This window comes from Rhinoraja longicauda, chromosome 11 (assembly GCF_053455715.1).
Source record: "Rhinoraja longicauda isolate Sanriku21f chromosome 11, sRhiLon1.1, whole genome shotgun sequence".
Classification (NCBI taxonomy): domain Eukaryota; kingdom Metazoa; phylum Chordata; class Chondrichthyes; order Rajiformes; family Arhynchobatidae; genus Rhinoraja; species Rhinoraja longicauda.
In genome coordinates, this window is record NC_135963.1 from 31,516,191 (window position 1) to 31,660,369 (window position 144,179).

The following is a 144,179-nucleotide window of genomic DNA, read 5'->3' on the forward strand; positions in this document are numbered from 1 at the left end:
GACACAGTGACATTAATGGCATAAATGCTTCTAATGAAACTCTGTTGCACATTGCAGCTTCCCATGGACATGTTAGGATCATTGAATATTTATTGAATAAAGGAGCAAAGCTAGAGGTAAGGGATAACAAAGGACAATCTCCTCTTCACCGGGCTGCGGAGAAAGGGCACACAGCAGCAGTTCAAGCCCTTCTCCAAGCCGGGGCACACATCTATGCATTGGACACAGAATCCAGAACTCCACTGCACTTGGCTTCCCAGAACAATTGCTTCCCCATAGTGAAGCTGATGTTGAAAGAAGAAGCGAGAAGCAATAAGAGGAAGAAATCTTTTTTGCATCTGGCTGCTCTCAAAGATGAAAGTAAAATAGCAGAAATTCTTCTCAAATATGGAGCTGCTGTAGACACAAAGGACACGAATAACCGGACCCCACTAATTCATGCAATCTCCCTGGGACATCTCAGAACTGTGAACGTACTGCTGGAGGCAGGAGCCAAGGTTGATCTTGATATGTTTGACGCAGCATTAAATGGTAATAATCAATCTCTGATTAAACTGATCTTGCAGCATGCCAGTGGGATTAGCCCTACTATTCTCGTCAATGCACTCTTTAAAGCAGTTCAGAAAAATCGCCACAGAACTGTGGATATTTTAATTGAGCAGGGCATCGATACCAACACCAGAAATGGAATGCAATACACCCCTTTGCTGTTGGCAGCAGAACTTGGGCATGCAGAATCTGTCAATGTCCTGATCACTAAAGGAGCCCGTTTAGATGAAAGGACACCAAATATGAACAGCGCACTACACCTTGCAGCTCAGGCTGGTTCTCTGTCTGTTGCAAAGCTGCTAATTGACGGGGGGATGGATGTAAATATTATTGGATGTGGTGATCAAACACCTCTGCACATTGCGTCATTTCATAATCAGCCACCAATTATCGAAGCTTTGATCAGAGCAGGTTCAAAGGTCAATGCCATCACTAAAGAAGCAATTACACCCTTGCACATTGCCTCACAAAGAGGTAACCGAGAAACAGTAGAATGTCTCCTTCAAAATAAAGCAGATGTGAATGCGAAAGACAGATTGATGAGAACACCCTTGCATATGGCTGCTGTGATTGGAGATGCCTCCGTTGCAGAGCTACTTCTGTCAAGCCAAGCTGATCCCAATGCAGTAAATAAAGAGAAAAAGACCCCACTCCATTTGGCTGCCAATGAAGGTCATTTGGACTTTGTATCAACCATGTTAAGCAGAAGAGCCAAATGTGCTGCAAAGGATATGGATGGGAATACTCCACTGCACTATGCAGCCAGCAAAAGTCATAGCATTGTTGTCAAAGCACTGTTATTGGCCGGGAAAAGTAAAAACATTGATGATAAGAATATTTGGCGCAAAACACCATTACATCTTGCATCGGAGCATAGTGATGCGGGCCTGGTAGAATTGTTGTTGATCAATGGAGCTTCAATTAATGCCTTAGACAATGTGAAAGACACACCATTGCATTGTGCTTGCAAATCAGGCAACATCAATGCTGCCCGGAAATTAATCAACTGGTCTGATGGTGAAAAACCAAAGTTTCACTCTACAAATAGTTTAAAAAAGACCCCCCTTCAAGTTTCAGAAAGTGGAGACACAGATAACCACCAACAAATAGCAATATTACTGAGAAAGAAAATGATGTTAACTAGATAAGAATAACTTCAATTTCACTGATGGCTTAATTGGTCAAGGTAGTGCTTGGTATGGCCTGCAATGTATACACCAATTTGGTTCGAGTTCCCTCTCTATTTTTGCTGAGATAATCAACCTCAGCTAGATTGAGGTGAGAAGTTACACCACCCTGAGCCTGAAGGGAGAAGGGAGAGAGAATATACAGGAGGGATACTCCATTCCTCCTGTTTCTGATTACCTTGTTCAGGTAATTGAGCATTGGCCTGAGGCCAAGATTAGGCTTAGGTGTGATGCTGAAGATGTCCACAATTTAATATCAATATTCATCACTTTGATAAATTACAATGGGCTCTTCATTTATTTCATTTCACTTCATTCTCGAACAATAGCATTTTCAGACTATTCACCCCCAAAGAGGGGGGTGAAAATGGGCAAAAAAAGGCTTTTTTTCCTGAAGCTGCACTATTCATTGTGGCTAACTTGGTGGTTCGATAAATTGTTATCTGTGTTATTTACAAATAAATATACTTCAGTTGAACCATTGTCCATAACAGTTACATTGATCTGGTTGATATATGTAGCCCATTTAGTTAATATCATTATGTTGATCAATTCTGCTGTGTAGAGAGTTAATTTTGGTTCCGCAAGAAATGTTCTTGTGATGTTGTTCACATTATTGTGAGATTATTATATATGAATTGCGACTTTTATTTTTACTCTGGCATGAAGGATGTTAGTATCTTATTAATGTTTGTTTTTTACATTAACATGGCTACTGTCTGCACAACAATTGGAGTTTCCTTTTTGAGTAAAAGCCAATATAATTTAATGGAAGAACTACAAATATTTAAATGCATACAAACATGATAAATAATATTAATGGATGTGTAATATTTAAAATATTATTGACTGACATTTACTGTTTCTGAGTGGAGTTTCTATTTCTTTTTAGTAAACCTTAATTTTATGCTGTAGTTCTAAAGGATATAAAATGTATTAATTTCACCTCAGATTTACCAAAAAGCCATATAAGTAATTATGTCTACAGTGCAAAGTTGTCAAGTAGTGTTAGGATTTACTCCACCTCAACCACTAACCCTTCCCCCTTTGAATGTAATATTCAGCTTATCCTCAGAGCACCTTTGAGACAGAAACAATCAAAACATCTATTAAAGGACAAGAAAAAAATACAGAATGTGGAAAACCTTTCTAGCAAATCATGTCGGTTTTCACTGCACACCAAATACAATATATTTAAATCCCAAGTGAAATATTAATTCCAAGGATCCTATAAAAGATTACTGAGTTCCTGAAGGATTTCAAATGAAACGTTTGGTTGTTGATAGCTGAAAAAGGGCCGTTCATTGACAACTCAGGTACTTAAACATTTATTCTCTCGGAAGGTGCTGTGTCTCTGGAATTCATTATTCCTGAGGGTGGTGAAGATCAGATCATTAGATCTATTTAAAATAGAGGTAGATAAATATTTGAAAACATTGAGTAATTGTAGGTTATGATGGACTGGCACAGAAGAGTCGGGCACATAGATCATCCATGATCATATTGAAAGGCAGGGCAGACGTGGACCTGATTGCCTACTCCTACTCCCGCTCCCATTTCCTTGTGTTCTCGTGCTTCTGCAAAAAAGACTGATGTTTCATTCTTCAAATTATATTTGCAGAGTTTCAGTACAGCAGTGACTTTCAATTAAATGTCTCTTGTAATCCTGGTCCTTCCTTTTCAATGACATCATGGTGTTTATGTTTCAGAAAAAGTAAAACATTAAAAAATTGGCAATTTTTTCTCATTTCATTGGTGTTCTTGGTCCTTGTTCATAACGTGCCCAATAAGTCACTGGTTATGTATGATAATATATTGAATTATACATCAGACAAGCAGGAAGAAAATGGATTGTTCCTGCTATGAAGCTATAATTCAAATAATACAACTTTTATGTTAATTTTGCAGTCTCTTTGGTTTCTCATGAAACTTCATTTGTAATTGGATAGTGTGGTATGGAATATCATGTTTTCATTGATATAATAATTAGTCAGAAAATCAAATGTTTATGAAAACCTATGTTTCTACTAAACCTTTCCCTCTCACCTTAAACCTATGGCCTCTAGTTCTTGATTCCCCTACCCTGGGAAAAATACACTGTGCATTCCCCTTATCTGTTCCATTCATGATTTTATACACTTTTGTAACCACACCTTAGCCTCCTGTGCTCCAAGGAATAAAATCCTAGCTTACCCAACCTCTCCTCAAAGCTCAGGCCTACAGATCCTGACAACATCCTTGTAAATCATCTTTGCACCCATCTTAATATCATCCTGCAGGGTGCCAAAAACTGAACACAATACTTCAAGTGCAGCCTCACCAACATCTCGTACAACTGTGACATAATGTCCAAACTTCTATACTCTATTTCGTACCGATGAAGGCCAGAATGCCAAAAGCCTTCTTCACCATCCTATCTACCTGCGACACCACTATCAGGGACTCCTAGATATCTCTACTCCACAACACTCCCCAGGTTCCTACTGTTCAGTGAAGGTCCTGCCCTGGTTTGACTTCCCAAAACACACCTATCTGAATTAAACTCCGTTAGTCATTCCTCGGCTCACTTCCCCAACTGATCGAGATGCCGCTGTGAATCTTGATAACCATCTTCACTTATTATGATACCATCTATTTTAGTGTTATCTATAATTTAACTAATAATGCCGTGGATTCTCATCCAAACCATTGATATACATGACAAAGAGCAAAGGGTCCAGCACTGATCCCTGAGGCACACCACTAGTCACTGGCGTCTAGTCTGAAAACAACCTTTCACCATCACCATGTGCTTTTAGAGATTGGAGAAGCTAAGAGGAGTAGAAAAGTCAAGACGCTTGATGTCTCACCAGCAGTTAGAAATAAAAAGGTCCAGAGAGGGTAGAAAGCCAGTAGGCGGAATCTATGAGGAGGAAGAATGTTGGAGATGGGAGAAAGGATCATCTTTCGGCAGTGAAAACTCCTTCCGATAGAAAAAGGCCCAGAAGCGAACCCGGAACTAGTTGAGGTTGGGGTAGAGTGGTACAAAGATAAGGCCTCTGTTGTGGACAGACCATTCTGTATTGGAAATATGAAGGTCAGGGGAGATGGCAAAAACAGGACAGGGGTGAGGACTGGGTCAGAGGGGTGGAAGAAGACTTGGGTGAGGTGCTGTTTGCTAGTGATTGGCATCAGGATATATGGTGGAGTACATGCCTCAATCAGCATCAATGGTATCAAAGAAGAAATGGTTGAGAACTTCAAGTTCTTTGGTGTTAATATTACATATAATCTGTTGTGAACACACCACCACACTGATGTGACAGCCAAGAAGGCACACCAACACCTCTCTTTACTGAAGAGACTGAGGAAATATGGCATGTCTCAAATGACCTACAAACTTCCACAACATAGAACGCATACTGTGGTGTTGCATTGCAGTTCCGGAAAAGGTGAAATCTGAAGTTATTTGGATCGGTCTTTATGGACAAAAATAATCTTCCAAGATAAAGTGAAGAACTACATGTTGAGAATAAATGAGTTCTAAGAAATTAGAATGAGTGAAATTTGTAAAAATATTGCAGAAATTAATGGAACTGAAAGAAAATAAATCCCCAGGATCACCTGCATCCATTTTTTAAAAACAGGTTAATGAAAACAGTGCATGCACCAGTTGTTATTTTCTAAGATTTCTTGGAAAGGAGTTAATGTAACCCCACTCTTTAAAGAAAGAATGGAGAAAAAAAGTAGATACCTATAGACCAATAAGCCTGCCATCAGAGTAAGAAAACTGCTGGAATGTATTGTAAAGGATGTGGTAACAGAGCACTTAAAATAATAGGATTAGGCTGCCAAATGGATTTCTGAAAAGGAATTCATTATCTGACAAACCTACGAGTGTTTTGTGGATGCAGTTAGCAGAATACAAAAGGGCAAGCCAGTAGATTTGTAGTTTAGCATGTGATGCAGAAGAGTAAACCAAGTAAAGCACATGGGATTGGAGGGAATGAACTGGGTGGATTAAAGACTGATTAGCAGATAGAAAGCAGACAGTGAGAATAAACGTATTATTTTCTGGTCGGAAGTATGCTGCTGCAGGAACGGCACAGGCGCCCAGCTGCTCACAATCTGTATCAATCATTTGGAAGAGATCACCAAATGTAAAATACCCAAGTCTGCTCATAATAAAAAGCAAAGTAATGGCATGGGCTGTGAAGAGAACAGTGAGAGACTTCAGGGAGATATAGATCAGCCAAGTAAAGTGGCAGGGGAATGACGTTTGATAATAATGTGGAGAAATATGGGATCATTCACTATGGGAGAAAAAATGTAAAGATAAAGCACTCTTTATGAAATAGTACTTTTTATGGAGCCTCCACAAATGAAAAATGTTGAGATTCCCCGGGACATGAGTAGCCTTAAATGGGAATCACAAAGTTAACAGATGCATCAAGGAAGTTGAAAGGCAATGTGTAAGTCAATCTTTCTTGTAAGAGAATTTCAGTGCAAAATTAGAAATGCGTTTCTCGAATTGTAGAATACACTAGCAAAACTGTATCCTGAATAATATATCTGTATAGATCTAGTCTCACTACCTAAAGAAGGATGTATGTGATAAAGTGTAATGTGTGGCGAGCCGAGCCACTTTGGTCTCGAACCGTCGAGCTCGAGCACTCGCGTGGACCTGGCATGATCTGGACCGACAAATCAACGCCATACAGCAGGGTGGAGCCACCATCAGTCGGGTGGCGGTGGTGCCTCGGCAGTCCCAGCCTCCACGGAAGGAGCGACAGTGATGTTAGTCACGAATGGCGCCAACAAGGACAAGTGGTGCTACTACCACCAAAGGTGGGGCTCCGAGGCCCACCGATGCCAACCACCCTGCACTCATCTGGGAAATGCCTCAGCCGGCCGTCGGTAACGACAACTGCAGCTGGCTAAAAACATCGCCTCCTCTACACCTGGGATTGTCATTCGGGGCGGCGTTTTCTCATTGACACGAGAGTGGATGTCAGTGTTTTGCACCCCTTGGACACCGACACTCGTTCTGGAAAGAAGGGGCCTCCCATGACCGCCGCCAACAGCAGCAACATCAGAACAGATGGGATCCGCACGATCCCGCTCAACTTCAACTTCACCTCCTGTCGCTTCAAGTGGACCTTTACCATCACCGACGTCTTACAACCGCTGCTGGGCACTGACTTCCTCCGGGTGCACTCCCTGCTGGTTGACGTGAAAGGACAATGTCTCTTCAATTCTGAGATGTTCGAGTCGATCGCCTTGCACCACGCCGAATTGACTGCGCCCGACCTCGGCTTGGTGACCTTTTCCAACGACGAATACCCAAGGATCTTGGCCGATTTCCCTGACATCATAACTCCCCAGTTCAAAACAGCCCGGCCCAAGCATGGGGAGATGCACCATAGCCCCTCCACCAGACCGCCAATCCATGCAAGTGCATGCAGGCTGCCCCCGACAAGCTCCAACTGGGCGAAGATGGAGGAAATGGACATAGTGCGCTGCACAGACAGCCCGTGAGCATCCCCGCTTCACATGGTCCCCAAAGTGTCTGGGGGCTGGGGACCCTGTGGGGACTACCGCCGTCTCAATGAGGTCACAACATGACCGGTACCCTGTCCCTCACATCCAGGACTTCACGGCAAACCTGGACGGTGACAAGGTTTTTTCCAAGATCGACCTGGTAAGCGGCTACCATCAGATTTCGGTCCACCCAGACGACATCCCCAAGACGGCCCTCATCACCCTGTTCAGGCTATTTGAGTTCCTGTGCATGCCTTTAAGCCTCATGAACATGCTTTCCAACAGATCTTGGACACGGTGGGCCATGGGCTGGACTTCATGTTCATCTACATCAACGATATCCTGGTCGCCAGCCGCTCTCGCCAGGAACACCACGCCCACCTCCGGCAGCTCCGATAGAGGCTCAACGAGCATGGCCTGGCCATCAATCTTGCCAAGTGTCAGTTTGGCCTCACTTCCATCAACTTCCTCGGCCACCACATCAACCAGCACGGAGTGGTCCCGCTCCCGACCAAAGTCGAGGCCATTCGCAAGTTTGCCAAACCCTTTACTGTGAAGGGACCCCAAGATTTTGTCGGCATGGTCAACTTCTACCACGGTTTCGTGCCAGCAGCTGCCACGATCATGCAACCGCTGTTCAAGGCCCTGGTCAACAAGCCGAAAGAGGTCATTTGCGACGACGCAGCCACAATTGTGTTCGATAACGCCATGGAGGCGCTGGCAAAGGCGACGATCCTGGTACATCCGCGGGCCAACGCACCAACAGCTCTCTTGGTCAACACATCTGGCACAGCCATGGGCGAAGTGCTGGAACAACTGATCAATGGTAGCCGGCAGCCCCTCGGCTTTTTCAATCGTCACTGAGCAGAAATAGAGCACTTTTGGCCGGGAGCTCCTCACTTTCTGCCTGGCCATCCGGCATTTCCACTACTCCCTCGAGGGCAGGGATTTCACAGCTTTCACCGACCACAAGCCACTCACGTTTGCCTTTGCCAAAGTGGCTGATCCTTGGTCAGCCCGACAGCAGCGCCACCTGACCTACATCTCAGAATGCATGACTTGCGACCAGCACATCGCAGGCAAGAGCAACCAGGTCACAGATGTGCTGTCCCACACTGCCATCAATGACATCCATGCTTTGGCCCCAGGTGTCGACTACATGGCCATGGCGGCCGCCCAGTGAGAGGTTGAAGAGATGCTCGCCTACCGCACCGACATCTCAGGCCTGCTGTTGGAGGATGTGCGACTCGGGCCCGCTGACACCACACTCCTCTGCGACGTGTCTACCGGTCAGCCAAGACCCATCATCACCGGTGCCTGGCGACACCGGATTTTCGACATGGTTCATGGCCGAGCTCACCGTTCCACCCGGACAACAAAGGCATTGATGGCAGCCAAGTTCATGTAGCACGGGTTGTGCAAACAGGTTGCCAACTGGGCCAGGGCATGCATCCTCTGTCAAACCGGCAAGATTCAGCGACACGTCAAGGCGCCGTTGCAGGACTTCGCTCTGACACACCGGTATTTCGACCACATCGTTGGACCGCTGGCCCCATCCAGAGGTGTCACCCATCTCCACCATCGTGGACAGATTCATGAGATGGCCGGAAACAGCCCCGCTCTCGGATTCCTCCACTGCGACCTGTGCACATCCCCTCACCACCCACTGGATCACCCGCTTTGGCGTGCCGGCAGACATCTCCTCTGACAGAGGTGCGCAGTTCACCTCCGAGCTTTGATCAGCAATGGCCCGGCTGTTTGGCACTAAGCTGACCCACACAACGGCCTACCTCCCGCAAGCAAGCGGCCTAGTGGAACGTTTTCACCAGCATATGAAGGCATCCTTCAAGGCCCGGCTCACGGGCCTGGATTGGATAGACGAGTTGCCTGCTGGGGATACGCACTGCCCCAAAGGAGGACCTGGCAACTTCATCGGCCAAGCTGGTGTACAGCAGCCCGCTTACGGTCCCAGGGGACTTCATACCGGCAGTGCCTGGACATCAAGAACCGCCCACGACCATGCTGACGCGCCTCCGTGAGGTGGGCAGGCTCTCTCCAGTTCCGACACGGTCTCACAACCACGTACGTCCCACCCGACCTCCAGGACAGCCAGTACATCTTCCTTCACCGAGATTCCCACCATACTCCACTGCAAAAGCCTTACGATGGACCCTTCAGAGTACTGCAAAACGACGCCACGATTTTCATCATCGACATGGTCGACAAACACGAGACTGTCTCCGTGGACCGTATTAAGCCGGCACACTTGGACATTGACCAACTAGTGCAGGTGGCACAACCCTGCTGCAGAGGGCGTCCACCATCATGACCAAACCCACCCTCAACTCAACCAGCTGTAACACCAAACGCAGGAGACACGTACACAAGATCAAGTCGCCTCACTCGACAGCCTAACCGCCTCCAAAACTCTGGTTCTGGGAGGGGGGGGGGGTCATGTGGTGGGCCGTGCCATTTTGGTCTTGAACTATCGTTCGTCGAACTCAAGCACTCGCGTGGACCTGGCGTGAATTGGACCAACCAATCAACGCCAACCTAAGTGTTCTGCTGGCGGTGTGCAGCCTACGACGGAGCTAGCCTTCACTTCACAGTCAACACGTTAACACACACCTTGCCTTCTTGTATTAATTGTTGAGCTGTATCATTTAAATATTAAACTGAGTGTTTATATAACACGTGGACTTCTACAAGTGCCATTTTCACCAATTTTTTTCCTGGTATGGTGGACTTGTTAAGAGACTAATGTTTCTTGAGTTAGATGAACTGAGCTCATCAATATACTAAATTCTTGAGGGGAATTCAGGTACTCTGAAATGTTATTTCCTCCTGATTTGTGTGCAGAACCAAGACTGGGAGGGGAACGTAACCTAAAATTGGAGAATTCAATGTTCATACCATGGGGCTGTAGCTACCCAAATAGAATATAAGACGCTGTTCCTCCAGTTTACTTGTGGTTTCATTCTGGCAATGGAGGAGACCCAAGACAAAAAGGTCTGTTTGGGCACGAGAAGAGGAGGTAACATGGTTAGCAACCAGGAGATCCAGCAGGCCCTGGCATACTGAGCGCAAGTGTTCAGCGACTCAGTTGCCGAGTGTATACTTGGTCTCGCAGATGGTGAGGCCACATCGGAAACAGTGAATGCAGTAGATGATGTTATGTGGTGCACGTAAACCTCTGTCTCACCTGGAAGAACCGCTGAGATCCCTGGATGGATCAAGTGAGGGAGGTATAGGGACAGGTGTTAGGTAAAATATTGTCAAGCTTGAAAGGGTTCAGAAAAGATTTACAAGGATTTTTACCTGGGGAGGGGGGTGGTTTGGGTGTGACGGCATGAGTGAATGAAGTAGTTGAAGTAAATTAGATTTATGCAGAAAGCAGATTTATGGCGGGGGGGGGGGGGGGGGGACATTGCGGACATTGCGGACTAAATGGAATACTTTGCATCTTTGTCGGCGCCCTATATGTGGCGATTCTTTGCAATACTTGTGTGTGCAAAGGATCTCACTGTGACATGTGATAATAATACAGTATCATTCATTCTGGGACTCCTTCCAAGGTGTTGGAAGGACACTGTTGGACCTCCCCTTCCAAGGTCCACGGCCCTATTGTCCAGGAATTCTGCAGCGGCGCGACATCCATCGCGACAGAGCAATGACCGGGCTGCTTTCAGGGCGTCAGCAGCAGCAGCTTCGACAGCAGCAACTCCTCGTCAGTCGCTGTCCCCAGGCCCGGCCAGGCCCTCCCTTCCCACTGACGTCACGGCCAGCGGCAGCAGCGCCGCCCGTCGGCGTTGGCGTTGACCCACCGAAGGCTTTCGGGAAACAGGAGGACCCCGTGGAGAAGGATCTCGGAGGACCGAGCTCTCGGGAAGAGGAGGACCTACTGGTAGAGGAGGAGGGGGGGGGGGGAGCTCTCGGAGGGGGTGACTACCAGGAACCAGGAGGACCCGGCGGAAAGGCAACGATGGCCCGCAACGAAGAGAAGATGCTGGGGAAACTGAACCGACTGTGGTTGCAGAAAGAGAAGGACGGTAATGAAAACTGGAGAATGTTCAGATGCTGGGATCTTAAGCAAAATAAAACAAACTGCTGGAGGAACTCGGCGGGTCAGAAGCACCATCCATTGCTGAGTTTCTCCAGCATTTCTTTTTTTGGCCTTGCTTGATTTTACCGTGCACAATCAAGCTGTGAGCCAGTGAATGTGGGCGTGAGGAGAGCCGCGGGGGTTTCCAATGCTTGTGGGCACATACAGTGAGTGTCCCGCCACTTGAGGCTTGGGATTGATTGCATGCACAGAGTAGCTTCTCCAACAGACAACTGGAGCACTATTGAAACTCACGGTTGATCTGGTTCTTGACTTCTAACAGGGAAAATGCGGGAGGATGTGTCCCCTTGTTGAGGATTATATAAATTAAGCGATAATCTCAGAATAAGGGTTATGCCATTTCGGGGTGAAATGAGAAATGTCAAGGTCTAGCCATTGAATTTATTACAAAGCAGAAATCTCCAGACTCGGGTGTGCTGTGCAGCCAAGCGAGGAGGGGGAGACTACAATTTCATCACACGTGAGGTTGGATAGAGACTATAAGTGCTTAGTCTTGCTTAACTTTAGCCTTGCAGGCCAGGGTACATCCTTGGACATCTTGGTGCTGAGCGACAGCACTTTCATAACAGCAATCACAGGCAGTTGCTGTACATTGCTTCAGTCGCTCACTCCCCACTGAACCATGTAATAATATGATTGCTTTAACATTTTCATTCATAAGGGAGTGCCTACAAAGGGCAGAATCCTCAATTGGATTCCAAGCATAACAACGCATGTTTGGGAAGGCAGGGCTTTTGTTAGGTTCTCAATACCTTTGCTGCCATAAACAAATCTAAGTAGTTTAGTTTGTCACGTGTACCGAGGTTAATTGTCAAAGCTTACGGGAAGAAGGCAGGAAAGAAATGTTCAGCCATGATTGAATGGCGATGGGCTGAATGGCCTAATTCTGCTCCTGTGTCTTCTGGCCTGAGAACAGGCTGAAGGAACTTAATTCCCTGCTCCCATTCCCAAATTCTCCTTTCCACCCGGCCTCGTGCTATTTTTCCCTCTCTCTACACCTCATGGTTCAATGCAGGTCTCATCACTACTTTTGTAAGAAATCTTCCTATTATGTGTTGTTATGGGGGTACCAGCAGCCTGGTCGTGTGTTTGTGCAGCATATCGTAATCATCATATGATACTGTTTTCCAAACACCACACAACTAATGAACAAAAGCTTCTGTCTTTATTTCCAAGTTGTAAATGATTCAGACGTACATGAAGATACAGATAAAATTAGTTTTTGTATCAGATTTTGGAAGTTGGTGATGGGATAATGTGGCAAGAGCTAATGCGTTGCTTTGAATGATCAGCGATGACGCCAACTGGATGATGGTTGAGTGACTAAACGAGGAGGTAATGTGCCTCCCAGACTTTTAGGATTCTAGGCAAATATGTATCTATTGGATTTCTATCCATCCATGTGAAAGAACAAAATACCCAAGTTGCCAAAGATGGCATTTAATGTCCATTTGTTATTGCTCCTAACCATGCAAACAATTAATGGCCCATCACATTGGTGGGCCTGGAGTTGCACATAGACCAGGTGAGGACTACAGATTCTCATGATCCTCCTTTGAGGTAAATTGGGAACCTGTTGGATTTTAAACACTGTTAAAAAACATTGGGTTAATATAGGGAAGTGGTGCTGATAGGGAAAGTCGAACACAATGTCCTCGAAAGTCAGAGCAGGCACAAGGAACAGAACAGCCCACTCTTAATTCATGTGTTCTAATCTTCTTGAGCCTATTAAACTAAATTCACACTGATTAGAGAAACATTTCTGACACCCGATTTAAAAATAACACCTGAGAGCAGATGGATGGATTACCTTTTCATTTTGAAAACTGTTTTGAGGTTGTACAGGCAAGAGTGGTTAATGGTTTATGGAGTTCTCCATTTTCAAACCCTCAACTGCAAAGATGAAGTTCAGCAATCAGCTTGCACAATCTGAACATATGGTGATCCCTCAGTCAGGCTTCTGGTTCTCTGAATCCCAAACTTATTCCCTTCTTTTCTCCTGTGTTGATTCTAGGTTCTCACCTCAATCCCAGGTGCTCATCTGTTTCAGGGTTTAGTAATTACCTCTATTTCCACTTCACCATTCAGGTTGCATTCTAGTTATTGATACCAAGCTAATCAGATGTAGAGGAATATGGGATTGGTTGTTTCTGAAGACTTCCCTGTGGATTGTCTTAACTTAGGCTTCTGGCTATTTCTTATTGATGTACTAACAACTTGCTCTTCTGCTCAAGCACAGTTTCCCATTGCAACCAAATAGCCCTGTCTTGTTGTTTTCAACTTTTACAGTCTCTTAACATGAGTCCCAGCAAAGCCAGAGGCTCTTCAATGGGAATAATAGATTGTTACTTTGCTGCATGTTCATTTTATTTCACGCTGGTCTAATTTCAGTATTTTATACCTATTTCACAGTTTTTTTATTGTCACTGATGGCTTCTCTAAAATACATACTGATTTATAACTGTGATTAAACAATCAAAAGCTGGAGATTTACTGTTTCAATTTTGTTGTCAATTTTGTTTTTTAGGCATTCTGTAAGAACTCCATAGACCACTAATCACATTTGTACGTTGAACCTCTAAACGTTCTAGTGTGGTAATTTTTAACCTATTCACTGCCAATTATTTGAGATATCTGGTCCTACCATTTTGACCTGTCCTGCATTCTAAATACAGGCTTTCACCATTGGCGACAGTAATTGGGAATCAGCTTCTGGAACTCTATCCCCAAACCTCTGCTTTTCTCTCCTCCTTTAAAACCCAATAGTGTTTATCACTTTGAACAAACATTTAGTTACTTGTTGTATTTCACTGCGATTCTAAGTCAACTTTTTGTCTTTTATGAAGAACTTTAGAAAATTTTTACATTATAAATGTTACATAAATGCAAATTTATCTGGATAAGAATTGAAGAATTTAATCTTGTCTGACGATTGTTAATCACTTTATTTCTGTTTAATAGAGGGTCGTATAAAAGAGATCCGTCAAAATCGTCCCAAACTGGTGGGTATGCACAGCTTGCATTACGTAATTGAACCACAACATATTTGGTTGCAGAATTGATACAAAATTATTGTGGTCCAACTTGTGCAAAAAGTTCCTAAAAGTGCTGATTGTTGAGTGTTATTTTTTAATTCTCTATTTAGTTTTCCTTTATGATCCGTCAACATGTTACCAACCAAATTTGGTTTGTATTCCAGTGAAGATACCTGGAACATTTTCCTGTCGTATATACATTTTTTTTTTTGTCATCATCCAAAGTAGGAAATAAAACGACTTTGTCAATACTGGCACTTGGATAAACCATTCAATTTTTGAATGTGACTGTTTTGCGGAACTTCTGCGTTCTGACTGCAATGGCCTTCTTGAGCTTCCAGTTGCTTGTCTTTTTTCTTTTTCCTCTTACTGTCTTGCTGACATCTCTGCCATTGGCCTCCATTGCTATAGAAAGGCCAAATATAAATTGGAAGAACAACATATCATTTATAGCTTACAATCCAATGACAGGAACATCTTTTTCTTGGTTCAGGTAACCCATCCCTCTTCCCACATTATCTTCCCACATACACTGGCTTATTTTTTTCTTCACTTCTCCTTCCCCAATGTCTTCATCTGCCCATCTCATCCTCATCTAGTTCCACCTTTACCTACCAGTCTCCAACTTGCCTCCCTTCGCCCTGTTATATACTTGCAATCTTTTCTTTTCCCTCTCAGTCCTGATGCAGGGACTTGACTCAAAACATCGAACTACATCTTTTCCCTCCATTGTTGCTGTTGACCCAATGAGTTCATCCACCATTCTTTTATTCTGTCTTTCTGAAATGAATATACACATTTAACATTGCTGTACCAATGGTAGTCATACCAATTTTGTTCATTCACCGGAAGAACCAAACCATGCTCATTTCAAAGGCTCATTTGTGACTTAAACATCAATGACATAAGGAATAGTAATTAACGTACACTTATGTGACTTTTTTCATAACTTCTATGTGTCAAAGCACTTCCAAATCTATGAATTATTTTTGAATTCATCTAATAATTCTTTTTCAGAACTTAAACAAGATGTTTAGAAATAAACTTAGAAATACACTATCTTGCTTCCATTATAACCTAGCAAGTCCTTAATGCATGATTTAAAATAGGTTTAGAAAAGTGTTCCTGCACAATTGTCTTTTTAATATACTGAACTTTTTATTATGGTGTTATAGAGTACTTTGTTTACGCATATGTTGTGCTGCTGCAAGTAAGAATTTCATTTTTAAATTTTGGGACACGACAGTAAAACACTTTGTAGTTTTAGAGATTTAGAGATACAGTGTGGAAACAGTCCCTTTGGCCCACCAAGTCCGCGCCGACCAGCGATCCCCGCATACTAATACTATCCAACACACACTCAGGACAATTTACAATTTTTACCAAGCCAACTAGCCTACAAACCTGTATGTTTTTGGTGTGTGGGAGGGAACGTGCTCCCGGAGAAAACCCACGCAGTTCACGGGGGGGGGAGTACAAACTCCATGCAGACAGCACCTGTAGTCGGGATCAAACCCGGGTCTCTGGCGCTATAAGCACACCAACTCCACCGCTGCGCCACAGTGCTGCCCGTTTGATTGTGAAATTATTATTATATGATGGCTTCAATTTAGTGATCATTTATGTCTAGTAATTTGAATGTTTTCTGTGTTTTTGTAGTCTTCTTTGAATTCAGCCATTGACGTGAAGAAATGGATTCCAAGTATCAAGTCTGAGATTGAGTATTACCTGCAGGTAAAATGTTATGTTTCTGCTGTAAAATCTATGAACCAGTAGAATTATTTCACTGCAGGGAACAAATGTCCCATCCTCAACTAAATTACCTTTTATCTTTTTTAGTGTGAACCATTTAAAATTACATTTACATTTGTTATCTTCCCTATTCTTCTGCTCATACCGTGCAATGTTTAATAGCTCAAATGAACAAAGTTGAAAGAATGAAAACGTATAAAAGCAAAGCTGGTGTCTAAAAAGTCTCATTAGGATTTTTTTTTACGGTAAGTGTGAAATAGTCAGCATCTGTCTTGAGGATGACAGATGCTGCCTGACCTGCTTCCAGTATTTTCTAATTTTGTATTACATTTCTAGATTCTGTAGTGGTTTGTTTTTAGTTAGTATATTATGCTTTTTCCCATAATTCCTTGTTAACTGATGTACATGCTCTTTTTGCTTTCATTGAGAAAAAATATATTTCAGTTTATTGCTTTGGGCATTTTTTTTGGTCTGGGTTTGTGTTTTTTAGTAAGAAACTGAAGTGTTAACAAAATATGTAATAAATAAGAAATGCTTTCTCTGCTATTCAGCAATTGCAACTATCCCATTACTCCGAACGGAAGATCCAGGAATTCGAGAACCACATAGAAGAGCTTCAGAAGGAGTATCGGTGTTACTTGTGGAAACTGCGTCATTTAGATCCTTCCCACAAGGAGCATCCTTGGAAACCCCGCGCTTACACCCGCAAAAGACCAGCAACTATCAACCAACAAGGTATCAAAGGTTACACCTCAGACAAATTTGAAAAATAGCCATTGGATATGTGCAGTACACTATTAGAAATATTTTACAACTTAATTTTAGAATCTTGGCACATTTTTAATACTCGCATTTGTTCACGTCCAGCTTTCTCCAGCTCAATATCACTTTCAGCCCTCTAATCGGCATTATTAATTCATCTTTACTTCCTCAAACAAATGTTTTCAACCCTAAGGGCATTGATTGAAAGTGCACGAGACGTTACCTGGTTAACCAAATGCAGAACCTTTGCGATTTCAACAGTTGATGGATTGTCAGATTTTTACTATATCTATTGGCCTTTGGCTTCTCTATCCTCTGAAAGAGTCGCACAATCTTTGAAAATCCAGTTCTTGTCATTTGATGGAGACATCTCATTTGCAATAATTATCTGATGGCCTCCCATTGTAGGTAGTAGTTCTGCTATGCAGTGTAAATCTGGATGATTTCATTATCCATTATGAGGCTTTCTGGCCACATGCTAATTTATCTTCAAATCATGTGTCCAGAGTCCTTAGACAAACATAATTTCATACTGATTTTTTAAATAATTGGTATTTGTGGATATTTATTAACTAACTTCACAAAACTATGGCCTTTCAATTAGATTTACTGACAATAAAAGAATGACCTTTTTTTGTGCATTTATCTAAATTTTAATAATTGCATGATGTTACATAATGTTGGTGTAAATATCAGGACAAATAATTGTTATTGAAATTAAAATTTATTATAATAGAAAAGGTAGACATCTTATTTTAACAAACATTTTTTTTGTATCCTGAAGATTTTAACCTTTAAGTTGGCAATTTTACTGTTTCTAGCATTTTGGATTAATTGCTTCAGTTTTCTGTTTTGTAAATTTAAGGTTTGTTATTTGCAGCTTCGTTACAGAGTTTCAAACAACCATGCATGCCTCAATCAAATGAAGTAGAAGTTGTGACTCATGAAAATGATATTGAGGAATCTGACGAAGGAAGTGAAAAGCTCCACCTCAGCCCGCGTATTGCAGATGGTGTTATCTATGACTGTTCTGTAGTTAACCCTGACTTTCAGGACAAACCACTGACTTTTAATTCTGCTCGCAATCCACCAAGATTTTCCATGCACTTAACTTCACAAAACACAATGGGAGAGCCTGCGCACCATATGACCAAAATTCTTCTGTCTCGGCTACCAAATCTGCAAACCTCCTCTTCCTGTGGCACAGCAACAGAGTTGCACAGAGACGAAGAACAAATGCAGACTGGGAAGATCGTGAATAATTCCCGGGAGTCTATTTTACAGACAGAAACTTCTGGAATTCTGGGATTGTCTTGCTATTCGTCGGATGAAGATATATAAATGATAAACAGATATAATTATGTTTGTAGTTTTTAAAATGTTTAATGGCCTGTCCCACTTAGTCGATTTTTTTTTAGGCAACTACAGGCGACCAAGCTGTCGCCACATGGTCGCCCGGGTGTCGCCTATATGGTCGTGAGTAGTCTCAGTCGCCCAAAGAGTCGTAGCGTCTTTCTGGTCGCCGCTGGATTTTCAGAATGTTGAAAGATTTTTGGCGACAGTCAGTGTCAGTGGGTTTGATGCCAATAAGCGTAGCTTGACGTCTCCTGACGTAGGTGCTGCCGTAGGTTGTCGCCAGGTGATGTAGGTTGTCGCCTGTGCTGACTTCAGTGAATTCCATTGGCGACTATCTATGTCAACTGGCGAAAGGTACCAGCGTCAAGAGAAGTCACGTTGCGACAGGCATTGGAAAAACCCAAGTCCACAGAAGTCAAGGTACATCAGCCAGTCGCGATGCTGATGATTAAAGTCTATCTACGCCTATATCGGCGCCAATCTATGACAATGTACGACCGTACCGGCGACAACCTACGACAGCTGGTGACCATTGGTGACAGTTGACACGATTAGCTACGTCAGGCTATGTCAGTGGCGCCTCCGTGGGAAACGCCCGTGGTCAGGCGACTATAGTGCGTGGACATTGTGCGCTTAGTGTTGTGGACATTGGACATCGAATAGTGCAACATGCCTCCAAGGAGAGGGAAGGGGTAGCCCCAGGGCAGGGTCCAACTCCCATCCCCACCCACCAGGCAGGTTGAGGCTGAGGGTACCCAGGAGGAGGATGTGGCCCAGGAGGAGACCAGGGAGGTGGCCCTTGTCCCCACCACCACCCCAGCCCGGATTGGCCTCCCTGCCAAGACTACAGGTACTGCTGCTGCAGGTGCTGACCCAGACTCAGCATCAGATGATGCTCAGGACACTGATGGCTCAATTGTCAGGAGACCCAAGGTACTTCCTTACGAGTTCAGCAGGGAACAAGTAGGAGAGCTGGTCGAGTGGTATCAGTCAAACCCAGAGTTGCATGACAAGAACCACCAACATTACAGAAATGAGGACGGGAAGAACTCACTACTTAACACCAAGGCCACTGAGTTCCCTAACTGCACGTGTAAGTACTAACTTCATGCTGTGTAGCAGCTGCTGTCTCATTATCCAGAATAAATATAATCAAAACAAAAATTTGTTTGTCATCTTGTTTGCCATGACATGAAATTGTGGGCAGATAATAGTGCCATAAGCCACCAGCAAGTTTGCCTGTACATTTTGCCTACCTGTTGTAATTTTGTATTTTGGGGGGAGGGGGTTTCTGTGTATTTTATTTATATGTGGTAACATACAGTCTGTAAAAACCTGCAAGTTTCTAGCAGTAGCTCTTCCATTCTCTTGCGGGCAGGCAATTCACACTGGTATTTTTTTTACACAGATGCCCAATTCTGTGTTGCCAGAGAACAAGATATGACAAGCTGTCTCAGAGTGCGAACAAGTCAGGGTCTGGTGGGAAAAAATTTACCCAGAGGTAGCAGTGGATCATTGACAAATGGGGCTTTATCAATTCACATATAGTACGAGATGAGAGGAGTCAGAGCATCAAGAAGATAATTATTACAATATATAGTTATTGTGAAATTGATAATTTGATTGTCATCTTGCTTGCCAGGTCCTGATGGTCTTAAGTTTGTAAAACACATTTATTTTCTTCGAGTTTGACAAGAAGAAGCCACTGCCCAGTATGTCGAGTGAAGAGGAGTTTGATCCACTTGAGGGAACCTCTGGATCCACCCCCTCCACCAATCAGCAGCACAGCAAGGGGAGCAGGACCACGGCCAGCTCCACTCCAACAGTAATTGAAGTAGAAGAGACAGAGGCAAGTCAGCAGGAGCTGATCAAGGCGGTAAGTACTTTTGGGGACATTTTTGGCAGATTTCTCTTCTCATCCATCCATCCATCTATCTTTTTTTTTCCAAATTTACTTGCCTGTATCATACTCATATATGTTGCAGCTCATGCAACAGGCAACAGAGGCCAGGGAGGCCAGACAGGTCATGACACAGCCCCAGATACCACATGAGAGGGCTGTTGACACCTTCCTGGAATTCTTAAAGAATGAGCTGCTCAAGATTCCAGAGAACGTGTGGTTCAACTACACCATGGCTGCCATGACAATGGCCCATAACTTCTCCCAGGCGGTAAATATTTAAAGTAACTTTGTGGAATTTTGCGGATATTCGACTTTAATATTTGACCTTAACATTTATGTTTTTGTGTGAAATATTCACAATGAGTTCACGTGTATTGCAGACACTGCAGCAGATGGGACACATGGGACATCCACAGATGGGACTGATGGAACCACCACAACGGATGGCACTGACGGAACCACCACATCAGCAGGCTCACCAGGTATCTAATTTTATAATACTTTTTGTGAATTGGACTTGAAATTCTTTGTCACACACAGCTTGTTAAAAGTTTTGATTTATTTGCCTTCTACTTAATATTGATATGTATCTGTGTTGCAGCCACAGTCATGGATGGGACCACCAGTGATGTCATACTCACAGATACAGCAGCGGCAGGCTACATCAACACCGTCATAGCAGGTTGCCTCTACTTCCACATACACTGCCTTGCAGTCTGCAAGATCTAATAGCTTCTCTGCGCTCTCAGCTGCATGCACAGACTACCCCAGCCTTGACACACCCAGACCTGCACCAGTGACACCAGGGGGCACCCCCAAAACAGAGACCCAGGACGCAAGTGGGGACTTGAGTTTGAGTTTTTTTTATCTGATCACCCATCAATGTAATGTGTCCATAAATGATGCTGTCTTGTATGTTTTTGTACTTGTATTATGTTTGAAGTTTTAATTTTAAAATTTGGTTTATTGAAACTCAACGGCCCTCCTTGGGGTATGGGAGTACATAAATAACTGAAAAACAATACATATATACAAATTTTATGTGATTAGAATATTTTTGTATGCACTGTTGTATGTTCTTATCAACCTTTTTTGTTGTTAAAACTTTTGTTTCAATATCAATAAAGGAAATGCTTGACATATTGACAGCAAATTGATGTATGAAGCTACTGTATTTCAGAGTAGTGCCTCATAGCATTACTTTCAAATATTTTAATTTCATATATTTTGATCAATAAAACAAACACAAACACAACTTCTTCTGCAGTTGTATAGGGCCCTGGTAAGACCACATCTGGAGTATTGTGTACAGTTTTGGTCTCCTAATTTGAGGAAGGACATCCTTGTCATTGAGGCAGTGCAGCGTAGGTTCACGAGATTGATCCCTGGGATGGCAGGACTGTCATATGAGGAAAGATTGAAAAGACTAGGCTTGTATTCACTGGAGTTTAGAAGGATGAGAGGGGATCTTATAGAGACATATAAGTTATACAAGGACTGGACAAGCTAGATGCAGGAAAAATGTTCCCAATGTTGGGGGAGTCTAGAACCAGGGGCCACAATCTTAGAATAAAGGGGAGACCAGTTAAAATTGAGGTGAGAAGGAACTTTTTCACCCAGAGAGTTGTGAATTTGTGGAATTTTCTGCCACAGAGGGCAGTGGAGGCCAAATCAGTGGATGGATTTAAGAGAGTTAGATAGAGCTCTAGTGGCCAGTGGAATCAAGGGATATGGGGAGAAGGCAGGCACGGGTTACTGATTGTGGATGATCAGCCATGATCACAATGAATGGCGGTGCTGGCTTGAAGGGCCGAATGGCCTCCTCCTGCCCCTATTTTCTATGTTTCTACAAGCATTGCACTGTATTGAAAATTAAACTCTTGGGAGAATATGGGTGGCCCTGAAAAGGAGCTTTTCTTGTGGGCTCTCTTCCTGGAGTGGTGGACTTCTATTTGTGGTGTGGGCTGTTTGCTGCTGCTCTTCAGATCATGTCATTCTGCCATGGTACACTGCCTAGTTCAGAGTTGTAGTAAGTGCAGAGATGGTCTCTCTAGTCCTTGGCTCTCTTGTTGGAGTTGTTTCCTGGCAATCTCTCCAGTCCCACTATCGGTGCAGCCTGTCCTCCAGTTCTCCATGAGCCTGGTGTGATGTTGCCTGTCTGGTTGTCCACTCGGTCACCCTCCACCATGGCTGCTGCTGCTGTACTTCTGGTATGGATCAGGTTGTGGATGACACATGCTGCATAGACAATAGTCTCCACATTCTTGGGCTCCTGCTCCATCATAGTCAGCAAGCATCTGAATCTACTGGTGAGGATGTCAAAGGCCTTTTTCCATGACCCTCCTAGCCCTGGACAGCCTGTAGTTGAAGATCCTCTGCTCCCTTGACATATGCCTGTGAGAGTATGGCTTCATCATCCATGACCTGAGTGGGAAGGCGTCATCAACAACCAGTGTGTATGGGATGTCAGGGTTGTTTTCTCCTGGCAGAGGTTCTGGATCAGGAAAGCTTGCTGTTCCTTCCAGTGCTTCCCCAAGGGAGGTCTCTCCAGATTCCACCATCTGCGACATTGCCAGGTGTGCCCCCATCCACAAACAGGAAGTTGTAGTTTGCATCCACCACAGTCATGAGATGGAATGGAACTTCTTGTAGTTGAAATACATCGAACCTCCATTGGGTGGACACTTGATGGCCACATGCTTGCCGTCCCCTGCCCCACATGTGTTCTGGAAGTTCCATCCGGGAACAAAGCCCTGTGCCACTTTCTTCCACTCATCTGGTGTACTAGAGCAGTCCATGACTTCATCTTCATAAGCATTGATGATGGCCTCACAGGTCTCAGACAACCTTGCTGATGGTGTTGTGGGCCACAAGAAAGCTGGAGGAGAGGCTCTTGTAGGAGTCTCCTGATGCCAGGTAGTGGAGGGTGATGACTAGGCGCAGGCCTGGTTCCAGTGGCTTCCACATGAAGGTCTCCTTTTTCTCCAGGAGAGGACCCACCAATGTCTTCAGCTCGTGAAACAGCTCTGGGGGGGAGCCTCCTCTTTTTGCTGGAGCTCAGTTATCAGGTTGTCATACTGGCCCAACCTGGGTCTCTTCAGGGACAAGGGCTTCAACCACACAGACCACTTGGGCTTCTTCTTCCCCATTCTTCTTGTCCTTCTGTCTTGCTGATCTTTAAGCATGAGGGCCGCTGCAACCAGCAGGGCTTCTTGTGAGAGCAATGCCCTCTGATGTTGCTCCATGGTAGTCATGATGCAGAATGATTGAAAACCCTACCCTACACCCCCTTTTATAGGGAAATTGGGTGATTCCATTGTTTTGGAGGTCAAAATGACGTGAATTGTCTTCAGTTGTCGCCGACAGGGTCATAGCTTGTCGCGGGTGGACGTAGGTTGACTTCGGTTGTCGCAGGTTGTCGCCTGTGTGATCATAGGTGTCGTAGATTGGCGTAGGTGCGGTCGTAGGTGAACGTCCTGAGTCGTGACGATTGGGTCGCCGGTTGTCGGTAGCTTGCCGTAGCTTGACGTCGACTAGGTGGTAGGTTGTTGTAGCTTGTCGTAGACATTGTCGTAGGGGGGGTCCAGTCACCTGTTTTTCGGCGACTTGCTCCGACTATAGCAGTCGCTGGCAGTCGCCTAAAAAATCACCTAAGTGGGACAGGCCGTTTAGTATTTTATATAAAGTACTGTCGTTGCTGGATGTATGTAAAGAATTTATTTGCAAAATGTATCTTCTTTGTGAATAGAGCTATTGTACATTATTCTGATTATCTTGCACTTTCATTCTGATTGACAATGCCAATGATTATACTGATTCCTTCTGTATGAATTAATATTTTATATCTAATTATAATGCACGATTTTATGTCGTTGGCAGACAAGCCCAGAGATAAAGTACAGTTTTGAGTATTTTCCATTTTTTCTCTTCATCTGAACCGGTGACAGCTCATCATTGAGATTATTAAATTGTGGTTGTTATTATTTGTATCTTGCTTGAAGTGCTGACTTAAAATATAAAGAGGGATTTTTTTTAAAAATGATGCCAATCAACTGTCGTTCTGTTCTTTGAGCATAAATCTGATGCGTGGGGTTGCATTCCGGAGCTGTACTTATTAAAATAGTGTAAAGATGTAGGTTTTGGGCGGTTTCTGGATTCGAACCGCAGTGCACAGTCACTGGCAGAATGGGGAACGCCGCCAATAGTCGGGACCATGACCTCTGCAGAGCCGGCCATGGAAGTGACGAGGAGAGCGGAAGCGGCGGCTCCGCTGGGCAACATGGCGGAGGAGGTGGATGTGGATATTGAAGGAGACGGAGCTGAGCTCAGCCTCGGGTAAGCGGGGACACGGAGAAGGGTCAGGCAGCACCCCCAGGTCCGGCAGGCCGAGGACGTGCAGCAGCGGGCAGCCTGTGGTTGTGGCCGCGGCAGTGACAGTGGCAGTGGGGTTCGCCCACCCCTGCCCTACTGTGTTGCTGTCACTCCCAGTGCTGGTGGTGCAGAAACCGGCCAGGCTGCAAAACCGCGCATTAACTACTAAATGTGGACTTAATGCTCTCAGCAGTCAAGCCCCGAGAGGCAGAGGTTTGGAGTTAGATATATCTCCCTAAATATTTAACTGTCGTAGCCGAAACACAGCGGCCACTTGTCTTTGCACTCTGCGAGTTTCCAAAAAAATGGTTGAAACGACTGGATGGTCTGTTTCTGGTGGCGGTGAGAGATAATGTGCGAGGCTCAGATGAACTGTACCGTTCTTTTTCAAACGGTTCTTTGCGTTCATTAACCTGTTTGCACGTAAAAGGGATAACGCCGCCACACTGGGCTAGAGTGATAGCTTGTGGTTACTAAATTCCTGGTAATTCACACTTGCTCATCTATGGGTAAAAGCTGAAAAATGAAACGAGGGATGAAATGAGGCGGGATCTTTTTCAAACAAAATAAAGAATGGTTTTATGTACGTTCTGTGCGCATCACGGAATACGTAACTGAAGTAAACTTTGACTCTTGGCCACACGAGACTGCAGTGCTGAAATCTGGAACAACACAATCTGCTGGAATAATTTAGTGGGTTGAGTAACATTTTGTGTGTGTGTGTTTGGGGAGGGGGGGGGGGGGGGGAGGAGAGACTTGTTGAAGTTTCATTGACAATCTCTCGTCTTTTTTCCCCACTCTCCCCCTCCCAACAGATACTTATTGACTGTTGAGTTCCTCCAGCAGATTATTTGTTGACTCTTGGCTAGTCCATTAGCTGAGTTTGCATTGCTGGAGGTGCCAAGGGTTGTTTCAGAATTCAGTTGTATTCTGTAATCAGATAAATTACCTTATGGGTTTCAAAAGCAAAAAAGATATTGATGTTGGACATCTAATGTAAAACAAAGTGCTGGATAAACTCAGCGGGTCAGACAGCATTTTTGAAGAGAGAGTGGGAGTTGAACACTTCACCCATGAAGTTTCAACAGATGAAGATTCGGAACAAAAGTTATCAATATGAAGCATTAATTATTTTTGTCTACAATTCTAGGCTGATGCCTGGGATTTCCCACCAAAAATAAGAACCAGCAGTGCATATATTTGGATTCAATTTTAAATAAGACAATTTTTATCTCTTTCATACCAATAAATTAAAGGGGATTACAAGTAGAATTGGGTGTTTTTGTGGTCTGGTCCCTTCCCAGCTGATCTCCTCAAAATTGCAAAAATGTTAACAAATTTAAAGAGAACTGAAGTTAAAATTGGCAATTATTAAAGATTTTGGAAAATGTTCATTGAATTGGCATCTTTTGGCTAATTTCAAAAGTGGCTGGTAATTGTTTAACTCTTTAAAATTGTCTTGCCATTGTTATTGACATGATTTATCTGGATCTCCAGCAAGAACTGACTTGCGTGGTGGCGTTAACACCCAATAGACAATGTAAATTATCCAAAGGAAAGCAGGTTGTCCCAATGTGTGTTATTTTTAAAACCCAGTGGTAAAATGTTAATAAGTATTCTTAAATTCTTACAAGTAAATGACCATGGTTTTTTTTGCAAGCTGTTAATTGCAAAATCACACTTGACTCCATATGTGAATTGTAAGATGTGTATCATAGTTTTAACTACCTGTGGCAATTAACTGTACAATGGCAATTTAAAAAAAAATCCATTCAAGTAAAATTGGAAGTTTCAGGTTGGCAACATTAAAAGTAAAAAACCCAATGCATCTGGCACTCGCTACTTCAAACTTCAGCTTGCAGTTAAATAGGGGATTAAGCTTCACATTTTATCCATTTTCTAGCTTTTGCATTAGTTCATTTGAGTTTCTAAACACCAAGAAATCCAAATATTTAAATAGAGCTGAGCAGAAAAAAATCACTCTTTATGCAGCTTCACATTTGTTGGTTATTGTAAGATCCAATGTTATTATTAATAACTACCTTTATGTGATCAACAAGCCTATTCCTTTAGCGACCTACTAATCTCTGATCGCTGACTTTCCCCTATGATCAGAAACCATGAAAGCACACCCCAACCTTACCTTAAGAAGTGCTGAGCAACTGGGGGACGTCAATGTACACCAATTGCTAAATCTGATAGCACAGATAAGGTGGTGAAGGCAACGGAGGAATTTCCTGTCATTACCTGGGATATATTATAAGAGCAGTGAGGTTATGTTTATATAACATTAATTGGGCCTTTAAATGAACAGTTCCAGTCATCACACTATAAAAAATATGTAATTGCCTGGGAATGAGCATTTCAGTTTTGGGAAGAAACTAAATAGACTGGGCTTGTTTTTGTTTGAGTGGAGTGAGGGGAAACCTGATAGAGGTGTACAAAATAAGGAAGAACATAAGTAGGATAGATTGAAGAGGTATCTAAAATTATTGAGTAGGTTTGGGCCAAGAGGTTTAGAGGGGATTTGAGGACAAAGTTCTTCACCCACAGTGGTTGGAGTTTTGAGTGCACTACCTGAGGGAGTGGTTGAGGTGGTATTCTCACAATATCTAGGTATCCAGATGACTATTTGAATCCCTAAGACATGGAAAGCTATGGGCCATATTGCTGGTAAATAGATTTGTACAGATGTATACTTGATAGTCAACGTGGTGGACCAACAAGGATGTGCCTGTGCTAGATGACTACACCCATCATGCCCAAGCCAACTACCAACGTTTCTTCCTCAGCTGCTGCAACAGAATTCCCCACCTGAAAAGGGGGATTTAAGTCTATCAATCAGACAGAGTTCTGCTGGTAAAAGCTCTGCAGGAGGTTAAGTTATAATTCTGATCATTTGTGGGATTCAGCTTAAATGTTGTCATAGCGGTGAAACCAATTTTTAAACAATTTTTTGTATTTTAAGTACGGACAGTGGTACAGTTCCTGGGTTCCTGCAGGACCATTATTTGGATTCCTCCTGGAGAAGTAACAATGGCATTCTGGTAAGAATAAAACTTCAGTATTGTGGTATGTGATTTTGATTTCTTTTGAAAAGGTAAAAATATGTTTCTGTGGTATTTTTACCTTTTTAATATGTTAATTGCTGCAATGAACCCACAATTACGAACCATGCGCATGTGGCTGCCTATAAACTGAGAGCTCTGAGTGCTTCGGTCAGTATAAATATGCCTTTGCTATAGATACCCTTTCAGGCACCAGCTGTTTTAGTGGCAGTGTAAAGGGTTTTACTTTTGTGAGAAAGGACTACAGGTGCCCATTTTTTTAATGTATACATGAACATCTAACTTAAATTGCTTTCTCGGGCAAATGAAATTAATGAAAACACGATGGGAAAAATGTCAAAAGACTGAAAAATAATTTAAAGGATAATGCTGCTTTCAGATAAAAACAGCAAAAGGTAGAGACTGGAAATAGCCCATTAAAATTCTGCTGAAAGGTTATTGCTGAAGCGAATGTACGCTGGTTTGTTTTTGTGTCTTGTATGTGGACTTCACGCACAAAAAAGTGCACAATGGAGACACCGATTATACTTTTCTCCATTAGAGTGCAATTTAAGCACTTGCAACTTTGTGAGTCGTCTACTCCTGCTGAAACGGCTCTTCGTTAATTTACGTCAATCCTGAACATCTTAAAGGGGAAGCGATCACCGAACACAACCGCTGGAAGCACATACTGTTCAACTTAGTGAGCAGTGACAATGGGAAAAGGTGCTTCCTGAATGCACCTCCAAATTAAGTAGTTTTAATTTAAAGACTGCCTACTTGTAGATTCTTCTAGAAAATAAAAAAGTTTTTTGATATCCAGCCAATTTTAAATACTTCAGCTAAATTATCCTTTAGCCTTAAATGGCGGGTATTTCAAAAGTTCATGCAACATGCCTTGTCATTTACCTTTTTAGGGCCTCAAAAAGTAATGAATTAGATGTTTGAACAATGAATAATAAAAAATAACTTGCATTTACATTAGTACATTGCATGATCTAATTGTTTTATACCCCATTAAGAAGTTTTGAAGAATAGTCACTGTATTAGTTTAGTTTAATTTCATGTAATATCGTCACATGTACTGAGCTACAGTAAAACAATTTTTGTTGCTTGTCATCCAGTCAAAGCAAAAACTACATGATTACAATTAAGCTGTCCACAGTTTTCAGATAAAGGATAAAGGATAAAGGGCACAGCTTTTAGTGCCAAATAAAGTCTGATTAAAGATAGTTCAAAGTCTCCAATGAGGTAGATGGGAGATCCAGATCACATAGCTGGTGAGCGGATGTTTCAGTTGCCTGTTCTGGGAAGAAATTGTTTCTAAATCTGAAGGTAAATGTTTTCAAACATCTGTACCTCTTGTCTGATGGGAGAGGGGAGAAGATGGAGTGACTGGGGTGAGACTGATCCTTGATTATGCTGGTGGCTTTGCCAATACAGTGTGGTGTAGATGGAGTCAATGGAAGGGAGTTTGGTTTGCGTGATGGTCTGGACTACATTTGCAACCCTGCAATTTTTAATGGTCTTGGATGGAGATGTTCCCAAACTATGCTATGATACACCCCGACAAAATGGTTTCTATGGGGCATTTGTAGAAATTGGTGAGGGATTTAGGGAACATGCTAACTTGCTAAGACTTCTGGGGAAGTAGAGGCATTGGTGTTCTTACTTAGCCATAGCTTCGATGTAGCTAGTCCAGGATAAATTGCTGATGATATTTATTCCTATGAACTGGAAGCTTTAGACCATCTCTACTTCGGCGACATCAATGCATACCGGCATGGGTGTACTGCTTCGTTTCCTGAAGTCAATCACAATCTCCTTTGTCTTGTTGACATTGAGGGAGAGATTGTTGTCTTGGCACAGGTTAAGAGGTGCACACTATGCTACAAACAGCAGTAAAAGGAATATCTGTATTGCTTGGCATTGCTTGAAGAATAAATGTGAATTTATAGTAATTTGTCCTTTTGTCTTTTTACAGTCCTGGACTTTGGATAGTTCTCTTAGTGAAGAGAATAGAGCAACTATTGAGAAGATGTTACAGGAGGAAGAGTATCCTTATCATTGATGATACAGATGACCCTTGTGTTGCTGGGGCGTAGGGGCAGTGTGTTGCCTTGTTAGACATCAGTTGGTATTGCAATCTTTCATGATGTAAAGCCAAAATCACGTCATCTGAGTGTGCACAAACAAATAAGAGTTGAAAGTAAAAAGTTTATTTATTTACTTTTCTTCACCTAAATTCTGAGAGCAAATTTTGTTCCGTATGACAAAATCTTGGGAACTGATTTGACCCTTAGATATCTTTTTTTCGCCTCTTACCTCAAACCTGTGCCCTCTAGTTCTAGACTCTACCACCCTGGGGCTAAAAGATTCTACCAATCTTATCTATGCCCCTCTTCATTTTATAAACCTCTCATGATCCAGTGAGAAGTTGTCCAGCCGAGACAATCACTTCAGCCCTCCAATCCAGGCAACGTCCGGGTGAATCTCTTGTATCTTGTAGGGGTTGCCAGTGCCCAGAACCTCAACTGAATCAGCCACGGCTACAAGAGCAGGACAAAGGGTGGTATTCTTCACGGAGTAATTCACCTGAAACACCAAGGATTTTCTACTATCTAAAAGGTACATTTGTGAGCATGATGGAATACTGTCCATTGATCCAGATGAGTTCATCAACAACTCTCAAAAAGAACAAAGCACCATGATTGAAACTCTTATAGACAATAGACAATAGACAATAGACAATAGGTGCAGGAGTAGGCCATTCAGCCCTTCGAGCCAGCACCGCCATTCAATGCGATCATGGCTGATCACTATCAATCAGTACCCCGTTCCTGCCTTCTCCCCATACCCCCTCACTCCGCTATCCTTAAGAGCTCTATCCAGCTCTCTCTTGAAAGCATCCAACGAACTGGCCTCCACTGCCTTCTGAGGCAGAGAATTCCACACCTTCACCACCCTCTGACTGAAAAAGTTCTTCCTCATCTCCGTTCTAAATGGCCTACCCCTTATTCTCAAACTGTGGCCCCTTGTTCTGGACTCCCCCAACATTGGGAACATGTTATCTGCCTCTAATGTGTCCAATCCCCTAATTATCTTATATGTTTCAATAAGATCCCCCCTCATCCTTCTAAATTCCAGTGTATACAAGCCCAATCGCTCCAGCCTTTCAACATACGACAGTCCCGCCATTCCGGGAATTAATCTAGTGAACCTACGCTGCACGCCCTCCATAGCAAGAATATCCTTCCTCAAATTTGGAGACCAAAACTGCACACAGTACTCCAGGTGCGGTCTCACCAGGGCCCGGTACAACTGTAGAAGGACCTCTTTGCTCCTATACTCAACTCCTCTTGTTACGAAGGCCAACATTCCATTGGCTTTCTTCACTGCCTGCTGAACCTGCATGCTTCCTTTCATTGACTGATGCACTAGGACACCCAGATCTCGTTGAACCCCCCCTCCTCCTAACTTGACACCATTCAGATAATAATCTGCCTTTCTATTCTTACTTCCAAAGTGAATAACCTCACACTTATCTACATTAAACTGCATCTGCCATGTATCCGCCCACTCACACAACCTGTCCAGGTCACCCTGCAGCCTTATTGCATCTTCCTCACAATTCACACTACCCCCCAACTTAGTATCATCTGCAAATTTGCTAATGGTACTTTTAATCCCTTCGTCTAAGTCATTAATGTATATCGTAAATAGCTGGGGTCCCAGCACCGAACCTTGCGGTACCCCACTGGTCACTGCCTGCCATTCCGAAAGGGACCCATTTATCCCCACTCTTTGCTTTCTGTCTGTTAACCAATTTTCTATCCATGTCAGTACCCTACCCCCAATACCATGTGCCCTAATTTTGCCCACTAATCTCCTATGTGGGACCTTGTCGAAGGCTTTCTGAAAGTCGAGGTACACCACATCCACTGACTCTCCCTTGTCAATTTTCCTAGTTACATCCTCAAAAAATTCCAGTAGATTTGTCAAGCATGATTTCCCCTTCGTAAATCCATGCTGACTCGGAACGATCCCGTTACTGCTATCCAAATGCTCAGCAATTTCGTCTTTTATAATTGACTCCAGCATTTTCCCCACCAATGATCCACTTATTAATCACTGTAAACATTCATTCCCTACTCTCCAGCACACAATAGGTGTATCGTGTACCACCTGCAAAATACACTGCCATTGATTATCTAGGCTGCCTCCCAGAGCATTTCTGAAAACTGTGACCTCTACCACTACAGTCAAAGGTGCCACATACATGGGTACACACCACTAGAAGGTTCCCTTGTTCACCCTGAGTTTGAAATGTATTGTTGGTCCTTCAAGTTTGCTTAGTTGAAGTCCTGAACCTCCAATATCAAAAGTGCTCTGGAAGTACCTAAATGTAAGATTTTCTTTCCAGTACAGTTAATGTTTGTTTAGGTTGTAATTATAAGGGAACACGGCTAGATTTATCTATAAATGTAACTTGTTACTTTTTCCAATGTATATTCCTTAACCATAAAATAGGTATTACCTAACTGGGAAAAAACATCCACTAAGCAACTGGTCTGATCATCCAGAAAAAGAGAAAATATCTGTCAAAAGGTGAATTGATATGTGCATAACTTTTTTTTAAAAACTTATTTTTAATATTCTATGTGAATGATCCACTTACTAATAACCAGCTCACTGATACTCCGCGTTTTGTGAGGGTAATTCAGGTCCAGATTCTTATTACCATCGTGGTCTAAGGAGCTGCATCACAGACGTGAGGAATGAGTGATTGCTCTAGATATTCAGGCAGCATTTGTCTGAGTGAAGCAACAAGGAACCTTGGTAAAAATGAAGTCAGTGGGCATCAAGGTAGAAACAGTCCAATCAATGAACTCGTGCCTCCGACAGAAGAAAATGGTTGTTGGTCCATCATCCTACCCATCCTCTATTATGGCAGGAGTTCCTCAGCACTGTCCGAGGCCCAACCATTTCCAACTGCTTCACCAATGACCTCATTTCCATCGTCAAGGTTAGAGTCTGAATATTTGCTGCTGATTGCATGATGTTCAATTCCATCCACTACTCTCAGCTCATGAGGTATTCCATGCTAACATGGAGCAAGAACTATTGAATGTTCAGGCATAAGCTGATAATTGGCAAGTACCATCTGCCTCACAGAAGTAGCAGGCAATGACTGTCTACAACAAGAGAGACTCTGACCACTTCCCTTTGACATTTTATGGCATCATCATCATCACCCACTCCCCAACCATTATCCTGGTATTGTTGACCAAAGATTCATCTGGACTAACCAAATAAACATGACTAATACAACAGTACACCTGCATATTTGGTTTATTTGCATATTAATGATGCACATTTTTGTGTTAAAATACTTTAATATCCAAATTGCCATAATTTACATTATTTTTCTCATGGAACATTGGGCTTTCACCAATGTCATTTTGCATCAGGTTGCTAATATTGGTACAAGAAATAGGCCCACTGAGTCCACGCTGACCACCAGGCACCATTTGTACGCTAGTCCTATCCTAACAAATTTTATTCTCCCTACATTCCTATCGGCTCTCCCTGGATTCTACTACTTATTTGCGCACTTTTCAGTGCTGATTTAGCTTGCCAACCTGTTCATTTTGGGAGTGAGAAGAAACCAGGGCAAAGAGAAGCAATCCATAGTCACAGATTGTCAATGCTATAGGTTAAGATTGAACCTGGACTTCTGCAGCTGTGAGGCAGCAGTTTTACTAGCTATACTGTATTGCTGCCCTAAACTTTATGACCGGGGAGATTAATTTAAAAAGAAACTTTTACTTTGTTGCTACCATCTGCCTTGAGTTAGCTGCCCTAAAGTAACAAAACTCTATATGCAATTGTCCACTTTAATATTTTCTGACAAATAAATAACCATCATTAGAAGCATATCTGGGCAGTAATTGTGAGCATGAATACACAGGGCGGCACAGTGGAGCAGCAGTAGAGTTGCTGCCTTACAATGTCAGAGACCCGGGCTCGATCCTAACTACGGCTGCTGTCTGTACAGAGTTTGCACGTAATCCCTGTGATTCAGTGGGTTTTCTCCGGGTTCCTCCCACATTCCAAATACGTACAGGTTTGTAGATTCATTGGTTCTGTAAATTGTCCCTTGTGTGCAGGACATTGCTAGTGTATGAGGTGATCACGAATGTATGAGGTGGGACGAATGGACTTTTCCCATGCTCTATCTTTAAAGTAAAAAGTACATGTCACATTACTCTGCATATATTCTCAAGTGCATTATGACATCACAACACACTGTGGAGATACATTTAATTATACAAATCCCCATTCTGATATAAGTTAGTTTTATGATTCACGTTCTTTGAATCCGTTTTAGTTTTCTAAAGCCATTCAACGTTTTCCCCTACTTTGACCCATTGCCTGCACAAATTTGTCAATACATCAACAAGGAGAGACAAATTTTGTTCACCCACACATATTTAGTACGTTTGAATGTGTTCGTTACATAGATGTTATTCTTCTTAATCTAAGTCTGCTTTCCGCAATTCAATGTGCCTTCTGCTGTTTTACTCTTTATGAAATGGCTGGTAATTTATTGCATTAAATATTTAATCAAAATAACTTCTTATGCTGAAATTTTTATATTGAGAGGAAGAAAACTCTGGGTTTGGGTTAAGGTTAGGTGGGATGTGAAGATGTGCTGGTAGTTATGCGGGAATAGGGAAGAGAAAGGAGAAAGTGGTGGTAAAGGAAGGGGAGGGGGAGCAGATGAGCGAAGGGAGGGTTTTTAGGGATGAGGAAGGGAAGAGAGGGTGTCGAGGGAGTGGGGGCGTAAGTGGTAAAAAAAGGAAGTAGGGAGGGAGGGGGTGAGGAAGGGAGCAGATGAGAGAAGGAATGGTGTTTAGGGATAAGGGAAGGGAGGGGATTTAGATACGAGATAAGGAAAGAGGATGAAGTAAGGGAGGGGAGTGGGGGAGTAGTTGGAAGAAGAATGGGGGATGAGAGAAGGGATAGGCTGAGGAAAGGGAGAGGGCAGGTGAGGGTCGAGAAGGACATGAGAGATGAGGGGAGAGAATGTGAGGGGAAGGAAGAAAGACATAAGGAGAAGGATGGGGAGCGGGGCCTTCAGGTGAGATGATGGACAGACCATCTTTGACCATGCCAGGTAGCTGCTGTTTGGCTGTTCACCACCCAGCCAGCCCATTGTGGGCAAAACATAAACACTATAGGAAGACTATAAGACAGATCAACAGAATCAGGCCATTTAGCCCATCAAGTCTACTTTGCCATTCAACCATGGCTGATCTATATTCTCTCTCTACCACATTCTATTGTCTTCTTTCTCCCTGTAACCCAAATCAAGATTTAGCACACTCTGCCTCAAAAATACCCAATGTCTTGGCCTCCACTGCTGTCTGTAGCAATGAATTCCACAGATTTACCACCCATTCCTCCTCATCTCCATTTTGAATGTATGACCTTTTATTCTGATGCTGTGACCTCTGGTCCTAGACTCTCCTATTACTGGAAACATAATTTTCACATCCACTCTATCTAGGGCCTAGATACCAATGATAAAGGTAATGCTTGCTAGGCAATCTTCTTCATAAGAAACTAAATTCATAAAGTGAAACACTTTGTAGTTATAGCAGACACTGAGACACATGCGAGCAGGTTGAAAAAACAAAGGCAATGAAAGCTGTGGGAGCACGCGCGCATGCGTTCGCGCATTTGCGCAACTGATCCGGCCCGCATGAAGTCACATTTTGCCCATTCTGGCCCATGACCTAAAATGAGTTTGACACCCCTGTAGCAGAGTGAAGTTACAGATGAGGAGAACCATGTACGTAGGTGGCACAACGACTCATTAGCATTTTTGTCCAAGAGGGGCGGTATTGATTCACTGAGTCACCGCTCATAGCTCTGAACCATTTTGCTGAACGGGTGTAAAACAGCTAAAGCTAATCTTACCCAGCGGATGATGTCTGGCTTCACAGGAAGAAAGAATAAGTTAAAGGGGTTAAATTATGAATTTTGATTTTAATTTTTTTTATCTTTTTAATCAGGAAAATGCAGTCAAAGTGTTAGCACTACTTAAATGCGAATCTTATTTATTGCTTTGTTTTCTTGTTGAACACTTTTATTCTTGTTTTTACCACAGCATTAGTCAAAGAAAAACTGTGAAAAACCGGTATGTATAGTTTCCCTATTTAATGTACTGTATACAAAAACAATATATTAACAACCTTTTCAGTTTCTACTTCCTTGCAAATACACGTTAATTATATATTCTTTCAAGTTGGATGTATCCTTTATTTTGTCCAATTTTGAGTTCATCATCAGTTCCTCAAGCCGATGCTGCCAATCAAAACAATTGTGGAATTTATTATACTAGACTCCACTTTCTTCTCAATACCTGCAAGTCAAGGCCACTCAGATGTTTTTCGATAAGAGCACCTCTCATTTTTCAAATCTCCACTAGTGTTGGCCCTAAACTGTTCAGATCTTCCTCATGAGGCAAGCCTCTGTACCAGAAGTCTCCCTGGTGAGCAAACTGCCTGAAGAAGTACAGTGCCCTCCATAATGTTTGGGACAAAGAAAGGGTAAATTTTATAGATGGAAATCTTCTTAAGAAATGAAATGTTCAAAATTTTTAATTTTGGTTCAGATCGCTGCAAAGAGCAATCAAAATTAAAAATAAAAATAACTTATTTTTACTCTTCATACAATATTACACTTTCTTGAATATTAGCATTAAAATGCCACAATACACAATGTGAATTTGGTTCATGCCTTAACTTGTATTTTTGCTCTAGGAGTCCTGCAACAGCAAGCTATTCCTGGCCAACCCGATGGACACCAAAGGAAAAAGATCTTTTTGAACAAGGGCTGGTAAGATTAATGGAATAATCCATCCATGATAAATTTAATGAAGATAGACACAAAAAGCCGGAGTAACTCAGCGGGTCAGACAGCATCTCTGGAGAAAAGGAATAGTCTGAAGAAGGGTCTCGACCCTGAAACGTCACCTATTCCTTTTCTCCAGAGATGTTGGCTGACCCGCTAAGTTACTTCAGCTTTTTGTGTCTAACTTTGGTTTAAACCAGCATCTGCAGTTCCTTCCTATACATACACTTAATGAAGTTTGGTTTTCTTCTGTGTTGGATTAGTTGGGATACAGGAAAGCAGTTACATCCTTGAAAGCATTGTGTCCACAGAGTTCAATTCACCAAACTTGATGGAGTGAAAAATCCTCTCTTCATTAAATGTTAAATTGCTCTGTGAAACTTAGGTGAGACAGTCCAAACAGGTTCAGAGTGCATGAGCCAAAACCATCCTCAAATTGACACTGCTACAGACTTTTGGGTTATTTGGGAAAAGATGGAGAAGGATATAAATGTTGGAGAGTGATGTTATGCTATGGATCAGAGAGATGTCCATTTAACTAATGTTCTGTTTAATTTAGTTCTTAATCCCATATTATGATCTGGAAATTTGAAATAAAATAAGAAAGTTGTAATCATAATTTCTGACTGTGTAAAATGTCAAAGACAGAGATAGAGAAATTAACTACAATGAAAATGAGGGAAGAAGGGCGTTTATAAATTCAAGTTTTTTTAGATTTTTGTTTCGTCAGAATAAGTACACGTTTCCACAGATAAACCAAAAATTAAACATTGCTGGTTAAACATTGCTGGCCTGTTTCTGATGTAAACTTGTAATTACAAACTATTTGATCGCACTACGGCCTGAGTGCAGAATTGTTTACGTTAAGTGCAAATTTACGTAAGTAGCCTGTTGCGTAAGTCAGAGAGTGTGTGTATGTAAATTATGCCTTGATTTATCGTAATAATTATGACAACCATCTTTGGTTGAAATCTGTAAAAGTAATGGCAATACCATTGTCTTGAATGAAAGATAGCTTAATTGCTGCTGCCACTTAGCCCTTGGTGGCAATGTGATGGAGCATGGCAGCATGGAGTTGCAACAATTAATGCTGCTGCTTCACACCTCCAGGATGCTGGGTTTGGTCCTCAACATGCACAGTATCTGAGCATCCTCAGTGACTATGTGGGTTTCATTCGGATACTCTGATTTCCTTCCACGTACTAAAGATATACTATTCGGTTAGTTTGCCACTGTGTCATTACATCTCTTAATATAGGATAATGAGAACAAAATCAGAGTGGAATTATTGGGCATGTGTGAGAGAGAATAATTTATAGGGGTACATGGAAATAAGGAGAGGGGAATGGGATTGCTTCCCTGAATGCAGACATGGACCAGTTGAGCTAAATGTCCATCTCCTGATCTCCACCCCAGTTCAGGGTAGTAATTTAAACAAACAAATTCCAGGTATTTCTGAGTCAGCCCTGCTATAGTTCTCTAAATATATTGTAGCGGCAGCTTAGTCCTTCCCAATAAAGTCCTTAAGCTTACCGTTGACGAAGGATGGGAGCGATGGTTCTTGACGCAAATAACAAGAGAGATCTTCACGATGTTGCAGTCTAATTAGTCGTTTATTGAAGTAATAATACAAAGCAGATTAGTACATCTCCTGTCATTTACTTGTTTGTTTGACTCGTTTGGTAAGAACTTAGAATCTCACTGTCACTCCTTTGTATCCTGTTACTGGCTTACTAAACCCTATGTTTAGTAGGCTTGGCGTGTCTTGTATGGCTTGCTAAACCCTGTGTCGAGCAGCCTCTGGTGTTACACACTGAAGTATTACATCAGTCCTGGGCAAATGATACTCATAATTCTGACTCCTCCCATGGCTCCTCCCAGTCCATATACGTAAGACTCCAACATTCATCCCAGGACAATCCCCTGGTGTACAAAAATAATACAGCAGGATACAAAGAATATAATAATATGCTAAGATAGCTAATAAACATAAAATAGCTCCTACATATATGAAGCTTAGTTATATGAAGATTGCACAATTTTTGTACAGCATACCAAGCCAGAAGTGTTTCTTGGAAAATCTTTTGGCTCTTTAAAAAAACATACTTTAAATCTGTTTTTAATTTCCATGCATTAAAAAGTAAAAATACATTGTCTAAGTTAATCATACACGTTTAAATATTTGTTTAGCACTCTAATCCTTAAAACGTTAATTGCAAATTGGTTCCCGTTATGAGAAGTCTTCGATGTAATGAACTGCGCAGCCAGATTGATCGCATCAGAGCCCAGAACATAAATATTGCACAGGAACAGGCCCTTCAGCACACAATGGCTGTGCTGAACATGATGCCAAGATAAACTAACCTCATCTGTCTGCACACCACCTGTGGCAGCAAAATGGTCTCTGCACTTCTCCTTTGAAAATTTGCCCCTCTTACCTGAAAGCTATTCCCTCTAGTCTTTGATATTTCCATTATGGGGAAAAAGGTTCTGAATGTCTATCCTATTTGCCTCTCACAATTTAATATACTGAGATCAGGTCTCCCCTCAACCTCTGGCATTCTCTTCAAAAGTGAAAACAGTCCAGATTTGTCGAACCTCTCCTTGGGGCTAATAACCCTTTAAACTAAAAATGCCTGACAGCTGCAAGTATTGGAAAAGGGGAAGTTGTCCTCACTGAGGTTGTTGCTCTGTGCAGGAGGTCTCTGAGGTCAGAGGAACCACTTGTTTTGCCAATGACTGAGTTTTTGAGTCTATATTTTAATCGATTTAAGCCACTGCTTACAGTTCTCCACATTTTGTTTATATTTCTACCCTGCTCTGCCATGACCGTGGCTTTCAAAAGCAATGGCGAAAATTATGTTTTTGAATTAAACGTACTTTATTGCCACTTTCTTAGCTCTTGGTGACTTTGTCGTGCGGCAAATTATAACTTTTGGTAATCTATTCTTGCATCGCTACTTGCTTTATAACGTCAAAAGCACAACATAGAAGCTTGCATATAATTTTAATTATTTTCAGAATTGAGGTCAAGATAGATAGACATTTTGATGCAACTCATTTTAAGTGCATCATTTTATCTGCCTGAGGCACTTGCACTGTTGACTCACTCTATTTCAGTACAGCTGCATCCATTTAAAAATAAAATCAGAAACCATTTTAATTGTCAGTTTTGTGTTGCCATCCAAAATATCAATTTAACACTCTATTGTGGTTTTGTAAATATAATGGGATGACTGCACAATATAATGGATCATCAAAATAGTCTGTGTATTACTGTGGTGTTCTCTTTGACACATTAATTTAAGGTACCTAAATCAACTGAAGATTCAAATTCATGACTTTGTTATTGTATCAACAACCAACTTTTTGTAAAAACAAAATATTCTGATTAATTGTGGCTTTTATCATTCAAGTTAAAGTGGGCTAATTACGTCAATAATATTAACGTACATAATAGTCATTGAAAATATTTATCATAAGAAGCAATGATGGTTCTGGAAAAGGTTCTTAATGTTATTTTGGAGCAAAGTCAAAGTAATGAAAGGACAATAGAATCAAATAAACCAGGAAAATTGTCAATTTGCTTATAATGGAGAACTATTGTGAGGATATTGCATTAATAATTTTGTGGCTGTTATGTCCAGCTGACTATAATTTGATATACCTTTCTAATAGTGTTTGCATGCGAACATTAGTTGAGTCTTGATGAATTAGAAATAGGACATAATTTTGGTCTTTCTCCATTAAATTGTTCCATTTCACGTAACATAAAATGGAGACTGGTAAGCATTACTGCACATAATTAATCATTCAAGATGAATAAAAGCATATTTCTCATAAAATCTATTGAGACAGACCTGTACTGTTGTTCCTGTATTATTCAGGAAATCAGTTGTCTTTCAATTATCCACATCACTGGAAATGTACAGCATCCACAAACAAGACTGCCCTGGCAGACCCATTGTTTCTCATCTCCAAAAAAGTGCTATTCCCCCTTGTCCTGTCCCTTCAGACCTACATCCAAGACACCTCACAAACCTTACAACAACTTTCAATTTCTAGGCTGCCATTTTAACTTCTTCCCATTCCCATTGTGACCTCTCAGGCCACACACAAACTGGTGGAATAACACCTCATATTCAGCTTGGGAAGCTTACAACCAAACGGTATAAACATTGAATTCTCCAATTATAGGTAACTAATCTACAAAACATTTTTCCCTCCTCCCCTCCCCCCCCCCCATCCTGTTAGTGCACCTAGATTCATACCCATTTCATCCCTTCCAACCATTTGCCTATCAACTCCTCACCCACATACCTAGCTTTGTCCCGCTGCTCCTCTTTTCCAGCTTTCTTCCCCCAGACCACAATCAGTGTGAAGAAAGGTCACAACCAGAAACGTCACCTATCCATGTTCTCCAGAAAATAAAAAAACAAAGTGCTGGAATAACTCAGCAGTTCAGGCAACATGATCCACTGAGTTATTCCAGCACTTTGGCTTTTTTATAAATCAGCATCCCGTGGTTTCTTTTTACTAGGCACAGTGAAGAAACCACTTTAATTTAAGAGAAAGCTCTTCATCAGTGCAATTTGGAATGTTTTTATCTGCCACATACCCTGCTAATATGAATTGAATTACAAGCTTTGAGAACACAACGTGTCCAGTCCTGGTGACTTGCTGGAGGTCACCCCACATGAAATGGGGACCAACCTGTTCTGAAGGGACATGGATTCTTAGCAGTCTGAATCTTTTAGACTGCTCAACACAGATTCATTTTCCAGAGCAGAGTCAAACCTATTATGACAATATAGTTTAACCCTATCCCTCGTCTCCTTTGACAGCTAGCTGTGTTCTGTGTATGTTTTTCCTCCATTTCCTAAGTGTCTGCCTTTCATATAATTTGACATGACTGGCAGTAAATTAGGCTGTCAAATTGCCCTAGTCATTTCAAATTATAGGCACCTTTGTACAGAGAATTCACTTCAGCATGGCCAGAATAACTCTTGCAGTACATTTTCAGATGACAAAAATAATCGGGACCGTTTTTCAGACTAAACAGTCTGACAGGGCCCTACCTGAAACATCACCTATCCATATCCTACACAGAAGCTGCCTAACGCATTGAATAACTTCAGCACTTTGTGTTTTAGACAAAAATAAAAGCTTTATTTTTGGAGACACAGGAACTCCAGATACTCGAATCTTGAGCAAAACACAAAGTGCTGGAGTAGCTCAGCAGGTCAGGTAGCAACTATGAAGGAGATGCTGCCCGACCTGCTGAGTTACTCCAGCACTTTGTGTTTTGCTCAAAACTTTGTCTTGATTAGTCCTGCATGCAAATGATAATGTAGAACAAGAAGACAATGTGCTAACTCGTTACACCTTCCAGCCCCTCATTGAAAATGATGAACTCTTACAGCAACTTAACCTCTGTCTTGCATTACTTTGCTGGATTTTTTTTTCACTGGTACATTAAGTATGAGCTATGAACATAATTTGCTTTCATTTCAGGCCCAGTTTGGTCGACGTTGGACAAAAATTGCAAAGCTGATTGAATCACGGACAGTTCTGCAGGTGAAAAGTTATGCCCGACAGTATTTTAGGAGCAAGGTAAACTTGGCCAAAGATAATGTTTATGATTTAACCTTATTTTTGGTGTCTTCTTAAAAAGATGCTGAATTTTGCTAGGATATCATGGAAGAACATCAACCTTCAGGTACTTTTCCCACAGGACAATGGTCCAAGTGGAGGCTCTGTTTATGGTGAGAATTATAGAAAATTAATTGGGTGGCGTGGTGGCGCAGTGATAGTGTTGCTGCCACTGGATCGACCCTGACTACGGGTGCTGTCTGCACGTAGTTTGTACGCTTTCCCCGTGAGCATTGTGGGTTTTCTCTGGGATATCTGGTTTCCTCCCACACTTAAGTCATACAGGTTTGCAGGTTAATTGGCTTGCTTTAATTGTAAATTGGCCCTAGTGTGTGTAGGATAGCATTAGTGGGCGGGGATCGCTGGTCAGTGCGGACTTGGTGGACCGAAGGGCCTGTTTCCGCTCTGTATCTCTGAAAACTCTAAAGGAATCAAGATGGCAGCTTGCTCATCTAATGATGACATATACGAATTTCTGAAAGAATTTCATTTAACTTCTGTGCCCTGGCTTGGATCCACTGCAGTCAATTGTAGTTGCAGAAAATGATGCCATGGCTGACAGCAGGTAGCGAAACTATTTGTGCTGGACTCTAGGACAACTGGGCTGTAAAAAGGTTGGAGTCTAGGACAATTGGTCCATAAAATTGGGAAAGTGTGTAGAAAGGAACTGCAGATGCTGGTTTATGCCGAAGATAGACACAGTGCTAAAGTAGGTCAGGCAGCCTTTCTGGAAAAAAGATGGGTGAGGTTTTGGGGGGGGGGACCCTTCTTCAGACTGAAAGTAGGGGGGGAGAAAACCCTAGGTCAGAAAAGGGCAGAACAAAGCAGGGCCGGCAACAGATGATGAAGGAAGAGTGAAGCCCTAAAATTGGGAAACTATATCGAAGAGTCTGGCAGTGGTCTGGTAACGGTTAGCATTTAAAACAACATTTATATTCTTTTAAGGTACAAAATCAGACACAAAAGTTGGGGAATCACAGATTAAAGGTGAAAGATGTATCAAACTGAAGGATAAGGTTTAATGAATTTGCTTAAAAATGCTATAAATTAGAGGATTAGAGCATATTAGAATTCAGCAAGGGATGACAAAGAGATTAATAAAGGAGACAAAAAGTGAATATAGAGTAAATTAGTGAGAAACGTATATACCGATCAGCCAAAACATTATAACTACTGACAGGCGAAGTGAATAACATTGATTATCTTGTTACAATGGCACCTGTCAAGGGGTGGGATATATTAGGCAGCAAGTGAACTGTCAGTTCTTGAAATTGATGTGTTGGATGCAGGAGAAATGGGCAGGAGTAAAGACCTGAGCGACTTTGACAAGGGCCAAATTGTTATAGCCAGATGACTGGGTCAGAGCATCTCTGAAACGGCAAGGCTTGTGGGGTATTCCCGGTCAGCAGTGGTGAATATCTACCGACAGTGGTCCGAGGAGGGACATACCACAAGCCGGCAACAGGGTGTTAGGCGCCCAAGGTTCATCGATGTGCAAGGGCAACGAAGGCTATCCCGTCTGGTCTGAACCGACAGAAGGTCTACTGTGGCACGTCACAGAAAATTTTAATGGTGGTCATGGGAGGAATGTGTCACAATACACAGAGCATCGCACCCTGCTGCATATGGGGCTGCACATGGAGGACCAACAGCATGTTTTGGCTGATCGGTGTATCTACACCCAACATGGAACATCGAATTTTGACATTTTTAATATGGCTGGCAAGCCAGTATATGGTTTAGCAGTTGTCAAAAGGCTTCTTTGGAAAGGCTTCCTATTTATGGTGGGAAGGATGTGCAATGCAGGGTATTGTTAGAGGTTGGAGAGTAGATGTTTTGTTATTTGCAGGACATTCGAGTCATGCTTCTGAACTCCTTCCATTTTTGCCAGGTTCTTGTATGCTCATCATTGCTTGAATCTCTTTAGAAGTTTTCAGAAAGGATTTTTTACCTGTTCAAGGAAGCTTTGGGAACATCCTTGAATTGTTTTGTCTGTCCTGGTCATCGGGTGCAGCAGAGGTTTACCAGAATGCTGCCAGGATTAGAGGTTTTCAGCTCTTAGGAGTGTTTGGATAGACTTGGATTGTTTTCGCTGGAACGTCGAAGGTTGAGGGGAGACTTGATAGAAGTATATAAAGTAGTGACAGGCATAGATAGGATAGACATTCACAACATTTTCCCCAGGTTGGAAATGTCCAACATTAGAGGGCATAGCTATAAGGTGTGAGGGCAAAAGTTTAAAAGAGATGTATGGGGAAATTATTTTACACAGAGAGTGGTGGGGGCTTGGAATGTACTGCCAGAGGTGAAGGCAGATGCAACAATGACATTTAAGAGGTTTTGGATAGGCACACGGAAGTGCAGGGAATAGATGATTGTGGATCATGTACAGGCAGATGAGATCGGTTTAACTTGGCATCATTTTCGGCGCAAACATTGTTCCTGTGCTGTACTGTTTTGTGTGTTCTATCTCTGGCCATGATGGAGCTTGGGAGGCTGGTGTTGGGAATGTGAGCAATGTGACCTACCCATTAGAGCCTGCTGAATCTCAAAACTATGGATGATAACTTGGGAGAAGACGTTGATGTTGGTTCACTTATCTTGCCAGTGTTTTGAAGGTTTTGTGCAGGCTGTTTGGTGGTACCTTTCCAGGGTTTTGTGGTGCCTAACATAAATAGTTCACATTGAAAGCACCAGTAATGTAGCATCACTGTTGCCCACTAGACTATGTGCTTTATGTCAGGTTTGAGGTCTTTATCTTCAAACATTATCCTCAGGTGGCTGAAGTCCATGCTGTTGGTGAATCAATGTCACTATTAGGTGGTTCCTCCGATATGGTAAGTGGTTCGTTTAATCTTGGGAGTTTTAAGCTTCAGTAAATGTGCCGATAATGTACATTCTCTGCATATTACTGTTCGATGACTGAGGTTGGCATGATGGTGTCGTAGGTTGAACAGTTTTCCATTGGTCTTGTAGATTAGCTCTACTCCTGCAGGAAGGTTTTTGGGGGTGATGTGCAGTATTCTGGCAAGTAAGGTTGAGAGATGTGTTGGGGCATTGATGACTCTGCACTGGATTTGGGTCTGTTGTGGTCCTGTTGGTAAAGTTCATGGCACGCATGCTCTTGGGTAACATGGAGACTAATTTCTGAGGGCAGCCAAATTGAAAAAAAGAGCCTCAAATCTGATTCAATTGACAGAACCAAAGGCTTTTGTGAGTTTAAAAAACTTTGAAGCTGTTGCGCTTTCAAGATATATTCTGCCATAATATCCAGGGAATCGATAATGCAATTCACAAAGTAGCTCTTTGACCAAGGGAGGATATTGTCAACAAGCACCCTCAAGTGTGATGGAGGCAGGACAACCAATCTACTCCAGCTGGTAGATAATACATATTCCAATGAGGCTGGGAGACTAATTATGCTGATTAAACATGCTGTTTAGACTTAAGTCTGGTTGGCTGGGTTTCATTTTCAAAAAGAGAGGCAAGGAGAGTTTAAGGGAAATAATGTGCCTCTTTAAAGCAGTGTCTGAAGTAGGAACACTTCCTACAAGCCCAATAAGCTACCCACTTCCTGACCAATAGCATCGCTATTCCACCAGCCCCAGATCACATCCTATCTCCACCCCCACCCTCCAGTTCATTGCACCCCCTAAATTGGGCATCTGTCCATTTTCTTTCCAGAGTTGCTGACAGTTGCGCTGTGAACTAATCAATTAGTGTGAGAATTCCCCACCCTGTGAGCTCTTAATTTCAAATGTATCACAGTGCAACGTTGCCAAGTTAAAACTAAGTAAAGTGGCACATAAATACAACTGGGAAATATACAGGAAAGCAGAGTCACTTCATTTCAAGAATATCAATAAGCTCACAAAGAAAAAATATTTTTTATGCAACTGTACTTCAGGATCTTGCTATTGCATTGCAAGCTAGGGGCACTGACCGTCAAGAATTTTCCTTAGGCTCAGAGGCCATTGCCTCTGAATTTTTCTACGTCTGCAGAGCTTTGAAACAGTAACAATCACATTTTACAACGACAGTACTTACAAGAAAAAATCCATTTATGTTTTGTGAAAGGTGAGTGTTCCTATTTCCTCAGTACAGAGGTAGAATGGGGGTAAACTAATTGTTAGATCAATAGTTGTGACAAGATTTTACAAACATTTCAGAATTTGCAAATTGTAAATTATTGAGGGAAAATTATTGAGGGAAAATATGAATGGGTAGTATTAGATAAAAAATTGGAACTTTAAGTCTTTCATATGACATTTGTTTTGTTTTAAATTTTGTAGGCCAAAACTGAAACACCTGTGACAAATGCAACTATCTGGACTCCTAAAACAACATTTGCTTCTGAAAATGAAGCCAGACATTTGAAGATAGGACCAGAGTATGGCAGCTCTACGGCATTACAAGGTCAGGTTTTTCCCACTGTCAATGCTGTTAAAATTGAGCATATGTCTGATGATGAAGATGTGGATGTCTTGGATGAAACAGACAGTGACTGTGAAGGCCTTCCGGAGCACAAAGAAGCAAAAACTCAATTTGATTCAAAGATGAATGAACCCAAGGGGAATAGTCAAGGTTACAGTGTTTCTGGACCAGACGAATCTTTGCTTATTTCTTCCACTCCTGCTGTGACCTTGCAAACGTGTTTTCAGATTTTAGATGAACAGGAAATATCTAAAGATAATCAGACAAAAAGTAGTAACACTGACAACATACAGTCTACGATTGAGGACAGTAAAGAAAATGAAACAACACTAAAAGCAGCCAAGGAAAACTTTTTGGGCTACATCAATTGTGACCATGCTCTGGATACGATGAGTGAAGAATTAGTAAAGCAAGTACCAGAATTTCTAGAATTTAAGCAATTAGAAAAGGAATTTCAAAATGATAACTGCGAATATAATGTGGCAGAATCAGTTTGTGAAATGGAAGTGGATGAAGAGATCTGTGATGGTGAAGAAGGGGAGGTATTGAAAGCCCCTGAACAAGAAGTGGTGTTGGACAAAAATCTGATTACAAAATATGAGAAACAGGCTATTCCTGAGTTTTTTGAAGGCCGATCATCAAAAACACCAGAACGTTTTCTGAAAATACGCAACTACATCCTGGATCAGTGGTAAGAGAAATCTGGGTTTAAACCCATTTTCAAAATATTGACAATATATAAAATGGAGTAGTAACATTTTAATGTGATTGTTTTGTTACTTATGCGAAGACCTTGTAATCAAACCAAAAAAAGCTGATTTTTAACCACCACTGAATAACTTGTGATTTTATGAATTTGCACTTAAATAATATTACTTTATAACTTGGTCAGAAAAAAAATAAAATTGTATTTTTAGAATTTTTTTAAATCGTATAACTTTTTGGTTAGAATTTGTCATGCTTCCTATCAATTTAAAGATTGAAATGAAGGATAGTATTTCTTGAGGCTTCCACAATTATATCAGGGAATTATCAATGTGAATTTTACTGTACAGAGCAGTAAGTACATCAGAGAACTTTCCTTTGAATCCTCTTATTTCTGTCTCAGCTTTGTCATGCACTTACAAGTAATGCAATGCAAACATTTACCAGTCCTGTACTGAATCGTTTGTGATGTAGTCACCTTCGGCATCACCGCTAACGTGTACTGGAACAACTTGGCAAGTAGCACAAGTAGTTCTGGAATGCCGCACCTCAGTCAGAATGTTTAGATGGATGATGATGTGTTTTGAACTTTCAGGGACAAATGTAAACCCAAATACCTGAATAAAACATCAGTGCGTCCAGGGCTGAAAAACTGTGGAGATGTGAATTGTATTGGACGGATACACACGTACTTGGAACTAATTGGTGCTATAAATTTTGGTTGTGGTAAGCTTGTTCCACATTTCATTTTGGAGAAATTTAGTTGTAAATACTCAATTTGAATATATTTAATAGTCTACTTTCCGAAAGCTGTTGGTATTAACCTGAGGAGAAAAATCCCACTTAAAACAAACTTTGTGGGAAATAGTTTCCATACTCTTTTTATGGTATTAACGTTTGACACCAATTCAAAAATATAAATTTTCTGAAAAACGGTTTGGTTCCCTATTCCTTTTATAATTTTTTATTTTTGTTTCTTTTCAGCATTTAAAAAAAATGATTGTGAGCATGTGGGTTTGGAAACAGGTGAGGGTTAAGTGCACTGACATTGAAAGTGTACTGCGAATCCTCATCAACCAGCCAGATTCCTTTTATCTCAAGTGTATTAACCTGTATGCAAACAAACCCCATCACTCCTCCCTCTACACAATGCCAGCAATATTTATCTTAGTTTGTACATTTATCAGTGTGCCCAGGTTTTTTGCACTTTATGGGACTCATTAGTGTATGCAGGATGATAACAGAGCAACATTGGAGCTCACTGAAGTACGTCCATCTGGAAATTCCTGCAAGCTCACAATTACTTCTATTACCAGAGTGATTTTGTTCACAGAACTTGAGGTGAGGGCTGACTTAGTTTACCTTGGTAATTTCAAATTTATGAATTCCAATGTGTTCTGTACTTCAAAGCTCTGACTGGACACATCAACATAACACCAGCTATGCTGACGTCCTTTGGATGAGGATCATGATGAGAGCAGCAGGGGCAGCAATTGCCTGCACCACAGGACTCCATCTCCACAAGGGGGAAGGATCCACAGAGAAATGCAGTTGGTAGAGCACATACCTCATCATGTCTCAATGCCATTATCTCAAGTGATGATGCAGACATTTCCAGCCACTGGAATAAGACCTTCCAATTAGATCTTGAAACAATACTTCACTATGGTTGACAAAGTTCACACTGGCCTCGACTACCTGTCCTCAGGAGCATTCCAATCTCTGGTGGAAATATTTGCACTTCTTATAATAGGCAGCACACAAATAAATAAGATGGGTAACTAAAGCGTGTTTACTGGGATTGGTAATTATAACATCTTTGGCTGCATTGGGACCAGTCAGAATGATTTAATGGTTGGTTTTGTTGCACAGGACACCTTTTCACAGATGCAGTATGTAATTAGCTGGTTGCAGGTGACAGTTAATGTATCCTAAATCTCCCTGGTACATTCACCAACTGGCAAGGTTTGCATTTCATTTACATGCAGCTGCTGTAAACCACACAAAGAATTTCATGTAGGTCTGCAAAATATTCCCAGGCATGCCTTATCCTGTGGCAGTCCATCATACCTGATCTCTCCACCGCATAGCTGACTACTCAGAAACAAGGAAATACCTTCATATACATGGCTCAAGTATCCACAGAGCCCAACCGATGTGCTTTGACATTGAAATAAATAATTAAATAAGCTTGGTAGCTGAAGTCATCTTGCAGCAGCAAAATTTAAACCATACAGTCATAAAACACAGCAGCAGCCCAACATGTTTATGCTTACTATAATGTTCCTAGAGAGAGACTTAGATATAGCTCTTAGGGCTAATGGAATCAAGGGATGTGGGAGAAAGCAGGAACGGGGTACTGATTTTGGATGATCAGCCGTGATCATATTGAATGGCGGTGCTGGCTCGAAGGGCTGAATGGCCTACTGCACCTACTTTCTATGTTTCTATCTATACTAATCCCATTTGCAATGCTCGGAGATTCAGTTACCTGTCCAGATGCTTCTTAAATGTTATGAGAGTGCTTCCCTTCACCACCTTCTCAGACAGCGAGTTCGTTGTGGCACAAGCTAAAAAGTGTAGAGCAGCATCACAGGATGTCAAGGAGGAAAGTAATGTGTCCAGCGCAACAATGCTGCCTACAATCGGTAATTATTCATAGATTCACAGGACACAATATAGCACATGGACACAATGTGTTCAGCCCACAATGTTTGTGCCAAACATGATGCCAGGTTAAACTGATCTCATCTGCCTGTACATGATCCATATTCCCTGGACTTCCACATGCCTATCTAAAAGACTTTTAAACGCTACTGTGTTGGAAGGAACTGCAGATTCTCGTTTAAACCGAAGATAGACACAAAAAGCTGGAGTAACTCAGCGGGACAGGCAGCATCTCTGGAGAGAAGGAATGGATGATATTTCGGGTTGAGACCCTTCTTCGGACTGAACTCTAGTTCAGACTGAAGAAGGGTCTCGAGCCAAAATGTCACCCATTCCTTCTCTCCAGAGATGGTGCCTGTCCTGATGAGTTACTCCAACTTTTTGTGTCTATCCTAAACGTCACCAGAGTATCTGCCTCCACCACCACCCCAGGCATTGCGTTTCTGCCCCCCACTATTCTCTGTGTAAAAAATAAATTAAAAAAACTCCCCCGCACATCTCCATTAAACTTTTACCCCTCTCGCCTTCTAGCTGTGCCCTCTAGTATTGAACATTTCTACCCTGGGGAAAAAAAGGCTTCTGACTGTCCACCCTATCTATGCCAGGCTTGCAGGATATTTTTGTGGGTGATCCATTTGTCTGACTTATCCAGCAGTCCCACTGTTCCTAATCAAACCCCAACATAAATCATTCATGCAAACATTCCTTTCGCAACTCCCGAATGTTGTGTGCCAATTCATGCCTTGCCTTTCAGCACAAGTAAAAACAAATTTTCATGCACTAACCAAAGCTGAGCAAAAGGACAGAGTAATTGAAACAAATAATATATGAGTGAAAACGATGGAGACATAATCCATTGCATAAACTACCAGGCACATGCCCATTTGAACAACTACTTATCTTTACTTTCACTACTTTGGCATTGTGGGGCAACATCAGTGTCTTCAGCAGTGGTAAAGTTAGACTGCACAGATCGGCGACTGTTGACATGCTTCTGACAAGAGACCATTGGGTTCTGAGGCACCATTAGTGCCCTGTGAAAGGCTGCCCTACTTAAAATGAATATGTCGCCAGTTGAAAATCTTTCTAAACAGTTCTTCTGAAGAATGATTTTCTAAGCTGATGTATTGTCCAAGTGAGTTTGATGAGGCTACATTCTTGGCGTGAATGATCACTTGTTCGCTCCTTGTAAACATTCTGCTTGCAGTTGAAAGTTCTATGATACAATAGAATTGTCAATATTAGAAAGTTTGGTGCTATCATGTGCGTGATGATTTTCACACAGTGCTGACGTCACAAGAGTGCAGTGTGGATGGGTAGTTCTGAATTATTTTCTTGAATGACTGAAAATTAATCACCAGTGGTCATGTGTCTGATGTTCCAGTTACTTACAGTGTCGCTGCCACTGCATGTACAAATGGACTAGAGATAAATATTCCAATGTGCACCACTTTCTTAAACAGCAGAGGCAATTGTGTTCAGTCCAGAATCCGGAAAAGTGGTACCCGTGTCCTTGCCATTCCCTTCTGTGACATTCCACAGCCATACCCTCTTGAATCATCTTCCTCTATCCAACAAATTCCAAGTATCTGCATTATGGCATCCTAAAAGCATAAACCGAGCAAGATTGTTTGTTCAACGACACTCTGTAGCCTCTTTTTCCCATGTTCTGCTGTCAATTTAAATGTTAGAATTAAATTGATACGTGCAAGTTATCGTTAAACCCAGACAACATAGTTGCCAGAAATAACACTATTACAAGCCAGCATAGTTAAACTGCACTATCATGTGGGTTTCCAGAAATGTACTGGAGTCCCTCGTTCTCTTGCCTTGGCCCACTGTCCCAATACATTAGCAAGATAAAATTCAGAAAATCCTTTAGTCTGGGTGACATTGCAACTGCATCTGATATTTCCTTTGGGTGGTGCTGTGACTTAATTTTTGACATGTTCCTGCAGAGGGCTGAACTGTGCTGCAGTGGTGTGCTGCAGTTCTGCATGGCACATAAGATACTTTGAAATTGGGTTATATTAGAGATTAAAAAAGGACTGATGAAAATTAGAAACAGCAGATGAAAATAGAAAATATTAGAAATATCTGTGGGCTAAGATATGGACTTCCAGAACCGATGCCTTTGTTTCTTGATGCTGGGTAATAATACCAAACTTGTATTAGGTCTCACAGTTATAGAGCTATACAGTGTGAAAGCAGGCCCTTCAGCCCAACTCATCCATGCCGACCAAATTGCTTGTGCCTCGTCCATATCCCTCTATGTGGCTGTTCGTGCCTTTTAAATGTTGTGATGGTAAGAACCTCTACCTTTTCCTCATTCCATTGACATTTTACCCTCTGTAAAAAAATGTAAAATATGTTGTTCAGATTTTACACGATGAAATGATGCGGCTGTGCGATTTGTCAGCTCTTTGTCTTTGCTGCCCTCAGTCTGCCCACTGTCTGCTCGAGTTGGCAAATACAAAGCTAATGTTAGCAGCACCCAGCCATGGGAATTGTTTGTTCACAGAATTACAAAGCCCTGCATTGTAACAAATCTGACTTGGGATTTGAGAGTACTCTCTGCATTCCATTTTAAGGAGAAACTAAGGTGCCCAATTAATTTTGTTTGTTGTTTTCATCAGGCATTTCTAGTATAAATTAAAATAGTTAAGTGACAGTCTTCTAAAATCTCTCTTCTTGTTGCATTATCAGTGATTTCCAGCTGTCTCCTTTTTTATTCCATCAGCTCAGGAATCACACTGTTCTACATGCTGTTTAAATACTTCCATCAGCATGATTCTCATAACCCCAAATCCTGCAATGATTTTAATACCAATTAAACTGATTTAAAACATATTAATTGGCATTAAAAATGTTTCTGAACATTTATTCAATCAAATTGTTATTCTATGGATAGAGGAGATATTTTAAACTGGAAGTGTGCCAGGTGACACAGCGGTAGAGTTGGTGCCTTACAGCGCCTACAGCACCAGACACGGGGGTTCGATCCCAATTATGGGTGCAGTCGTAATTTTACATTCTCCCAGTGACCGCGTGGGTTTTCTCCAAAATCTTCGGTTTCCTCCCACACTCCAAAGACGTACATGCGTGTAGGGTAATTGGCTTGGTATATATGTAAAAATGCCCCTAGTGTACGTAGGATAGTGTTAATGTGCGGGGACCATTGGTCGGTGCGGACTCAGTAAGTTGAAGGGACTGTTTCCGCGCTGTATCTCTAAACTAAACTTGAGTCATTTTGAATTCAAGTCTTCTAAGTGCTCCAGTTAAATATTACTGCTTTTATCCCACACCGAAATATTAGGTTTGAAACTTGCATCTGACATTCTAACAGCTGTTTTTTTTCCAACTGATGTTGATGAACTTTTTTATTAGAATACATTAACTTTTAAATTATTGATACAAGTTTAAATGAGATGTGGAGGGTAATTTTCTTTGCACAGAGCTTGGCGAGTGCCTGGAATGTGCTACTGGCAGTAGTGGTTGAGGCAGATACATTATTAACGTGTAAAAGACTTAATATGGATATGCAGGGAAGAGAGTGGTATGGGTTATGTGCAAGTAGACAAATTATGGTCTTGGCATCATGTTTGGAACAAACATTGTGAGCCAAAGGCCTGTTCTTGTGCTACACTGTTCTATGTTCTAAATCAAGAATTTATACAATATAATGACTAAATCCTAAATTACAGAAGATTCACCAGAAATGGGATTCTTCGTGGCTGAGTAATGCCCCACCCACATTCAGTAAAACTCAGTTAATCCACTGTTGAGTTATTCGGATACCTGATGATTGGGCACAGGACTGACCAGATGATGTTTACCATGCTGTTTTTAAACCCACGAGGACCTTATTCCTGTGCTCCCTCTAAACTTACTAGAGACTGTTTCCAGCGCTCTTTATGAATTCACTTGGGCCCCATTTCTAGATCATTTTAAACTCCCACAAAAAAAACCAAATTTCTCTACAGACTACAATCGGTCTGAAGATGGGTCCTGATCCAAAACGCCACCTGTAAATGTTCTTCAGAGATGCTGCCTGACCTGCTGAGGTACTCTGGCACTTTGTGTCTACACTTAAAGGGAAACTTCCTGTTCTCCCCTTAAACTGTGGTCCTGTTTCCTGCGCTTTTAGAGTTTAGAGAATCAGCGTGGAAACAGGCCCTTCACCCCACCCAAGTCCATGCCGACTATTAATCACCCACGCACAATTTCCATGTTATCCAAAAAACACATTAGGCGCAATTTGCAGACGCCAATTAACCTATATACCTGCACACCTTTTGAATGTGGAAGGAAACGGGCTCACCTGGAAAAAACGTAAGCGGTCAGAAGGAGAACGTACAGACTCTGTCAAGATCGAACCCAGGTCTCTGGTGTGCGAGCTCTACTGCTGCGCCATTGTGCACCCCTTGTATTCTCACCGGGATCAGCTTCCACACTAATTATAAATTCACCTGGGCCTCATTCTCACTTTTCGTTTAAATTCACGGAGATCCTATTTGCATTTGGGATATTATTTGGAATATCATGCGTTAGTTCTGAAAATCTGTCATTTTGCACCATCAAGTTGGAAATTTACTACTGAGCGTAGCAATTACCTCTTTAAAAAAACTATTGACGATAATTTTTTTAATCAATTTTTCTCCTCACTCTTCCTATCTGAAAGCACAGCCCAGATAGTTCTGCCACAATGTGTGTTTTCACAATGTTGGCTGTATCAAGTGTGATTAATGAATCAGGGGACACTACTTATATTACATGGGTTGATTTGGTTATAACTCAATTTCGATTGGGAACTTGAGAATCACTTAAAGGTGAATTAGGAAATTGACAAGTAAGAATAAAGCTGCCTTGGAAAAATCGGTTGAGGGTAAAAACAAAATGTTGGTGTAATTTCCCTGCAGTAATTAGACACCATTGTCTCTTAAGAACATTGTCAGTTTCACCTCGTGTGATCATTGAACCTCACAAGCAATTGCTCCTATTAAAGTTTTAGTATTTTTAGCTAGTAGTAACAAAAATAGACATAGAGTATTAAGAAGACCTTTACTTTTGTAAATGCTGCAGGAAACATAACTTTATTATTGCAAGTCTGAAACACTAGGTCCCTAACCCCATTTCCACAATGACATACTGTAATTGTTTTTTATAACGCAGTTTTCTATGACATAACGATTCTTAGGAATGCGTCTATTGTGTTATTGCAGAAATACTTGTACCATGATATATTAATATGATGCCAAATAACTTGTCTATTTATGATATTGATTAGTGCGTGTTGCCATGGCCTCAATAGATATGCCATTTGGATAATATTTTTTAATAACCAGAATTATATTTCCAACAGTAGATAGTAATCGGATATAGGAATCTGGTCAGGATTTACAATTACTCTCCATCAAATGCCTGTGTTTATGTGCATGTGTATGCTCAACATTGCGATGGGAGAGTATTATTGTGATCTTATTTCTTGACAACATAAATGCAGCATTATAAGCTGTTCTAATTTTACTAGTGATAGAGAATTCATTTAAAAATTACCACTGATATACAGTGATAGCTTTACAAACTGATTTTTACTTTTTGTTGACGCTGTCATTGAAAGTCCTTAGAAACTAAATCTGAACTGTACATTTTAAAGGCACAAAATACAGGTTTCAATGTTTTTTTAGTGAAATTACTCAGTCCTGTTCCTTTCAATAGAACAAGCAGTATATAATCGACCACGACCTGCAGATCGAACCCGTAATAGAGAAGAAGGGAAGGACAGTGTACAGACCTACATGCTTGCTCAGAGATTGCAGTCAATGGTGAGTTGAATATAGATGGTAATTGAAGCACCACAATGCAGAAGCTTTTTATACCAAAACTGTTCAAATGAAATTAGTTTTACCATATCTTGATGAATCATAGAATTTTACAGCCATTCATGTCATTGCCCCTATTCCCTCACAATACTTCATAATTCATGTTAAACCAGAATCACCAACCTATTAACTTAGGAAAAGTATTGTGTATTAAATGTAATTCATCATTGGTTAGACTAGCCATGAATGAGTGAGGCTTTATTAGTCTGAACTTGAGTTCCATTCTATCCTATCTGTAACTTTACTGGCTCAGCCCTTATAAAGTTTTGAATTGCAGAAGTTGATGTTGCAAAATGGCAAATGCTTTTTACTCTCAACCATATGCTCTCCTTTTTTTCCCCATAATATATATATTATTTATATTTTATTTATATTCTCTTTCAGTAATTTTAAAATAAGTATTCACCTATTCTGAAGTGATTCTTCTCGAAACTTACCTCTTTTTATAATTTCCCTTTCTACTGCATGCATAGTACTGATCTGTCATGTAATTGTCAACTGGTGAGGGAATAAAAGGTCACTACAGTTTCAAAACTTTTCATAAATTTGAGAATTCATGACATTTATTCCACTGAAAAGAAATAATTCTAAATAAACAAAACTCTTTTTCCCCCCTCTATTCAATTGCAACTGCTGGCAAATGTCCTGTTCAAATTCAAATTTCAACTTCCTGATTAATACAGGTGTCAGGAAGTATGGGGAGAAAGCAGGAGAATGGAATTGAGAGGGAAAGATAGATCAGCCGTGATTGTATGGCGGATTAGACTTGATAGGCCGAATGGCCTAATTCTGTTCCAATAACAAGAACATAAACTTATGAATGAGACATAACTCTGTTCTTTCATACTTCGTGCCTCAATTGATGAAAACTATAACCTCTTGTTTTATGGTTCTTTCAGCCTATATTATAATAATATCTATTCACTTACACTGTTAGCTGAGATCCTTTGGGATATACTTCCTCTAAATTATTTTTTCTGAGTTCCAAATTGTCTACAAAATATTTGATTGGCTGAGAACACCATACCTTTGGTAATTGTTTTGATGGCTTGTTATTTAGACTGAAGCAAAAAGGGCAGGCTGCTGTGGAGGTTAAACTATTGCTTGAAGAGAAGTATGCACTTGACTTTACAGATTTTTATAAATGCATTGGATATCATTTTACATGTCGTCATTCCTTATTTATTGCAGCGTACTAGAAGACGACGTGTGCGAGACCCTTGGGGAAATTGGCGTGAAGCAAAGGATTTGGAGGGACAAACCTTTGAGGTACTTAAAGGGGTTGCATTGAATGATCGCACTCCTGTTTTATTGAAACATCTTCCAACTGGAGTTGGGTGTGCATGTTTATATTTGCTTGGTATTCACGGAGTACTATACGATCTACAGAGAATTGAAATAATGTATTTGCCTCCATTTGGAAGAGTAAGTTTCCAAATTTATAAATCATGTATATAATATTGAAAATAGAAAAGTAGTTCAAAAGCAGGCAGTGACTAGGAGATGCTCTTGTTTCAATGCAGATTTTGAAAAACATGTATCCTGCTTACAGTTTATTCTGGAGAAAGGAACCAAAATAGTTGTTTACAATTAGACCAAATGTTTATGTCCCTCTAGACCAAGCAAACACTTGGTAAGGATAGGCTCGATTTGAATCTCAAAGTATGAGGATAGAAAAAGCAATTATATCATATTCACTTAGATTAATCTGTGTTTAGTATTATGTAGTAATAAAACCAAAAGTAAAAATGTCACCCGTCTTAATTACTTAGGTTTTTGTTCATAATTTGACATTCTGTGCTCCGTTTTGCATGCTATCCAAGAAAAATCATCCACACATGAATGCGATCAAACCATACATTAGAAAACAAAGGAAACAAAGGTTTTCACTATATCTCAGTACATATGACAATAATAAACCAATACATGAGGCTTAAGGAGTTACCTCAGTTATGAAATTTAATTGATACTTGACATTTTGGAAAGTTAGACGTATATCCTATCTTTTAAAAAAGCTTAATTTAACTCAACCAGGAAAATAATTGAATTTTGTATTGAGTTTGAAAGTGATGTCGTTCAGTATGAACCAACAATCTTAAATTGAAAAAAAACCTTGTGAAGCTATGCGAGGAGACTTGGCTGTGGTTAATTGAAGAATACATTGAAAGGTGTGATAGTGGAACACAGCAATTGGTATTCAAAGAAATAATACTTAAGTTGCAAAGACAAAATCTTTTATGGGATAAAATCCCAAAAAGAAAAACCTTCCATGGCTGGCAAGAGAAATCAAAAATTGTATTATATCAAAGGAAAAGGCATATAAATTGCCAGAAATGGCAGCCTTGTTTGAGGAACGGGAGCATTGTAGAACACAGCAAATGAAGACTGAGAAATTGAAAAGAAAATTAACTTAGAATGTCTCTGCAAGAAGCAGAGAAATAGATTGTAAAAATATGGTTTTGTGAAAAAGAAAAGATGTTAAAGCAAATGTACGACCATCACAAATTGGAACAGGAACATTTCCAATGGAAAATAAGGAAAAGGCAGAAAAATGAAACAAGTCCTTTGCTTCTGTCTTCATGGGAGAGATACAAAACATGGCAGATATAGAGAATCGAGGGTGTACTAAGAAAGAGGAATTGAAGGAAATAAGTATTTGTCAAACAGACAGCACGAGAAAAGTTGGCTTCAAAGATGGCAATTCCCAAGGATGATCTACATTCCAAAGTTTGCAAATCAATGGAATTGAAAATGGAGCTCAGTTCTTTCAAAACTTGAAAGAACTGAGCTCCATTTGCAATTCCATTGATTACTTTAGTGATATAGCACAAAAACAGACCCTTTGGCCCATGATGTTCATGGCAACCAGTAATCACTGCTTACACTAACATGCACACTAGGGACAAATTTACAACTTACTGAAGCCAATTAACCAACAAAACTGTATGTCTTTGGAGTGTGGGAGGAAACCAAAACACCCGGTGAAAACTCATGCAGTCACAGGGAGACCATACAAACTCCGTACAGATAGGCAGTATTCAATTCTGCGGCAGTCTCCCATCGTGCTGTTGGACAGAGAGTTTGAATGAGTTGAATATTAGTTTTTGGTTGAAGGAAAACAATTTATTTCCAAGTCTGGGTGGTATGTGACAGAGGAAAAATAACAGATGTTGGTGTATACAAAGAATGCCTGCTGAGTATCGGTAAATCACTTTGCAACCTGTAAAGCACCTGAATGTCCCTGGCGATTTAACTTTTTTTTCCCTTGGTAGAATGCCCAGTAAACCACTCGCCATTTTTACTGGAAACAAACCAAAGTCGCAACTCAATAACCCTTGTATTACCCAATAGTACTTAGAGTTATTACTGTCAGACTGTTAACTTAGAATTTTAGCAGATGTTTATGGATAACATTGAATATTTGTTCTGTTTGTTTAGCATCTCACGGCGGAAGAACTGGCCAAAAGGCATAAAGAAGAGTTGAACAAATCTCCCAAACCACCAAGAGGACCACGTCAATTGAGGAGGTACAAGCCTGCCCTGCACATCTCCTTTAGATGTTGCCCCACTCACCTTAAAGCTATGCCCTCTAGTATTTGATATCTCCATCCTGGGAAATAGGTTCTGACTGCTACCCTATCTATCTCTCTCATAATTTTATTTTTATCTATCAGTCTCCTTGGAACCTCGGCATTCCAGAAAAAACAATCTAAGTCAGTCCAACCTTTCACAGTAGCTCTAAATTGAGCGTCATTCTGGTAAACCACCTCTGCACCCTTTCCAAAGCCTCCACATCCTTTCTGTAATGGGGTGACCAGAAGTACATGCAATACTTCGAATGTGGCCTTACCAATGTCCAACAAAGTTGCTTCATGACTTCCTGGCTCTTATACTCAATACCCTGACCAATGAAGGCAAGCTTACCATGTGCCGCCTTTAGCATACTGTCTACTTGTGTTGCCACAAGTTATGGATTTGGACCCCAAGTTCCCTCTGTACATCAATACGGTTAAGGGTCATGCCATTAATTGTATATTTTTCCTTACATCGACCTCCCAATGTTCCAGACTTCACACTCGCTCGGATTAAGCTCCATCTGCCATTTTGCTGCCATTCCTGGAGTTCCCAAAGCACAGCCAATTGTACTTTTCTACATTTAAACCAAATTTTTTGATCGCTATTTCAATGTACTGGATTGCGGCACATCCTAGATTTAATTATCAATTTGTGATAGATTAGGGTAATTTTAAGGTTGTTCTCTGTTATTTTAGAAACATATTTTCAAGGTGACTACAAACAATAGCTTCATAAACTACTAAGAATTGTTTTTGTGAATTCTTGAATTAGAAAGATTTCTGAAGCAGGAGATTCAGTTCTTCTTAAGTGTCTTGTAATTAATTGTACACTTTTCATAGATACATAGATACATAGATACATAGACAATAGGTGCAGGAGTAGCCCATTCGGCCCTCTGGGCCAGCACCGCCATTAAATGTGATCATGGCTGACCATCCACAATCAGTACCCCATTCCTGCCTTCTCCCCAAACCCCTGATTCCGTTGGCCCTAAGAGCTCTATCTAACTCTCTTTTGAATGCATCCAGTGAATCGGCCTCCACTGTCTTCTGAGGCAGAGAATTCCACAAATTCACAACTCTCTGTGTGAAATAGCTTTTCCTCATCTCAGTTCTAAATGGCCTACCCATTATTCTTAAACTGTGGCCCCTGGTTCTGGACTCCCCCAACATTGGGAACATGTTTCCTGTATCTAGCGTGTCCAATCTCTTAATATTTTTTTATGTTTCCATAAGATCCCCTCGCATCCTTCTAAATTCCAGTAAATATAAGCCCAGTCGCTCCATTATTTCCTTTACATTCGGCCTCCCAAAGTGTAATACCTTGCATTCGCTTTGATTAAGCTCCATCTGCCTACATCCATAACTGATTTAAATATAACAATATAACAATATAACAATATAACAACTACAGCATGGAAACAGGCCTGTCCGGCCCTACCAGTCCACGCCGACCATTCTCCCTGACCTAGTCTCATCTACCTGCACTCAGACCATAACCCTCCAATCCCCTCCCATCCATATACCTATCCAATTTACTCTTAAACAATAAAATCGAGCCAGCCTCCACCACTTCCACCGGAAGTCCATTCCATACAGCCACAACCCTCTGAGTAAAGAAATTCCCCCTCATGTTACCCCTAAACCTTTGTCCCTCAATTCTGAAGCTATGTCCCCTTGTTGGAATCTTCCCCACTCTCAAAGGGAAAAGCCTACCCACGTCAACTCTGTCCGTCCCTCTCAAAATTTTAAAAACCTCTATCAAGTCCCCCCTCAACCTTCTACGCTCCAAAGAATAAAGACCCAACCTGTTCAACCTCTCTCTGTAGCCTAAGTGCTGAAACCCAGGCAACATTCTAGTAAATCTCCTCTGTACCCTCTCCATTTTGTCGACATCCTTCCTATAATTTGGCGACCAGAACTGCACACCATACTCCAGACTCGGCCTCACCAATGCCCTGTACAATTTCAACATTACATCCCAACTTCTATACTCGATGCTCTGATTTATAAAGGCAAGCATACCAAACGCCTTCTTCACCACCCTATCCACATGAGATTCCACCTTTAGGGAACAATGCACAGTTATTCCCAGATCCCTCTGTTCCACTACATTCCTCAATTCCCTACCATTTACCCTGTACGTCCTATTTTGATTTGTCCTACCAAAATGCAGCACCTCACACTTATCAGCATTAAACTCCATCTGCCATCTTTCAGCCCACCCTTCCAAAAGGCCCAAGTCTTTCTGTAGACTTTGAAAATCTACCTCACTATCAACTACTCCACCTATCTTAGTATCATCTGCATATTTACTAATCCAATTTGCCACACCATCATCCAGATCATTAATGTAAATGACAAACAACAGTGGACCCAACACAGATCCTTGGGGCACTCCACTAGACACTGGCCTCCAACCTGACATAATTGTCAACCGTTACCCTCTGGTATCTCCCATTCAGCCATTGTTGAATCCATCTTGCAACCTCACTATTAATACCCAACGATTTAACCTTCTTAATCAACCTTCCATGTGGAACCTTGTCAAATGCCTTACTGAAGTCCATATAGACAACATCCACAGCCTTGCCCTTATCAATTTCCCTGGTAACCTCTTCAAAAAATTCAAGAAGATTAGTCAAACATGACCTTCCAGGCACAAATCCATGTTGACTGTTTCTAATCAGGCCTTGATTATCCAAATAATTATATATATTGTCCCTAAGTATCTTTTCCATTAATTTTCCCACCACAGACGTCAAACTAATAGGTCTATAATTGCTAGGTTTACTTTTAGAACCTTTTTTAAACAACGGCACAACATGCGCAATGCGCCAATCTTCCGGCACCATCCCTGTTTCTAATGACGTTTGAAATATTTCCGTCATAGCCCCTGCTATTTCTGCACTAACTTCCCTCAATGTCCTAGGGAATATCCTATCAGGACCTGGAGACTTATCCACTTTTATATTCTTCAAAAGTGTCCGTACCTCCTCCTTTAATCCTCCTAAATCTAGTTGTATCCTCTGACTGTCTTCATTATTGTCCACAGAACCAACAATTGTGGTGTTTTCTGTAAAGTTACAACCAACCCATTTACATTTTCATCCATCTTTTGTATATATACAAGCAACAGAGGTCCCAGCATTGAACACCACTGGTCATAGATCTTCATGCAGAATTCAAACAAATCACTGCCAAATGCTATGCATCAAAGACTTTCCTATCAAACCCACATAAAGGAAAGAGTATCCACAAAGCCCAACTTACTCAACCTTGGTAGTGCACAGAACATTTGAAAACTTGAGAGTTTACTTTACTCGTGGTACTGGAAAAGTGAACTGCTTCTCTAAATTCAGGAGAATAATATGGGCCGTTACCCAAGGCTTCTTCTCTCCCCATGATGATAACTCCTCTCCAGAGATTATCCTATTTGCAGCCAAAAGTTACCAAACTGCATTGGGATGACAATTGTTGAGCCAGTCTCCACGTATGTGAAGCAAACTTCCACTGATGACCCATTTCACGATTTGATCACTTTGTTAGTACTACCATCTGTTAAGTTTTCCCAGTGAGACATCTGGAGTAAGCCAGAACCCTTTAGAAATACGCAGATGCAAAGTTCTAGTTAAATCCTGTTTTATATTCAATTATGGTTTTCCCTCTTGGTGCAATGCAAGTCTTCAAAAGTGTGTCTCATTTTCTCCTTAGCTCTTTAGACCCTTTCCAGCTGATCCCGTGTCTCTGCTTCAGTGAAGACAAACTGGTATGAGTTTGAACTGTTTTCGCCAGCTAACAATAACAAATAATTGATTACATTTTATTTATATAATTCTGGTATATTTGTTGGCACATAAACCTTTCTTTGCAGGAGCCATTTCAGGTGAACGTAGCTGCGGCGGCATTGCTCGTGATGGATATGGTAAGCAAAAAGGATATCTATTTTTAAATGGGCAGTTTATGTTGCTGCTAATTTGTGAATTAAGTAACATTATATAATTATATATTTAATATAATAACAGACTCCTAATATTATTTTTACCTAATACATACAACATCCCTGCATCCCTCCTACTAGCTATACATTTTGCAACATTTCTATCCTCATTTCACAGTTCACAACTCTTTTACCTTTGGGCTCACACCTGTCTTTTCCCCCGACAGTGAGTAAGGTGGGCCTAAAATTGTCGCGCTCTCATGTACCGTTTTGGCTGTAGTTCAGGAACAAGTGAATAAACGAGAGTTTTAGTATTTTGATGTAGTGGCATATTAGACCATTAATATTCTAGAAAACTTCTGCTTAAGTGTCCTGGAAATGAGAGTGCATAGTAAATAAAAAATATATATACTTGCATTAGTATGTAAGTGTTTCTGTTACTCTTCATGTTACATTCATGGCAAAATATTTCTGCAATGTTCCACACCCCAAGTAGTCTGGGTGTATGTTTATTTGTTGAACTGCAATTTTTTGTCTGATAGAAATTATGTTATTTACTTCGATTTAGCATGCCCATGTGTCCATGGCAGAAGTAATCGGCCTATTAGGTGGCCGATATTCTTCAGGGAAGGGAGTATTAGAGGTAAGATGCATTTTCATTAGTTTGTAATTCTCTGTTTTCCATCACCCTCTCCCACTGCCAAGACAAAGTCAGAATGTAAGATTTTATGTGAGTGCCATCGATAGGACTGCGTCCTTTATTGGTAAAAGTTTTTTTTAATCCTTACTATGCTAATACACACTTACAATAAAGCAATGATTGCATCCATGAACAATTGTTATCAAGTGCTGGGTAGAGCAAGAGCATGCAAACAATGTCTATTGGGAACAATTCTTCAAATGTATTCTGGCAGATTCTAGGCAATGGTCCTGTCTTACCCATGAAGTCTGAAAGAGAGAAATCAGGTTCCAGTCAGTATTGATTGTTCTCTATCCTGAGGTTGAGAAATTATGCTGCAGCCAGTTTAGATCCTTCTTGAGAACCTCAATTTTTTAATACTGTTTTGCAAAAATAGTATTTCTATTGATGATTTTAGTAATATTGAAGAGAATAGTTCAATTCCCACCAAACTGATCAGATAAAATTGATCTCAACTACAAATTCTTGTGTCAATAATTTCAGTTCCATGCATTTTGGATAAATATATTTGTTTGATTGCAGCCTCCTGAATATTTCCAAAGTATTGTTGATCTGAGTGTTGCTATAAACATCTACATGTTCTACAGTGTTCACACTAAAAAGATTTCCGTTATCCCCCAACCTATTGTATTTTCTGGCAGGAATGTTTCATGCATACTCTTAGTTTAAAGAAGGGTCCCGACCAGAAACATCACCTATCCATGTCCTCCAGAGATGCTGTCTGATCTGTTGAATTATTTCAGAACTGTGTTTACACAAGATTCCAGTACCTGCAGTTGTTTGTGTCTGCATGTTCTTATTGTCTGTTTAAATTTAGTGCATCATCTTGCAGCAGCAGTATCAACAGTCTTGCAAAAGATCATTAAAATTTGCACAAGAATAGGGATGCCAAATATTACATGATGCTGAAAGCACTATTAGTGGAAACAAAATTGCTAATTTAAGAGAATAATAGTTAAAAGAAAGGACTATGGGAAATTGTTTTGGCCACCTTGTGAAAAAGATCAATATAAAGTAATAGATTATTTCTTTACAGATCTGTGTTGCAGAGCCATGCAACAGCCTGAGCACAGGACTTCAGTGTGAAATGGATCCGGTATCACAAACTCAAGCATCAGAGGCTCTAGCTGGAAGAGGATACAGCATTGTTGGGTGGTACCATTCACATCCTGCATTTGATCCTAATCCATCTTTAAGGGATATTGACACCCAAGCTAAGTATCAGGTACAAAATCAACCAAGGTTCAGAATGAAAAACACTTCTCGGGGTTTAAGATTTAAAGGGAGAGATTAATATATTTTCCAATTAATAGTTTTGAAAGTGCAATTGTAAGTGGAGTTCTCATTTATCTGTAATTACATCCTAATAGGAACCTACATTCATCGCATTTAGCAATTCAGTAACTCCAATCTGTATCCAAAAAGCAATAATTAGGATTTATTGAATATTTAGGATATATTGAATATTTAGCAGGTTTCAGAAATCACTGAGCACAATTTATTCCATTCTATAATTTAATGATACGGTATAGGTACAAACTACTGTTTACACTTTCTTGGAATTATGTTACAAGAAAATTTGGGCATTCACCAATATTACAAAGTTATGTTCTGCAATATTCCAAAATTGGAGGTACTGCTGCATTATCCTTTTCCTGTTTCACTACATAGACAAATTGATTGAGATTTTCAGCTGAAATGAAGCTTGAGGGGGTAGCTCAGTTCCAGTTATCACTCCACTGTTGGCATTTGTTGCCAGATTTTGACAGATACATTATTTTATGCAAAAGCTGAAGTACTTGATAGGCCTGCACTTTGGCAGCACTGGACCCGAGAAGCAGCATTGATGGCAGCACACACTCAAACTTGACAGGATGGTTAAAAGCCATTGCATATGTACTTAGAATACCCACTATCAGCTAAGTACAATAACTGAAGCATTAGATATGCACACAGTTTGCTTAGTGCTACGCTCCAGTTAATGGAGCCAAAAAGTTCATCAGAATTATTTTTCACTTGAAGGAGCTCAGTTTGTTGAGATGATCATCAGTCTTTACAATGATAGTATTTTGGGCTAATTCCACATGCCAATTCATCTTTAGTGTCCAGTATCGCTTTGGGCAGCAAGGACCCATTAATTTTTTATAGTCTGTAATGGTCATTGGGTGATAAACAGCACTGTCAGAAGAATTGTCAGCTTGTCGCAAATGTTTTAATTCTTAATGAGGCAGAAGCCCCTGAAGGTCATCTTGGCTATTTTCTGCACTTTCTTCAAATACATCCTCGGGCACTGGACATAATGGCTCCAAAAATAATTCAGGCTTCAGAAACTTGACACAATCTAGGGAGGATCCTGGCATTTGGGACATGTTCAATTGTACCCTGTCAACATAACAAACAGTCCGGCAAATTGTCTAATTCCTTATGGTATTCCTGGTCTGTCTGTGTTAAATTATTTCTGGACTTGAGATGGATTGAGATGTAAATGCATGGCAAGGCTAAGAATCAAACCCATGGTTCTTCTTCATGCTACATTGTGCCATGTATTAGACAAAAACACTTTGTAGTGAAGGTTTCATTAAAAATTGTTTTGCAAAGAGCTTTTTCCTGATGTCCTATGTGATGTATCATGGAATATATTTTTCCATTTTCTAAGCATCCAGAGTCTAATTCCTGCTTCCTATTCATTTCAGAATTATTTTTCCCGTGGAGGAGCTCAATTTGTTGGAATGATCATCAGTCCATACAATAGCAGCAACTCTTTGCCTTATTCCCAAGTCACATGCCTTATAGTTAGTGAAGAACTCAGTGCAGATGGCAGTTTCCGTAAGTATGGACAGATTAAAACATTTCATGACATTTTTCAGGGGACAAGACAATGCTTTCCAACTCCTCTGCTATCTACCTCTTCTACTGCATCTTCACACTTGTGGATGGCAATTGCAGTATTTCCATGATTATCCATGTTGACCTATCTAAAGTCTGAGATTTACTTAGTAATTACTATATAATTGACGTATACATTTCTCCGATCTGGGCACAAAATCTATTTTTCAGTCACTAGCAATAAAGACTTGCATTCTCACCAGTTTAATTAAAGCAAAATTCTTTACTGGGTGTAAAGGTATGCCAAATCTATGGAGACCCTGTACACAAGCAAGCGTTTGGGAGATTGGTGGGAGGCATTGGCAGCTGCTGCACGGCTGAAGGCATCTTCAGCCAGGAGGAAATGTGGCATTTCCATGTGCCTTCAAGTCCCCTCCCTCTCAAGCCGTATCAATTGGGGGCTTGGCCGAGTTGAACACGGCTGGGAGTGCTGAGCAGATTCACTCACTCAGAGTTATTGAGGCCACCTGTTGGTCATTCTTCCCACATTTGCTCGCACTCCCATCACAGCTGTGTCTGTGATCCTCTACCATCTACTAGTTTTGTTTATTTTCGACTTAGGAACAATTCGTTACAAACATTTCTCAGCTAATGTCATAGTATGGGGACTGCCTATATCCAATAAAGTTTGATTATTTGCAAGAATGTAGAGGGGCTTTTGAACCTATGTTTTTTTTTAAATGTAGGCCTTCCATACAAGTGCGAGTTGAATCAGTTGAATGAAGAACCTCTATGGGTGCAGTTGATAGATAAAGCACGATGGATAATGGAGAAGTACAAACTAACCCTCAGGCAAGTAATAAGATACAGATTGTTGATTTGTGGAAGGACTCAAATCTACTTATATTGCTGTGCATTCTTTCTTTCTAGTCTTGATTCCAGTTTGGGTGTTCATTGTTGGTAACCTAATGAACAAATGCACACATACATAGTGTATCAGAATTATCTAAAACTGAGGTCATCCATCATCTTTTACTGTGTCACCCAATTTCAGCACTATGCTCAATATAAACTATCTCTATTATTCTGAACTTGTCAGTTCTCATTCATTTACAGCTATCTACAGACATTTCATTGTTTGTGGTTCATACCACTGTTTTATCTGTTCAATGCTTTAACATTGATGCTGATGACACATAGATTCTTAAATTTAAATCTTTTACATGATGATCGTGTAGGTCATTATTTATGAATGTACTTGGCTATAATGCATATGTTCCCAAGTTCAATGTTAATTTTTCATTATCTTCAATGTATTTTGGAGGAATCTTCTGCTGGACCTGTCCTTTCCAGGTCACAAAGTGCAAGGTTTTCTTCACTGCTGAGCCATTTGGTCTCAGGGGTTGTCTTTGCACAAGGACTGGAGTTTTAATGTTACTTTTAAATCATGGAATTATACAGCACAGAAACAGTCTGTTTCGCCCCACCGTATCTATGCCAACTGGAATGCCTATCTACATTAAACTTATCCCTTGTGAGAAAATGTATCCCTCAGATCTCCTTTGATTTTTATTCTCCCTCACCTACAAAATGTACCTTCTAGCTGTAGACTCCCCTGCCCTGGGTAAAATATTCTGACTTTCTGTCCTATCTATACCCCTTTATAAACCTCTATTAGATCACGTGCCAGCCTCTTGCATTCCTGTCGGAGTAAACTCACCCTGTCTAATCTCTCCTTACAACTATCGCTGTCTATTCCAGGTAACATCCTGGTAAATCTCTAGTGCGCTTTCGCTATTGCTACCACATCCTTCATCTAGAGTGGTGGGCGCAGAACTGTACGCAATATTGCAAATGCAATGTAATCAATGTTTTGCAACGTGATATCACATCTCAATGCTTTGGCAAATGAAGGCAAGCATATCAGATATTGTTTTCTCTACTCTATCCACCTATATTGCCACTTTCAGGGAGCGGTGGAATTACACTCCAAGACCTATGTAACAACTAGCACTCCTAAAGTCCCTGACACATACTTTACAGGAATTTGTCTTTAATTTTGTCATCAGGTAAATATGGAAACTTGTGCCAATTTGACCAATGCACAGTATTATTTTCTTTGTCTCTCTAATCAATATTCTCTGTGAATACTTGTGTCTGTAGATTTCCTGTGTTGAAGGCCAGTGGGCCAAAAACCTCCTTCATAGTCTGCATGATCTACCCTATAGTTCCCAGTTTTTTTTCTTGCAGCCATTCTTAAGTAGAGATACAACATCAGCTACTCTCCAGTCTTCCACCACTCCTGCAAATTCTTCTTCAGCGTTCAGTATCCATGGATATACCTTGTTAGGCCCAGGAGATTTATCTACTTTCATATGTTTTAAGACATCCAGCACCACCATGACATCAGTCTGAAGAAGGGTCTCGACCCGAAACGTCACCCATTCCTTCTCTCCTGAGATGCTGCCTGTCCCGCAGTGTTACTCCAGCATTTTGTATCTACCTTGACTATAATATGGACTATCCTCAAAATATCACCATAACCTATCCTAGAAAGATGCCTTTCCCCACGGTAAAAAAAGAAAGGAGAAATATTTATTGAGGACCTTATCCATCTCCTGCGGCTCCACACATAGGTGACCACTTTTGTTTCTGAGGGGTCCTTTTCTCTCCAGTTACCCCATTTCTCTAAATATACTTCTGAATCATTTTAGATTCTTCTTGGTCTTATCTGCCAGAACTAACATGCCTTTTTCCCTTCTGATTTCCTTATTAAGTGCTACTCAATCTCCTATATTCCTCCAGTATACTTGATCCAAACAGCCTTTACCTGTCCATGGCCTCCATATTCTTGACCTGAGCCTCAATTTCTCTCATCATCCAGGGTTCCTTATTCCTGCATGCCTTGCACTTCACTCTAACAGAACCATTCATACCTGGAACTCTCACGAAACACTTTTAAAAGCCTCCCACTTTTGCAATTTTCTTGTCTAATACCAATCAAGTTGACCTTGCCCAATTTAGAACTTCAACTCGGGGAGCAGCCCTGTTCTTTTTTAATAATTATTTGAAAACTAATAGAACTGTGGTTGGAATTCGCATTCGCCCACTGCCACCTTTTTGTGATAGCTACAATGCTTCCACTGCCCTCAGCTAATCGGCCTTATTCAGTACACACATATTGCATTTAGCCATATACCATTAAGTATGGCAAAACTTTTTTTGTCTGCCTATTTTTTAACTTGTCTATTTGCCTTTCATAATTTTCTTTCATTCTCTCATAATTTTCCATCTTCTATTTCCACTTCTGCATTTCTGTCTCCAGGTCTGCATTTCTATCTCCTCTTACAGCACAAACAAACCTGCCCACATGGATATTGAACCTGACCATGTTGCTGTACATCTGGTTATGCTAATATAGGTCTTGCCTCCTCCAGACCTGATCCCAGTATGCTCGGATTCCAAAACATTCCTTCCAGCGCCACTTCTATATGCATACTCTTTTAGACTTTAGAGATACAACGCAGAAACAGGCCCTTCAGCACACTGAGTCCATGCCGACCAACGATTACCCCATACACTTGTACTATCCGACATACTAGTGACAATTTTACAACGTATCAAAGCCAATTAACCTACAAACATGTATGTCTTTCGAGTGTGGGAGGAAACCGGAAAACCAAGAGAAAACCCAAGCGGTCACAGGGAGAATAAACTCCGTACAGACAGCACCCGCGGTCTGGATCGAACCGGGATTCTAGCGCTGCAAGGCAGCAACTCTACCACTGTGCCGCCCTACTCACTGGCATATGTCATGGGGGTAATCAGGAGATTACTATCTTTGAGGACCAGCTTGGTGATCTCTTTTATAACTCCTTAAAATCTACTAAAAGGACGTCATTGTTCCTCTGCATTTTTGATTTTGGTATGAATATGGGCTATGACCTCTTCACTCGTTCCCTCTAGAGTATCCTGCAGCTGTTCCGTGATATCCTTGAATCTAGCACCAAGGTAGCAACATACCTTCCTCGAATCACGTTTGCAATTGCCATACTGTCTGCTCACCTAATAATAGAACCCCATGTAACTCTTCATTTCCTGATCTTTCTCCACCGTCCCTGGACAGGTGCTGCAGAGTTAGCTTTCCACCACTCTTCAGAAAATGTTTATATTAGAGACCAAAGGGTTTTCAAGTCTGCCTAATCCTTTTCGGCGCCCGAGCAGCCTTCTTTTTCCTGTTTGCCCGCACTCTTTTTAATTGTGGGGTGACCATCAGATGAAAAGTGCTCCCTATCAAACAATCAGCCGCATGGATGGATTTCCAGGCCATCAGCTCTTGTCCACGCTCTAAACCCCAGAACTGGAGCTCTTCTGGTTGATGACATTTCCTGCATCTTTGATTGTCCTGGTGTTCTCGGAGGGCACAGGATCTGCATTCACTAGGTTGTAGTACTCTGCCATGTCAAACTTTATTAAATTAGCTCACTAAGCAGAAGAGCTCCTCTTCCCCTCAATGTACAGAAATCTCCCATTTACCAAAATCCTCTGATAATGAATGCAGTGTTAAGTCAAAGTGCATGAGTAGCTGTCGTTAGAAATAACATAGCAAGATGTACTGGTCCCAGAGAGTGGCTGATCATCTTCTTAGGGCATTAAGGAATGTGCAATAAATCTTAGCTGGATTGTAGACTTCATGAATGAATGTGCTTTTTAAATTCTGAGTGATGAATATCAGGTGGATGGATAAGTGCTGTATTGCAGTAGGAATGTTCTCACCCTTGTAATGATGATTGAAAGAGGTTGTTGCAATGGGGAATGCTATCATTTAGAATTGAGAGGAAAATCTCAAAAACTTGTAGTTTCTGCCAGTCATGAATTGTTAGTTCACACTTCATCAAAATCGACGTTTCATAATTCCCAACTGAGAATGCTGTATTTATAGACATGCAGTCTACTGAGTAGTTTGTTTTAATCTCAGGAACGCATTTAAATAAATGATCACATCGAATGTACAGGTCACGCAGGCAGGTAGATGCTGTGGCAATGATCAATTGAAGCATACAATGTATTTAAAAAATTAAATGTTAGACAGACCACAGATTCTCATATCGGTCTTGTAGAAACTCCTTCTTGTTCAATGTTTCCTGATAGCTATGGTCTCTCAATTCTAGGAGTGTATTTAAAAATATATATTTGTTGGCTCTAATTAATTAATTCTTTAATACTGGGGAAGCCAGAATATTGCACAGTAGTCTAAACGCAGCCTGACAAGTATCATATACATGTTATCATTGATTCTGTACCCGTAGGAATAAAACTCACTGATTATTTTCAGCATTTTAATTGCTTTTCAGACCTATGATGCCTTTTTAAATAGTATATTTAGCTAGTATTTCTAATTTTCACAAAAAAACTTTTATCTTCATGCAACACTTTATGTTTATCTATGCTAAAGTTTATTTGCCACTTAATCGTCCAAATTGCAAGTTGCTTAATGTTTTCTCGGATCGACTAGCAGCACTAGAATAGCAATAAACGTAAGGGCAATGAATATATTTCAGTTTCTAATTACACCATTAAACTTAAAAAAGTGCATGCTTAGGAATTAATCAAGAGACTCAAATGTAAATAAAATTGTGTCTTCTCATTATTTTTAGATATTAGATAACTTGTGGCAAATTACATTTTCATTGGTTTCTTCCAACAGTAAACTCTCGGATAAAAGCATTTTCAAGGAAAGCTTTGGAATGCATCTATCATTAGAACCAGATAGTCTGAATGGTCTCTGTCATAGAGCTATCTGCCAACATAAATGCAGCCAGGTCCAAGGTTTAAAAAAGTGGTTGGCACAAAGCCCATTGTTGTACGTAAATTCTGGGATTACACTAAGGACATTTCATCGTTTTTTCCCACTAAATATTCGAAACTGACCAGCGACAGAAACTTGTTGGCAGCTGATATATTATATTTACATGAAAATCCCCAACCATTATCCTGGAATTAAGCAGTTTCCACTTTCCTGTTCCACGGATGCAGCTCGTATCCAAAGTTACAGTAGCATGAAATTCACTTGAATCAAATGTAACGCATGCCAGATGTTAATTTATATACACACAGTTCAAGTACCTCTGCAAAATCAGAATTGATTAATTCTCCAGTCATCACTTCCATTTCACAAATTTGACAGAAAACATTTCTCAGATATTTTATAATGAATTGATTTTCAATAAAATCAAAAGCATTTAATTGACAGTTTATTGTTTAGTTAATTATAGTCATGCAAATCACAGAATATGCATGCTTTATGCGTTACGAATCTGCTTTTCAAACTAAATGTGCGTTGATCCAATAAACCCTACTCTCTTCGGGTAACAGTAAAGGAAAACATATTTGGAAAGAGCAGTAGTCTTCATATTGTCCATTTGAGGCATTGCTACAGCCACTGGGAGGTGTGCTGTCATAGATTACAATGTGCAAAGTTTGTAACTAAAGACAGCATCTGAGAGATAAAATTAGAGAGGTAATTTTTTTACAGTGCCCTCCATAATGTTTGGGACAAAGACTCATTATTTATTTATTTGCCTCTGTACTCCACAATTTGAGATTTGTCATTTTAAAAAATCACATGGGGTTAAAGTGCACATTGTCCGGAAAGAATATCCACTTACTACAAGGTAATTCACAGGAGATTGTTCGATATTTAACTAGCCACCCACCTGGTTTCTGCTGGACAATGTTAAAATCCAGATCCTTTACGCAATTCTTATGTCTTGAATTATTTAGCACCTTTTTGTCTTCTGCGTGTATTTCTATTTAACCTTTCCTGCTTGCCATTTATGTACCATATTAGTCAGCTCAGCTCTCGCATCCATGCTTGTCCATGATAGTTAGGCCCATGGCATCTATCTTTTTTCTATTCCATTCCAATTTATATTCTGATGAAATTTTCATTGCAAAGGAAAAAGAGATGTAAATTCCAACGTAAAATGATCTGTTTCTGAATCACAGCGTTGCAATCGCAGACAATGTGAATACAAGCATTTTATAAAGGATTTAAGCCAAATAATAGTATTACAAATACATTTTACAATTTAGCACAAGAATTGTATACAGGGCATCCCTGGAATTCTTATGCATCCTGATATGTGGACGCACTGGGCATTTTAGAGAGATATCCAGCTACAACATCAGATTTGTTGGAAGCATTTGTGGAGCGTGTGTTGTGACGGTTGGAATTGGAACAGCAATGGTAGAGGTGTGGCCCAGTAGTTTGAATGGTGATGGCGGGTGATTTCAGGGTCCAGTAATTAAAGTAGAAATTCTGGAAGAACTCAGCCAAACTGAAAAGCATTAAAAAAAATGTCTGTAAATATTTAATATCCAAGTCAACATCATGTAAAAAATGTTAATTGAGGTACATGAATGCTGTAAAGCTGAAAGGCTATGCACAGAGTGTTGTTTTGGTTCAAATATCTTTTATCGGGATTGAGAGTGAGAAATCATCTCTGGTGTGAAAGTAGCAGCGAGGGCAATGAGTGGAACAAAGGGAATGACAGTCTTAGGGCAAAGTTTAGACATTCATTGAACAGAAAGCCAAGGTCCTTTGTCGGTATAATGTGTTCATTAGTTCATAAGTCATTGGAGTAGAATTAGGCCATTCAGCCCATCGCGTCTGCTCCGCCATTCAATCATGACAGGCGGCATCTCTGGAGAGAAGGAATGGGTGATGTTTCGTGTCAAGACCTTTAATTGTTCTATATTGTACATTGCTCTGCTACATGAACAACACTGAGAGTCACCTTCAAAAAAAGATTTTTTTGATAAGGGAAGGTATTGATGTCACAAGTGTCAGTTGTATCTGTTATCAGTTAGCTTCTCTGGCAGGAAGAGTGCGTGTGCGTGTCTTGTCTTGGGAATCTATAAACAAAATGTGTAAAGGCCTGCCAAAACACACTCCTACAGACATATTTCTGCAGCTCCACTCTTTTGCTTCCATAGCACAATGCACCTTCCCTTTAGGCTGCTGAAAGAACCTCATAACTAACAAGCTGCCTGTTGAGATTACGTATCATACTGGCAGCTTGCCTCACCAAGGAAGTATAGGGTCCTTGTGACAGCCATTAATCTTGACCTTTTATCTTCCATTTCTTTTCAGCAAAGCTATTCCAAAAAACTATTACTGATAGTAAAACAGAATGCTATACATAGTATTTACACCGATAAGTCAAAACATTATGACCACTGATAGGTGAAGTGAATAACATTGATTATCGTGTAACAATGGCACCTGTCAAGAATTGGGATATATTAGGCAGCAAGTGAACTGTCAGTTCTTGAAATTCATGTGTTGGATGCAGGAGAAATGGGCATGAGTAAAGACCTGAGCGACTTTGACAAGGGCCAAATTGTTATGGCCAGATGACTGGGTCAGAGCATCTCAGAAACGGCAAGGCTTGTGGGGTGCTCCCAGTCAGCAGTGGTGAGTACCTACCGACAGTGGTCCGAGGAGGGACAAACCACAAACCGACAACAGGGTGTTGGGTGCCCAAGACTCATCGATGCGCGAGGGCAGTGATGGCACCAGGATGCACTGTGGGAAGATGACAAGCTGGTGGAGTGAGTGTGATGCTCTGGGCAATGTCCTGCTGGGAAACCCTGGGTCCGGCCATTCATGTGGACGTCTATTTGACACGTGTCACCCACCTAAACATCGTTGCAGACCAGGTATACCCCTTCATGGCAATGGTATTCCCTGAAGGCAGTGGCCTCTTTCGGCAGGATAATGCGCCCTGCCACACTGCACACATTGTTCCGGAATGGTTTGAGGAACATAATGAAGTATTCACGGTGTTGCTCTGGCCTCCAAATTCTCCAGATCTCAATCCGATTGAGCATCTGTAGGATGTGCTGGATCGACATGTCCGAACCACGGCGGCTCCACCTCGCAACTTACAGGACTTGAAGGATCTGCTGCTAATGTTTTGGTGCCAGACACCACAGGACACCTTCAGGGGTCTTGCAGAGTCCATGGCTTGGCGGGTCGGCGCTGTTTTGGTGGCGCACGGAGGCCCAACAGCATATTAGGCAGGTGGTCATAATGTTTTGGCTGATCTGTGTATACTTAGTGAGGAAGCATTGATTAGCACAGTGGCACTTCATGTTCTGTACTTGCATTTATTTAACTAGTTTATCATTAAAAAAAGGATACCATGTAATGGAAGAATGTGGACGCTTTGGAGAGGAGAGAGGTGGTTCTCCAGGATGCTGCATTGATTAGAGGAGATAAATTAGAAAAGAGAGGTTGGATAAACTTGGATTGTTTTCTCTGGAACGCATTGCCAGGGTTGTTGGTAGAACCAGCTACAACAGTGGTGTTTAATATTGGCATCTGGTTTAGCTGTACTAGTTCTATGTATTCTAGATTTGAACAACTGTGGTCTTTCAATTTGTAACTAGACAAGTATATGTGGATTATTTCTGCTTATGTTACACTATCAAAAAAAGTCATGTTTACTTTTCTAACAAACTTTTTGCATCTTTTGATACGTGAAATGAGTAACTGAACAAACATATGGTCTGAAGAAGGGCCCTGACCTAAAATGTTGACCATCTCCTTGCCTGCACAGATGCTGCTATTTCCACTGAGTTCTTCCAGAAGTTTGTTTTGTATTTTGCCGTACAGTATATATATATATATATATATATATATATATATATATATAACACATTTGCTGTCTCAGTAAGTTTATCCAATAAGTAAATTTTCAAAAGTTTATCCAATAATGCCGTGCTCACAGCCCATGAATAAATACATATTGGCGGGTGGATGGGTGAGAAGATAAATAAATAAAGAAAGAAAAGTGTATATCTTAATCTGATAAAACAGAACCAAGATAACAATGGGGTCACTACAATCAGACTTCATATTCCTCAAACATGGAGGGCAATCATCCATGGACCCTTGCCTGATTGATATCTAGTGATAAAACAGCAGGGCACGTTAACACTTTTGGCCAATGATCACAGATAGCATAACATTTTGGATGTGGGTAATCATAGATCTGTATTTAAGCATGAAGATGATAGGTAGGAAGGTGGATGCAAATTGGTGAGAGAGATATCATCATAAAGCTAAATTGTTGATGTACTAACTGCATAGGAAAGGGTGCAGAGAAGATTTACATTTCAGTAGAGAAGGAACTTTTCAGTTATACAAAGAATTTGGATTTGTTTTCCCTGCAGTAGCGGAGGCTAAGGGTTGAGGTATATAACATTGAGGTGATAAGGTAGAGAGTAAACATTTGTTTCTTATGCTGGTGATGTCTAAGATGACGGCAAAGGTTTAAGGTAAAAGATTGGAGATTTGGAGGTAATCTGAAAGTATATTGTCCACCCAGAGGGTGGTTGGAGTCAGGAACATGTGGCCTGAAGAAATGGTGCAGATACATGGTCCTGCAACATCTTAAAAGGACTTGCTCTGGTACTTGAATGATCAAGCTCTGAAGGCTGTGGATCTACATCAGGTAAATGGGAATCGTGTAGATACAGTGTGTGGCAGGGGCCTGGTGGGCTGAGGAGTGTGTTTCTGTACTATACAAGTTGATGATTGTACATTGACATTTTACCCAGGGAGGGGGAGTGCTGGAAATGCACGTGATTGATGTGAAAAATGAAAATAACAATAATGGTTTGGCTACTCTGTTTAATCATTTCAATGATTTTTTTTAAATTCCCCAATGTTAACATCAGCGTATACCAAATAAGCAATAAAACATTTTAGAGATGATTAAGTATGATCTATGGCTGAATATTTATTTTTCTCCGTTTAACAGCAGTGTTCCAATGCTCCGAATGTTTCACAGAGATTCCAATTTGACATGTCTGCAAAAGGTATATTAATAAAAAAACATGATAAATCCTTTTATGTATAATGCCATTATGTAAATGGGGATAAAACTGTCTGAAATTTAAGTATACCAACCTTGTGCTGCAAGTATTTCTTTAATAATGCAGTCTTTTAAATCTCATTCTATTCTATTTTAATGTAACTATTTTACATGTTCCTTTACTAACCATTGTAATAGTCAGAAATATTTATTATGAAACATAGAACAGTACAGCACAGACATCTTCACCCCATGATGTCTATGCCGAACAGGATGCAAAATTAAACCAATTGCCTCTGCCTGGACATAATTCATATCCCTCCATTCCTTGCATATTCATGTGCCTATCTAAAAGCCTCTTAAACACCACTATCCCATCTGATCCAACATGACCGTTAGCAATGTGTTGCAGGCACTCGCCATTTTCTGTGCAAACATACTTGCCTTGCATATCTCCATTAAATTTGCCCCTCTCACCTTAAAGCTATGCCACTTAGTAATTGACAATTCCACCCTAGGAGAAAGATTCTGTCTATTGTAGCAGGAACGCGATGGAGTCCAGCCAAAAACTAATCGGACACGAGTTGCGTGCACTAGACGTGTTTATTCTCTCCAGTACAGCTCTCTACCACTCCCCCAGTCACGGGCGTTGCCCGGCCTTAAATACCAACACAGGTACCGACCCGTGGCTGGTGCCTCCCACACCAAGACGTTGCCACTGGGCTCTGCCTCCCTTCTCTTTCCCTGCCTGGACCATCATGGTCCCCATGTGGCTCCTAGTACCTAATCTGAATTGGTTTCTTCAGATGTTGATCCGTCCTCCCAAATCCGCATTTTTTCTCTCGTTGTATCTTGGCTGAGTTCATTTGTAAAACTCACTTCTTTCTCAATTGAATCTATTTAGCAGAATTGCTGAATACTTATTCCCTTCTAGCCCCACTTTAGCTCATGTAAATTATTCTTTTTCTTCTCACACGTTTCCCACACTTCACGTTGTTGTCACATCTTTCCCCAAAAACTTAACCCTTGATCCTTCCATCCTTGCTAACAACAGCCCCATCTTCAACATCCCTTTTTTCTTCAAACCTGCCCATCTCTCCTGATGCTGTTTGTTTAATGTGTCAATATTAGAAATTCTTATTTTAAAATTCATCCTTGACATCACCCTTCCCATCTCTGTAATTTCCTCCAAATCCATTATTTCAGAGCTTCCTGTTGTCCTCCAATAGCCCTCTTGAATGTAATCATTCCTGTAGTGATGACTGTGCCTTCAACTGCTGCATACTTTAACTTAAGCTCCAAGAGTTCTCTCCCTTAACTTCTCTGCCTGTGTTTTGTCCTCTAACATACTCCTTCAAACCTGTTTCTTTGACCAGGTTTTGATCATCTTCCCCAACATCCAACGAAGTGGATTAGTGTCAGATTTTATTTAACGATATCTTGAGATGTCTTGAGTGTTAAAGATGATGTGAAGCTAAAAGTTATTATCGTAACATTGAACATGCACTAAAATATTGGATTAATTATATTGTAAAGTATGAAATTATCACATGAAAAAGTATAAAAAGACTATTATCCTCTCTTGCACTGTAGCTGCTTGAATCCATGAGGAAAACATTGGAAAATCAGTGGAATACTGCAGTCACAGAAGAGTTTCTGGCCCAGATTGAGGATTTGTTCCTTTCAGGTTATACTGTCAAAGACAAGAACAATAAATTTGAAACTATTGTGGAGCTTCCAGTGGAATCAACTAATTAATTCCTTCTGTGTATATTTGTAAGGTACAAATGATGCTTCATTTTCAAAAAAGAAACAACATTGAAAAATTTAGCGGCATTTTAAGAAAGGTAATTAGAAATTCCAGTGAAAGAGCAGAAGAATTTTCGGTACAATTTGGTTTGTTTGTTGAAGGAGATTAGATATCAGGGAAAGTCCATCATATTTCCCTGAGACACATTCTGCTTCTTTTAAAGATTAATAGAATGATCTTTACTCGGAATTTATTTTAAAGTTTTTTAAAGGCATGCCGTTTTCCCGCTGCAATGGAGTGTGATCACTCATAAGGAATAGGATTAGGCCATTCGGCCCATCAAGTCTGCTCCACCATTCAATCATGGCTGATCTATCTCTCCCTCCTAACCCCATTCTCCTGCCTTCTCCCCATAACCTCTGAGACACGTACTAATCAAGAAATCAGGTGAAGTCTTAACTGGGCCGTTTATAGAGTGGCTAATTTGGAAACAACAAACTGCTTCTGGGAAATTGCTGGAGCCTGGGATCCAGTCAAGAAAATCTAAATCCAAGTTATTTGAAAATCTACATCCAGATTTGGACAACTATCATATTTTGAATTTGAATATGGTCCTCTGAGACATTTCTGTTATTTTAACTGGAATATCAAAGCTAGCAAGGCTTTCTACAAAGATCTCAATGGCACAAGTCAGTTTTTTTCTAGTTAAAAATATATTTTAAATGACTGGAATTGTTTCTAAAGGGACAAATATTTTAAGGAGGATTTCCACAGATGTTTAGTGCACTAATGTTGCACTGAGAGTTTTACTAGCATCTTGAAATGGCATAATTTCTCTTTCAAAAACAAGGTAGGGTTTTGAGACAAAATGTATAACATTTGGAATTATCAGCCTCTGGCTTCAGCTCATACAATGAATGGCATGTGGAGTCTTGTTACTGAAATCTGGACTGTGAGCAGAAGAATGAGTTTTAATTCATTGTTTGTACTGTAATCTGACATGGCAGTTGTATGCTTATCCAGACCATCTTTCCTGTCAAGATGTTACTTCAAGATGTCACTTTATCCTTTTTCTGTGCATCAGAAAAAGTAGGTAATACCGTTTACAATAATGTTACAGATAAGTCTTAGTTTCACAAGGTCATAGGGAATAGGAGTGGAATTAGGCCATTCAGCCCATCGTCTACTCCACCATTCAATCATGGCTGATCTATTTCTCCTTCCTAACCCCATTCTCCTGCCTTCTCTCCATAGTCTCTGACACCTGTACTAATCAAATTTCATTTCAGACTTAAGATAGATGCAAAAGGTAAAATAATAAAGATGACAGGTTGCATACTGAGTGATTGATACTAATGTCAGGTGTGCTGACTGACGATATGATCCCAGCTAAAACAAATATACCATTTATTGCAAAATAATCAAAACAACTTTCACCATGTAAAATATTCAGTATCTTGAATTACATTGTATTAGGATTTGCTGTGACTGAAAGAACTTTCCTTGAAATCTTTGAAATAATTTTAGATTCTGAACTGCTGTCCCACGGTTACACAGATGGATACCTCTTTAAAAGTCCTGGTGGAAATTATTGCTTTACGAGGCAGGGAAATTAATCATCAATAGATGCCACATAAACTAGCTGTGTAATTTCTTAGTATAACCACAGTAATTCTGTCACAGCTATTAATCAAGCTACCCAACAGTAGCGGTTGTTATGTATGCCAGTTGTTAACATAGACATCTGCTGCCTTCGCAAACAAAACCTCACTGAAAATTAAAGAGAATGTAACTTAAAAGCAATTGACTTAGAGCCTGCAGTGTGGGAGGTTCTGGAATTTAATTCTGTTTTATTTTGGAATCCCTTTGTGTTCCTGCTGCTAAATAGTTTTAATTGCTAGAAGTTGGCAGTAGTTTTTAGATGCAGAAAGGTGACCACTGATAAATGTTCTGGTATTCATAACTCCAAATATATTTTTACCTTTTCACAATGTGCTAACCTGAGAGTTCAAAATTACATGAATGTGATTAAAAGATTGTTTGAAAGATTTAGCATGAAAACAAGCCCTTCGGCTTACTGAGTCCATGCCAACCATTGATTACCCATTCACACTAGTTTCATGTTATCCCATTTTCTCATCCACTCCCTGCAGACACTCCCGACTGGGGCAATTTCACAGAGGCCAAATTACCCACACATCTTTGGGATGTGGAAAGAAACCAGATCACCCAGAGGAAACCCATGCACTCACAGGGAGAATGTGCAAACTCTAAGCAAACAGCACCCAAGGTCAGGATCGAACTCGGGTCTCTGGCGCTGTGAGGCAGCAGCTGTAACAGCTGCGCCCACTGTGCTGCTCACAATTTGGGTCCACCTGTACTTCACTACCTTCATTGTAACAGGAAACAAGCTATATTTTTTTAATAAGAATTATAGTTACTCTAGTATATATGTAGCAGCCAACATTTGTAATACTTTATTTTATCCAGCCTTTTTACCAGCCTTGGTGTGTTTGTGCCAGAAGGACCAGCGTATCTCCGATGTATCTGCTTTAATGTTAGTTAATCGATTAGGACTGTTCAAAGAAATCAAAGAATGGCCATTTAACTTTATGATAATGAAGTTTAGCATAATTTGTTATGGTATGTAAATGGAAAAAAAAATTACCAATTTAAATATGACTTATTTATCTTCCTATTCATTACACAATCCAGATAGTCCTAATCAAAACAGCAGGGAAAATACGAAATTGAATTACTTCATATAAAATGCAATTTGTAAAATGTTAAAAAAAATCAGAATGACTTCCGCAGACTTCAAAGAAGTAGTTATATTTCCATTGATTCACAATGACTTGAAGTAAAAAAAATGACAAACTGAATTTATTCCACTTGATGAAACAGTACAAAAAGCTTTCATATCTTGGTGCATGGTTTTGCATAATACAGTGCCCTGCATAATGTTTGTGACAAAAACCCTTTATTTAATTATTTGCCTCTGCACAATTTGAGATTTGTAATAGAAAAAATCACATGTGGTTAAAGTGCACATTGTCAGATTTTAATAAAGGCCATTTTTATACATTTTGGTTTCACCATGTAGAAATTACAGCAGTGTTTATACATTGTCCCCCCATTTCAGAGCAACATAATGTTTGGGACACAGCAATGTCATGTAAATGAAAGTAGTATTTTGTTGCATATCCTTTGCATGCAATGACTGCTTGAAGTCTGCAGTTCATGGACATCACCAGTTGCTGGGTGTCTTCTCTGGTGATGCTCTGCCAGGCCTGTATTTCAAGCCAGGCCATCTTTAGCTTATAGGCCTGAGTTTCTGCCATCTTTAACTTATGCTTGTTTTGGGGGCTAGTCCCCTTCAGCATATAAAAGGCATGCTCAATTGGGTTCTGATCGGGTGATTGACTTGGCCACTTAAGAATTTACCATTTTTTAGCTAAAAAACTCCTTTGTTGCTTTAGCAGTATGTTTGGGATCATTGTCTTGCTGTAGAATGAACTGCCGGCCAATGAGTTTTGAGGCATTTGTTTGAACTTGAGCAGATAGGATGTGTCTATACACTTCAGAATTCATTATTCTACCGCCATCAGCAGTTGTATCATCAATGAAGATGAGTGAGCCAGTACCTTCAGCAGCCATACATGCCCAGGCCATAACATCCCCACTGTGATGTATATGTGATGTAAATGCCAGTGCCCTCTTGAGGCCAAGAGCAGAAGCTGGCCAATGGGCTTGTGCCTTGTGACTGAGGTCATCTGACCTCAGTCACAAGGCAAAAGCCCATTGGCCAGCTTCTGCTCTTGGCCTCAAGGGGGCACTGGCATTTACATCACATATACATCACACCTCCCCCTTTACTTTAATTACATCACATCTCCCCCTTTACTTTACTTACATCACACCCACCACCGTGTTTCACAGATGAGGTGGTATGCTTTGGATCTTGGGCAGTTCCTCCTCTCCTCCATACTTTGCTCTTGCCATCACTCTGATATAATCTTCGTCTCATCTGTCCACAAGACATTTTTCCAGAACTGTGGTTGCTCTTTTAAGTACTTCTTGGCAAACTGTAACCTGGCCATCCTATTATTGCGGCTAACCAGTGGTTTGCATCTTGCAGTGTAGCCTCTGTATTTCTGTTCATGAAGTCTTCTGCGGATAGTGGTCATTGACAAATCCACACCTGACTCCTGAAGAGTGTTTCTGATCTGTCGGTCAGGTGTTTGGGAATTTTTCTTTATTATAGAGAGAATTCTTCTGTCATCAGCTGTGGAGGTCTTCCTTGGCCTGCCAGTCCCTTTGCGATGAGTAAGCTCACCAGTGCTCTCTTCTTAATGATGTTCCAAACAGTGATTTTGGTAAGCCTAAGGTTTGGCTGATGTCTCTTAACAGTTTTATTCCTGTTTCTCTGTCTCATAATGGCTTCTTTGACTTTCATTGGCACAACATTGGTCCTCATGTTGATAAACAGCAATAAAAGTTTCCAAAGGTGATGGAAAGACTGGAGGAAAGACTAGGTGCTGAGAGCTCTTTTATATCTGCATTAAGGAGGCAATTATTACGCACCTGAGCAATTACATACACCTGTGAAACCATGTGTCCCAAACATTATGGTGCCCTAAAATGGGGGGACTATGCATAAACACAGCTGTAATTTTATTAAAATCTGACAATGTACACTTTAACCACATGTGATTTTTTTCCTATTACAAATCTTAAATTGTGGAGTACAGAGGCAAATAAATAATGATGGGTCTTTGTCCCAAACTTTATGGAGGACACTGTATGACACAATCTCATAGTGCAAAAACCACGTAAGCAATTTACAATTTGCTCTTGTGGTTTGACTTTTTTATATTTGTTTGTTTTTAATTATTAAATAACCCGTTTTTTTTATAGATCACTTTTTATAGTATTTGACAGTCCATAATTCTGTTTTGATAAATGTTGCCGTTTCAAAATGTGGACACACCAAGTTGACCCAGAACAGTGTCATGGGTTAATTCAACAGCTTTAAATGGCTACCGCTGTTTAACAAGTCACTCAGACACTGTGGCAGGTTCTAGCCTCCTTTATTGGAAATATATATGACTAGTCTCCAAGAGCAAACTCAGAAAAGATGTACCAAAGCTCACAAAGAAAAAGTGTAGATTCTAAAAACAAACAAGACACAAGAAATTAGTATTTCAAAAATCTATGCAGACAACATGAAGTGAGCTACTTGCTAAAGTATTTAGTCACAGCTTGAGCCAAAGCAGATCCAACGTTCACAAAGCAGTGGGGCATATTGAATTGATTTTCTTTTTTGGTCCAAGGCAGCAATTTACAATAGTTCTTGTGAATCAATAGACAATAGGTGCAGGAGTAGGCTATTCGGCCCTTCGAGCCAGCACCACCATCCAATGTGATCATGGCTGATCATTCTCAATCAGTACCCCGTTCCTGCCTTCTCCCCATACCCCCTGACTCCGCTATCCTTAAGAGCTCTATCTAGCTCGGGAAAATAGGTGGCAAATCAAGTTGGAGCTGGAGCTACCATCTAATGTTCTTGTTTCAAATTATGATATATGGTTCATGGATATTCTGCATATAAATTTTTCACTTATTGCTCTCAAGTTGCTATGCAATGTTTTTAGTTAAAATCAAAGTAGAAGGAATATATTGACAATATTAATGCATGGTAACATACTATAAATACTTTTCTAGAGCAATGTCTGTATTTTTCATAGTTAAATGATATTTGACCATTTGTGAGGTTGAAGTCAAAAGTATATGCAGAATATGTAATTATACATGTGCACAGCTCTGCTTTAGAAAAGGTTCTTTAACATAGCTTGTTGCAGTTTTATGGTGTAAAGGATTGAAGAGTTACAATTTTAAAATACAGGATTAATAAATCAGTTTTGTACAGTATTATTGTATTCTACCTGTTTAGTTAATATTTTGTATGAAGCTACATTTACTACCAATAAGCAATGTTTATTGTCTGTATATATTGTCTTCTCTGTGCTCTGAATACTTGTGTCTATAAAAATAAGACGTGGGATTCTTTTAAAATGTTTGATCATTATTAAACTGTTTAAGCTAACTTTTGTTAAGTGACTGGTAATTAATTCCCAGAATGGGCTGGAAATTTCCTGCAGCAGGACATCTCATGGCCTTGGAGTGTCAATCAATTCTCAGCCTAAACATGTTTGAGGTGCAAGTTTGGAGAAACCCGAGATAATGACAACCTGAACACTGATGGATAATGGACAGTCCTTTGCTGGTAAGAGATCAAAATAGAGAAATAGCATGGGCTGGTCAGAGGATGAATTAGAGTGGATGAATTCCATGTTAAATCAGGTATAGAAGAATAAGTAACAACCAACTTTTCAATGTCTGAAAAACATAACTCCATACTTGAATTATGGGCAGATGAGATTAATTGGCAGTTATTGACAATTATATAGAAATGGGACAGTACATTTATTAATTACCTAACACTTCTATGATGAATTTGGTAGACAGTTAATGTGCAATTCCACAAATTAGACAAACGCAGGAATAGTTAAGTGCGGGATGTGGTCTCCATGAAGCAAGAATGGAGCAGCAAGTCATAGAGGATCTTTGTCACAAGATGCTGACGGGGTTGTTAATAATTGTGTGTGTGTCAGTCAGGCGCAATGAATTTTTCAACTAACTTAGACCAGAATTCTAGCACTCTCTGTATTTAATCCTTTCACTTTCTTATTAAGTAATGAAACTTATTGGACCATATCAAAGCTAAAGAAAAATTAGAGGAAAGAAATGGGAATATGCAGCATCTGAAAAATTAGGAGCCTGAAATTTGGTTTCTGGTAAAGAGAGGACTTAAAATTATGTTTTGTGCAAACTGCCTCCATGCAGAAGGACACTCCTTATGTTTATAACTCCCGAAGAAGCTTTATGGTTATATAAGAAACTGACCCTATTGATAAGAGTACATTTTTATCTTTTCCTGCTCTATCTGTCCTACATCTCAAGCAATTTAAAAATGTTTCAGTAGCAATTGGTCCAATGATCTAGTTTCACTGCATTCAAACAATCTTGCATGAGAGACCTTTTGTGGAAAATATGATGGTGGACGGCTTTGAGGGTGCATCAAAGTAAAAAAAATCCAATCATTCTTGTCATTGGCTCACCCAAAGGAAGATGGGATTGATTATTGGGTGTCAGTCACACTAGATCTTGGATATTACTGCAGTCACACTAGATCTTGGATATAACTGCAGATGTTGCTGAGATGTGCAATACCATTCAAATCTCAGTGAATGAAGCAGTCCAATCCTACATGTCAGACAACATTCAGGCATCAGTTTGCACGTGGTATCTGTTAAACATAAACTGCCAGATAATGACCATCTGAAACAATTCACTCAATATGATAGCTAGAAATGGCTAAAAACACTGGATACAGCAAAAGGGAGCAGACAATATCCTGGCTGAAACAAGCTGAAAAGTTGTTTTCCAGATTTAGTCATGCCTTACATCAAGCAGTTCCAGCATTGTTAGTGCTGGGATGCACTTGAGGCCTGCTTTTTGACATTAACTCAACATTTGACTGAGTGAGGCATCAAAGAACCTTGGTAAAACTGAAGTCCATGGACAACAAGAGGAAAGCACTCCAATGATTGCAGTAATCTTGCACAAAACACAATGGTTGTGATTGATTGAGGCCAGTTGCCCCAATCCCAGGACACCATTGCAGGAGTTTCTGAAAGCAGCGTTCCAAACATCTGCTTCATCTGGTCAGAAGTTGGGATGCTGTGTACATTCAATTCACAATACACAACGTTTAATGCAATTCACAACTCCTCAGCAAATAGTGTAGTTGCTATCTACATGTAACAAAACCTAGACAGCATTAGTGCATGATCTGATAAATGGCAAATAAAATTTGTGCACAGATTGAAGAACTGCTAATTCCCTGCAGTTATCAGACTCTTGAATGGACCTCTCATATGCTCAGGATATATTCCCGATCTTCCAATCCACCTTGTTGCAACACCTTCAGTCTGAAGAAGGGTCTCGACCCGAAACGTCACCCATTCCTTCTCTCCCGAGATGCTGCCCGACCTGCTGAGTTACTCCAGCATTTTGAGAATAAATCGATTTGTACCAGCATCTGCAGTTATTTTCTTATACTATTTGTTGCAACATCTGCACTTTTAAAATTTAATTTTTATTTGTGGCCGTAACAATATTTTCTGCTCTCTGTTTATTTTCTCTTTTGCACCAACTGTGGCACTCGTATATTTCGCCTGGGCAGTTTGCGGCCCGGTGGTATGAACGTCGACTTCTCCAACTTCAGATAGCTCCTCTGTCCCTCCCTTCCCCTCCTCCTTCCCAGATCTCCCTCTATCTTCCTGTCTCCACCTATATCCTTCCTTTGTCCCACCCCCGACATCAGTCTGAAGAAGGGTCTCGACCCGAAACGTCACCCATTCCTTCTCTCCCGAGATGCTGCCTGACCTGCTGAGTTACTCCAGCATTTTGTGAATAAATAGTATGATATAATCTGTCTGGATAGTATGCAGAATAAAGTTTTTTTTACTGTGTCGGTACGCTTGACAATAAACAAGCAATACTAGGTGCCAGGGAATGATGATTAGAGAGATCTAACCATTTACACGACACTTTGTGGCATTACCATTGCCCAAATCCTCAGTCATCAATATCTTGGGGCTCTTGATCAAAAACACAGGTCGAGGGACTTTGTATCTAGCCACAGATACAAAGTAGCTACAAAAACAGGTCAGAGGCTGTGTCCTGCAGCAAGCAGTTCCAGCATTATTTGTGCTGGCATGCACCTGAGGCCTGCTTTTGACATTAACTCAACAATTGCAGCAAGTGACTTGGTTTCTTATGTCCTAAAATCTTTCCACTATTTACAAGTCAGGAGCAAGACTTTCTACTTGTCTAGCTGAATCAAACTCGTGCACACTACCAGTTCAACAAGCCAGCTCCCTATCACGTTTTAAACTGCATATACAATTGGGGATGGGAATAACTGCTGACTTTGTCAGATGTTTCTACATCCAATAAAAAGTATTGTGGAAAAGCAGGGGGAGGGGGGGGGGGGCACTCGGTGACTGTACCTGCCTCTGTACTTCTGTCCCATATACAACTTTGTGAAAATTTTGCCTGTGTAGGAAAGAACTGCAGATGCTGGTTTAAATCAAAGGTAGACACAAAATGCTGGAGTATTGCTGACGTTTCGGGTTGAGATCCTTCAGACCTTGCCTCACAGATTTCTCTCTCGCCTCAAACCCTACCCAGAAAAAGACTGGCTATCTACCCTATCAATGTACCTGATTATAAAAGGTAGACACAAAATGCTGGAGTAACTCAGCGGGTCAGGCAGCATTTCTGGAGAGAAGGAATGGGTGACGTTTTGGGTCGAGACCCTTCTTCAGACTGTCAGGGGAGGGGGCAGGACAAAGATAGGATGTAGTCAGAGACAGGAAGAATGGGAGAACTGGGAAGGGGAAGGGATAGAGAGGGAAAGCAGGGACTATCTGAAGTTAGAGAAGTCAATGTTGATTATGCTGGGGTGTAAACAACCCAGGTGAAATATCAGGTGCAGTTCCTCCAATTTAAGCTGGGCTTCACTGACAATGGAGGAGGCCTAGGACAGAAAGGTCAGATTGGGAATGGGAGGGGGAGTTGCAGTGCTGAGCCACTGGGAGATCATGTTGGTTAAGACAGACTGAGCAGAGGAGTTCAGCAAAACGATTGCCGAGCCTGCGCTTGGTCTCGCCGATGTACAGAAGTTGACATCTAGAACAGTGGATACAGTAGATGAGGTTGGAGGAGGTGCAGGTCAACCTCGGCCTCACCTGGAAAGACTGTTTTGGTCCTTGGATGGAGTCGAGGGGGGAGGTAAAGGGACAGGTGTTGCATCTCCTGCGGTTGCAGGGGAAAGCACCTGGGGAGGGGGTGGTTTGGGTGGGAAGGGACGAGTGGACCAGGGAATTTTGGAGGGAACGGTCTCTGCGGAAAGCAGAAAGGGCTGGAGGTAGGAAGATGTGGCCAGTAGTGGGATCTCGTTGGAGGTGGCAGAAATTTTGGAGGATAATATGTTGTATGGGAGGGCTGATGGGGTGGAAGGTGAGGACAAGAGGGACTATATCCTTCTTACGTATAGGGAGAGGGGGAGCAAGAGCGGATCTGCGAGATATTGTGGAGAGCCTAGTGAGAGCCTCATCTATAATGGAAGAGGGGAACCTCCATTTCCTAAATAAGGACATCTCTGATGCCCTTGTATGGAACACCTCATCCTGGGTGCAGATGCGGCGTGGACGGAGGAATTGGGCGTAGGGTTTTGAGTTTTTACAGGAAACAGGGTGGGAAGAAGTGTCGTCAAGATAGCTATATACCTAATTATAAATGTAAGATCGTCGTCCTGTGTTCAATTCCAGTCTATCTAATCCCTCCTTGTAACTAATGATCTGCAGGTATCTTCCTGGTGAATCTCTTATGTCCAGTTACTAGTGCTACTCCATCCTTCTAAAGTGTAGTGACAGAATTGCACACGATTTTACAAGTCTTGCCTAACCAATGTCTTGTACTGCTGCAACATGATGCCCTAGCTCACTCAGTGTCCATGCCTATGAAGGCAATCAAGCTAGATTAGGTTTATAATCATCACATTTTCCAAACCTTTGTTTTGCATGCTATCCATACAGATCAGATGTACCATAAATAGAAACAACCCGTTCAAACTCTTATGCAATAGAAAGAGCAAAGGGGAAGTTACAAAGTGCAGAATAAAGTTCTCAGCTGTGTCGCACATCAGTTCCTTAAGCAAAGTCCAATGTTCTCAATGGCAGGACCGGATTAAGCTAGTGTGGGGCCCGTAGCATATGGTATAAAGGGGCCTTAAATACGGGACAAGGTGACGTCACCTCACCCAGCCAGCGGCCATGTGCTCCTGCTCCACCAATAGACACAAAAAGATGGAGTATCTCAGCAGGCCAGGCAACGTCTCTGGAGAAAATGAACAGGTCGAAACACTTCAGACAAAACTTGGGCTTTAGTTTAAAGCAAGTAAAAGTAAAAACACAGTCAAATGGGCCAGGAATGGAATATTGGATTTGGAATATTGACTCTGGGGAGAGTGAAATCTGGGGAGTAGAAATGTGTGTGTTTGGAGGATACAAAACATGTGCCTTGAGATAATATCATGTATGAAAGCCATTGGTGATGAACCGAGATACGACAGAAAACAAGAGAACAAACTGCATGAAAAAAAATAAGCTCTCGGCAAGTTTGTTCAAGATTTTAAAAAAATATATTGCTATCCGTTGCCAAAACTGTAACTGGAAAGCATGCAATGCAATGGGTATCAGTGAATTTGATGTAATCTGAATGTCAGAAAGATGTGACTGCCTTGGGACTTGAACCCGCGGCTGTAGCGCCTCCACCCGCTGCTGAATTACCAGTGAAACAATCTCCATCACTGGAGCCTGGCCTATAATTAGTCATGCACACACTTCTCTGCACATGGTTCTCCTTAACATGATCGCTGTTCTCTCACATACATTTCATTAGGGCCTACCCATATACATTCGCAATTAGTGACATCAAACTTATTTCCAGAAATCCTAATATTGTGAATTAAATAACTATGAACACGTCAAGATATTTTTTCATTCTTTTCATTCTATATTGTAATAAAATGTAATGCATAGATACCCACATTGATACAGAAGTGCTAGCTTTAGACATGAATAATGTACATTGCTACCATTGTTTAGTTTTGAATTTAACATAAAATTGAGGGGGTTGGTGCAATATATTGGTAACCCTCACTTTTGTGAAAAATTAGTTACGTGCATTAACATGAGCCTTACCCACTACCCTACAAACTGTAAAAAAAATCATATTTAAATTCAATCAATAGGTTGGTCAAATAACATAAGCACCTTATTTTTTTTGTGATTTATGTATTTTTCAATTGTGAATATCTCATAATGACACATTTGTGGGGTAGCAGTGGGTTGCACCAACCCCCTCAATTTTAAATCATTCACAAATGAACTTCATAAACAAGGAAATCATTTTTTATTTTGTGTCATTCATGGTAAGATTTACATCATTTTGTGTGCGAGATATACAGGGTTGCGCTGTTTCGCATATCAGCTAACCAATGAAAAGATCAGGTCCTGATTTATACCAGCTCTTCACCCTTCCCCCCCCCCCCTTTGTCTGAAGAAGGGTTCCAACCTGAAACATCACCCATCCTTTTTCTCCAGAGATGCTGGCTGACCTGGTGATTTATTCCACCATTGTGTCTATTTGAATTGGATTCATGCTTCTGTACCACGTCAGGCAGCATTGGTCATTTTAGTGACTGTCAAAGGCTTTAGACAATAGACAATAGGTGCAGGAGGAGGCCATTCGGCCCTTCGAGCCAGCACCGCCATTCAATGTGATCATGGCTGGTCATTCTCAATCAGTACCCCGTTCCTGCCTTCTCCCTATACCCCCTGACTCCGCTATCCTTAAGAGCTCTATCTAGCTCTCTCTTGAATGCATTCAGAGAATTGGCCTCCACTGCCCTCTGAGGCAGAGAATTCCACAGATTCACAACTCTCTGACTGAAAAAGTTTTCCTCATCTCAGTTCTAAATGGCCTACCCCTTATTCTTAAACTGTGGCCCCTTGTTCTGGACTCCCCCAACATTGGGAACATGTTTCCTGCCTCTAACGTGTCCAACCCCTTAATAATCTTATACATTTCGATAAGATCTCCTCTCATCTTTAAACTAATCAATTCACAAATTCAAATTTTCTTGGCTCTAAGTATGAAGTTAAATGTATTTTCAATTATATTATGGATACAGTAGAGTTCCATTGTTTTCAAATGCCTAATCTCTGCTTCCATGACTTTTTAAAATAAAACAAAAAGAGATACAGCTCGTGGAGGTGAAATTAAAATTAAGAGAAAGCAAAGAGCAGTTCATTAAATATGATCAATTGGCCTGATACAGAGTGGATCTCTAGTGCAGATCTCAGATCCTGGGGGGACAGGGCTTTCTCCATCGCTGCTCCCACCCTATGGAACTCACTACCCCAAACCGTCAGAGACTCCTCCACACTCACCACATTCAAAACATCACTGAAGTCTCACCTGTTCAGTACTGCCTTCAACCACTGAAGGTCACCTCATCTTCTGTCTCCTTTCTCTGTTCGTTTCCTTATTTATCTATTTATTCACTTCCCTATGTTCTCTAAATCCCTGTAAAGCGTCTTTGAGTATATGAAAAGCGCTATATAAATGTAATGCATTATTATTATTATTTAATCAGTAACATCCAAGTTTAAAGATCACGAAGCAGCAAATCTTCAAGAAATAGCTATAAATGTCAACTTATCCAAGAAGTTGAACAAAAATAATTGTTTGCAAATATTTCATATAAGAAGAAAACGCAGAGTTGTGAACACTGCCCAGCCTAGCACACAGGATATGCTTACTAAAATGGCGCTGGAATTTACCCCATGTCCTGCTACGGTTTTTAGAGTCGAGTGGTCTATCTTGCTCCTCTAGTATCTTTGCCTTTTGGTGGTTTGTCGGGGGAGCGAGGGCGGCCGGGGCCGGTTTGGCGACACACGGAACTGCAGGGCGATCATTTCCTGGTCGACAGGCGAGTTAACGCGAGCGCGGCCCGGCCGGCGTGTGGACCCGGGGCTGGGGGGGGGGGGGGGGAAGAGGGGAGGGAGGAGGGGAGGAAGGGAGTGGGGAAGAAGAGGGGGGAGGAGGAGTGGGGGGGAGGAGGAGTGGGAGGGGAGGGGGAGAGGAGGGGAGAGGAAGAGGCGGGGGGGGGGGGGGAGGGGGAGAGGAAGAGGCGGAGGGGAGAGGAAGAGGAGGAGGGAGGAGAGGAGCCGACGTGGCCCGGGGCCCGAGGCCCGAGTCTCCGGCTGTCACTCATGCGGCGGTGGCCCTGCTCTGATATTCACCGCTGGTGCTGAGCTGTCGGAGAGGCCCGGGTACGGACCAAGGTAAAGGGCATTGCGTGGGCACAACAGCTGCTTCCTGCTGCTGTTCCATTGCATTAATCATTTGATTCCTCACGCAGTCAGCCAACCGTAGTTGTCATTGATTTTGTGCACAAAAACTGGACCCTGGGCTGTAAAACAAAAAGCACACAGCTAGCTACAGGAAGTCCCGTGCACGAAGTATTTCGGAAGAAGAAGGTCATGTTAACCTTTCAGCAGCATTTCCCCTCGTCCGAGAAAGTGCTGGTTCTTGTGCACAGTTTGGCTGGACCGTGGGATGCATCAGAGCGCTTCACATCTAAAGTGCTTTTGAAATAGGGTAGTTGTTCTTCAGAAAGAAAAGTTAGAAAGCCCCTAAATCCTGCTGAACACACACAATTAAAAAAAATCAATAGTGAATGCGGTAGTTGCAGCCAAATGCTTATTAGCAAAGAGGGAAACTAACGTACGAGAATGCACGGGGATGGAGGACATTGGGGGTTCGCAAGGAAACTGCAAAGGGTGCTGGCTGAGAAGATTTGAAACTCAGGTAGAGGATATATCAGAAACACAGTAACAGATAATCTATTTTAGTGTTCGGAAGTCCCGATGGTTTGGCATCTGGTTCATTGGATTCTGTTCCCTGTGCTCCCTTTAAATTTTAGAGATTGAAAGCATGGTTTTAATGTGGGAGATACTGTATTATGAATCTGTTTGAGTTTTCCGCACATTCCCGTTCTCCCCTTAAACTTATCTGGTTCACTTGTAAATGTATCATACTTTGTAACATCAAAAAAAGGTGAATTGAAAGAGTATTTTGAAGTTTTGATAGGAGCAATATCTGACACTCTGACAGTAAAACACAAAGTGCTGGAGTAAGTCAGCAGGTCAGGCAGCATCTCCAGAGGACATGAATAGTTGACATGACATTTTGGGTTGGGACCCTTCTTCAAACTGATTGTTGGGGGGGAGATTGCTGATTGGCAGATGGGTGGACAAAGGCTAGAGATAAAAAAAGAGACTCAGTCAGTTCTTTCAATTAAGCAAGATTGAAGTCCCAAGATGCCAGATTATTGAAGTTTTATCATAGAGCCAAGGAGAGGACACAGAATCCCTTAAATGCCCCATTTACTTTGTAACTTTGTCCACACCCTTTATGCGGCGACTTGTATATCTTGGGTATGCAAGCAAGGAATTTCACTGTGACTTGTCTCATGTGACAATAAAGTATTCAACTCAATTCAATACAAAGGTTAAACTCTGAAGATTAACATATAATGCTGGAGTAACCCAGTGGGACAGGCAGCTTCTCTGAAGAAAAGGAATAGGTGACGTTTTGGGTGGACATCCTGAGTGTCACCTATTCCTTTTCTCCAGAGATGCTGCCTGACCTGCTGAGTTACTCCAGCATTTTGTGTCAATCTTCGATATAAACCAACATCCACAATTCCTTCCAATACAAGGATTAAACTCAACCAGCTCTTAAAAATGGAGATCCGTTTGACCCTGGCATTCCTGTTTCTATTAATGGTGGTGGATAGGTTGGGGTATGGGGATAGTCTGAAGTTCGAAAGTTAAGTGTTCAGCTCTGAGGGTGCTTATGAAGATATTGAGGAGAAGATGAGGTACTGTCCCTGATTAGCAATGTGCTTGTTTAGCAATGCTTTAGGAAGACAAAAACCAGTGTGTGAGAGAACGTTAAAATATTCAGTGATAAGACTATCAAAGACATCGGTGGTGGGGAAGATGCTGGAGTCAATTATTAAGGAGGCAATAACAGTGCATTTGGATAGCAGTTAAAGGATAAATCCAAGTCAGCATGGATTTATGAAAGGAAAATCATGCTCGACTAATCTTCTGGAATTTTTTGAGGATGTGACAAGTAAAATGGATGAAGGGAGCCAGTGGATGTAGTGTATCTAGACTTTTAGAAAGCCTTTGATAAGGTCCCACACGGGAGTGGGCAGAATTCTCTATGAAGTCTACCAGGTCACAAAAAAAACAGCTCGATGTCCAAGCTCCCCCTTTAGCTCACATGCCTTATCCCTCCACTTGTTTCTGAGCTTGTAAGGCAGTTTTAGAAGGATAGTCTTCATATTGGAAGCGACATTCGTTTCCTGCATATAGGTGAGATGTTCCATTGCATTGCAACAACCTCTAAGGAACAGTGAGAACGCTGGCAATGCTTTCACATCTTCTGATCTGATCACTGACCAGGCCAATGCCTTGACCATATTTGCAGTGGCAATCTTATGTTCATTACCAAAACTGTTATCAGGTCCAATGTCATCTGAGTTTATATCACTCTGTGGTGTGGCACTCCCAGCAATGGAGTGTGTAGTTTGCTGACCAACCTTAGATAACCATACTTTTGTATCTTGTGTAAACCGATAAAAGCTTCCACTGTTTTGTCAATCCACTGATTTTGCTTTTCGAGTCCATCATCAGGCAGTGGTAACTTCACCAATGCCTTGTAATTTTCTTTGATTTCATCACAGAGCTTGATTAATTGAATCAGGTTAGATTGTACCATTTACATTTGCACTTGATTCCATGAGCTCTTTCATCATTTCCATTAACTTGATAGCTTGTTTAAATCTTGTGTTTTTTCTCTTCTGGTACATCTCAATGAGTGATTCCAAGCCCTTGGCAGTGGGTTTAATAATCCTCTTTTCCTTTTCAGAATCCTTTCTGATATCGCCACCTTGTGACTGAGCATCAGATATAACCACAGACATACTTGTACACTATCCCTTTAAGATATGTTGATGTAAAGTCATAGCAGCACAAGTATTCAAAACAACTGATACCATGCGATTCTCAAGGTCACTTCTTTGTTCGCAATTCTCAATTACAGTAGCCGTTTTCCAATACAGCTTATCACATATAGCTTTTCCAATAAAGCTTAATAGTAGCCGTTTTCCAATACAGCTTACAACTACTCCATGAATTGTTTAATATGGACATTGATGTCTTATGGGAGATCATGATGATTGTATCTATATCTGCAAGGCTCCAAAAAATCAGCATTGTGTTTGAACACTCCTGGAATGTGTTGATAAAAAGATGAAATGGGAGACTTTACCTATAGAATGGTGCAGGGACATCCCTGTGTTAAGGTGCTTTTATGTTGCTAGTGCAAGCTGGCTGTTTGCATTTGCTAATCTGCCTGCAGCACCGAACCACATACTGCCTCCAAACCCCAGGAAGCTCATATCAAATCATTTGCAGTTACATCTATGAAATTCCTTAGTAGTGTCGGCTCCTATTTATGTAGGAAAAAAACTGCAAATGCTGGTTTAAATCGAAGGTAGACACAAAATGCTGGAATAACTCAGCGGGTCAGGCAGCATCTCTGGAGAGAAGGAATAAGTGACGTTTCGGGTCGAGACCCTTCTTCAGACTGATGTCAGGGGAGGGGAAGGTGGAGGGGATAGAGAGGGAAAGCAGGGACTATCTGAAGTTAGTCAATGTTCATACCGCTGGGGTGTAAACTACCCAAGCGAAATATGAGGTGCTGTTCCTGCTGTTCCTGTCACACTGGGCCTCACTATGACAATGGAGGAGGCCCAGGGCAGAAAGCTCAGATTGGGAATGGGAGGGGGAGTTAAAGTGCTGAGCCACTGGGAGATCAGGTTGGTTAAGACGGGCAGAGCGGAATTGTTCAGCAAAACGATCGCCGAGCCTGCGCTTGGTCTCGCCGATGTTGAGAACATCTGGAACAGCGGCTACAATAAAAGAGGTTGGAGGGGGTGCAGCTGAACCTCTGCCTCGCCTGGAAAGACTGTTTGGGTGCTTGGATGGAGTCGAGAGGGGAGGTAAAAAGGACAGGTGTTGCATCTCCTGAGGTTGCAGGGGAAGTACCTGGGTGGTTTGGGTGGGAAGGGACGAGTGGATCAGGTAAATTCGGAGGGAACGGTCTCCTTGTTACGAAGAGGGGGAGGGGGAGCAAGAGCAGAGCTGCAGGATCTTGAGTGGACCCTAGTGAGAACCTCATCTATAATGGAAGAGAGGAACCCCCATTTGCTAAAGAATGAGGACATCTCCGATGCCCTGGTATGGAACACCTCATCCTGGGCGCAGATGCGGCGTAGACGTAGGTTCCTATTTATTGTCTTACTTAATCACGTTTGTATGTGATGGTGGGAAATAGACATTTCCTTTGCTTTGAAGCTTTCTTTTAAGTATTTCTTCATAATGTTTTTGTCTTTTAGTCGGCAGAAATGAGGGCTGGATTTTGGCTTCGGGATGCTGGAAGGTACCTGTTCTCCTGGCGAAGCTGCAGTTTTCAACAAAACACCTCCGTGCTGCCAGAAAGATTTCAGATATGGAGAAGTTACAAAATGAAACATCAGAGGTTAACAACAGGTGATGGACCATACCGTTTAGCGAGAAATTCAGATGCTTGGCGGAGCTGGATTCAACCTAATGCGATGTTGCCATCTTGCACAAAACATCATTCAGTCTTCAGAAATACCGTACATAATATAGCAGTTCTATCAAAAAGGTCACCAGACATCAATCCGATCCCACTCTCCTTCAGAGACTTTTCTCACTGCACAAGATGTAAGCCGGCTTGTGTCTTGTCAAGAAAATGTTTTAATGCTAAAGAAACTGCTGACCTACATAAAGACTTCCACACAACATCTCGGGTCCTAGCCTTGCCAATCCCTCTGATTTGGCTTCTGCTGAAGCCCCTCAAGAAAATTATAACAATGATTCTTGGCAGGTAAAATTGATGGATTTGTAAATGATTAAGGGGATGGAGTGCTCTCGCAACACAAGCATAAATATAATATTAACTGGGAACTATGGCAGCATCAGAGATGTGGAATAGGCTTTTCAAACTTAAAAGAGAAGTATCAACAAATTGAAGTTTCATGTCTCAAAAATATTTTAATCTGACACTTTGTTTTGTAGAAAAACCAAAGTAGAGTTAAAAAATAAACATTAACTTAATTTGTATAATGCATTTTGTTACAATTATATAGTTTAAGATTTTTAATACAGCTCCAAGTGGAAGCTACTGGACATTATCATCAGCGATATTTCAAGTGTATGACATTCATTTCAGCAGGTGCAAGTCAGAGCTGGGTGCTTTACTGCAGTAATGAAAGCAACAAGTGTGGCAGAGAGTGTGTGTATAAATATGGAAGTTGGTCACAATGCTTCTGGTTCTCTTGAGTGCAGTTTTAGCAACCTCTTTGAGGAAGGTCAAGATAGCTCTGGTTGGGACAGGAAAATAATACAGGCCCACCACCGATATTCCGGCATTCTTGGTTCCAGAGCATTGCCGTATTATCTGCTTTGTCGGACCAACAGAGGTCATGGCTTCAGGGGACCGAGATACCTGTCTGTAAAATCGAACTCGGAAGTCGGCTATGAGAGCGGATCTATTGGCTCCGGCTAGGCCGGAGTTCCAGAGCCCCATTTTTGGGGGGACGTCCGGGTGGGGAAGATTTCAAGTGTACTCTCCTAATTTTATCCGGATTAAAGGAGGTGCTAGACCAGTCAGTGGTGGAGCTATTAGAGAAAACTGGTAAGCAAAATCAGAAGTGAAATTTAGGAAGGTTAAACATTTTGTTGACACGATTTCCTTGATGTTTTCAAATTGAATGATTGATTTCAAATTGATTCAGTGATGAAGGATTGAAAAACAGGATAAGCAAATTCAAGCCGCAAAACTAGAGCGGAGTAAAAAAATTATTGGATTCGTTGCCAGAAGTTACCAGAATGTGTGATTGAAAGAATAGTTGATTGTGTTCGAGAAAATGTGAAGAGAAATTTGGTAAGAAAGAGTCCGCAGATGCTGGGATCTTGAGCAAATCACAAAGCGGGTCAGGCAGCATCTGGGGAGACAATGAACAGGTGATGTTTGAGGTCAGGATCCTGCTTCCATCTGTCCCAAAATGTCATCTGTCCATTCGCTCCACTGATGTTGCCTGAATTGCTTAGTTTCTCTAGCACTTTGTGTTTTTCTCATGTGATCTTTGGAATTGTTCTCTAGAAATGGAGCTCTCTTTGTTCGACCTTCATTGTCCTTAAAATCCCACACTTGCAGGAGAAATTAACTTACAACCATATGCTTTGGATTGCATAATACTGTTTGTGTTTTAAATTTTTAAGTGCTTGGTGTGTGGTACAGTTGGAAATATAAATCATCAATAAAGGGCAAAGAACATAAGTAGATAAAGCTTGCACACTGCTGAGGTGTTTGCTATATATTCCAAATGTTACTCAGGTAATTCTTCACTTAAGTTTCAGTGAGTGGCACCTTTGCACTTGTCCTTTTTTACTGCAGTTATTTGGATAAAATGTTGGACATATTCAGCATATCAGACAGTAACCATGGAAAGTGAAATGTTAATGTTCTAGATTTCAGTTCTGATTCAGTTTCTCTGATCTAAAACATTAACTATTTCTCTTTCCACATATGCTGCCTAACCTACTGAATGTTTCCAGTATTTGTGGATTTGTTTTTCTTTTTGTATAACTGCAATAATTTAAAGACCCGAGAGCTACGTGAGGTCCTACTTATATATTTTTAGAAGGAATGGTAAATTAGAAACTGATTATTTCAGTGGTACTGTCTGATCATTTCAGCTTGAATAATATTTTTGAGTCCAACATCATCCAGCGGAAACAAATCTGATGTTAGACAATAGACAATAGGTGCAGGAGTAGGCCATTCAGCCCTTCGAGCCAGCACCGCCACTCAATGCGATCATGGCTGATCACTCTCAATCAGTACCCCGTTCCTGCCTTCTCCCCATACCCCCTCACTCCGCTATCCTTAAGAGCTCTATCCAGCTCTCTCTTGAAAGCATCCAACGAACTGGCCTCCACTGCCTTCTGAGGCAGAGAATTCCACACCTTCACCACTCTCTGACTGAAAAAGTTCTTCCTCATCTCCGTTCTAAATGGCCTACCCCTTATTCTTAAACTGTGGCCCCTTGTTCTGGACTCCCCCAACATTGGGAACATGTTTCCTGCCTCTAATGTGTCCAATCCTCTAATTATCTTATATGTTTCAATAAGATCCCCCCTCATCTTTCTAAATTCCAGTGTATACAAGCCCAATCGCTCCAGCCTTTCAACATACGACAGTCCCGCCATTCCGGGAATTAACCTAGTGAACCTACGCTGCACGCCCTCCATAGCAAGAATACCCTTCCTCAAATTTGGAGACCAAAACTGCACACAGTATTCCAGGTGCGGTCTCACCAGGGCCCGGTACAACTGTAGAAGGACCTCTTTGCTCCTATACTCAACTCCTCTTGTTACGGAGGCCAACATTCCATTGGCTTTCTTCACTGCCTGCTGTACCTGCATGCTTCCTTTCATTGACTGATGCACTAGGACACCCAGATCTCGTTGAACTCCCCCTCCTCCTAACTTGACACCATTCAGATAATAATCTGCCTTTCTATTCTTACTTCCAAAGTGAATAACCTCACACTTATCTACATTAAACTGCATCTGCCATGTATCCGCCCACTCACACAACCTGTCCAAGTCACCCTGCAGCCTTATTGCATCTTCCTCACAATTCACACTACCCCCCAGCTTAGTATCATCTGCAAATTTGCTAATGGTACTTTTAATCCCTTCGTCTAAGTCATTAATGTATATCGTAAATAGCTGGGGTCCCAGCACCGAACCTTGCGGTACCCCACTGGTCACTGCCTGCCATTCCGAAAGGGCCCCATTTATCCCCACTCTTTGCTTTCTGTCTGTCAACCAATTTTCTATCCATGTCAGTACCCTACCCCCAATACCATGTGCCCTAATTTTGCCCACTAATCTCCTATGTGGGACCTTGTCGAAGGCTTTCTGAAAGTCGAGGTACACCACATCCACTGACTCCCCTGTCAATTTTCCTAGTTACATCCTCAAAAAATTCCAGTAGATTTGTCAAGCATGATTTCCCCTTCGTAAATCCATGCTGACTCGGAATGATCTCGTTACTGCTATCCAAATGCTCAGCAATTTCGTCTTTTATAATTGACTCCAGCATCTTCCCCACCACTGATGTCAGACTAACTGGTCTATCATTACCCGTTTTCTCTCTCCCTCCTTTCTTAAAAAGTGGGATAACATTTGCTATCCTCCAATCCACAGGAACTGATCCTGAATCTATAGAACATTGAAAAATGATCTCCAATGCTTCCACTATTTCTAGAGCCACCTCCTTAAGTACCCTGGGATGCAGACCATCAGGCCCTGTGGATTTATCAGCCTTCAGTCCCATCAGTCTACCCAAAACCATTTCCTGCCTAATGTCAAACAACAACAACCCTCTCAGCCCCGAGCCTGCACTCCCAATAGTCATGTCAAAGTTGATCAGGACCTCAAATTCACTTACCTGCCTTTGCAAAAATCAAATGACTCATGGACTTTATCTTTTCATTTTTCCCTTGTGGATTCAGAGATTCAGATTTTCATTACCTTCTGTAAGGGGGGGAAATAGCTTCTATAGTGCTGGTTTCTCTCCAATTGCCCCCAGGTCTGGAATACCCCAGGAGAAGGCATAATCATAATGCCGCTGTGCCTACCCAATCAAATCTCGTAATTTAATATTTTAAATTCAAATGAATATAGATTCCATCCCAATGGCAAAAGTCAGTGGAGTGTAAACCAATATTAAGCACAAAATCAGTCTACGCCACACCCTTTCCACAGCAATGTATCTGTCCCCTCCAATGTTGGCATCAACAGAGGACATTTTTTATAATTTTTTGGAACAAAGAGGAATGGAAGACAAATGACAGACCTTGAGGTGACTTTTTTCACCCTTGCTTCTGGGAGGTATTTTCATGGAGTGGTAGAGTTATGCAGCATGGAAATAAGTCCCAAGCTAAATTAGTCCATGTCTGCCATCAACCCATTTACACTAATCCTACACTCATGTCCCCTCCGCACTCTGCTCCCAATAGGCCGCTTGGATATGCCTCGCCTTTTTAATTAGTTGCTTAATAAGCCAATTTTGATCACCCAACCAGACCACCGGCTAGCTTTCAAATTCTTCCATTCCTGCTCTGACACTGCAATTAACTGGTAAGTTGGAAACTTTTAATATGAGTTATGGGCCAACATGTTCTCGATAGTGAAGGGCAAGACTGGCAGGAGCAGGGAATCCTGACTGACAGGGTATGAGGTGCTAGAGCAAAAAGGAGGCATATGTCATGTATAAGCAGATGGGATCAAGATCCTTTATGGAGTATTGGGGGTGTAAAAGTACCCAAGAGGGAAATCAGAAGGGCAAAAATGAACAAGAGATAGCTTTGGCCGATAAAGAATCCAAAGGAATTCTACAAGCATATTAGAGGCAAAAGAGTAACTCGGAAGAGAATAGGGCCATTCTAAGGTCAGCAAGGTCATCTGTGTGGAGGCACAGGAGGTGGACATGGTATTAAATTGTTTTTTCTTGTCTGTTCTTACCATGGAGAAAGACATGAATGCTAGGGAACTTGGGGAGGGTTGTAGTAATATTTTGAAAGAATCCACATTACAGAAGAGGAGGTGCTGGAGGTGTTAAGACTCATAGTGGATGTATCCAGGCCAAGTTCAGTTGAGTTTATGGTAGTGTGCACAAGTGCGGTGAGGTAGAGGTATCATGAAAATCCTGCTTGTAGCAGTGTCATAGACACATAGATTTGGACAACACACAAAAACATAAATTATGCAGGATAGTAAAAATAAAAAGATTGTCTAAAAAACAAGACAGTCGTGGCTTGAAGTTGGGAAACAGAGGGTGGTGATCGAGAGTTGTTTTTCAGACTGGAGACGTGCAACAAGCGGTGTACCACAGGAACCGATGCTGGGTCCACTTATGTTGTTTATCTGAATGATTTGGATGTGAATCTAGGTGGCACGGATAGTAAGTTTATGATGGCACTAAAATTGAAAAGGTTATTTTGATCAACGGGCAACGGGCCAATGAATGGCAGATGGCGTTTAATTCATGCGAGGTGATACATTTTGATTGGACAAATTGTGTTAAGATTTGTACTGTAAATGATAGGGCCCTGGGGAATGTTGAAGAACAAAAAGACCCAGGGATCCAAGTACATAGCTCCATGAAAGCAGCAACATGTGGGCAGGATGGTAAAGAAAGTGTTTCACACACTTGCCTTCATCAGTCGAGCTATTGAGTACAGTAAAAGACACAAAGTGTTGGAGTAACTCAATGGGTCAGGCAGCATCTCTGGAGAATATGGACAGGCAATGTTTCAGGTCACCACCGTTCTTCAGACTGAAAAAGGGTCCAGACCCAAAACACTTTGAGTTACTCCAGCACTTAGTCCTTTTTATTTTGTCAACCAGCATCTGCAGTTCCTTGTGCCTCTATTGAGTGCAGGATTTGGGATGTCATGTTACAGCTGTTACTTAGAGCACACTTTACAGTTCTGGTTACCTGCTAGAGAATGGATAAGAATGCATAAAAGATTCACAAGGGTGTTATCGAGCCTGAAGGACTGGAGGAGAACCTGGAAAGGCTTGGTCTTTTTCCCCTGGAGGGTAGGAGGCTGAGGGTGACCTTATAGAGGTTTATAATATCATGAGGGAATAGATAAGGCAAGAAGGGAAAGATGTTAAAGGGAACTTAGCGGCAGCTTTTCCACACAGAGGCTAGTGCTTATACGGAAAGAGCTGCCATAGGAAGTGGTAGAGGCAGGTATATTTACAATATTTCAAAGACACTTTGACAGGTATATGGGTAGCAAAGGTTTGGAGGGATATACGCCAGGTGCAGGCAAGTAGTACTAGCTTGGTTAAACATTTTGGTCTGCATGGATGAGTTGGGCTCACGGGCCTGTTTCTGAGCTGTATAAACCTTTAGACAGGTACAGGAATAGGATGGGTTTAGAGGGATATGGGCCAAAAGCTGGCAGGTGGGACTAGTGTATATGGGGCATGTTGGTCAGCGTGGGCAAGTTGGGCTGAAGGACCTGTTTCCATGCTATGTGACTCAATGTTGTTCATCCTTCGGGTTCGAAGATGACCATGACTTCACTTTCATTTGGAGGATTGGTGACTGTGGGTCCAGAAGTGACTGGTGAGGCCAATCCGGGCCCGGAAGGCACGCCCACACGTAGGACACAAATGGATGGGTGCTGCAGTGGAAGTGGAGGTAGCCCGGGCCTTGCGCGCGGTGCGTTTCCTCTGGGCCTCTTCAGTGTGTCTGTTCTCTGCTGCACGGGCTCCTGTGGTGAGCTTGCTACACCAGGTTGGACGGTCCAGAGCAAGATACTCCCAAGTGCTGAGGTTGATGTCCAAGTCTTTGAGGGACACTTTGAGGCAGTCCTTAAACCGTTTCTTCTGTCTTCCTACTGAGCGCTTGCCCTGTCACGGTTCTCCATACAGAAGCTGTTTTGGCAGTCGACTCTCGGGCATTCTGACGACATGGCCTGCCCATCTGGCTTGGGCTTTCCGTCGGAGGGTGTGGACGCTGGGGATTCCGGCCTGTTCCAAGACCTCTGTGTCGGGAATTTTGTCCTGCCATCTGATGTGAAGGAGTCTGCGTAGGCAGCTCAAGTGAAAGTGGTTGAGTTGTTTGGCATGTGACTCTATGACACAAAAGGTGGTGGTGCTGGCTGAGAGAGGGTGGTGCAGGTTGATAGCCACAGCTTTATGGTCTGGATGAATGAAGGAAGGTGATGAATGTGGACGGAGTAGAAAACAAAACAATGCGAGCACCATGAGCAATGAAGCATGACAGTTGCTGAAGTCTGAAACAAAAGAGGATGCTGGAAATATCCAGCAGGTATGGCAACAACTGTGACGAGAGAGATACTGCTAATATTATAGGTTGAAGATCTTTTATCAGAATTATTTATGGGCAACTTCCTTTGCCTCCCAAATTTAATTTTTAATTTCGCTCCTGGATTTTCTCGATCTCTTAACCATAAGCCTCCCCGAGACAATAGGAGACTCTTGAAAAAGATGAAAGGAAAAACTGAACACTGGAAAGGATCTGTTTTGCTGCATAATTGTAGAGGCTTCATGTCAGGAAATCAGATTGAATTTTGTGATTTAAGCAAGTGGGAGGCGTGCTTTTGTTTTCATTTCCTTGAAGTATTTTGCTCCTTACTTGGTATATATTTGCATTAACGGATTTTGGTTGACCTTCATTTTCATCACTTTTGTTTTGCTGTAAAATTAGCCTTGTATTTCAATTTTTGATTAATGAAGTATGATGTAAATCCCAGCCAGTTGGCTTCAGTTGGGTCTTTCAAAACACAGAAGTAGACTGCCAGCTTGCTATTTTTATTAAATATTGGGCTCCACTAGGGCTGTGAGAAATCCTTATGTGAGAAATTATGAGACAAAAGATAAAACTGCCAATCATAAAATAAAGCTCACAGAAGTTTGTCAGCAGGAGCATAACTGGAAATGATCATGGAAGCCCAGACAAAGGATTGCAAAACACAAAGCAATGAGTTTTTGGAGGAACAACACCTAATTTTTCGCTTGAGCAGCATACACCCCAGTGGTATGAATATAGACTTCTCTAACTTCAAGTAGCCTTTGCCTTCCCTCTCTCTCTCCATCCCTCCCAGTTCCCCGAGTAGTCAGACTGTCATTTACATTTCATCTACGTCTGCTTTGTTGTTACCTTCTCCTAGCTAACAATGCTCTATGCTACATTTTCATTGAACTTCATCCCCTTTGACCCATTTTCACACCTTACATTTCTTTATCTCTGCACCTCCCTCTCCCCTGATTCAGTCTGAAGAAGGGTCTCAACCTGAAACGTCACCCATTCCTTCTATTCAGAGATGCCACCTAGCCCGCGGAGTTACTCCAGCATTTTGTGTCTATCTTCAAAGTAATGAATGCTCTCTGATCCACAACATTCACAACTGGAAGAATCCCATTACATTTCTTCATGTGGTTGCTTTGTTTTTTCAGGAGTATACGGAAATGGTGGCAGACTCTCCCACCTGAAAAGCAGGAGGTGCTCAAGGACAAGGTGAAAAGGAACAAGTGGAGCATTTTGTTCAGTTTATGTGGCCTGTCCGGTGTGATTGGAATATACCTCTGGACACACCTGGATAAGAGTCCGATCACAGGACGCAGTCGCCTACTGGTGTTCAGCAAACGACAGTTCCTGCGGCTGGCTGAATTTGAGTACCAGTCGGTAAGCATGCAAACTCCCTGTAACCACGGTAACCAAGTCCCCTTTTATCGACGATGTGTTCCTTCTCGGTGACGTATTCTATAACTTATTGTCAGACCATGCAATACAATTTTGCATTTCGTTCATTTACAATCTCTGTTGTTATGAACAAAGAATACAACTTTCAAATGATATATCAGCAGTGGTGATAGACACAAGAAGCTGGAGGAACTCAGCAGGTCAGGCAGCATCTCTGGAGAAGAGGAATAGGTGACTTTTCTGGTCGAGACCCTTCTTCAAACTGAGAGTTAGGGGAGAGGGAAATGAGAGATATAGAAGGCACATCGAGGAAATGAATGAAAGGTATGCAACTGAGCCGTGCTTTCCATTGAAGCATTCTACATGTTTACTGGCAGCTGTGGTACTTGTTTGCACCATACTCTTGTGCTGCCAGTAGATGGAGCTCTTACTGGATTCCCATTGTGCTTCTGGTGCTGTGCACCAGGTTACTTGCTCCTGTTGGCAAGTGCTCCAACCCCTCCAGCATCTCCCTTCTATTAATGCAGAAACTTTTTATTTGTGTAGCTCCCCCCCACCGCACTCTGCTTTTTTTGCACTTTTACTTTAAATTTGTTTCTAGTTTATTTCTTGCTCTTGCTCCTGGCCTCCAGTGTCTGTCAGCAATCAGAGAGCCCCATCCTGTGGCCCTGATTTAATATTAGTTGCTTTTTATCCACGGCAGGTATTCCCCATAGTTTCTTGGGAAGATTTTATATAAAGGTTGCTGGATTTTGAGCTCATCTGTCAGATCTATTTTTAGCCTGCTTGGCAGTGGAAAATAAAACCAAATGTTCTTGACTCTTTATATAATTAATATCTTTGACGCCTGGGATCAACGCAATTATGTTCCCTGCAATCTGGTGTGATATCTTTCAGCGATGCAGCTCTCAAAACATGATATTATTCTAGAGCAATTATATCATCAGGTCTCACTTAATGGTTGAAGTGTAAAATTTATTATGCACCTGTTTCTTAGAAGAACATAAGAGCCCATATTCCCTTCAATTATTGGTTCTTGCAAAGCATTCTTCAGTGGACTGGACTCCAGTGCCTGGGACATGCTGTTTATGCTCCCTGCCCAAACACACCACTAACCTTGGCCAACTCCAGACAGATGTTAGACAGATAGACACGAAGCTAGACACAAACTGTTGGAGTAACTCAGAAGGAATGGGTGACATTTCGGGTCGAGACCTTTCCACCAGTCTGAAGAAGGGTCTCGACCTGAAACGTCATCTCTTCCTTCTCTCCAGAGATGTTGCCTGTCCCGCTGAGTTACTCCAGCATTTTGTGTCTACCTTTGGTTTAAACCAGCATCTGCAGTTCCTTCCTGCACATCCAGACAAGCGTTGCTTGACCTGGTGATGCAGTGTTGAGTGGTGGCTGAGTCTCAGGTCATGCGATAGATTGGGCAGAGCTGAATCAACATCCGTGAAACTCTTGAGGAAGTCTCCCACTGGTAGCAGTGTTCCTGTAAGCTCCAGCTTCTATCAACCATCAAAGCTCTAGGGTTTTTCAAATATTTCTAAAAATTCAAAAATATATAGAAGCCATGGTGGCATAGTGGTAGAGTTGTTGACTTACAGCGCCAGAGACCCGGGTTCGATCCTGACTATGGGTGCTGTCTGTACGTGGTTTAGTTTAGTTTAGAGATACAGCGCGGAAACAGGTCCACTGAGTCCGCACTGACCATCGATCCCTGCACATTAACGCTATCCTACATGTACTAGGGACAATGTTTTTTACATTTACACCAAGCCAATTAACCTACAAACCTGTACGTCTTTGGATAGTGGGAGGAAACCGAAGATTTCGGAGAAAACCCACGCAGGTCATGGGGAGAACGTACAAAGTCCGTACATACATGCACCCGCAGTCAGGATTGAACCCGGGTCTCTGGCGCAGTAAGGCAGTAGCTCTACCACTCCACCACCTTGCCGAGTTTGTTTGTTTTCCCCGTGACCACGTGGGTTTTCCCCGGGTGCTTCGGTTTCCTTCCACACTACAAAGACATACAGGTTTGTAAGTGAATTGGCTTCTGTAAAAATTATCCCTAGTGTGTAGTGAGTGATAGTGTAAGGGAGATCGCTGGTCGGCGCAGACTCGGTGGGCTAAAGGGCCTGTTTCTGTGCTGTATCTCTCTAAGCTCTACCAAAAGACTGGAATAATTTGAGATCATTAAACATTTCAATTTAAAAAAAATCACCTGTAAACATTTTTGCCTTATTTTAAAATATAAATTGTTCGTGGTTTGATGAAAAGGTACTGATCTTCCGTGGGCTTGCGGATGCTACACCAGTCTACCGCACGGAGACGGGGAATCAGTGAAGTCTAGCCCAGCTGCTGAATCCCATGAGATCATAAGGTTCTTAAGTGATAGTAGAATTAGACCATTCGGCCCATCAACTCTACTCCACCATTCAATCATGGCTGACTTATCTCTCCCTCCTAGACCTATTCCTTCTCCCCATAGACCTATTCCTTGACACCTGTACTAATCACAAATCTATCTATCTCTGCCGTTAAAAATCCATTGAAGGCCTCCACAGCCTTCTGTGGCAAAGATTTCCACAGATTCACCACTTTCTGACTAAAGAAATTTCTCCTCACCTTCTTCCTAAAAGAATGTCCTTTAATTCTGAGGCTATAACCTCTAGTCCTAGATTCTCCCACTAGTGGAAACATCTTCTCCACATCCAGGAGTACTGCCAAGAAATGGCCAGTGAAGTCTGGCACTTCTACGTTCTTGCAGGAGTCCCAAAAACCTAACAGCGCTTATTCTGAGAAGTACCAACGGCAACCTAGTAAAACTTTGGCAATTTGTAGTGAAATCCATCTCCACATATAGATTTCTGTATTAAATTTCCGCTGACATCTTATTGACCATTTGAAAAACTGGCACTGTCATCCTGAAGTTACCTACGCACTGTTTAGTATTCATGAAGTGTGGACACTCTGCTTCCCTCTGTCTTGCCTCTTTTGCTATTGTGCTTCCAATGTCTCTACCAGATCTCCCATATGTTGGAAATAGCCAAGGTCCTAACGCTGACTATAGGTGGTCAATATTGATGTGTGCTATCCATTGACAAGTCCAGAATCTATACACCGACTAATATTAGCAGGTGACTTTGAATATTCCTTTTTTTCTAATCTTACCTCAAAGAATATTAACTTTGTAGTACATGACTTGCTTTACGAGTCCGTGTGGATTTTTTAAATTAACCTGTAGGTGAGCATTAATTTACTGCTGTGTTGTTGGTTTGAGGAAATTATCTTTGGTGATGTAAGGATAATCCGAGCCAGAAATTCCCATACACAGCTTCCAGTGATAATGCTGAGCTGTTGAAAATGGGTTCACCCCACAGTGGAGCTCACTTTTATGTCTCAGAAATTTAATTCCTCATTTCTCAGCAGGACTTTCTGCAGCGTAAAACTCCCCCAGGTAACTTTCACAGTGCTGTAATAATATGCATAATTGGTGTCCTGTGTGATTTTCAACCTCACAGAACAACCATGTTTAGCAAATAAGGTTTTGCCTGAAACCTGAGTCATTTAAAGTGCCCACACTAAAACTGCATTGTTTGTGCTCACAGATCTGTAGTATAACTTTATATATTTACCTTGACTGCTTTGGCCGTGGTGGGCAAGGTCACTTGCATTTTCAGCTTCCTCGCCTCAGGATCATTCCTGGTAGTTGGTGCTGATGTCTGTCACATTTCAGTTTTAACTCAGCTGCATTAGTGAGATCACTCCAACTTTGTACTCGAGGAGAGGAGATTTCATGCACTTTTTCTTCAGTTTACAAGAACAGGCATATTGAGCACAGACTCAAGATTCCCCAGTGTAAACATTTGGCCCTCCTCAATGGCCTTCTGCAGCCCTATAGGGATTCTTGCATTCCTTGAGCACAAAGAACATGCCATTAGCGGGTTCTGCTCTTCACCAGGTCCCTCTTAACCCTGGACGCCCTCTCCCACTGTTCTTTGCAGCAACTATTGCTGAGTGGCAATATACCACAGCTGTGGAATGGTATGCCCATTTAGACAGTAGACAATAGACAATAGACAATAGGTGCAGGAGTAGGCCATTCAGCCCTTCGAGCCAGCACCGCCATTCAATGCGATCATGGCTGATCACTCTCAATCAGTACCCCGTTCCTGCCTTCTCCCCATACCCCCTCACTCTGCTATCCTTAAGAGCTCTATCCAGCTGGCTGCAAAGATTGGACCAGCAATGCTCAATGCTAACAGCTGCAAGCGCTAGCAATGGATCAACTGAAAATATTGTGCTAAAACTGACACGTCTGTCTCTGATATTCCTCGCTGTTTATAATGCATGCCTCATTAGCCCTCTTTGAGCTCCTTCAACACAACCATACCTTGTTACATATTCCATGCACAATTGCTCCATTTATTACCAGTAGTTTCTCATTCCTTGTATCGTGGTCCGAGGTGCAAACCTAAATTGCATCACTCATTTAGTACCCCTATTGCTGAAGCTTCTTCCTCATGAATATACTGTGTCTCAGTTTTAATCAGTTTTATGCTTTTCTCAAATATTGGCCTTTCAAAAATTTTAAATGGTTTCAACTCTTACACCATCCTCAGTTATGCTGGATTTCCCATGTCCCTCCTTCTGATATTTCCTTAATGTAGAATTTGTTGCTCTTCATCCTCCTCTGGGCAGAGGCATCTCTACAGATTGGGCCGTAAACTCATTCAGGATGTACAACTTCCACCTATGTTCATCATTTTTGTTCCAAATACTTTGTGCATTTATGTACACACAAATCAAACCCACCACTGTCATAACTTAAATTAATGAGAACAAAATATAATTAAGCAAAGAGATTGACTTATAGATTGATGAGCACTCTAGTCTCCAGGGCATATGGGATTTTGATAAATGGAAACTGATTTATGTGCTGTTTCCGCAGTTGGATCAATTGCATATTAATTTACATTCCTCAACATTTTCACTAAAAATAAATCACTATAACTTTATATATATATTTTTTAGGTGGTAAAATTTGGCATTATGAAAATGAGCTTTTTTTCGTTTTTGAATCATTTTAACAGGATTTAAAAGACACTCGGACAGGTACATGGATAGGACTGGTTTAGAGAGATATGGGTCAAATGCAGGCAAATGGGACTAGCTCAGATGGGGCATCGTGGTTGGCATGGATAGTTTGGACAGAAGGGCCTGTTTCCGTGATGCATGACTCTGGCTGTTTTGAAGATATCTTTGAAATCCACGTTGAGACTTATAGAGGGTTTCTGTTTTCATTCTGATCTTTGTTATTCAGCAGCGAATGGTATACTCATCAGACATTTTACTGAAGAACTAGATGCTTATCATGGGTTTGCATCTCTCAATTTACACGTGTATCTACATGTTGCTAGAGTTGAAGGATGAAGGATGCACCAAATATAATGAAATCATTTTCCTGTAGCCATAGAAATGAGGCTCAAAGTCAAGGAAACCTCCAAGATTTGAAAAGGAGAAATGGGACAAATCTTAAAGTAGTGTTTGGATGATGTCAAACTTGGCTTTTAAAGACTGCACAAGATAGGGAAGAATAAGTGAGTTAAGGAGTTTTGGAGTCTTGATCTCGTGTGAGAGATTGAGTTTGAAAGGGAATGCAGGAAAAAAGATGAATGTGGTTTGAGCTTAAAAGGACCGAGAAGGATATTCAAGGGTAATATTGAATGAAATGGAGTAAGTAGTTACAGTGGGAAGGCTGAAGGGTTTTGGAGAAAAACAAGTGCACGTTTTGAGACAGAAACCATTTTTCATGGATGCCCCCCAGCTCCAAGGCCTGGGGCTTCATTAGACTAATTTAGCTGAGTTTTCAGAGCTAGTTTGGCCAGCAGCTACCATGCTCTGCACTGCACCACTTTCCCAGACAGGCCCTGTAACAGGTATAAGCAATCACAAAAGCTCGCCCTCGGGCCAAACACCTGTTTTACACACTATTCTACCCTACTTTGTGCAGTATGTCATGGAGATTGCATTCTCAGTATGGTCAACTGAGGTCAGATTGGAGCCGCCTTACATTGACTCTTGGTTGCAATCTTTTTGCTGATGTGCAGTGACATACGAATTGAGGGAATATTTGACTAATTGAATTATGCATCTATGCCTTAAGGTCATTAATCAAATACCCATTTGTTTATCTTTTACAAGTACAATTATAGGATGTTTTCATACATTTTTTTTCTTGTTTATTTTCTTTCGTAACAAATTAAGTTAGTTGCACAGATTGCAGCATAAGGTAATGTAACTAAAGGCAGTTACTGAGTGCAGAGTTCCAACAAGCAAGTCATTTAATCGAGGCAACAAGAATAGAGTTTAACATCATAAAAAGGATTTTATTGTGTTTTTTTTGGATCGTGCCCTTAAAATACAGATCAGATTAAGAGTGCAGCAGCCAATTTCAAAATCTGTATTTTTTATCATTTGAACGTTATGTCAGTAAAAAATGCATGCAATTTACAATAATGTTTAAATGGCAATGATATTTCTTTGCATTGGTGAAAACTGTATACTTTTTAAGTGCAATTTTAAATGAATCTTCCATGCAGTAAATGAGAAGCCACAAATTCCCCAATTTTTTTTTGCTTTAGGCCATTGTTTAAATAAAAAATATCTTTCCTTTGCACTAAGGGTGAAACCACTGCACTTAGCAACAAAGCACTTATGATTATATATTACGTACCAGAAATAACTTGCTGCATAATGGAGTGATGACCCCAAAGTTTAAAAAAATAATAGCTTGTCTGGCTGTCAAGTTTTGAGTGCAATGTGAATGCATTTAACTCAGTACAAAGCACATGTAACATTTCACACAATTTCCTTTCAAGTTTCATTCTATAGAAGGTGGAACCAAATATGGCATGATAATAGCAAAACAATTTGGTGACTTTATGGAATTATCTTCAAGCCGTCCAAAGTTTCAAAAGTGTTCTTCACAATACCAATGCATTAGTACACAAGATATCAAAGCATGTAACCACCCATGGTCTCCTAATGGTGATGGCCCATTGTGGACGAGGATAGCATGGTTGAGTAGTCTCATATCTTGTGGGATCGAATATGGCTCTCGAGCCGATGCGCGAGCCACACACCCGGGACCTTTTCTTTAGACTTGCACAAAAACCTGTGCGTGGGAGAGATTACGGTGGACACGATGGGGGTGCAGCCCCACCCTCTGGGCTGCAGGAGCGGGATTCCAGTGGCACGTTTAGATGTTAGGGCTGGAAACTCCCTTGGCTGTAGTGGATGGCCATGTCTTCCTTTGAGCTTTGACACGCGCTTTGCACTCCACAGTGCGCTGCTGAGCCGCCTTCCTGGCCGTTGAACCCTCCAGTGGATTTCCTCCACCCAATCCGCCGGAACAGACTTTGCATGCTGAGCTGAGCAAGTCCCTAAACTCACCGAGTGTTTGAGATCCATCAGCTACCCTCACCTAGTTTAGCACGCCAGCCAAAGCGGTTTTCCAGGGTGTGGCCGCTGTGGCATGCTAACAGCTTCTTGGAGCTACAAGTGAGAGCTGGGTGCCAGGTGGGGATCATAGGTGGATAAACTGTCCTCCGAGGAGCACGACATGCCTCCTATCAGAGATGCTACCCTTCCCTGAGCACTCCCATACATCCCAGTCTCCTAATACTGGTCGACTATTCCAGAAGAGTGTGGCTGATCCTCGCTCCACTTTCCTGCAGTAACCCATGATCCCTTGGTTTCCATGTTCTGTAAAAATCCTTCAATCTATCCCTTGAATATACTTGGTGACTGTTTCTACAGCCCTCCTGGGTAAAGAATTTCACTATCTGCTGAGTGAAGACATTTCTTCACTATCTGTCCTGAAATAGCCGACTCCTTTTGAGGCTGTAATCCCTGATTTCAGATATCCCAGCCTGGGGAAACATCAACCCTACATTTAACCTGTGATACCCCCATAAGAATTCTGCATGACTCAGTGAGATCACCTCCTGTTATTCTGAACTCAAGAGAGTTCTGAAGAAGGGTCTCAACCCGAAACGTCAACCATTCCTTCTCTTCAGAGATGTTGCCTGTCCCACTGAGTTACTCCAGCCTTTTGTGTCTGTCAAGAGAGTATAGACTGTGAATGCTTAATCTCTCCTTGTATGACAAATCTCTAATCATCTTCATTGCATCGCTTCTCTAGCATGTATTCTTCCTTTGATAGAGAGACTAGGTCTGTACACAACATGGCAAAGGTGCTCTTAACAGGGATGCATACAATTGCAGGAAGACATCTTTACTTTTGCATTCAGCGTCCCGTGCTCTAGAAAGCAATAACACTTGCCTTCCTAGTTGCATGCTGTATCTGCACATTAACTTTCAATGATTATTCTACAATGATCTCCAGGACCCTGTGCACACCAACGTCTTTCAATCTCCTGTATTTAAAAAAAATTTGCTAGGACCCAAATGATGTGGGGTAGATCGTTGAGATATAAAACAGTAAAGGATTAATTTTAATAAGGAAGGAATTAACTGATGATAATGATCATACTAAGTGATGAGATGATGAGTGTATTATTTGCAAATGATTCTTTTTTTCTAAACAACCTTGACGAATTATATCAGTCTCTTAAAATTGATTCATTATGAGAATTTGTGGAAATACACATTCACCCTAAAACATTTTGCTCTGCATAATACTTGCATAACAGTGTGTGTCTTATTTAGTTACATGGACTAGAGTGATGCCACTAAGTACAGTTAGACTGAGCATAAGCAAGCAAGACCTGGTAAAAACCAACTATCATAGACTACTTTTTTAATATTTTGAGATGTCTCCTTGTTTTGCACTTCTTTGAGTAGATGGAGATTGAAGAAGGAAAAGCGAGCATTTAGTTGTTCAGTGAAAGAGCTTTGGCTGTTTGCTTTAGTGAAGGATAGAATCCCTGTGGACAGACAGTCAACGATTCAAAGAGTGGCCTCTATATGAATGACAATGTCGAGTTTAGACATTGTCCTCCACCGAGCGACAAAAGAGCCTGCAGATGCTGGAATCAACTGCTGACTGACCCGCTGAGTACCTGAAGCAGCTTCTGGGATGGGTAATGCAGTCTTTTGCAAAGGGTGTCCACCTTACTTGGATGCCAATAGGGGGAAGTGAAAGAGTTGAGCTTTGCAATTAATTTCTGAAATGACTGCTGTTGGGGAAAGAAGTTAAAAGGAAAGTCACTTATTGCCAATTTCACTCTTTCTAGTATCTGGCTGACAGAGGCATTGTTACCGCTCATGGGCAAAACAGCCTCATGGGCACGGCCTGGGAGATGAAACAGGCCTGAGGATGGAATGCAAAACATTCAAGAAACGTCTTTATTATTCTCTAACTCCCAAGTGAATTGCTAAATGCACTTTATCCTGAATGGTGGGTACTGAATGTTACTTATGATCATTGTCTCCTTTTCCACAGGTGCTGGAGAACTACAAGGATAAATTTCTGCCTACAACTGATCCAATCTACAAGTCCATTCAGTTTGTTTTCAACCATTTGATTGAGAAAAACAAAGATATACCGGGAATTACTGAGACCAAGTGGATTCTTAATGTTGTGGATGATCCAGAGATAAATGCCTTTGTCTTGCCAGTAAGAAACACTTCCCAATGACCATCATACTTAACATTACAAAGAAGATATGCACGATCTCTCTGCTCCTATGCACATTCAGTAAATAATATTCCCTGTTCCTTGCAGGTAATTCGAAATGACAGGTGCCCTGCTGAAATCACAATGCTGTTAAAAAAAAGATCTTGCAATCTCAATAATGGCATTAAATTTTTTAACATATCAAAATTATGAAAGCAAATTATCTCATGAAGTAAACAAAATTAACTTTGCTACTATACCATCTTGTGGTCCATGTTATTGTCCTTGAGTTAATATATCCAAAAGCTGCCAGTATGCATATCAACTAAAAATCAAACTATATTTATCAACATTTTTCTTTCCATCATTATACCCCCCTTTTCTGTTTTGATTTTGTGACCAATCAACTTCTAATTGAATAAGCTAATAACTAAAAGGTATGAAATCAAATTAAAATTCTAAAAATGTGAAAATCTTGTTAACTGTTGGAGATGCTGGTAGACCTTGCCGGCATAAACCATCACAAAGAGAGCACTGTTTATCACATTTAATACACAAAACATCTTCAGTATTTCAGTTTTTGTTAAGAAGAATGTTATGTATTTTTATTCAGATTATGTATTGTGATTCAGATTCTGATTGTGGTTGTGCTGGGCCTCTGAAGTACCATCCATAGTTACACACATGTACAAAGCCATGCTGACTGTCCCTAATTAACCCAGTCCCTTCCAAATCGTAAATCCTATTTTGAATAATCTTCTCCAATAGTTTCTCTGCCACATGAGCCTCATCATGATTATGACACGAGTTATTTATGAACAGAAAGCTCCTTTGAAAGGATTGCATTATTTCAAGCATTAGGTTTAACTAATCAATTTCATCTCTCACTGAACAAAAATAGCAAACTCTCTGTAGGTTATAATGTATGATGCAGTTCCATACAGTTGTTACACAGTAATTCATTACATTTTGACTGACAGTTAATATGTTGAGAGGCCAGACCAGCATTTGGTTGGATTTTTAGCACTCACTGTTGCCTCTACGTGGCTTAGCATCGGAACAGAGCTGGCTGATGTAGTGGGCCATTCTCTTAATGTATGTTTCTCCTGGCACAGAATGGGCAGGTGTTTGTTTTGACGGGACTATTGAAAGCTGTGGCAGACATCGATCAACTGGCTTGTATTCTCGGACATGAGATGGCTCATTGTCTCCTTGCACATGGGGTGAGTGCATCTTTGTTGCATTTGGTGGTTTGGAAAGAAAATGTTTTTGGTTAAAATAATAAAGTATTCACAAAATAATTCACACTTTAGAACACGTGAGCTATCTGTCTCGGTATTAGAATGGGTCAACTTGGTGTCATGTCACGAGAATGTATAAGACTTGTGTCGAATTGATACCGTTCTCATCCACTTTATTTTAGGAAATGTGTGATGGCTCTATAGAGGGTCCAGAAGAGATTTACTAGAGTAATCTTACGGATGAAGAACTTGTGTCGGGAGATTAGTGAAACAGTTGCTCTCCGTGGAACAAGAAGAAGTTGAGAGATCAGATAGATATTTAAATTCATAAAGGCTTAGGCAAGATTAGTGAAAAACTGTGCCACTATATATTACCCTGTTATTCAGGAAATGAGCTGAGATGTGATGTCTTGTGACTCCTATAGTAGTTGATTTGATACCACCTGTGAAGTAAATTTTTTATAGCCACATTGGATATAGTTTTTGATTAGGAATTAATTTTATATGATGGAGTGGTACCCTGAAATAAAGACAAGTACAATGTAAATAAATTTAATTTAATCTTTTAATGATTTGGGGGATTTAATTGTCAGAGAGGAAATAGGTTGATGTCAGTAGACAGTGAACAATTGGAGTGTGACTAAGGAGATTTCATTACACAAGTGAAAGTGTGGGAGGATTGTAATGATGTTCATAATTTGTTTTTCTGTAATGAATGAACACTAACTTGCCTTTTGTTGTAGGCAGAACATGCAAGTATTATTCAGCTCCTTGATTTTGCGTCCCTCGTTTTACTGACACTTATTTGGGCTGTGTTCCCTCGGGACAGTCTTGCCCTCCTGGGGCAGTGGATACAAGGCAAACTGATCCGGGTAAGACCATTTTCACAACTTTTGCTTATTTAGACATACACACATAAGGATCAGGAGCATGGGACTCTATAATTGGAAGAGCACCATATTTTGCTTGGGTATTACAACCCAGCAGTCCGAATATTGATTTTACCAACTTCAAGTAACCCTTGCATCCCCTCTTTCTCTGTCTCTCCCCCACCGTAGTCGTTATACTAGTTTCACTGTCGTTCTGGTGAGTTTCATTGTCTGTATAACCCGTTAACACCGAGCCCACAGCTAACAATGGACCGTTTCCTTGATCATCGTTACATTTTTACATATATTTAATTCATTTGTTCTACATCTCTCTATATCATCGTCTATATCTGTCATTTCCCTTTCCCCTGATTCTCAGTCTGAAGAAGGATCTCAACCTGAAACGTCACCTATTCCTTTGCTCCAGAGAAACTGCCTGACCTGCTGAGTTACACCAGCATTTTGTGCCTATCTTCAATCCTTTGAGCCTGCTCCATCATTCAACACCAGCAAGGCTGATTTGGTTTTATTCTCAGTTCTGGATTTCACTACTCCTGGTAACCTTTTGCCCCCTTTGTTGATAAAGCCACTCTTTACTTAAAAATATGGATAGACTGTTTCCACAGTCCTTTGAGGAAGAAAATTGCAAAGATTTCAGACACTTTGAGGAAAAAAAAATCTTTCTTAGGTGGGCAAAATTTTATTTTTCTTTCGTCCTCTCACCTACTCCCCCTTGTTAGAATACCTGAGTTTTATGAGATTCAGGTATCAGTTCAGGAACCAATATCAGCAAATTGGATCTTGTTGTTACCAATTATGCTGGGGATGGGCCTCTCCTGGCCTGTCAGCCAGTAATAGGGATCAGAGGGAGTGGCGCGGACACAACCTGTATACCAGCTTCTTGCAGGACACCCAGAACCCTCACATGCCAGAGCTCTGCAGTCATTTGCTATTTAAATAGTTTGCTTTAAATAGATGACATTGAAAAAATCATTCACGCATTCATTTCCTCCCGCATTCATTTTCAGTTTACAGACCTCACATTTTACAGACCGCATGTCAAAAATCTTGGCGTGATATTTCACTCTGCATTAAAATTTGACAAGCAAGTCAATGCTGTGGTAAAAGCCAGCTTCTTCCAGCTTCGTACCATAGCTAAAATCAAACCATTCCTCCAATTTGACGACATTGAAAAAATCATTCACGCATTCATTTCCTCCCGCCTAGACTACTGCAACTCCCTATACACTGGGATCAGCCAATCATCCCTGTCCCGCCTGCAATTGGTCCAAAACACTGCAGCGAGACTCCTGACGGGTACCCGTAAAAGGGACCACATCATCCCGATTCTGGCCTCTCTCCACTGGCTCCTAGTACGGTGGAACAGCATCCCTCTCCCCATCAGAACTGCCCCCTCCATCGACTCCTTTAAGTCCAGGCTCAAAACCTATTTCTACTCCCTAGCGTTTGAGGCCCTCTGAGGGGGCGCTGTGAACTGTTTATGTATGTGCTGTTATGTTTGTGTGCCATTGTATGTTCGTTTCTTAGTACGTGAACTGATGTACAGCACTTTGGTCAACGTGGGTTGTTTTTAAATGTGCTACACAAATAAAATTGACTTGACTTGACTTGACTTCTTATTGTTCCTGCTAAAATCCAGCCTACTTATAAAACCAGGTATTCTAACAAGGGGGAGAAGGATGTGGACAATTTTACAATTACCACAATATACTCCTTTTGCCATTTTGTTGCCCAGTCACTTTAGCTATCCATGTTTCTTGGTAACTCCTGTTGTGTCCTTTCAAAACGTACTCTCCTAACTGCCTTTGTGTCGTCAGCAAACGTAACAATCATGGCTCTGTTGCCTTTATCCAAATCACGAATGTAAACTATTAAAAAATGAGGTCCCAATGCCAGCCTGCTGTCCATACCCGCGTGATTTTCATTGCAGCACTTATCAAATGTCATATCGATATCTGAGTACAGTGATCTACTGATTCCCCTTTATCCATGCTACTTGCTACATGCTACTTCTTAAAAAGAATTCCATTAAATTGATCAAACATGATTCTCCTTTCTCAACAGCATATTGACCTTGCCTAATTACTTTGAATTTTTCTAATTCCCGCGTTATAATGTCTTTCAAGTAATCTAACTTTGTTGCAATGACAGATGTTAAGATAACTGGCGTGCAGTTTCTTTCCAAAACAGCCTTGAGATCAGTAAATGGTTGAGAGCAGAAGTAATCTGAGCCAGAACAGGAACTACACTAAACTGATGAAAATCAATTTGATCAAAATGTGGCTTGCCTTTTTATAACATTTCTATCTCACTCCAAGGAATTGACTCATGTTGGACTCTGCTTCCAACAGTTCCCTGGCCACTTATTTATCTGATGTAAAAAGTGAATTGAATGAAATCACCTTTGCTCCTAATGCAGGGGTGTTATTGTCAGTTGTAACAACCTTCACGTTGGTATAAGCTAACGGGGCAGAAATCTGATATCAACACAAAACCTTCCAGTTTTATATGGCCGGTTAGTTAGTGGGGTGATATATTTTATCCCTGTCATTTGGGGAGATTTGTGTTGTTTTAAAACATTAGGGAACAGTTATACTAATGCTTGAAAGCACATACCACCAGACTCAGAAAAAGCTTTTTGTCTGCTAATATCAGACAACTGAATGGACCTCTCCATGTACTACCGATCTGTCAACCTAGTTCATTGCGGCCATCCCGCTTTTTTTTCTTAACCCTCTCAGTCGCTGTTGTACTTGTGTGTGGCTTGATTTGTGCATGGCGTGATTTGACTGTGCAGCCTGCAAAACAATTTTTTTCTCTATTTTAGTACACATGATAATAATAAACTTATACCAAGAAGTCGTGACCCGAAACAATGTCTGTTCATTTCCCTTAACAAATGCTGCCTGACCCGCTGCATTACTCCAGCGGATTGTTTCTGTACTCACAATTCCAACATCTCTAATCTCTTGTATCCCTCATCAGTTCTACCCCGACTGTTTGAAGATGTTTCTCGACCTAGGTTTTAATATTTAAGCTGTCAATTATTTTAGGATAAATCATGATTTTAAATGAGCATTGCCCTTCCAAAACGAAACATTACTCTTGCCCTGTAGGAGAATGTGATGGCTGTGGAGATGTTTGGATGGGACAAGATAGGACATATTGGGAGTTTGGAGCAATGCCACCAGCCACCCAACTTAAATAGTGAAGGAGAAGGTGGCAGAGTAAAGATGAGGACGTGATCAAAGTGACAAAGAATGTCACTAGGGGCTTTGGTGAGGACTGTTTCAGGGCCCGAGACTGACAGGAACTGTTTAGAATAATTTAATGCTGATGAGTTGGCTGGGACTGATAGTGGCAGTCGCTTGAAAGTGAATAAAATATCGCACTGTGACTTGGGGGTCAGATAGAAGAGCAGCTACCCAGTAGTGTATGTCACTGTAAATGAAACATGGAGATCCTTCCGGCTACAGTGATCACCATTTTCCACCTGATATGATCCTAATATCCCCACCAAACTTAAACCAAAAAAAAGCAAAATTGACCCAGAACCATATCAGTGAGGGAAAGTACTATATGACCAAGTATGACAAACAATGGCACAAAAAGATAGACAAAGAAGTATTTAGACAAACGTAGAAATGAAACATTGCACAATCGGTTCCAATATGAAGAATTCTCTGAACCCTCTCACCATTTGATCTCCTATTCAGACAGTGGAAAATAATGTCAGTTACATGCTGAGAAAAATGTTAAATGGTCGATGAAATGGACCTTGTTAAACTGCATCATCCGAGTTACAGCACTGTGTGCAATGATTTAATTGGTACATTTGCTCTAAGGGTCAGCTCTTCATGTTGCGTATAAATGCCTGTGCAGTAGCTATTATTATTTATGATTTTTACAAAACATTTCCTGCTGGAGTACATTTTTGCAATGTGATATTTCATTTCCTGCTTTTACCTGAAACTTAATGACAATTCAGAGTGCCGCCCGCAGTGGGAATGGAGGACTTGTTTTAATTGCACAGGAGCCTTGTGAAAAAAATGTCCTCATTACCGATTCATGTATTACTCCAGATTCTGGGAGGATGTTTTATTGTACATGTACCTGGCCCATGTAAAACACGAAACACTTCTTTTCAGAAAAATCTGGAACATTGGCTGTTTAGTGTTAATTTTGCACAAAGATATTTTATATTTTAGACTTCATTGCTTGTGAAATATTCGCTGTAACTCATGGAATTTCTGGAACACCAGAAAACAACCTTCTAAACACATAATTGCTTAGTAAGTGCAAAGGGGAGTTAAAAAATATCATGCTGCTTTGCTTGATGTGCTTTATTAAAATGGATCCGACTTGAAGAATAGGGTAATATTAACAGTCCTCATTAATAAGAATCCATTTCTTATCCATAGTACATGTTTGATAGACCCTACAACCGAAAACTGGAGACTGAAGCTGATGAAGTTGGCCTGCAACTTGCTGCTAAGGTAACTTGTCTTCCACAAGATTTTGAACTTTTGGTGTGTAAATGTTTATTGAATAGTACAAGATTTCACATGACCCGTTACTGATAACCTGAACAATTCTTTCTGATATTTTAGGAAAAATGGTACATAATCTGCTTTAAATTTCTATATGAGAGTATTTTGTCTCCTGGAAGCAGAATAATGCTTTGTCAAGATATTGTGACTTTAATTTTTTATTGAGCAAGAATAGAGGAATTCTAAATTTGTAGAGAAAAAGTCTGTTTGTGATAGAAATCTGAGCTAAAACTCCGATGAAATGTTCAAATCAGCCCATTCCCGAAAGAGAAAGGTAGTTCAACATTTCAACTGGGACAATTGCCCAGTTGTATCCGAGGAGGCCACTGATTGATAAATCATTTTTTCATTGATAATTTAAAACTCCAATGTTGTTGAGTACAGGAGAGGTTGTATCAGTCACCATTTGGTATTGCACCCAGTTCACCATCTTTTATGTGACTTCTCTCCAAAATCTAGGCATGCGTGGATGTGAGATCCAGTAGTGTATATTGGCAGCAACTGGAGTTGATGAAGATTGTTACTGGAACATTTCAAATTCCTGAATGGTTTTCCACACATCCATCAAATCAACACCGAATTCAACACCTAGATAACCTGATTCCAAAGGTAAATAAGAACATGCATTGTTCAAGAAAACTGCAGACTCGCATGTTTAATCAGTTCAGCCTCATTGCCTGGACTGATAGCCATGCTATTTAATTGTTTTCTTTTATGATTAACTTTAATTTGGTTTGAATGATCGACCAGAGGCTTCAATTTTGCAAAGACTCCATCTCTGTTCTGCATGTTACTTGAACCTAACTAACCTCTTGATGTTGACATTGTGAGTAGTGCTCAGCTTTGTCATATGACTGAGCTCAGATCCGCAGTGTCTTTATGTAAAATGATATGCTCGTTGGTTATCCATTGAGGCCAATCTGACATCTGCGACAATGACCATGGGTACAGGTGCACCCACGGTTGTCCCCTGACCCGCTGTTCAAATGAGCATCCAATGCATTGACCTCGTTGCAATTCCACCTGATTTTGCCTTGGAGCCCGCTGAAGCATGCAAGCCTTGCCACATCCGACAGATGTCTGTCTAGTTGGTCTGGGACTTTGGTATGGAATGGTATGACGTTGACTCTCGGTGTCCCTGATGGCTTTGCAAAGGTTGTGTCTAGATATCCAGTACAGATTGGGGTCACCTGACATGAACACTTCAAACGTGGGTTTCATTAGAGAATGGATCACGCGGTTCATCCATGGTTCTGTTTGAGGAACATTTAGATTGACTTCTTTGGCGTTGCAGTCCCTGCACGCTTACCGACAAAGTCTATAATGGCAGTAGAATATGCATTTAGGTCATTTATGTTGGCCAGACAATCCTTAAAAATGGACCAGTTCAAAGAAGTCAAGTAGGAACTCATTGGTTTCCTCAAATCAACGCTGTACAACTTTCCATATCTGATCCTCACGATTCAGTTACTGTTTGTAGAGGGAAGAGTCACATCTTGATGGTCTGTTTTTCCAAAATATGGGCATGGGATGGAATGGGAGGCATTCTTGATAGTTGTGTGTCTGTGGCAGAGTGTTTGGGCCTATGGTGTGACAGGAGACATGTTGATAGTGTTTTCGTAGCATAATTTTGAGGTTGGCCTGGTTGAAGTTCCTGGCTGTGATGAACAAGGCCTTGGGGTAATTGGTTTCAAGGCTATTGGAAATTGTGTATAGTTTATCCAGTGCAAGCATCATGTCCACATGGTGTTGTATTTAAATTACTGTCAGAATAGCCAGAGTGAATTCCTGTGGCAGATTGGAGAGACATTAGATATTTCAGGTCTGTTTAGTGGAAACTTGCCACGTCTGAGCACCACAAATTATATCCTAGGACTCGGATTAGCAACCTCCAACAACCGCAACCACCTTCCTTTGTGTCGCATATGACTCCAGCAAAGGGGGTTTAGTTTAGCTTAGTTTAGACATAAAGCGCGGAAACTTGCCCTTTGGCCCACACACTAGGGACAATTTACAATTTTTGGCCAATTAACCTACTTATCTGCACATCTTTGGAGTGTGGGGTGAAACCGGTGCACTTGGAGAAAACCCACGCAGTCACAGGCAAACTCCTTACGACAGCACCCGTAGTCGAACCCGGTCTCTGGTGCTGTAAGGCAGCAACTCTACTGCTGTGCCGCCCTTGACGTGCATTGATTTCAATGTTCCCGGGCACACCTGTCAAATGCTGCCTTGATGTTAAGGTAAGTCACTCCCACCTCACCTTAGGAATTCCGTTCTGACGATCTTGGTACCAGAACTGTGATGAGTCTGGAGCTGAGTGGTCCTGGTCAAACTCAAACTAGGGGTTGCTGAGAAGATAGGCACCACATGGTAAAATGGTGGTGTCACTTACCTTCACCAATGATTGAGCATAAACTAATCGGGCAGAAATTAGCCAGACTGAATTTGTCCTGCATTTTGTGCCTGGGCAGATGCCAGTGTTGTAACTGCACTGGGACAGCTTGACTGGAGGCGTCGATAATTGTGGAGTGCAGTTCTTTAGTACTACAGCTGTTGTCTAATCTCGTAGCTTTTACAGTGTTGTCAGCCACATCCTAATATAGCTTGAAGTGAATCAAATCGGCTGAAGACTTGTTTCTGTGACGGTGGAGCCTTTAGGAGGAAGCTGAAATGGATCACTCACTGACTAAACACAGTTGTGATTGCTTCAGCTTTGTCGAAGGCATTCCGCACGCTGGATCCCTTGTAGTCGAGCCAATTGATTTCAGATTTACGCTGTCTGGAGTTGTATTTGAGGGAGCTTCGAAAGACAAACTACAAGGTGTAACATGTGCCGGCTGCATAGGATACTGATTTGTGCTGGTGTTAAAAAATGATGTAAAATAGTTAAAATCTCGAGTTCATAGAACAGTCACAATATCATCTAAAAGCATCAGCGGAGTCTGAAATCCTAGTGGTGTGATATGCAACAGTGAATGTGCGTTGAATTAGCTGGATGAAATTGAAGAATGTAACAATGCAGAACAAATCCTTTGTCCCACTATGTCCACATCGACCCATTTATATTATTCTTACATTAATCCCATTTTTCATTCTCTTCACATTCACATCAACTTCTCTCAGATTCTACCACTTACCCTCACACAAGGGGCAGTTTACGGTCAATAAATCTACCATCTGAGTGTCTTTAGGATGCGTGAGGAAGCACGATCACCTGGAGAATGCCACGTGGTAACAGGAAGAATGTGAAAACGCTATACAGACGGAACTTGAGGTCAGGATTGAACCTGGGTCTCTGGTACCATGTGGCAGAGGTACCATGGGCAGTGCCACTATGCCGCCCATGATATCGATACTTTCAACTTTCTTTTTGTATTTTCATGGAATGCTAACATTGCTGGCAAGATCATTATTTAATACATGTCCCAAGATGTGCTCAAGAAGGTTGCTGATTTTTATCAACAAGACTTTTAAGTCCTTGTGGTGAGAATCGTCCCTTTGCTTTGCTTTGCTTGGGAGTTTCAAGATATTAAGCCAGTGAAGAAGCAGCAACGTCTTGCCCTATTAGGTGTTCTATCCATTATGCTTCTATTAGATAGACACAAAATGCTGGAGTAACTCAGGCATGTCTGGAGAGAAGGAATAGGTGACATTTTAACGAAGCCAATCAACCTTCAAACCTATACATCTTTGAAGTGTGGGAAGAAACCTGAGGAGCCGGGGAAAACCCATGCGGTCACAGGGAACATGTACATCTCCGCAAAGTTATAGGAGCAGAATTAGGCCACTCTGCTCATCAAGTCTACTCCTCCATTCAATCATGGTTGATCTATCTTTCCCGCTCAAACCCATTCTCCTGCCCCATTTTCTGGCACTGTAAAGTAGCAGCTGTACTGCTGCACCACAGTACCACCCGATAAGCTGCAGGACTAATGCACGAGAGACCTCTCATACAGAGTGATGAGATACTTCCCACTGAAATGCCAATGAAGGCATTTCTTTAAGTTATAAAATATTTTAAAATAAACTGGATTTTAAAATCCCTGTTACAGTCTCTTCTGCAAATGTTATTAGAAAATCTTTGTTGTTAATGAGTTTGGTGCTCTAGAAGTGTTCTACAGCAGTTGGGCATTAGATGTAATTTGTTAACGTTTCACACTTTTAAACATTATTACGTTTTCTCATAGGGACAACAGTACTCATTAGAGCCCAGCAGGCAATGTCTGCTGTGTCCTTGCTCATTCGAGTATTTTGCAAGAGACAGAGCGAAGCCAGAACTCTATTGACAGGTCTATGAATGATTTATTCAACAGGAAAGCAGTCTTACTGCAAATCCATGTTCCCATTCTGTGAAAATAAGACATGGATAAAAATGCTTATTTATGGTCAGTCAAATGATGAATTCTGCTGACATGGACAAACTGGCCCTTCAAGGTGAAGGTCAGGCTTGGATTAGACAATTTGCCAGATTGCCTCAGCTCTGTCTGAGATGGGTTTTCAAAATTGGATAAAGTGGAGCATATATTGAAAAGAAAACACACCAAAGTGGCATATTACCCATCCAATGTGAAGTACAAATAACTTATCCTACCTGTAGTATCTGTAGTCATGCAAGTGCTCTTACTTTAGTGTATGAATATAAAAGTAGTGGGACACAAACCTATCAATTCCAAAAGCTACATTTCTAGTAAGTGAAGTAATGTGCTTTGTTGTAGATAATGGAAGATAGATTTGACGTGGCCAAAAGAGGCACAAAGTTGATGGCACCACCCTGTGCATGTCAATGCATGCCAACCACAATCTGAGCCAAATCTGATTCAGTGTCATTGGTAAACCACAAGTGCGAAATGTGTGCCACTTTTTAGCTCACAGGAAATCCACCACTACCCGCCTTGATCATGTCTGATGTTTGGCTTTTATGTTTGAGTAGCTCTTTATACATTTCAGAAATATGCACGTTTAGTTTGAGGCGTTATATATTTTATTAGGGAAGTCCGTCAGGTGGTTTTGCCAACATCTTATCCCACTCAAAAACAGATTATTTAGTCATTGAAAAGCAAAAAAAAAATTGTTTAAATGGGAATAAAAAGCAATAACTGCTGGACATAGAGAGGGGTATTTTTAAGGTTAACAAGCTTTCATCAGAACATGGAAGGTTCAGCTGTGCGGCTCATTACTTCAATACTGTTTATAGGCCATTGCTACATGTCATTTGGCTGATATTATTGCCCGTGTTGAAGAACCCATCTTCAGAATATTTCTTTGACACGTGTGATTTAGAAAGTTGCTGAGTTATGAAAGGTTTTGTGATTGAAGGTTTCAGCTTTTGTTTGTTTCTTTGTGCAGGGATTTAAGGCAAGTGATTTCCAACCAAAAAATAGCATTACAATATATATTTATCCAATAAAATGATAAATATAAGAGGATTAGATTTATAAAGCAGGGCATGGAGCCACTTTAATCATTCCGAGTTGGAATATTTGCAGTGGTTAGAGGCTGTTATTTAGTAAAATCATTGAAGATTAATGAGCAAATTTGTAGTTGGAAAGGCACATAAAATTACAAATTTAAATGAACAATTGAAGCACAAGATTCACAAGAGGTGTAAGGTCAACAAACTTTTAAGTACATCCAGCATTTATCTTGAGTTCATTTAATTTAACTATACCTTCTAATTTTTATTGCAATGCACCTTTTAACAGATTGCTGTTAAATGAAGTCACCAAATATGCATTTTGACAATTAATAAAATTTCTGACTCTTTGGTTCACTTATTTTACTATTTACTGCCACTGCAGAATGAGGAATTCCAAAGTGACCCATCTAAGTCACCGATAAATAGAGATTGTTAAGGTTGACACTGGTTCTCAAGCTGTACAATTCCATTTCCACAGGCAAGCTTTTACGATCCGCAAATCAAAATCTAAGGAGATACAGGATGAACCTTTTTTGTAATCATTCAAGTAAACGCTATGGACAAATATTGAATATCTCCATGACTATCTTATCTCTGTAACTAATAATAAATACCACAGTGACAAAATTAGGCTGAAAGTCATCTATTAATCTATTTGAAATCAGGGGAAAAAACTTTAAACAGTAGATTTTAAAATTATTTCAATAATTAATTTGTTTCTAAGAAAATTCATGAACTAATGCAGTTATTCCACCTATTTCAAGCAGTTTGGGTTACGTATATTGAATTTAAAATTGTAGTGGATTTTGAAGGTCTATGAACCATTTTTAATTTCGCTATCAGGAGAAGAACTACCTTTAAATTCCTTGTAACATCTGTTGTTTGCCACATATTTGCAAGTTTGTAATCACCTATACTTGCATTTGCATTTGTATCTCATCACTCTATGGAGAAATGAGTCCTAAAATGTTGTAGTTTCATCCTTGACTAATTCGAGTGAACTACTCTTAAAACAGTCCAACATACTTACACAAGGCTCCTCACCTGGTTGAAAGTAGTCAGTATTTATTTTGATAAGTGTTATGTGCGAAATGAATTCCGCATCATTAGCTTTTGCCATGCAGTGCTGCTGTGAGAAAGCAACTGGAAAGACAGTGCTTGGTTTCTTGATTTTTGTTTAATATACCACTACAATGAAGTAATGCTGCAACAATGCACAATGAAAAATACGTGCGACTGATACTGGTTTGTCTGTGAAACCTGTTGAGCAATACATGTAAATAGTGGTCACACAGATCACTACCTTTTCATGGAATCATAGAGTTTCATTCTTCTCTGATACATATTTTATTATAATAGCATAAAAGGTATAGATAATGTTATCTATATTGTATCAATGATTGTACAACTCCGTTGGGAAAGTGATGAGGGTGGAAAGATGTTCTGGTGGCTCTTGATCTGTGGAATATTGTGAGAAGGCGAGTGTGGCGTAACTGAAAAGGCACCTTGTACTTTGGCGAGCTTTAAAATCCCAGATGCAGCTTCCTGCTCTCTTGAGTAGCTTCATTACCAAACATTTGACAACAGCAACATTTCAGTTTTGACACCTCGCTTTTTCTGCCGAACTGTGCAAGAGAAAGACGCTTGGAAGTTCTACATGTGCTGACAGTATGATTTAACCACGTTGTTTTAATCATGTTCCAGACACTGTAAATCACTGTCGGCATAATTAGGACACAATTATTTCCACTGATTTCCATAATAATATGGTATCTTGTTGATTGATTGACATTCATAGAAATTTTTTTTTTCAGCGCATATCTAATTTGCATTTGTTTAGTTGGTTCATAGCCAACACATTTAATGGTTTGTCTGATTTCACTGAAAAATCCATTTGTTGCTGGAGGGCTTGATGGGAAGAAGGCAGATGTTGGAGAATGGCTGGGGAAGGGGTGAAGGAGTGTGACATTTCATTGAAACCTGCGAGAGCAGAACCTCACTAAATTATGCTTACTTAACTGGCTAATTATTTCCCCCGTTGATCAGGGAACTGTTTTCCATTGGCTTGGGAGTCAGTGACAATCAGTCACTACGGAAACATTCTCACTAACACAGTAAGGAGAAAGATTATGCCCAATTTTTTTCATTTGGCAAGATACTAAGTACAGAAGCCTCTGCAGCCTAAAGTAGAAAAATATTTAAAACAAAATGACGGAGAAGGCAAGGCAGAGCTATTTTTGAATACAAAGAAAGTACTGATACTTTAGGCTAAATGCCCCTTGTGTTTTAGACTAGATTTGTCGTATTGTTTAGTTATAGCAAATAAGGCCATTCAGCTCATCAAGTCTAGGCTAGTTTTTGGAGAAATTCCATCAAATTGTTTCCCTGTAACTTGTTGCTTGTTCTTTCTTGTGACATAATGTACGCAGACAGCACCCAAGGTTAGGGCTGAACCAGGATCCCGGGAACTGGGAGGCAACAGCACCTCTAAGCTAAAGGCAGTCGATTACACTCTGCTGTACACATCTATAAAATGCAATGGCTGCAGTTGCTACCAGTCACATTCGTGCCAGGAATTTGCGTGTTGTTGATGTAATTCATGTCCACTTCAAGATTCTTCTCTTGATTTAAGTATTTTCTTTACTAAGTAAGCACAATATTTCAAATGTGCTTCATTGCAGTGCTTTTGAAAGGCTCTACGAATTAAAATTGAATTCTTTATTTTTGTTAAGGCTACTTGTATGAATACTTGGAATTAATTAATGAAGGTGACCAAGTCTAGCTGGTGACATTGCGCAAGACATCTAAAACATCAAGATGGTTGATGTAACTAAGTTGATATTCTATCATTGTGAATCTGTTTGATAACCAATCAAAGCAATAAGACTTGGGCAACAGATGCTGGGAAACATTGCTGGCTCTGAGGTGATATGGAAACAAAGAGCAAACACCACTGCTGAGCAAGTGAATGTCAAGTCAAGTCAAGTCAATTTTATTTGTATAGCACATTTAAAAACAACCCACGTTGACCAAAGTGCTGTACATCTGATTAGGAAGAAGAAAAAAAAGAAACAACATACAGTGGCAGGCAGCCAAGCCACTCTTATTTACAGGAAACTAGCATTGCATGTAGTCCAATCAGAGAATCCCAAAGGATTGCCCATGAAGTCATAGAGCTATTCAGCATGGAATCAGGCCCTTTGGCCCAACTCATCCATGCTGACCACTTTGCCTAACCAAGCCAATTCCACTTGGCTGTATCTGCCCCATATCTCACCGTCTTTGCTGTCCACATATTTGCCCGTGTCTTTTGAATGCTGTAATTGTGCCCACCTCTAACGCTTCCTCTGGCAGCTCTTCCACATATGTGCCACAGTGCCGGACACGTGTGTGTTACTTAATAATTCACAAATCTTTGAGGAAAATAAAGGGTGCCTTTGAATTTATTATACATTTTACTGATGTTTAAAGTAATATTTTTAGTTTTAGAGATACAGCATAGAAACAGGCCCTTCAGCCCACCGAGTCCACTCTGACCATCGATCACCCGTTCACACTATTTCTATCTTATCCCATCCACTCCCTACGCACCTGGGGCAATTTACAGAGGCCAACTAACCTACAAACCTGCACGTCTTTGGGATATGGGAGGAAACGAGCACCCGGATTAATCCCCCGCGGTCACAGGGAAAAGGTGCAGACTGCACACAGACAGCGCCCGAGGTACAGATTGAACCCAGTCTCAGGCGCTTGCGAGGCAGCCTCTCTACCAGCTGTGCTACTGTGCCGCCCTTAAATGTTTCTGAGGGTCTATTATGGCCTTGTACAGTATTTGTACAGATTTATAAAGATGCAATATCCATGTAGTAACTTCCCTCTCATACCATATGCTCTCGTCTTTGGTAGCTTCTTTGGCACCTTATTAAAGGCCATATTATTTAGTCTCCTCACTTCTTCCTAACGCAACAGGCAATATTAAAGAGAGTACATCTGGGTAAATTCGATGGGGATTTGGAGGGAATAAAATAGGGTCAGTGTCGTATTTGTATGAATGGTTATTTGATAGTTTGCTTGGACGATGGCTAATTTTTTTGAAATTCCCTAATTGGGCACTAGAGCTTAAATTTCAAAGAACACCAGAGGTCAGAATTAATGCTTATTTTGATGCTTAGTGAAACAAAATGGGTCGTTTAACTGAAAGATATTTAATGAGTTAAAAATTGTAATATAAGCGGACTGGAATTCCTTGTGGTCAAATTGATGCTTCTCCCAGACCGCACATTGAAAAACTGCTGATTAAACTTGTAATGGATGCTGCATCTTTCAGGAGCATTACACCTGAGTACTGCCTTTTCATTGTTGCAGGCTCTCAAGCTGCGAGAGGATTGTGGTTGCCCTCCCCTGCCGAGTATAGACCCACGGTTGGTTTTCAAGCTTAGTATGGAGGATCTGATGAAGCGTTTGAAGAAATGGGAAGAACCAATCTGCACAGTTTCTGGAGACGAGCAGCTACCTCCGCAGCGTGAAATTGAGCCAATCGTCATGAAAAGAATACCCGCTGTAGTTGCAGTGCAGGCACTCCAAAACACAGTCAACTCTCAGAATTAAATGTATTTTATATCATGCACTGCAAATAAGCAACTTGTGTTCCTAATTTTAACTGAAAAGAGGGAAGTGGAAATAATGTGGTGTTCTAAAAACAATTATTCTGTGTATTCCTGAATTTTTAGGGTTCTTCAGGTTCTTTGACTGGTTCTTCAGTTGGGAATGGTTTTGTTTTGTCCAATAATGTGGAAAATCTATTACTTGGGAAAACAGTTTGTGACAAGGTCTCTTAGAATATCAATTCACAGCTATGTTCTTTAGAGTCCCTGTGGCAAAAATGTACATTAGCAGCGATGGATTTCTGGCCAGTGAGTCCTTTTGATTATGTGATAACCATGGGATGTGTATGATTTAAAGCAAACTATGTGAATGATGTTGTAAATTAATTCAGAGCGCAAGAGATTGTAGATGCTGGAACCTGGAGTGAAAATAAACTGCAAACCCCCACAGATGTTGCCTGATGCACCGAGTTCCTCCAGCAGCTTGAGTAAGAAGAAATTGTTGGAGTAAAGGATTGGAACAATGAGAGGCCAATGGAACAGGCTTAAACGGAAAAGTAGCATTTCTGCAAGACAATATCACGGGGATCTTATGAGTTTGATGATAATATTTAGAGCTGCTGCTCTTATCAAATGCAGGTACAAACTGCTAACCTTGCAGTGTTTTTTAACAATGGAATTGAATTACTTCTATGATATATTTTGTCCATTCCCATGCTGGTTGGTAAAAATAAAATTTCTCTGTTAATGGGGGACACGTATTCTGCTTTAAAATTTTATGATCAGTAAGACTCAGTACCTTCCAAAGTGCAGGGATAATAATTCTTCCCTTTGGTGGGGAACCATAGAAATGTCGTACAAAATAGATTTCCTATTAGATATATGCAGTTTTACTTGCAATGAATTTGAAGAAATTCTTGTATATAAAATATTTTTATGAATTATGAATATCTGCCATTTTCATATCACACTGGCCTTGTACACTCAAACAAATACAACGTTGCCTAAGTAATAAGTTCCCAGCATGGATCAGACTCTGTTCAGCCACAGGTGTCAACATATGAAACTACTTATTTTGCACTGTAAAATGATCATCATTTTGGTTTTTGTTTCCAGTTCATACTTTCAGATGATCATATTTCAGATTTTATTGACTACGCAAATATGTATATGTTTCAGTATTTTCATTTAAGACAAATTCTGATGTTGCCAAGAAAGTATCTGCTGTTGTAAGGTGGCACAGAGGCACAGCTGGTGAAAGCGATGTAAATTTGTTCCCGACCTCTGATGCTGTCTGTGTGGACTTTGTATATTTTTCTCTGGGTTTTCCAGTTTCTTCCCAGATCCCAAAGATGTCACTGAATTGGCCACTGCAAATTGCCCCAAATGTGTAGGCGAGTGTAGATTCTGCAAGGAATTGATGGAGAGAATAGGTTACAGGGAAAATAAGTGGATGGGATTGCCCTGTGAGCCAGCTTAGAATTGATGAGCTGAAAGGTCGTCTCCTACATCTTAAGGAAATGTGGAAACAGTAATCTTTCAAAGTACTTAATTAAAAATAGTTTTACAGGTTATTATTTATAGTTTCAGACTCAAATGCACTGGATTTGTAGGGTAGCATTTAATTGGGATTGGAGGCTAAAATATGAGCCTAAACAATTACATAAAACGTGCAAGGAATATTTTTCAAGAGTTCCTCTATCCAGTTATCTGGTAGTGAAAGTATGAAGTTGAAACGCATTTAAGAAATGTTATTTAGCTCATGTATTGTAATGAACATTATTTCAAGTTTTTAAATTTGTGTTGATTTTCGTCGTTTCATTCTATTGTTTCATAGAAACATAGAAAATAGATGCAGGAGTTGGCCATTCGGCCCTTAGCCAGCACTGTCATTCAATATGATCATGGCTGATCATCCACAATCAGTACCTGTTCCTGCTTTCTCCCCATATCCCTTGATCCCGTTAGCCCTAAGAGCTATATCTAACTCTCTCTTGAATACTTCATTTTGTGCTGGGATGATGCCTCACAAATAGCGCAGGCCCTTTTGGAACAGTTAAAGTAGTGATCGTAGCAGCATTGAAACATCACTCTTATTTCTTGATATATTTCACCCCAGCTGTTTTCCAACCACATGTGTGACCAGGGATCTGAGCATCTGATCTACATAAGCCAGACTTGCTTTCTATAGTGTTCTTACTGGGCATTAACAAGTACCGTACCAATTATAATGTAGGTACATCGATCATGTAAGTAATAACTTTATGAGCATGTGTATACATTTGACAACAATTTGAAATTGTAACCAAAATTAATAATAATACTATTAATAAAGACTGTCCTAAGAAGCTATGCCAACGGATTTGTGCTATCCTTTCTCCCTATTGTATCCCAAGCCTCCCACTTGCTGCCAAATATGTGTACCTAGTAACCAAATTCCAGAGAGGAGGTGAAGTAAGTACAACTGAAGCGTTCAAAGGAGAAACTGTAATGAAATAAGTTGGAGGATCGGGGAAAAACAATGTATGCAAACATAACCAGTCTCACACTCAGAGGCAAATGTAACAGCTTGATGTGTGGATTTAGTTCGTTTTGTGAATACCCACTCTCAAGTGTGAAGTGGATTATGTTGATGAAATGATTGAATACAACATTTATTTCTAATTGCTTAGGGATTTTGTTTAATCCTTCATTATTCTATTACAGATTTCCTCTATATCTCCATTTGCTCAAAAACAAAGCCCTGTGGATCTCTCCTCATTGTGGATATTTACGATGTTGTGACAGTAGAATATTATGGTAGTGGTGTGTAGACAGGAACAAGCACAGGTTTCAGTCAAGCAGTTGCCATTGTGGGGCTTCTTTATTTTTCAAAAGTACACTGTGCTTACTCACACACATATTCACGAGACTGATAAGATATAAATATATCACATGACTCAACCATCTGTTACTCAGCTCCTAAAGGTACAGTTACCATTTTATGCACTTCACTGACATTGGATGAAATTACAACATTGCAGTTGCCCATAATAAGATATTGCATCTAATAGAAATTGTGTCCTCTTTTGATTAAACATTAAAACATTTATCCATCCACTGTCACAGTGACCATATAGCCACAATCACACATTGTTACTTGCAGTGCATTCAGAAAGTATTCAGACCCCTTCACTTTATCCACATTTTGTTACGTTACAACCTTATTTTAAAATAGATTAAATCCATTTTGTTTTATCATCAATCTACACACAATATCCCAGAATGATGAAGCGAAAACAGGTGTTCAGAAATTTTTGCAAAGTAATTAAGAAATAACTGAAATATCATATTTACATAACTATTCAGACCCTTTGCTAAGGCACTCAAAATTGAGCTTAGGTTCATCCTGTTTCCATTGATTATCCTTGAGATGTTTCTACAACTTGATTGGAGTCCACCAGTGGTAAATTAAATTGATTGGACATGATTTGGAAAGGCACACTCCCATCTATATAAGGTCCTACGGTTGGCAGTGCATGTCAGAGCAAAAACCAAGCCATGAAGACGAAGGAATTGTCCGTCGACCTCCGAGAGAGGATTGTGTCGAGACATAGATCTGGGGAAGGGCATAAAACAATTTCTGCAGCATTGCAGTCCCTGAAGAGCACAGTGGTCTCCGGCATTCTTAAATGGAAGAAATTTGGAACCACCAGGACACTTCATGGAGCTGGTCACCCGACCAAACTGAGCAATCTGGGGAGAAGGGCCATGGTCAGGGAGGTGACCAAAAACCTGATGGTTACTCTGAGAGAGCTCCAGAGCTCCTCTGTGAAGATGGGAGAACCTTCCAGAAGGACCACTATATCTGCAGCACTCCACCAATCAGTCCTTTATGGTAGAGTGGCCAGACGGAAGCCACTCCTCAGTAAAAGGCACATGACAGCCTGCTTGGAGTTTGCCAAAAGGTACCTAAAGGTCTCTGGTCTGATGAAACCAAGATTAAACTCTTTGGCCTGAATGCCAAGCGTCTCGTCTGGAGGAAATCAGGCACCATACCTACGGTGAAGCATGGTAGTGGCAGCATCATGCTGTGGGGATGTTTGTCAGTGGCAGGAACTGGGAGACTAGTCAGGATCTAGGGAAAGATGAACGGAGCAAAGTACAAAGAGATCCTTGATGAAAACCTGCTCCAGAGCGTTCTGGACCTCAGACTGGGGCGGAGGTTCACCTTCCAACAGGACAACGGCCCTAAGCACACAGTCAAGACAACGCAGGAGTGGCTTCGTGACAAGTCTGTGAATGTCCTTGAATGGCCCAGCCAGAGCCCAGACTTGAACCTGATCGAACATTTCTGGAGGGACCTGAAAATAGTTGTGCATCGATGTTCCCCATCCAACCTAACAGAGCCTGAGAGGATCTGCAGAGAAGAATGGGAGAAATTACCCAAATACAGGTGTGCCAAGCTTGTAGGGTCATACCCAAGAAGGCTGTAATCGGTGCCAAAGGTGCCTCAACAAAGTACTGAGTAAAGGGTCTGAATACTTATGTAAATGTGATATTTCAGTTATTTATTTTTAATTACTTTGCAAAAATTCCTAAACACCTGTTTTTGCTTCTTCATTCTATGGTATTGTGTGTAGATTGATGATTAAAAAAAAGGAATTTAATCCATTTTAAAATAATGCTGCAACGTAACAAAATGTGGAAAAGGTGAAGGGGTCTGAATACTTTCTGAATGCAGTGTATTTCTACTCTATTACCCTTCTTCCAGAATCTTGCTTCAACCTACCTCAGTTTATTGAACCTGCCTGTCCACACTTTACCTGCCGATAACCTCCCTTGACCTTGGCACAGAGGAACTCCTGAAACCTCAGTCGTTCAAATCTAAGTCTGAGTTCCCGTGGCCTCTGTATTTGCTACCCTCCTTTCCTTCCAAGCCTTCCATACTCACTTCCTCTGCCTTCATTTTACAGACAGCATTCACAATTTTAATCAATGATAAGCTCACTTTTGACTACTTCTACATCTGCCATGCAAAAAGTAAAGTCACCTACAATTGTGTCCCACTATCCAGCTTTTGGTCACACTGCCAGTCACACCTTTTAATATTTGTCAGCTCACTGTCTCTTTCACTGGACCATTATCAAGGCCCCATAGCAGAAGCGTCCACGTCGCGGGGCTGGAAACTGGAAGTGTCCTGAGCTAATTCTGCTACCACCATCATCTATTGCAACAAGTGATGGCTCCCACTGATTGTCGCCGGAAGCTTGCGCCCTTTTCGGGACGGACGATGACAGCGATGTCAACATTTGAAACATGGATGATGGACAAGAAAGAAGAAGCAGAAGAAGAAGAAGAAGAAGACCATTATCAATACTGATTTATTATTGTCACATGTACTGAGACATAGTCAATTTTTTTGCGATCTATTCAGTCACTTCATACGATACATGATTACAATCATGCCATGCACTACAGCAGATGTTGCAAGGAGATAAATACAAGGGTGAAGAATATCATGTTACAGCTTTACCAGTGTAACAGCTGCAGAGAAAGTGCAGACAAAAAGTACATGGTCTGCAATGAGGTAGATTGGAAGATTGGGACATTACCCTAGCTTGTAGGAGGACTTTTCAATAGTCTGATAACAGTGGGGAAGAAGCTATTCTTGAATCTAATAGTACATACTGTCACCTTTTTGTATCTTCTGCCTGACGAGAGAGGGGAGAAAGAATGACCGTGGTGAACATGGTCCTTGATTAAGTTAGCTGTTTTCCCAAGGCAGTGTAAAGTAGATGGAGTTGATAGGAAGCGGGTTTGTGTGCTGGATGGCACAGAGCAATTGCCACACAAAACTGATGCATCCTGATAGGATGCTTTCTACGGTGCTTTTGTAAAAGTTAGCAAGAGTTGTTGGGGGCATGCTGAACTTTGTTAGTCTTCTGAGGAGGTAAAAGCGTTGGTGTGCTTTCTTGGCTGTGGCTTCAATGTAGTTGATTCAGGACAAATTGTTTGTGATACATATGCCTAGAAATTTGAAGTTCTCACCAATCTCCATTTTGGAACCATTGATGTCGACTGGGGCTGAAGTTAATGTGTGACGTGACCAGCCTCTTGAGGCACTTAGTGATAATGGAGGTCACAGCCACTGGACAGTTGTCATTAAGACCTGCTACCTTGCTTTTCTTTAGCACCGGGATGATCACCAACTAAAATGTTAATCTCTTCAGTTTGGGCCGAATGGTTTCCTTTGTGAAAATCACTGCTCCAACTAGTACACAGCTTTGCAATAAGCAGTCAAAAAATGTCATGCTGCAGTTATCTAGCGTATTAAGATAACAGTATAACAGTATAACAGTATAACAGTATAACAGAGCTTTATTTGTCGTTCGGCACCGAAGTACCGAACGAAACTACATAGCAGTCATAGAAAAAAAGAACACAAGACACATAACCCCAACACAAACGTCCATCACAGTGACTCCAAACACCCCCTCACTGTGATGGAGGCAACAAAACTTCCACTCTCTTCCCCACGCCCACGGACAGACAGCTCGTCCCCGACCGACCCGCACAGTCCCCGCACCGGGCGCTGAAACGTCCCGCGGCCGAACCGGGCGATGAAAGGCCCGCGACCAAGCCTTGCGCAGCTAAGTCCAGTGGCCGAGCCGCACCGGGCGATGTAAAGTCCCGTGGTCGAGCCGCACCAGCGATGTTAAGTCCCGTGGCCGAGCCGCACCGGGCGATGTTAAGTCCCGCAGTCGAGCCGCACCAGCGATGAAAAGACCCGCAGCCGAGCCGCACCGGGCGATGTTAAGTCCCGCAGCCGAGCTGCACCGGGCGATGTTAAGTCCCGCAGTCGAGCCGCACCAGCGATGTAAAGTCCCGCGGCCGAGCTGCACCGGGCACTGTTAAGTCCAGCGGCCAAGCCGCACCGGGCGATGTAAAGTCCAGCGGCCAAGCCGCACCGGGCGATGTTAGGCCCCACAGCCGAGCCGCACCCCGCGCCGTGAGGAAGAGAAAAGTCCCTCCCCCCCCCCCCCCCCCCCACACCACCACCCCCTCCCACACATACACAACCAAAAAAATATATAAAAACCATCCCAACACCCAAATAAAAATGAAAGCCATTGCAGGGGCATGTTTGTGACATAATCAAAATCATAATCAAATGTTCCTGAATAACTTGAAAACAGTTTAACAAAATGGAAAGGGAATAGGGTAGCATTGATAATAATGAAAGTGATAAAGCCAGTGGAGAAGAAGGATATATTGTGATATGCAATGCTAGGAATTTATAGGATCTTCAATACATCATGCGGATCAAACGGAGGGAAGTCCCATGGCTCCTGCATCTCAGACTCTGTAAAGATCACCAGTTTAATCATCGGATGTGAATATTAAAGCTAAAAATAGGCATTCACCTATTCCATGATAAAATGTCATTGAAGGTCCAATGGGAAATACGTATACTTTGAAATTGTGTAATATTGACATTTTGCTACAGTAAATGGGCTCTGCCATGTATCTGAATCTGTCCAATACTAAATACTTTAGAGTGATGCATATAATTTAATTAATACAACTGCTGCTCAGAGAAATAGAAATTCTTAGATATTATTATAGCTCTATTTGCAGTATTAATATTGGATATCACATTATTCTCAGAATGCGTTACTGCATGCAATGTCTGAAGTGGGGCTTACCTCAGTGGTTGAGTTATTTATATTGACATTTAACTGTGATTGTACGCTGCTGTAGTGGAAACCAAATTAGATTTGAATTAGAAATTAAAATATTACCACCAAGTTGAGAATGAGAACAGATGGAAATGTCTCAGCTTCCCTCCCTGCTCAGTCTGTTTTAAGAAATCACACAGAAAAAGAGTCATGTTTGCCTTCTGCAGAAGGTTGAATTTAACTTCCTCTGGGTGAGGCAATGCAATTACCAATGTGGGACCAACACTGCAACTTACTCGCATACCAATTAGATGCAGTAGAAAGTGAATGGCTGGCTCCAGCTGTTGACCCCTGCAGGGGATGGTGTGACAGATCTAATAGAGATCAGTGACAAAATCTGCAGCTTTTATGCATGTCTGAAACCAGACCTTTGAATGCAGTATCTGAAAGCTTTGATGCTAAAGGGGAAACTTGGGTTTTAAGAGAATTAAAAGTCAACCAAACCTGCCTTCAGCACTAGCATTTCAAGTAAATTATCAGACCAGGGATTTTTTTCTAAGTATTTTCATTACCTTCCTTTAACTGTGAGGAGATGTGCTAAAGCTAATCTGCACAGACGCATGGTAACAAAGATTGCTGAGTTTGGGCTATGGCATAATGGTCTGGTTTAAAAAAAAATCTGGGATGGAAATGGTTGTGTTGTGCTGGATAGAAGTTGCTGAAGTGATAAAACTGAAAATTGAATTAGGGTAAGATAACAACAAAGACCATCTTACCATTTGCCTTCCTCATTTTTTGCTGACTCTATGTTTTACTTTCCAGATCCCTTCCTCCATTTACTGCACCACTGATTTTTACCTCTCAATGGTATCCTTTATGATTTTGTCTTCCACAATATTCCTACTCATTTCATCTGGCCAGACCCCCATAATTATTGCATTGTGCTCATTAAGTCCTCTCCAATTTATACCACTGCTGTTAGGGGGCCTATAGAAAAACAAAACGCAATGTTTCTGTCTTCCTGTTTCTGAGTTCCATCCAAACTGATTCTACATATTGATTTGGAGAACTCATATCTTTTCTCTCTACTACCTTTAACCATTCTTTAAAATCGTAGCTGCCTTATCACCTTTTCCATTTTACTTTTTCTTGAGGAGTATATTTGGAGGGATGTTTACTTTTATTGACAGTTTAGTTAATGCATGTCCCACACCCCACCCCCTCCCAGTTCAGAAAAGCTCCCAAAATGACATGCCTTCAGTGGGATTGGCTACAATATTAGATACACATGCACATCAAGTTATAAACCTGACAACTAAAGAAGACTGATTGTCACTTCTAGTATTACAATAGCAAGTCTGAATTAATTTTAAGTGATCTAAGCTTCTACTGTTTAACATAATTCCCTTGTAAATTGTATTGGCGTTAATGTGAAAGGTGGTGTTGGCACAACATGAAAATTATTAAAGGGCTTACTCTTCACTACATGCTCTCTAATCATTTTTTTAGGAATACAAATTATGATGCTATATTCTGGGATATTGAATAGCCCCACCAGTAATATTAGAGGAAGCATGAAGCTACATTAAGCTGAACTGGGGTCGGTCTGCATCACTCAATTCATTACATGCAGCCAGAGAGTCAAAGGAACATTAATTTGACCTTTCTAAGTGGTAGGCAGCTGCATTTTAAAATGCTGTCCATCACTGCAAAGTAAATTAAGCAGCTCATATAAAATATGGAAAGTGTTTTTCTTCGAACATGAATTGTCCATGATGTAAATTTCACCAGATCTGTTCACCATGAACCTTTTCGTGTTTTCAGATCCCTATATTGTTTTCTAGAGATTTCCTTTGTTAATTCAATCTTTATTTTCAATGGGGTTTTTTTTAATTATAAAGGCAATTGAAAATGGATTGCAGGTTTAACTCAGAAATATCTTAACATGTGTACAATATCTCCTTCCATTTTAGTGTCATCAGTTTAATTCAGTATTTTGTGAATATATTTTAAGAACTTTTCAAATTATTACTAATTTGTTTCTTCCCATTATCCTGTAAAATCATTTCTTCAAAATCTATGAAGGAAAATCCGATTTGTTTCCATCTCTTTTGAATGTGATGGGTAGTGATGTGTTAGCATACAGGAGGGAGATAAAACACCTCGCTGAATGGTGCTGCAATTATAATCCCTCACTAAACGTCAACAAACCCAAGGAACTAATCATTGATACCTGAAAGGGGATGTAGGAAGACAGTGACTTTTCACCAGTGGGTCTGCTGTTGAGAGAGTTAGCAGCTCAAATTCCTGAGCATTAAAATTGTGGATGACCTGTCCTGGACCCAGAACATAGATGTAATCACGATGTAGGCATGCCAGCGCCCCTAGACACAAAATGCTGGAATAACTCAGCGGGACAGGCAGCGTCTCTGGAGAGAAGGAATGGGTGATGTTTCGGGTCGAGACCCTTCTTCAGAGATGGCTGCCTGTCCCACTGAGTTACTCCAGCATTATGTGTCTATCTTCAGTTTAAACCAGCATCTGCAGTTCCTTCCTACACATGCTTTCTTGAAAGTTTAATGAGATTCAGTATGTCACCCAATACTCTTAATAACCTCTACAGATGCACTTCAGAGAGTACCCTGATGGGTTACATCGTGGCCTGGTTTGGCAATTCTAAGGCACAGGAAATACAAGAAGCTGCAGAGTAGTGGATTCCGATCAGTTCATCACCGACACAGCCCTCCCCATCATCTGAAGCATCCACATGAGGCACGACCTCAAGAAGGCAACATCTATCTTCAAGGTTTGGTTTGGTTTATTATTATTTTCATTTGTATTAAAATTCTCTGAAAAATGTTGTTTTGTGTGCTATAAAATCAAATGATACCATAGATGAGAACGATCAATCCATACACAAGTATAACAGGCATTGCAAATTGAAAAATAACCAGAGTAGAGAATATAGTGTGGCAGCATTACAGCTGCAAAGAATGTGCAGATAAAAAAAAGAAATGTGCAAGAGCCTCAATGAGGTAGGTTAGTTTATGGGAGATCCACTCAGTAGTCTAGTGACAGAGAAGAAGCTGTTTCTGAATCTGGTAGTGTGTACTTTTAAGCTTTTGCATTTTCTGCCTGACAGAAGAGGGGAAACTAGTGTAAGTGGTCCTTGACTATGTAGGCAACGTTTCTGAGGCAGCCTCTTGTAGATGGAGTCTCGAGGAGAGAGGCTAGTTTGGGCTTTATTCACATCTTTCTGTAATTTATTGCAGGCTTGGGCAGGAACCCTATCATCCGGGCCATGCCCACTTCTTGCTGCTACCATCAGGCAGGAGGTACAGAAGCCTAAAGTCCCAAACGCCAAGTTCAGGAACAGCTACTTTCCTATGATCATTCACAGGTATAGAAAATATCTGGTAAAGTGGCACAGCTGGTAGAGCT

At 41.0% G+C, this 144,179-nt stretch overlaps 5 protein-coding genes across 10 annotated transcripts in view; all 5 read left to right on the plus strand.

The window, feature by feature from the left end:
• Window positions 1-2,506, plus strand: part of caiap (CARD- and ANK-containing Inflammasome Adaptor Protein) — a 3,059-nt gene extending 553 nt beyond the window's left edge. The window contains exon 1 of the mRNA XM_078407978.1: window positions 1-2,506. This exon is cut by the window's left edge and continues 553 nt beyond it. Within this exon, the coding sequence (XP_078264104.1) occupies window positions 1-1,697 (1,697 nt within the window). The 3' untranslated portion in view covers window positions 1,698-2,506.
• An 8,696-nt stretch (window positions 2,507-11,202) lies between these two features.
• LOC144597763 (uncharacterized) lies at window positions 11,203-19,866 on the plus strand. Its single transcript, XM_078407311.1, has 5 exons — window positions 11,203-11,305; window positions 14,341-14,381; window positions 16,074-16,148; window positions 16,718-16,901; window positions 17,809-19,866. The coding sequence occupies exons 1-5, from the start codon at window positions 11,239-11,241 to the stop codon at window positions 18,267-18,269; spliced, it is 828 nt and encodes a 275-aa protein (XP_078263437.1). The 5' UTR covers window positions 11,203-11,238; the 3' UTR covers window positions 18,270-19,866.
• Window positions 19,251-24,205, plus strand: LOC144597764 (uncharacterized). 2 transcript variants are annotated; one of them, XM_078407313.1, is made up of 5 exons: window positions 19,251-19,377; window positions 19,927-20,160; window positions 20,270-20,455; window positions 20,568-20,669; window positions 20,789-24,205. In XM_078407313.1, the coding sequence occupies exons 2-5, from the start codon at window positions 19,999-20,001 to the stop codon at window positions 20,864-20,866; spliced, it is 528 nt and encodes a 175-aa protein (XP_078263439.1). In that variant the 5' UTR covers window positions 19,251-19,377; window positions 19,927-19,998; the 3' UTR covers window positions 20,867-24,205. The 2 variants fall into 2 exon arrangements, with proteins under 2 accessions (XP_078263439.1, XP_078263438.1); XM_078407312.1 differs by having other exon boundaries at window positions 19,261-19,377; window positions 19,972-20,160.
• A 210-nt stretch (window positions 24,206-24,415) lies between these two features.
• Window positions 24,416-83,249, plus strand: mysm1 (Myb-like, SWIRM and MPN domains 1). 2 transcript variants are annotated; one of them, XM_078407309.1, is made up of 20 exons: window positions 24,416-24,522; window positions 27,527-27,605; window positions 29,590-29,660; window positions 32,136-32,213; window positions 35,782-35,811; window positions 36,437-36,512; window positions 42,042-42,140; window positions 46,472-47,304; window positions 47,914-48,044; window positions 55,704-55,810; window positions 57,059-57,136; window positions 59,306-59,394; window positions 63,157-63,211; window positions 63,317-63,367; window positions 63,951-64,025; window positions 65,119-65,307; window positions 66,776-66,908; window positions 67,655-67,760; window positions 77,741-77,798; window positions 79,388-83,249. In XM_078407309.1, exons 1-20 carry the CDS (start codon window positions 24,422-24,424, stop codon window positions 79,550-79,552), a joined length of 2,604 nt encoding a protein of 867 aa, XP_078263435.1. In that variant the 5' UTR covers window positions 24,416-24,421; the 3' UTR covers window positions 79,553-83,249. The 2 variants fall into 2 exon arrangements, with proteins under 2 accessions (XP_078263435.1, XP_078263436.1); XM_078407310.1 differs by having other exon boundaries at window positions 42,042-42,104.
• A 10,211-nt stretch (window positions 83,250-93,460) lies between these two features.
• On the plus strand, window positions 93,461-135,698 carry oma1 (OMA1 zinc metallopeptidase). 4 transcript variants are annotated; one of them, XM_078407317.1, is made up of 9 exons: window positions 93,461-93,586; window positions 97,777-98,291; window positions 106,478-106,706; window positions 116,200-116,373; window positions 117,489-117,596; window positions 118,358-118,486; window positions 122,926-123,000; window positions 123,514-123,663; window positions 132,839-135,698. In XM_078407317.1, exons 2-9 carry the CDS (start codon window positions 97,786-97,788, stop codon window positions 133,079-133,081), a joined length of 1,614 nt encoding a protein of 537 aa, XP_078263443.1. In that variant the 5' UTR covers window positions 93,461-93,586; window positions 97,777-97,785; the 3' UTR covers window positions 133,082-135,698. The 4 variants fall into 4 exon arrangements, with proteins under 4 accessions (XP_078263443.1, XP_078263441.1, XP_078263444.1 ...); XM_078407315.1 differs by lacking the exon at window positions 93,461-93,586 and adding an exon at window positions 93,600-94,112; XM_078407318.1 differs by lacking the exon at window positions 93,461-93,586 and adding an exon at window positions 97,439-97,658 and having other exon boundaries at window positions 97,777-97,930.
• Window positions 135,699-144,179: the final 8,481 nt, after the last annotated feature.

Excerpts from the sequence above, each read along its gene's own strand:
- LOC144597763 (XM_078407311.1), top strand. The coding sequence starts at position 11,239 with ATGGCCCGCAACGAAGAGAAGATGCTGGGGAAACTGAACCGACTGTGG. Across the intron at positions 14,382-16,073 it reads GTCAAAATCGTCCCAAACTG|TCTTCTTTGAATTCAGCCAT; the intron begins GTGGGTATGCAC and ends GTGTTTTTGTAG. Across the intron at positions 16,902-17,808 it reads AGCAACTATCAACCAACAAG|CTTCGTTACAGAGTTTCAAA; the intron begins GTATCAAAGGTT and ends TGTTATTTGCAG.
- LOC144597764 (XM_078407312.1), top strand. The coding sequence starts at position 19,291 with ATGACAAGAACCACCAACATTACAGAAATGAGGACGGGAAGAACTCAC. Across the intron at positions 20,456-20,567 it reads CCCATAACTTCTCCCAGGCG|ACACTGCAGCAGATGGGACA; the intron begins GTAAATATTTAA and ends CGTGTATTGCAG. Across the intron at positions 20,670-20,788 it reads CACATCAGCAGGCTCACCAG|CCACAGTCATGGATGGGACC; the intron begins GTATCTAATTTT and ends TCTGTGTTGCAG.
- mysm1 (XM_078407309.1), top strand. The coding sequence starts at position 24,422 with ATGGAAGTGACGAGGAGAGCGGAAGCGGCGGCTCCGCTGGGCAACATG. Across the intron at positions 47,305-47,913 it reads AACTACATCCTGGATCAGTG|GGACAAATGTAAACCCAAAT; the intron begins GTAAGAGAAATC and ends TTGAACTTTCAG. Across the intron at positions 66,909-67,654 it reads CAGTGCAGATGGCAGTTTCC|GCCTTCCATACAAGTGCGAG; the intron begins GTAAGTATGGAC and ends TTTTAAATGTAG.
- oma1 (XM_078407315.1), top strand. The coding sequence starts at position 94,047 with ATGGAGGACATTGGGGGTTCGCAAGGAAACTGCAAAGGGTGCTGGCTG. Across the intron at positions 117,597-118,357 it reads ATTGTCTCCTTGCACATGGG|GCAGAACATGCAAGTATTAT; the intron begins GTGAGTGCATCT and ends CTTTTGTTGTAG. Across the intron at positions 118,487-122,925 it reads TACAAGGCAAACTGATCCGG|TACATGTTTGATAGACCCTA; the intron begins GTAAGACCATTT and ends TCTTATCCATAG.